We start from the raw sequence: 135,663 nt of genomic DNA on the forward strand, positions 1-135,663 counted from the left end.
CTGCTCCTCAGCAGCTTGCTGTGAGGGACAGTCGCTGGCTGGCTAATAAAGACGCTCCTTTTTTTTTTTTTTTTTTTTTTTTTTGGTTTTTCAAGATAGGGTCTCACACTAGCCCAGGCTGACCTGCCTCATTATGTATTCTCAGGGTGGCCTCGAACTCACAGCAATCCTCCTACTTCTGCCTCCCAAGTGCTGGGATTAAAGGTGTGCACTACCACACCTGGCAAGACTCTCCTTTTAAAACCCTTATTCGGGTTGCCTCAAACTTGATTTCTGGTCTGGGACTCACTACGTTGGCCTTGCTCTGTAGCCTAGGATAGCCTCAAATTCATTGTGATCCTCCAGCCTTGGCCTTTTCCTCTCTTTCAAACAAAATTTAAGACCTTTTAATTTACAGATGTGTATATAAATGTGCATATGGGCCGGGTGTGGTGACACACGCCTTTAATCCCAGCACTTGGGAGGCAGAGGTAGGAGGATTGCCATGAGTTCGAGGCCACCCTGAGACCCCATAGTGAATTCCAGGTCAGCCTGGGCTAGAGTGAGTCCCTACTTTGAAAAAAAAAAAAATGCACATGGCCTCAGAGTCTCTTCCAGCTCAAAAGAAACATCTGTTTGGTTTTTCCCATGTGGCTGGAGGAATCAAATCTGGGCCAGGAGGCTTTGCACGTGCCTTTGCTGAGTCATCTTCCTGGCCCCGATTTATTTTTCTTCCTGTGTATGGTGGCACATGTTTGTAGTCCAAGCACTGAGGAGGTGGAGGCAGGAGACTCAGTAGTTTAAGGGTGTCCTCCTTGTCTATATCACGAGAATGTGGCCATCCTGTGCTATGTGAGACTTTGTCTCAAAAATAAAAGCAGAAGGCGGGGCATGGTGTCACACACCTTTAATCCCAGCACTCAGGAGGCAGAGGTAGGAGGATCACCATGAGTTCCAGGTCACTCTTAGACTACATAGTGAATTCCAGGTCAGTCTGGACTAGAGTGAGACCTTACCTCAAGAAAACTGACTGAATAAATACAAGCAGTGCCAGCTGTGGTGGCACAAGCATTTAATCCCAGCATTTGGGAGGCAGAGGTAGGAGGATCACCATGAGTTCAAGGCCACCCTGAGACTACAAAGTGAATTCCAAGTCAGCCTAGGCTAGAGTGAGACCCTACCTTTAAAAAAAAAAAAAAAAAAAAGCAAGACTGGAGAGATGGCTTAGCAGTTAAGGCACTTACTTGTGAAACCTAAGGATCCGGTTTAATTCCCCAGTACCCATATAAGCCAGATGCACAAGGTGGCAAATGTGTCTGGAGTTTGTTTGCAGCGGCTAGAGGCCCTGGCATGCTCATTCTCTCTCTATCTGCCTCTTTCTCTCTCAAATAAAAATAAAATTTAACAAACAAGAAACAAGAAAGCAACGGGGCTGGAGAGATGACATTAGCAGATAAGACATTTGCCTGCAAAGCCTAACAACCTTGGTGATGTAGGTTTGACTCCTCAGTACCCACATAAAGCCAGATGCACAAAGTGGCACATGCATCTGGAGTTCATCTGCAGTAGCTAGAGGCCCTGGTGCACCTATGGTTTCTCTCTCTCTCTCTTTGCAAATAAATGAAAATATTTAAAAATAAAAATAAACAAATGAAACAGAAATTAGACCACAGTCTTGGTGTTCCCTTTTCTGTGACATTGATGTCCCTGTGGAAACAGCTGTCACTTTCCAGCTGAGGCCGCTTAGAGCTCTCTGGGGCAGTAGCCCAGGCCCTAGGGCCTCCTTTTAGGCCCTTCTGCCATTATCACAGTTGGCAGGGAGCCAGGAAGAGTCATGCATCTGCCCTGCTCCCCCACCGTGTACTGTGAGGACATTGTCACTCTGAGCCATCCTTTCCTGGTAAAATTGCAAACATCAGAGGCAGGTGTGGTGGTGCACACCTGTCATTCCAGGACAGGGGAGGTGGAGGCAAGAGGATCAAGAATTCAAAGTCATCCTCAGCTACATAGTGAGTTGGTGGTCAGCCTGGACTATGTAAGATCCTGTCTTAAAAAACTGCCAATGGAGCCAGGCATGGTGGCACACTCCTTTAATCCCAGCACTCAGGAAGCAGAGGTAGGAGTATTGTTGTGAGTTTGAGGCCACTCTGAAACCACATAGTGAATTCCAGGTCAGCCTAGGCTACAGCGAGAGCCTACCTTGAAAAGCAACAACAACAACAAAAAAAAAAACCAACCAACCAATCAACCAAACAAACAAACAAACAAACAAAAACAGCTTTCAATGGATCCGGGTATGGTTGCATATGCCTTTAATCCCAGCACTTGGGAGGTAGAGGTAGAAAGACTGCATTGACTTCAAAGCCACCCTTAGACTACATGGTGAATTCTAGGTCAGCCTTGGCTAGAGCGAGATCCTACCTTAAAAAAACAAAAGCCAAAAAAGAAAACTGCAAATGGGATTGGAGAGATGGCTTAATAGTTAAGGCACGTGCCTGTGAAGCCTAAGGACCTAGGTTCGACTCCCCAGGACCCATGTAAGCCAGACGCACATTGTGCAGGCATGTGGAGTTCATTTGCAGTGGCTGGAGGCCCTGGCATGCCTGTTTTCTCTATCTGCCTCTTTCTCTCTCTCAATGAAATAAATAAATAAAATGATTTTGTTGTTGTTTGTTTTGAGGTAGGGTCTCACTCTAACCCATTCTAGACCTGGAATTCACTAAATGGAGTCTCAGGGTGGCCTCAAACTCACAGCGATTCTCCTACCTCTGCCTCACGAGTGCTGGGATTAAAGGTGTGTGCCACCACGCTGGCACAAAATAAAACATTAAAAAAAATTTTTTTTTGTTATTTTTGTTTATTTATTTGAGAGAGACAAAGAGGGACAGAAAGAGGCAGATAGAGAGAGGGAGAGAGAATGGGCATGCCAGGGCCTCCAGCCACTGCAAACAAACTCCAGACGCATGCGGCCCCTTGTGCATCTGGCTAACGTGGGTCCTGGGGAATCGAGCCTTGAACCGGGGTCCTTAGGCTTCACAGGCAAGTGCTTAACTGCTAAGCCATCTCTCCAACTCATGTTTTCAGGTTTTAAAAAATGTTTTAGGGCTGGAGAGATGGCTTAGCGGTTAAACGCTTACCTACAAAGCCTCAGGACCCAGGTTCCATTCTCCAGGTCCCATGATAGCCAGATGCACGCATCTGGAGTTTGTTTGCAGTTGCTAGAGGCCCTGGTGTACTGTTTTTTTGTTTGTTTTTTTTTTTTTTCTTTCTCTCTCTTTCTGTATCGAATAAATAAGACAATAAAACCTGAAAATATGGACTCGAGAGATGGCTCAGCAGTTAAGGCATTTGCCTGCCAAGCTTAAGGACCCAGGTTCAGTTTTCCAGGGCCCACATAATCCAGATGCACAGAGTGGTGCATGCATCTGGAGTTTGCAACAGAGGGAAGTCCTGGCATGCTCATTTACACACACACATGCACACACACACACACACTCACTCACTCACTCTCTCTCTCCTTGCAAATAAACACACACACATAAGATACAAACAAAAAACTGCAGACATCACTCAGCTCTGGGGTCAGGAGGAAATAAGAGGGTTTCCTGAGAAAGAGGTCGTCTAAGGAAGTTTTGGCTCAACTGGAGGGAAGCTTCCAGAACAGGTTTTAGTGTGAGAGAGGGATTATGACAGCCCAGGCTTGTGGTCCCTGTTCCATTCCTCTGAACCTCTTTTGCTCTGTCACTGGGAGACCTAAGGACAGGGGCACAAGGAAGGGGCTCCCCACAATGGAATGGGCCCCTGATGGGAAGGGCCTGCACAGCTGCCTAGCAGGCAGAGAGACATAAGGAAGACAAGGCTAAGAGCCACTGGGTGTGAGGTTAAGTCCTGCCATGGGGTTGCTGAGGAATTTCATGACTCACTGACCAAGAATGAGGGGTGAGGCCCTGGTGGCTCCCTTTTCACTGGAAGGACAAAGGTGCCCAGAGTGGAAAACAGTCCATAGTCCAGTCAAGTCAGGGCCAGGGAAAGCCTGAGTACAATTATTTTCTTACACTTGTCCTTAAGTCCGGTGTCCCGTCTCTGAAGTGGGAGGCCATACCCTAGACTTTGTGTTGATGCCTTGCTGGGACTGGAACCCAGGACTGCCTGCACCCAGACCAGAACTCCTTACTGGGTTACCACTAGAGCCCTTTCCTTGCAGCCCAGGCTAGCCTGGAACTCATGGTGATTCTCCTACCTCAACTTCCCCAGTGCTGGGATTAATGGGTCTCACTAAATCACACAGGCTGGCCTGGGACTCAGGAACCTCCTGCTAAGCTTCCTCAGTGCTGGGATACCTACCTGAACTGCACAATGTGACTCAGTCCATCAGAGAGTGGAGCGTACAGATCATGTGTGACAATGTCATATAGTCCTTATTGTCCATACCGGATGGCTCAGACCTGTAATCCCAGCACTTGAGAGACTTAGGCAGGATAGAGAATTTGGGTAATCCTAGGCCTCAGAGTGAGTTCAAGATGAGCCTGGACAACTAGGTAAGAACCTACCTCAAAAATCAAGGGGGGGCTGGAGAGATGGCTTAGCGGTTAAGCGCTTGCCTGTGAAGCCTAAGGACCCCGGTTCGAGGCTCGGTTCCCCAGGTCCCACGTTAGCCAGATGCACAAGGGGGCGCATGCATCTGGAGTTCGTTTGCAGAGGCTGGAAGCCCTGGTGCGCCCATTCTCTCTCTCTCCCTCTGTCTTTCTCTCTATGTCTGTCGCTCTCAAATAAATAAATAAAAAAAATTAAAAAAAATTCAAGGGGTCTGGAGAGATTACTCAGTGGTTAAGCTTGCCTGCAAAGCCTAATGACCCAGGTTCAATTCCTCAGTACCCATTTAAAGCCAGATGCACAAAGTGGTGCATGCACCTGGAGTTTGTTTGTAGTGGCTGGAGGCCCTGGTGCTCCCATTCTCTTTCTTCTTCTCTTTGTAAATAAATAATAAAATATATTAAAAATCAAGGGGGGGTGCATGGGGGTGCACACCTTTAATCCCAGCACTCGGCAGGCAGAGGTAGGAGGATGGCCGTGAGTTTGAGGCCACCCTGAAACTACATAGTGAATTCCAGGTCAGCCTGGGCTGGAGCAAGATCCTACTTTAAAAAACCAAAAAGTAAAAAAATCAAGGGGGCTGGGGAAAGGACTCAGTGGTTAAAAGCACTTGCTTGCAAAGTCTGATGGCCCAGGTTCAATTCCACAGTATCCACGTAAATCCAACTGCACAAAGTGGCATATGCATCTAGTGTTCATTTGCAGTGGCAGGAGACTCTGGCGCGCCCATTCTCTCTGCTTGGAATAAAAACATTTAATAATAAAATAGATGGGCGTGGTAGCGCACTCTTTTAATCCCCACACTTGGGATGCAGAGGTAGGAGGATCACTGTGAGTTCGAGGTCATCCTGAGACTATACAGTGAATTCCGGGTCAGCCTGGGGCTAGATTGAAACCCTAAAAAACGGGGAAGGGATGGAGTCAGAGGATGACGCCCGAGGATGTCCTCACCACACCGGCTGCACACACGTGCACACGCACACTATAAACAAAAGCAAGCCTAGTTCTCACTGTGCTGGGAGCCCGGATCCGCCAAGCTCCCTGGAACCCCGCCCTACTGCGGGCAACCGCCGGATAACTGTCCTCACTCTTCCAACGCGCTGATCGCGAGGATGCGACTCCCGCTCCCTGCCCCCCACGCCGAGCATGCGTATTCGCTGACAACAACAACCCCGGAAACCCAGCCCCGCCCACACCTCTCCTGTCCCGCAGCTTTCTATTGGCTGTTGTAGCCATGCGTCTCATTGCGCAGGCGCAATAGGCCAGTCGCGGACATAGGTGGGCGTGGCTGACGCGGGCAGTACAGGCTCGCAGGCGCGCGTCCATTGGCCGGCTGGGAGAGGGGAGGAGCCGCAGGCTGGGGCCGCCGCTATGAGCTGGGGCCGTCTAAGCCGGTTGCTGAAGCCGGCGCTGCTGTGCGGGTCTCTGGCTGTGCCCGGCTTGGCCAGCACCATGGTGAGGCTCTGGGGGACTCCGGCTGTGTTGACTGTGACTTTCACTGTGAATGAGGGTCTGGGGATCGGTGGCCAAGGCGACCATAGACTAAAAAGTGGAGGGCGGGAGTCCAGGGGGTCGATTTGAGACGTCCTCTTGGGGAGGGTATTCATAGAAAGATCTAGGGAAGACCCCCAGATGGTGTCCCCAGGTGGCTAAGGAGGGTCAGCGACACTCTTGGGACCGGTGTCGGGGGTCTCCCAAAAGGGCTTGAGCCCGGGCCACGCGCCCCCCAGCCGCCCCGCCCTGCGCCGTGCGTCACAGTCGGTGGCTCCTAGGCCACCGGCTCTTAGTACCCGCGCAGCGCTCGGGGCGCACCAGTGCGCGGGCATGGGCCGCGCGGTCGCGGGCAGCCGGGGCCGCTGCAGGCAGCGGAACCGGTCCCCGGGGAGAGATCGACGACGACGACGACGGCGACGACATCCCCGGCAGCAAAGCCCTAGGAGGCGCCAGCATCCTTGCAAGCGTAAAGCCGGCGCTGGCCGCCGCCTGAGGGCGCATAATCCTCGGCTCTCCAACAAACCCGGAGTCTCAACGCGGGACCTTCCGGAGTGCTCTACCTCTTCAGATCTGGGCCTGGTGTGCGCTCGCGTGTCCCCGGTCCTGGCCTCTGGGATATCTTTTGGGGTGTCCCGTGCGCTGCTCCCCTCCCGTTACTGCCTGTAGAGGTCGTACACACCGATGCAGGGAGGAGGAGCTTTGACCTTTTCAGTGCCTCAGGCATTGGTTTCTTGGTACCCATCTCTCAGCCTTTCTTTCATTCCCGCGGAACCCGGGGATCGCCACTCAGCGCTCCCTTTTTTTTTGTTGTTTTTTTGCAGTGTGCGTCCCGCGATGATTGGCGCTGTGCGCGCTCTATGCACGAATTCTCAGCCAAGGACATCGACGGAAACATGGTTTGCCTGGATAAGTACAAGTGGGTGTCTGGTCCGTGTTTAGGGGTGGTGCAGGATCTTCCTGGGGGGAGTCGTCTCCCTGACTGCCAGTTGTCCTCGTGCAGGGGCTTCGTGTGCATCGTCACCAACGTGGCCTCCCAATGAGGCAAAACCGACGTAAACTACACTCAGCTCGTGGATCTGCACGCCCGCTACGCTGAGTGTGGTTTACGCATCCTGGCGTTCCCCTGCAACCAATTTGGGAGGCAGGTGTGTTGTGTGGCTGTGCCCCGCCTGACCTGGGAGGGGACAAAAGAAAGGGGCCTGCGAGGCATATGCCTTCCCCATGCTTTTGTATCCCTGCCCTCCAGGAGCCAGGAAGTAACCAGGAAATTAAGGAGTTTGCAGCAGGCTACAACGTTAAATTCGACATGTTCAGCAAGATCTGTTGCAATGGGGACGACGCCCACCCGCTGTGGAAGTGGATGAAAGTCCAGCCTAAGGGGAGGGGCATGCTGGGAAAGTAAGTGGCCTTGGGTTGGGGACCTTGGGCAGCCAGGGGCTGGATGGCCTGTGACTTGGGAGAGGGGGTGCCACGCTTCTCATACTCCGTGCTTGCCTTCTAGTTCCATCAAGTGGAATTTTACCAAGGTAAGGGTGGTGAGCCATGGGGTGGGTGGAGGGCAAGGGCCTAGCTGAGGTGGACTCCAACACTCCTCTTCTATCCCCCAGTTCCTCATTGATAAAAACGGCTGCGTGGTGAAACGTTATGGCCCCATGGAGGAGCCCCTGGTAGGTGTCCCCACAGGAGCTGGTCGGCTGGGTGGGAATTGGAGAAAGGCCACGTCTGACCCCTCCTACCCCCACAGGTAATAGAGAAGGACCTTCCGTGCTATCTTTAGCCCCTACAAGCATTTGCCCCGCCGAGCCCCTTCACCCTGTGTCCCTGGAGCCTTCCACCCCGGCACTCATGACGGCCTGCCTGCAAACCAGTCCGCTGGTGAGGTAGACCTGAGGAACTGGCGTGCACCCCGCCGGAGGAAGGCCCCCAAGGTCCGTGGGCCCTGGGTTCGAATCCCACCCTGACTGCCTTGTGGGAATAAAATGTAGAAATAAGCCTATGTGTCCTGCTGAGGATCTGCATCAGCTACTGGGCTTGGGGCCTTGACTGATCCCAAGTCACCCTCCCTGTCCCCCAAGCTCTGCACTCTAGGCCCGCCCTGCCCACACTCCCAAGTTACCCCCGTATATGGCTTGGGCAGGATCTGGGCGTGGCCAAGGCTGTTGAAGGGTGATAATACTCAGCAAGGGCCATGGTGTTAATAATCTTAGGAGACCTTACCCACCCCCCCCTTGCCAAAGGTAGTTTTTACTCTACCTCAGGCTGACCTGGAATTCACTATGTAGTCTCACGGTGGCCTCGAACTCCTGGAAATCCTACTTCTGCCTCTCAACCCTTAGGAGGTCCTTTAGCCTGTGCTTGGTGTCTTACTCCAGTTCTGGAAGCTTTTTCAGGGTACTCAGGTCTACCCTAGGGCTGCCTGTTATAGACTGTCTTGTGAGGTTGTAGAGTATCCTAGGCTGACATCTTGTCTGCTGCTGAGTTTGGGGAGCTGCTGGAATGAGGCATGGGTTGAGGTCCCTGGGGTCAGCAGGGTCATGGATCCTCAGCTGCCCCATGTGGTCTGTGGTAGGATCCTTGGCTTCCTGTCCAGGACCTCCCCCTCTGCCCTGAAGACCTATCCCTTGGGCGTAGACTGCCCATAAGAAGACAGGCAGAACCCTAGAATCCAGGGATGGGCCTCAGGTTCTCAACGAGTGCCCCCACACAGCTGCTTTTAGGCTTGGGTTGGGCATTGTCTCCCAGTTCAGCCCCCAACTTTGTCCACACAGGGAAGCCATGGACAGGTTTCAGGCGGCCTAGTCTCTAGTCACCCTTGCCTGGTGGCAGCCACAGTTCCTGTAACCCTCATATTCCCACAGGCAGGAGGAACAGACTACAGAAAGTAGGCAAAAGGCACATATATTTAAAAAAGGTCTTCACATATGTACACTCGACTTCCTTATAAATACAGACACCTGGTCTGCATGCCCGGGGGCCTCAGGCTTGCAGAGGCAGGTGGATAATAATTTAGGGAGCAGGGATTGCATATATTAAGGAGGTCTGCCCCGCGGAGCCCACAGTACGCGGGGCCTGAGCACCGGCTTTCCTGAGTTTGCGGCTCTTGGGACCACCAGCCTGGGGCTTTGACTTCCAGAGTCCTACGCTTGGTGATCCCCAGCAGCGCAGGGGAACCCCGGAGGTCCTGCACCTGTAGGGGAAGGCACTGTGGCCTGGCGCCCTCAGTAGTGAGAGGAGGGGCTGCCATGCAGCGCGGGGCGGAGGGTGGAGCTGCCTAAGAGTTGAAGGGTGGGCTAAAATGGATGACACTCTGGCGCTCAGTGCTCGCTAGTGGTGCCGGAGTCTCCGCCGGCCCCGCTCGCAGCGAGCGCAGCATGTCCTCCAGCACCTCCCTGAAGTTGATGTCGCAGCTCTGGTGTGTCAAGGCCAAGGCCACGGGGTCGGTTGTGGAGTCCCGTGCCCCCAGCAGCAGCGTGCTTGGCTCCTGTGGCAGTGGCGGTGGTGGTGGGAAGGCAAAGCGAGGCTGGGAAGGGAAGCCGTTGGGAGGCGGGAAGACTTCAGGCGGTGGGCTGTAAGTCAGGTCCAGCACCTCGCCTGGGCCACAGGGCAGTGAGATGGGGCGTGGGGTGGGCGGGTGTGAGGCCAGGCTCTGGTCACAGGCCTGGCGGCGCTTGACATCAGCGTCCATGATCCGCAGCTCCTGCAGCACGCGGTGCACACAGGCCTCAGGGATCTTGATGCCTGTGGCCGGGTGCAGGGGTCAGAGCTTTGCCCTTCTGCTGGCATACATGCCACCCAAGCATGCAGCTCTCACATGCCCACACACTCACCCACTTGCTTCTTCTGGTCCTTGGTGCGCAGGCGCACCACCTGCAGGTAGCTGCTGCTGCTCACATCTGCCACGACTGCAGCCACGCGCCCCCACACGCGCAGCAGCGCCCCGCACAGCATATAGTAGTGCCTCAGGCGCAGCCCCTGGGCACAGTCCTTGCCTTCCTGTGCCAGCCTGCACTGCTGGTTCCTGTGCAACAGCAAGATGGCACTGTGCCCAAGTGCTGGCACCCCATTTGGGGCCTGTGTCCTTGGCATCTTCCACCCCTGCCACCCTCCCTGGGATCCTCACCAGGCTGTGTGGCTACAGTGTGTCAGCGAGAAGGCGTAGCTGCTCTCCCAAGGCTCCCTGGCCTCCTCTGCTGTGACCTGGATACAGAGGCCATGAGGTTCTGCTTGGCTGTCATTAGCTTCCCAATGGGGAAACTGGCCCAAGGGCCCCCAAGGCACTCCCAGAGGGCAGTAGACCAAAAGCTGGTCTGGTCATAGGACTCCCAAAGATTGCAAGAGGGATCCTGCGGGGCCCTCCTACCCGCCAGTCCTCCGTACCCGGTGGAACTTGCGGCACAGGCTGTCCAGGGTCTCCAGCTGGCTCTGACGGCCTATGTTGGGCTTGTACACAGTGAAGTGTGCACCACGGTTCTGCTCTGCCAGGAGGCAGCTTGTCTTGTTGCCACGTACCTGGGGATGGAGGGATGAGGCCCGAGGCCCATTAGGCGACTTTGCAGGCCATTTATTGAGTGGGAGCCTAATATGTTGGCACACGTCTTTAATTCCAGCATTTAAGAGGCAGAGGTAGGAGGATCACTGTGTGTATGAGGTTACTCTGAGACTACATGGTGAATTCTAGGTCAGCCTGGGTTAGAGCAAAACCTTACCTAAAAAAATCGAAAATAAAATCCCAGCATTTGGGATGCAAAGGTAGAAGGAATGCTGTGAGTTCAAGGGCCAGCTGTGACAGGAAATGAATTCCATATTAGGTCCTATCTTTGGAGATCTTGGCTGGCATGTGGACACCTACCTTGTAAGAGAGGTAGAAGCCGTCATAAGGTCCTGTAAGCTCCAGTGACTTCGCGAAGGCCTCCTCCCACCTCAGGCCTCTGTCCACGCTGATCTGCCACGGAAGGTGGGCTGTTAGTGAGTCAAGGAGGGTTAAAAGCTGGGTTAGGGGCCAGGTGGCACCCTGCTCACCTTGTAGAAAATCACCTGTCCATCCTGTGGGTGCCCTGGTGCCAGGAACACCTGCTGGCTCTCTTCATAGATCTCCTCTGTGCCAGGAGCCAGGTCTGGGGGGAGAGTGGGCCATGAGCGGCCAGGGTCAGGTCACACTGTGGCATGGCTGGACTTGCACTCGGAGGCACTGACCCATGAATGGGGTGCACCCTCTGAGTGGAAGCAGTAGCCCAGATACTCTGCAGATGGTTGTCAGGTGATGGTTGTCCTGTGAGTCAGGGTACGCCATGGTCTCTCATCAACCATCTGCCTTCGAACTTACTGTGTATCTGAGGATGACCTTGAACTCATCATCCTGATGCCTCTGCCCAGTGGTGGGATAGCAGCTGTGTGCCACTAGGCCCAACTGTAATAAAATTTTATGTACCTCTGGTTGACCTGGAGTTCACTACATACACCAGGATGGCCCTGAATTTACAGATCTTCCTGCCTCAGCCTCACAAGGGTCAGGGTTACTGCAGGGTTGCATACAGCTGGCTGTTTTATGGACGTGGGCACGCTTTTTTTTTCCCCCCTAAAGATGAACCCAGGGCCTCGTGCACACTAGGCAGTGCTCTACCTTTGAGATACACTGCCAGTTGGCCCCAACTATTTGGACTAGTGGTCCACAATAGTGGCCAAGGGGTTGCAACAGAGGTGTCTGTAGCCACTTAACCCAGACTTCACCAAGGTGGGAGCATCAGCTGTGGGACCCTGTAGGATCAAGAGGCGTCTGTGTGAGGCACCTGGTGGATGAAAGGAACTGTGTGCAAGGTCTTTCTGCACTCATGGTGTGCCCAAAATCAGTACCTCAGGGAGCACTGCCCGCCTGCCCCGGCTCACCTAGGATGCCCATGTCATATCTGCCCTCCTTCTTGTCCACAGCGATGAGGTGGTCGAAGGTATCTGAGAAATACTGGAATAGTGCGTTCTGCTTGTGCACTTCCAGCCCCAGGATGCGGTTGAGGAACTTGGGGATGGAACAGTCTGGAGGTGCAGAGCTGGAGTCAGCTGCTGGCGGGGCAGGGGCTCCCAACCTCCCGCTGCTGAGACTCACCCTTTTCCACATCCAGGCAGCCAGTGCGCGACTCCCGCCCGCCTATGCCCACCGACAGCAGGCCCTGTTTCATGTCTGTGGAAGGCAAGGCTGAACTTCAGCCTCTAGGGGACACCCAGCCATACCCTCCCCCTCCAGGAAGACCCTCACTGACCTCTGAAGAAAGCGGCGTCCCCGCCGGGGTAGCCCCTGGGCAGTGGTACCTGGTTGTCTGTGTGGCCAAGAATGGTGCTGAGCACGGAACTGAGCGCGCGGGCCCCATACTGTGGGTGGAGGGGTCGAGTGAGGGACACACCACAGACCGTGGGCCTCAGACTGCCCCCTACAACACCCCCCACCACCTTGATTTCAAAGTTGTATTTGCTCAAGACACCACAAGCCGTGGATCCCAGACATCCACCCCATAGACCCCCCCCCACCCCCCCCCCCGCCCCGTACCTTGTTCTCAAAGTTGTACTTGCTCAGGTCGCGGGACTCAGTGGCGCGGCGGTCCCCGTGGGTCAGGGCACCCTGCAGGAGAAGCAGGCCTTGGGTGTGCGCTTCAGGCCCCGCCCACGCGTCAACCGGCCCAATCCCGGGAAGCAACCAAGGCTCTGACCCTGCCCACCCCTCACCAGACCCCACCACTCACCAGACTCTCCAGCCTCTTGGCCACGATGGAGGCAAAGCGACGCTCTCCTGCCAGCTCCGAGATGAGGAAGACGTACTCCGGTGCGGAGACCTGGTTGGAGCGGTGGGTGCGGCCTGCGGTAGAGCGTCTCTCAGTGATGGGGACCTGGGGTCAGTGGGGCGAGGGGCGGCCTGGGGCGGGGTGGGGTCTCACCAAACTGCTGGATGGCGCGGTCTGCGCTCCAGGGCAGCTCCAGCGTCATGTGCACCCGGCGTCGCTGGTTCTCTACGCGGCGGTCGGCTTGCAGGGAAACCCCCGAGCTGGAGGCTTCTGAGATGATGGCCACAAGCTGCGTGATGACGGGGCAGTGTGCTGGGAGGGTCATGACGCTACCTGGGCCTGGACTGCCCTACCGGATGCTCCTACCCAGCTACTCAGGTGAGTCCCCAGAAGGAAGGTGATACCTGGCCACAGTACCCCGCCCCCTAGGGATATGTGAGGGGAGTCACTGGGATATACGAGTGCTCACACCATGCATGGTCACTCATGTAGGGCTGCGGTGCGCCCGTGGTTCCTCCACCCCACATTTGCCTACCTTCTCGCCACTCATGAATCGCTGCTTCTCCCTGAGGTTTACGTGGTCGATGGACAGGCCCTGCTCTGCCCGCGACTCAAAGACCACTGTCCCATCGGGCCTTGACACAACACGGCCTTTCCTGCCAGTCATCTGTGACCGAGGAGAGGAGAGCCAAGGATAACTGTTAGTGGACAGAGTCCAGAGGCTTGTGTTTTCTGTTCCCTCAATGGGAAAAAGAGGCTGCTGAGGGGCTGTGTGTCTGTGCTGGGCCTTTCATGGGATTTGGTCTCTACTGAGGTCTCAGCTGCCCCTGGGGATTCACACTACTAGACACATCCAAAGTCTCATGCACCCCCAGGCTGGCCTCAAACTCACTATGTAGCCCAGGCTGGCCTTGAACTCCTGATCCTCTGGCTTCCACCTTCCAAGTGCTGGGATGGCAGATGTGTGCCATCATGTCTGGTTTATGCAGTCTGGGTATGGAGCCCAGGGCTTTGTGCATGCTAGCCAAGCACTCTACCCACTGAGCCTACCCCTTAAGCCTTTCATTACTGGCCAAGTGAGTCCTCAGGGGCATGGTGCAGGACAAGCTGGGAGTCCAGCCCATCCTGTGAAAGTTCCCCCAAGCCCAGCTTCTGGAGCTGGCCAGACAGCGTGGATGATGTGGCTGGGCGCTGCTCCTGAGCTGGGAGCTGGCTATCTGGGAGTCAGCATCTAGGCTTACCTCGGCCACGCACTCAGGGCCCCCAAGCTGGTGGATGAGCTGATCTAACGTGTTAACAGGCAGCTCCCGGCCCAGTGCTCGCACTTTGGTCAGTAGGCCCCGCTTCAGTCGCTCCACGCACTCCAAGGTGCCAGGGCCCTGCGTGTCCTTCTGCAGGGAGCTCAGGGGGCCTGTGGAGGGTGGGGTATTAGAGACTTGGCCCTGCAGGACTGAGACGAGGTGTGTCATGGGTTGCTGGGGTGGCCTACGCTCACCCCGGTCATCCATGGGGATCCCGGTGGCATCCACGATAACCACATCGTCATCTACCAGTGACTCTGGGGAGGAGTTGAAATCGCTGTCCAGACCAGCATCTGACTCAGTGCTACTACCGTCACTGATGCGAATCACACCCGCTGCCTCCAGTGCCAGCCTGGGGACCTTGGAATTACGGCCCCGTGGCCGCCCTGTAGGCAAGAATTACACGTCACATGCTGGAACAGTGGCACTGGAGGAGCAGGCAGACTGGAGCCGAGCCAGGGGCCTCTGAGATTTCTGGTGAGTCCTGTGCCAGCTTTCAGCTGTCCCCCATGTTCATTCCAGGAAGCTCCCTGGACCCACTGCTGGGCAGAGTGAGGTCAAAGGAGATATCCCTGACATCATGGCCCTTGTCTTTCTTGGCCCAAACAGGTTCCACTGCCAGATGGGTGGCATAGAAATGCCAGTTCAGGGGGACTGGAGAGATGGTGTAGTGGTTAAGGTGCTTGCCTGCAAAGCCAAAGGACCTAGGTTCAATTCTCCAGGACCCACTTCAGCATAAGGGAGTGCATGCATCTCGAGTTGATTTGCAGCTGCTGGAGGTCCTGGCATGCCCATTCTTTCTCTCGCTTCCTGCCTATTTTTTTCTCTCTCAAATAAAATTTAAGGGCTGGAGAGATGGCTTAGCAGTTAAGGCGTTTGCCTGCAAAGCCAAAGGACCTGGGTTTGATTCCCATGTAATGTACAAGGGGGCAATTCGTCTGGAGTTCGTTTGCAGTGGCTGAAGGCCCTGGCATGGCCATTCTCTCTCTCCCTCTCTGGCTCTTGCTCTCTCTTTCTCTCACTCTCTCAAATAAAAAAAAAAATAAACTAAAAAAAATATTTCTAAAAGTAAATAAATAAAATTTAAGAGCACTGGGTAGATCTCAGCTCTCCTCTTCATGCCTTGTGTGAGTGACTTGACCAAGCCTGAGAGGCTGGTGGGCCATCTGTCCTTGGGGGCCTACCTGCAGGATGGAGACTGAAGGCCAGGACTGCCCTTGCTACTGTTGTGCCACCCAAGGTTTGACTAGACAGCTGGCAACTCTGAACAAGGTGGGCAGGGGAGCTGCCCAGTTACTGCTCTCTCCAGTGGGGTGTGTGACTCCTGACAGGCCTGCAGGGAAATAGCCTAGGGGATCTGTTGAGGGGGACCTGGCAGCTGGCACAGGGACCCTGACACAGATCCCCAGGGACTCTGGAGCAAGGACAGGGAACTGGCAGGTGCTGAGGGGACTCTTACGGACAGCTGGCAGGTGGTGGTGGGGACTCTTATGGACAGATGGCATGTGGTAGGGGACTTGAGAGAGAGCTGGTAGGTATTGGGCTCTTACGTTTCCTCTTACTAGTCCCTCCTCGGTCCCGCCTTCTCCTGCCAGAAGGAAAGTGCTTCTGGATGAGGGACAGGAAGACGCCCCTGTAAGAGAGGGGTAGTTGCAGCTCAGCCCTGCTCTTGGGGCAGAACAGCCATGATCTGGAGCAGCGTGGGCAGAGGATCCCTGGAAGAGGGTGGGGCACCCAGAAAGTCCTAGAGTATAGCTTGTTTTGGATGGACAGGGCTAGATGACAGCCATGCCCACCCCTCTTGAGGGGGGTATGACACCACAGGTCCCATGGGAAGGAGGCCCTGGTGGGCTTGGGCTGTGAGGAACCAGGAATGCAGTGACCTTGGAAGGGAACAACTCCACGAGGCGTAAAGGACTAACACTTAGATTCTATGGCTTATGAGCCCGAGCTGGGCTGGAGACCTCAGAGACCTGAAGGGAGGGCTGGCTGTCCCAGTACCATCCCTGTCACCAGCCTATCACTCACTCTGCAGCTGAGACAAAGCAGTCGAGGTGTCCCTCATTCTCGCCCAGCACCTCACGTGTCCGTGCCTCGCCTGTGGACTGCAGACCGATGACGACGCACTGTGAGAACAAGGAGGCTGAGCTGGGCTGGGGAGTTACTGAGGGGGCGAGGAGGACCCACCCAGTGGCCACAACCTCCTCATCTCTTCCCCCAGAGACAATGCAGGTGCTCACCTTGTTCCGGGCCAGCTCCTCCCGAGCCAACTCAACTACCCGGTGCACTTTGGCCGCGATGCATAGGTACTTGAAGAATCGCTGGTGTGCTGACCAAAACTGGCCCCACAGTGACTTTCGCGACTCCAGGCCAATCCAGTCAGCTGCCTGCTGGAACACACCCAGTGCCTCGGCCCACTGTGAAGATAAGGTGTCTGCTGAGTATATGGCCAAGTCCAGGTCCACTCACATGCCGCGTGAGCGGGGTGAGGAGCGGTCACAGGCCTGTCTGTGCAGGGAGGATGTCATAACTGAAACTGAGGGCTGGTGAGATGGCTTTTTTTCTTTGTAGACAGGGTCATGTAGCCACTTTGGCCTTGAACTCCTAATCGTCCTTGCCTGTACCTCCTAAGTGTTGGGATTTCTTGTGGGACAGGATGGGGACCAGGTCCCTGGATTACAGGACAGGGCCTTTTTTTTTTTTTTTTAGGTATCATTCATAAAACCCCACAGGTGTCTTAAAGACAAGATTCTGGGCTGGAGAGATGGTTCAGCAGTTAAAACCACTTGCTTGCAAAGCCTGGTGGTCCAGGTTCAATTCCTCAGTACCCATGTAAAGCCATTTGCACCCAGTGGTTCATGCATCGGGAGTTTGCAATGGCAGGAGGCCCTGGCATGCTCATACTCACTCACTCTCTCAAATAAATAAAAAAATTAACAAAAGCAAATTTTAAGCAAAAATAAAAATTTAAAAAGGACGAGATTGTGGGATACAGCAATGTGTGACTAAGCAACAGAGCCCATGACCAGACCCCCAGCTCACCAGCAGGGCTGCCCGGTTGTAGACCTGCTCGAATGCGGGGGGCAGCGGGATCTCCTCAATGCGGAAGGTGACCCCGGAGAAGCTGAGCTGGCGAGCTATGTACATACCGCTGACTTTCATGTCCATGGCCACAATCTCCATGGCGCCCACTCCCCTGTAGATGGACATGGGGCTTTAAGGACCTGAATCATTCAGGCCCAGAGCAGGAGAGAGTGAGGAAAGAGAATGAACAGCATGTGTAAAGGCCCTACAGGCACAGGACGACAGGCTGAAGTTGGACCTGGCAGGACACAGCAAAGGACACGCAGAATGGTGGGTTGGGGGTGGTGCTCTCTCAAGGTGACAGGCAGCACTCAGGAGAGAAGGCTCCATGATTTTTTTTGTTTCTTTTGGTTTTCTGAAGTAGGGTCTCACTTTAGCTCAGGTTGACCTGGAATTAACTCTGTATTTTCAGGGTGGCCTCGAACTCACGGCAATCCTCCTGCCTCTGCTCCCAAGTGCTGGGATTAAAGGCGTGCGCCACCACGCCAGGCTGATTTTTTTTCATGGTAGAATCTCACTTTAGCTCATGCTGACCTGGAATTCACTATGTAGTCTCAGAGTGGCCTCAAACTCAGTAATCTTCCTACCTCTGCCTCTTGAGTGGTAGGATTAAAGATGTGTGCCACCATGGGCGGCTGATTTTTTTCCTTTTTTTTTTTGAGGTAGGGTCTCATTCTAGCTCAGGCTGACCTGGAATTTAGTATGTAGTCTCAGGGTAGCCACAAATTCATGGCAATTCTCCTGCCTGGGCCTCCTGAGAGCTGAGATTAAAGGTGTGTGCCATCATGTCTGGCTTTTTTTTTTTTTTTTTGGTTTTTCAAGATAGGGTCTTGCTCTGGCCTGGGCTAACCTGGAATTCACTATGCAATCTCAGGCTGGCCTCGAATTCATGGCAATCCTCCTACCTCTGCCTCCCGAGTGCTGGGATTAAAAGTGTGTGCCACCATGCCCGTTTTTTTTTTTTTTTCTTAATAGTTTTGTGGCAGGGTCTTACTCTAGCCCAGGCCAACATGGAGCTTAATCTGTTGTCCAGGCTGGCTGTGAACTCACAGTGATCCACCTCAGCCTCCTGAATGTGAGAGTGAAGATGTAAGCTCTGCACATGGACAGAACAGGGCTCACCTCTTCTCTACAGCATGAAGGAACTCCTCGAAAGTCCGGAAGGGCGTGCCTTCGCCCCAAATCCCCAGACGGCTCATGTAGATCATATTTCGGGGCTCAGAGGCACCTGGGGAGAGGTGAGAAACTGTTGTGAACAATCCTGACATAGCTCAGAGGTTGCAACTATTGTGAAGTTAGGTGGGGAGCAGAAGCTCAGACACAATGCCAAGAAAGTCCAAGGTCCAACTCAGATATTGCTGACAGAGACCAGGGCCACACGCAGTCCTCATGCACCCACCTGTGGCGCTTGCGTAGACCACCCTGGCCAGGGGCAGCTTGTTCTGCAGGTCCAGCACAGCCTTACCCATCTTGGTGGAGCTTGCGTTCTTAGCTTTGTGGCACTCATCAAATATAATCTGGGATTTGCAGGGTTAAGGAATGTTCCAGAAAGATGGCAGATAACTTCAAAATTAGATGTCCTTGAGAGAATTCCCAAAGTCATGGGGAGGCAGAGGAGAGTTTGTGGCTGGGTGACACGAAGTGACACACTCACACTACACTAAGCTGTGTATACTGGTGCATGCCTATATCCTAGCACTTAGAAGGCTTAGGCAGTGTGAATTCCAGGTCAGCCTGGGCTATAGTTGAGATCCTACTTAAAAAAAAACAAAAAAAAAAACCAGGCCGAGAGTGATGGTGCACTCCTTGAATCCCAGCACTCAGGAGACAGAGGTAGGAGGATCACTGTGAGTTCGAGGCCACCCTAAGACTACATAGTGAATTCTAAGTCAGCCTGGACTAGAGTGAGACGCTACCTCACAAAACAAAACAAAATAAAAAGCCAAACACAAACAAACAACAAAAAAAGGGCAGGCTAAGACCTCTCTCACCGAGTGTCATTCTGCCACACCAGGACAAGGACCCGTGGCCCATGTGCCACCATCAGACTGTCCCCTGGACCTCCCTCCCATGTGCCATGGTGCCCTGAAATGGTGGAACTCTACCCTATACTTGTGGCTGTTTCCTGTCTTAGGGACAGTGGCCACCATCTTTCCAAGTGTCATAACTAACACCAGCACCTGGTCAGTGGTCACCTCAGGTTTGGGGGCAAGAGACAAGGCTGACTGGGGATCTGTGTACTCTGGGGTAAGAAGCTCAGACCTGGCAGGAAGGGGTGTCTGGGAGTGGTCAGGATGGGCCAGTCTTCACCCTCTGCAGGATACCACACCATCGAAGGCCTCTCCACACCACTGCAGGATCTGCCGTAGGCGTGTGCGGTGCTGCCCGCCCACCTGGCTCTCCCCAATCAGGGCGGAGTAGGTGGCAAACAGAACACCCTCTGAGGTAGTGTTGTCCCCATACTTGATCTGTGAACAGATGCAGGTGTGGGCATATATGTAGAGGCTTGGAATTAGGCAGGGGTGGGCCGCTCCTCTGCCCCAGTTTCCCTCAGTAAATGGAGCTGGGCAGAGCTAGGCTGCTCCATGTCTCAGTTTCCCACCACAAGGAGTACTGAGCAAAGCTGGCCCTGTGCCTACCTACCTTGCTCAGTGCATGCACAGCGATGCCTGGGGCCTCAATGTCTCGCAGGTCCCGCTCTGCGTCGTATTTGAGGTCGTTGGAGACACTGAACCTGGGGGTACAGCCTGGTCAGGAGTGCCCTGTGGATCCCTACCCTCCACCCTGCCTGCCAGGCTGGCCCTCACCATAGTGCCTTCCTCCTGCCACGCATAAAGTTTTCCACGATGATGCCAGCCACCGTGCGGCCCTTGCCCACGCCAGCCCCATCTCCAATCAGGAAGCCAGCACGCTGCCCACTGGGCAGCAGAACCTCATGTTGCTGCAAGTAAGTGGAGGGCATCAGGACTCAGCTACCCTGTGTCCTTCTGCCCCAGGGCCAGTGAGCAGGCAGGTGGAAGGGACAGTCACCTGGCAAGCATAGGTGATGGCTTCCAGCTGCAGTGCGGACAGGGACCCACTGTCTGAGGTGGGCAATGCCAGTGTGTACGTAATGTCAGGGGGCGGCACACTGGACAGGGTGCTGGTCTCCACCACGCGGTCTGGGTGTTGTCTCCCGATCTTGGCTAGAGGTGGAGGGCAGGGTCAGGGTAGGAGTAACCATCAGGGTAGGTGTGGTCAGGATAGTCATGGTGGGTCAAGAACCCACCCCTATACACATCGCTCTACATCTGCAGAGATGTAGTCTGGTCGATGGGGACAAGAGATCATGTGCCCTCACAGTCTGACAGGTCCCCACCAGGGCACTCACATTTGGATGGCACGTAATCAGCGTAGGTCTCAGTGTGGCCCAACTCCTCAGCAGGTTCCTCCTCATCCTCCCCTTCCTCTTCTTCATCGGGCTGGCTCTGAGACTGTGAGGGTGACAGACACTCTAGGGGTCTATCTTGCCTTCCTATGGCCCTGCCTCCCTGGGGCCTCACTTTCCTCATCTGTAAAATGTGGTACTTTCTGCATTTAGGCTGCTCAGGGCCCGGCACACTGGAGACTTCAGACTCAGCCCCTAGCCCCTGAGGTCCCAGAACACCCCTGGACACCCATGTCACCTGATAGCTAATGAGAAGTGGAGTGTTGGGGAGTGAGGTCACAGGATCCTCAAGGCTGGAATATGGTCCACTGGGCAGGAACAGCTAGAGAGGACAGCAGAATGTTAGCCACAACCCTGGAGCCCAAAGGTTGGGTGGCTCATCTTTGTGAATGACTCTGGATTCTCATGGAGTCCCAGGGTGAGGTTCCTCCATGGGTCAGACAGAGTCCTTGTCATACAGTCATAAAGCAGAGTCCACTCTTGGGGAGATGGAGGCCCAAGTCTCATTGGATCACAGAAGTGCAGCTGACCACAGGCTGGGCAGCCAGGCGCACTCTCTGGGTCAAGTCTTAGATGTCAGTGGTGGGGGTATATGGCCCTCCTTTGGGAACTGACCAGGTATTGAAGGTCCTAAGTGGGGATGGACCCTGACCACAGTCACCCTAAGTGGGCCCACAAGAGGATGAGGAGAGAGCAGGTGCAGCTGGGTCTGTGGGTCTGAAATCTCACTTTGCTTCATGCTCCACCATGGTTGGCTTTTCTTTTTCTTTGGTTTTTTTTTTTTTAATTGTTTTTTTGAGGTAGGGTCTCACTCTAACACATGCTGACCTGGGATTCACTAGGTAGTCTCAGGATGGCCTTGAACTCATGGCGATCCTCCTACCTCTGTCTCCCGAGTGCTGGGATTAAACGCGTGCACCACCATGTCTGGCTTATTTATTCGTTTATTTATTTTTGGTTTTTCAAGGTAGGATCTCACTCTAGCCCAGGCTGACCTGAAATTCACTATGTAGTCTCAGGGGGTCTTGAGCTCATGGTGATCCTCCTACTTCTGCCTCCCAAACGCTGGGATTAAAGGCATGCACCACCATGCCTGGCTTGTTTTATTTTTGAGAGGGGTCTCCTGTAGCCTAGGCTAGCCTTGAAATCAACACATAGTTGAGGATGGTACTGGACTCCTGATCTTTCTGACTGAGCCTTGCAAATCCTGGGTAACAGGTATGTGACACCATGCCCAGTTTATGCAATGCTGGGGATGAACCTAGGGCCTTGTGTATACCAGGCAAGTGCTCTACCCACTAAGTCCTAACCCCAGACCATCTTGAAAACCAAAACTGACCAGGCTTGGTGACACACCTGTCACTCCAGCACTGAAATGTGGAGGCAAGAGGATCAGGAGTTCAAGGATATCCTTGCTACATAGTAAGTTCAAGGCCGGCATGAGATCCCATCTCAAAAAATGTAGAACAAAGCAAATAGAACCTGGAATGCCAAGCCAGGCGTGGTGGCACATGCCTTTAATTCCAGCACTGGGGAGGCAAGGTAGGAGGATCATTGTGAGTTTCACGCCAGCCTGAGACTACACAGTAAATTCAAGGTCAGCCTGAGCTAGAGAAAAACACTACCTCAAAAAACAAAAACAAAAACAAAAAGAAAGACCCTACCTCAAAAAACAAAAACAGGGCTGGAGAGATGGCTTAGCGGTTGAGTGCTTGCTTGTGAAGCCTAAGGACCCCAGTTCAAGGCTCGATTCCCCAGGACCCACGTTAGCCAGATGCACAAGGGGGCGCATGCGTCTGGAGTTCGTTTGCAGTGGATAGAAGCCCTGGCGTGCCCACTCTCCTCTCTCTCTCTCTCTCTCTCTCTCTCTCTCTGCCTCACTCTCTCTCTGTCACTCTCAAATAAATAAATAAAAATTAAAAAAAAAAAAAGCTGGGTGTGGTGACATACTCCTTTAATCCCAGCACTTGGGAGGCAGTGGTAGGAGGATCCAGGTCAGCCTGGGCTACAGTGAAACCCTACCTCAGAAAACCAGAAACAGACAGACAACGACAACAACAACAACAAAAAAACAGAATGCCAGTAGCTATGAGAGCGCATGGTGGAAGCCATGCTCAGAAGGGAGCAGGGGCCTATGGGAATGACCAACCCACCCTACTCCTGTGTTCTCAGTAGGGAACAGGGCTGGAGGTGTGGAAAGTGGGAAGAAGCAAGGAAAGGTTTCAAGTCCACACTCAGGCCTCCTGAAAGCCAAGCTGGGTGGGCATGGCTTCCTGGAAGGCTGAGTCATGTTCCCAGCCAGCCAGGGTAGCTCTGCTGTGCGGTGTTGGTTTCAGATGCCCAGCTGGGGTCAGGGCAGGCGAGATGGGGCCCTGGGTGGGGAGTGCAGTGCCCTGTGTGCCTGATACGGAAGAGGGAACCTTCCTGGTAGCCAGCCCCATGGGGCCGTGGAGTGCCAGTGCTCTGGGGCCTCTTGTGTGCCTGTTGGACCTACGCCAGGTCCACTAACAGTTGTGTGCTGTGGCCACCACTGTCTGGGGCAGCCCCAACCTGGAGGCCCCAGACAAATTACTAGTTTATGCTCCCAAAGTGTAAGTGCCAGATGATCTGGAAAGGTGTGCACTGGGGTTCTCTCCCAGTCATTTTCTGTGGGTGTCCAGGGCCCTGCAGGGTGCTGAGCAGCTTCCTGGCCTCCACCCAATCCACACCAGGGGCTCCCCCAGTGTGACAGCCACAGATCTCCAGATGTCACCCAAGACACTCAGTGTCCCCTGATCCTGGGACACTGCCCACATGGAACCTGCATTCTGAGTGGGGAGAAAGGGAGGAAAGAGGTTGGTCCCAAAAGCTGGGGTCTCTGGTTTGACCCCACCGCAGGGTCAGGGCCTTTGAGACCCTCATACCAGATAGTCCTCAAGGTCCTCACAGGAGGGCATGGAACAGGCCTGGCCTTGAGGCCTCTAGAGGATGTCACCTGCTCTTTGGGCTATATATGTCCTGTCAAGACTCTATCCCACACTGACCTTGTTGTGGGAAGATGAGGTGCTAACATCCCAGATGGTAGGCACCTGGCTGAGGCTGTCCGCTGGCAGGAAGTCAGGTGTGTCCACAATGTCCGACAGGGAGTCCACGGAGGATGAGAAGATGGAGGTGTTGGAGAGGTCCTCGAGGTATGAAGGGTCCTGGAAGACAGACCCTGGGTGAGGCGTCAGCTGGCTATGTGCACCACCGTGGCATCATAGGGCCGTTACCACCAAGACTCCCACATGCCACAGCATGGTGGGACCTCAATGAGACCTAGGCACAGATGTGATTCTATTGACAGGAAAAGTCCAGAACAGCTGAATCCAGGGACAGGATATGGATTAATGGGTGCCAGGGCTGAGGAGGGATGGGGTGATGGTTCATGAGGTTGGGGTTTTGAGGTGATGAATGCACAGCTATGAAAAACACAGAAATGTACTTTAGATGACTGAATTGTACAGAATATGGACTGAACCCAATAAAGCAGTATTAAAGGGAAAACAGGCAGGGATTATGTGACCGCTCTGGGTCTGGCCCGTCCCTTCACTTCTGGGGTCTGCCATACGGATACACATATCATTTATCAGCCAAATTTTACTCTGAAGCCCATGCTGACCTAAAACTTGTAGCAATCCCCTTGCCTCAGCTTCCTTGTCGGGTGCTGGGATACCAGGAATGTACCAATACACTCAGCATTTACAATAAGTTTTATGATCCGGGCCATAGTGTTTCACCTCACTGTGTGCCCACCCTCCAACTCCTGACATGCCCTGAGGTTGGGATACCCATGCTACATGCACATCACCCTGTTTTGCAGCCAGAGGCTCTAAGTCCAAGGCAAACATGGCTGGGGGCCTGAATTGGGCAGCACCACTCCCCAGCATCCTGTGTCCCTCAACATCCAGATCAGTCTCAGCTAGGGGCAGCCCCAGTCAAAGCCCAAAATGATCAGGGGTCCAGGCCACACTGGTCTTTGCCCCAGTTTCTTGGGCGCTTTTACTTGGCTGGGGTTGGAGTTCCAGATGATCAGCTAGGGCCATGCCCTAGACAAGGGGCTGACAGCCCCACAGGGCACCATTTACACACTCAGTCCCATGGCAGACTTCCTGTGCCCCTTTCCAGGTGCAGCAGGGAGACAGCGTGTAAGGACTGAAAGCTGGGAAGTCTGACACTGTGCTGGGGGTGTGGCAGAGTGACCAGAGGATGCAGGCCCTGCGATGAGGGTCACAGCATGGCATTTCTTCCGTTGTGAGGTCAGTAGGGACAGCTGACCCCTGACCTCTTCTGACATATGCTCCTGGGCTACCCAAGAGGGACCTTTTCTAAGACTTATCACCCTGGGATTCAGAACTCCATTCCTGGGGTGGGTACCTGGTGACTATCCCTTGTCCTTAATGCTCTATATGGGTCTGGGGACAGCTGCCAGCATTGTCTTCCAAGTTGAGTCAGATCAGCTCTGCTGATCTTCTCTAGAGGGGTGGGGACCAGCCAGGGAACCCAGTAGCTCCCTAGTGACAGGAGCAGCCAATGATACACACCAGTCCTGCTAGGGCTCAGGGACCTGGAGCAGCAAAGCCCCAGGAGAACAGGGCTCTAGGACAGCAGAGGAGCAGAAAGGGGTGTGACTTGCCACTCCAATGGACCAAGCAGGGTGTCCCTCCCACATGGCTAGGATGCTGGGCAGATCACAAGGCTCATCCTCAGAAAACTGAGGTTTGGCAGGGGCGTGTGGGGGCTGCTCTGACTCAGGGCCCTGATCTGGGATAGTTCATCCCAGAACCTGGAGCTTGGGGTAGAGGTAACACACATGGCCATGGCCCTCAACTCACACAGTGGCCTCTGCCAGAAAGAGAGGGACAATACCACTGATGTCCTGAGGGGTCATGTAGCAACAGAAGGTGTGGGTACAAGAACGGCTCTGTGCTGCCCAAGCCACATCATTGTGAGTCAGGATGCCATAGTTCCCTCCAATCCAGCCCTCACTGCTGTCCTCACTGGGGCAGGTTAGATCAACCTACCATGCTTGAAGCATGGGGACCTTAATACTCCATATGGAGAGGGACTCCTTGGGTCAGCCAGTGCCAGCCCTGCTAAGTGTGGTGTGAAAGGCTAAGTGGGGGGCGGGGCACAGCAGACTATACAGGACAAAATTTGGAGCTGTCACGTGCTCTTCAGCTCTCTGGGGTGTGCACTGGGCCTCCCCTGAAGCCCTCAAAGCTTTACACCCAGCAACTCCCCCCCTCGCCTGGGTCCCCAGAGACCACACACAGTGAGGGGGTCTCTGAGAGCTGGGATTACTTGAGAGTTTAGCCTCTGCAGTAGCATTTTAGGGAGCACTTGTGGGGAACTGATAGGACCTGGCTGGGGACCCCTGACCACAGTGGGGACATCCACAGAAGGTAACTTCCCAGACCAGGAAGATGAATCCAGAACAGACCCCCACCCCTGAAACATCCCCATCCTGGCTGGGCCCCAAGGAAATTCTCCACATCCAACCAGAGCTTGCTTCAAACAAATCCCCACCCTGGCCTAGGGACAGATTCTTGTCCAAGGCTCTCCAACTGAGCAACTTTTGACTCCATGGGATAGATTCTGAGAAAGTTCCAAGAGGGATACAGACAAACTCAGACACCCGCTGAGCTGAACAACAGGCTCCCACGCCCAGAGGTAGGCTGGAGTAGGGCATGGAGCCCCAGGTCCCAAACTGGGACAGTTCTGGCAAACTTGTCACTCACACAGGTGGCATCCCCGCCCACCCAGGTCCCCTGACCGGTTACCTTGCTAAGCGCAGCAAACTGCAGCCAGAAGCGCAGCTGGGACATGATGGGGGCGCACGGGGGACAGCGGCACCCGGGTCCCCCTGTACCAGGCAGCTGGGGAGCGCCTCCGTCATGACCGCGGCTCAGCCGACGGCATTTGCATGTGCGGGCGGGTTAGTCACGGCCCTTGCAGACTTCCTCTAAGGCTGGGCTGACTTTCAGGAAATGATGAAGGCTGCCTGGTAAGCCAGGGCAGTTACGGGCAGAGCCGCTGAGTTACTGTATGGGGCGGAACCAGCCTGCCTGTCAACAGTGCCCCGGGCCTGGCCCAGCTCCTTTGGGACTTGAAGTGAGGGCAGAAGCCTGGGCCTCAGTTTCCTCAGTCTGCCAAGGGCTGGACCTCATTCTGTCCCCCCCCACCCTGGGGGGTGTTGCAGGGACCAGGGCACTGATACCCTCATGGCACCCTGTAAGGGATGTGGCTGGGGAAACTGAGGCCCAGGCATCCCTCTCTCCACATGTCCTTCCTCCTGCCAGGGACACAGGTGGTCACACTTGATATCCCTAAGGGGCTGGCTGAGACCCCAGGGCCTGAAGGAAGCTAGCATGGTCTGCAGTGGTGGGTCCCCACTCGACTGCTGTCATCTCATTAGGACTGTTGCCGCTCTTGTGATCAAGGGCAAGGAGTCATGACCTGTGGCCTCAGACTGAAGGGGCCCAGGATGGGGATCACAGCGTTAGAACACATAAGTAGTAACAGATAGCCAGAGATGCCTGGGTTAGCAGGACCCCTCCCATGGTTCCAGCAGGAAGAGACCCCAGTAGCAAACAGAATAGACCCACATCCTCATCCTCCCCTACCCCTGCCCAGAGCCAGAGACTACAGGAGCCCAGTGCGACAGGTGGGGTGGGTACTGAGAAAGGGGAGAGTCAATCCAAAGTCAAAATCACAGTGCAGCCAAGCATGTTGGCACATTCCTGTCATCCCAGCACTGAGGCAGGAGGATGGCAAATTTGAGGCCAGTCTGAGCTGTAAAGTGATGAAGAAAAAAAAAGGCAACATCAGCTAGTGCCAGCAAAGATGGAACTGGGCTGTACACAGAGCAGCTTCTCAAATGGCTGGACACATCTTTGACATTTAACTCTGCCATTGTGCTCCTAAGTGTGGGAAATGTTAAGTACACAGGAGGTGTGCACACACCCTCACAACAGTGACTTGGAGCTGACTAAAGCTGGGAATAGCTCAGTGAGAAGGATGGACACAGAGTGCTCCACCCACACTGGAGTATCATGCAGCCATGAACAGGAGTGGGGCTTTGACATGCACCACTGTATGGAGGGAGCAGGAGGATTCTGTGCTCAGTGAGAACCAGACACAAAAGGCCATACAGTGGGGGACTCCAAGACAGGAAATGTCTATCACAGGCAAATCCAGAGACAGGAAGTAGATTTGTGGATGCTGGGGGGTTGGGGTGGGGTGATGGAATGAATATTCTCAAATTGGATAGAGGTGAGGGTTTTATAATGCTGGAAATATACTTTTGTTTGTTTTTTGTTTTTCAAGGTAGGGTCTCATTCTAGCCCAGGCTGACCTGGAATTCACTAGTCTCAGGGTAGCCTCGAACTCAAGTTGATCCTCCTACTTCTGCCTCCTGAGTGCTGGAATTAAAAGCTTGTGCCACCATGCCCAGCCAGAAATGTATTTTAAAAGGATAAACTTTCTCTCTCTTTTTTTTTTTTTCCAAGGCAGTGTCTTGTTCTAGTCCAGGCTGGCCTGGAATTCACTATGTAGTCTCAGGCTGGCCTTGAACACACTGATGCCTACAGCTGATTCCTGAGTGCTGGGATTAAAGGCGTGCACTACCATGTCCGGCTTGGTGGTGTGTTTTTTTTGTTTTTGTTTTTTTTAATTTTTCAAGGTGGGGTCTTGCTCTAGCCCAGGCTGACCTGGAAGTCACTATATAGTCTCAGGTTGACCTCAAATTCACAGTAGTCCTCCTACCTCAGCCTCTTAATTACTCGAATTAAAGATGTGTGCCACCATGCCTGGTAAAAAGATGTACTATCTGTTAGGTGAATTTTGTCTCAGTTTTAGAAAAGAACTGCTAAATGAAAAGGTAAAACACAAACAAGTATTTTTCCTCAGAGCAGAAGCCTGACAGCACAAGGGTGTGAGAGCTCTCCTAGCTCAGCCCAGATCCCTCTGTCTGGCTCAGCATGAAGTCTGCCAGGCAGCAAGGAGGTGGGTATGGCTGGAGGGGGGGTCTGCTCAGGTCCATGCTCCTTCCCCTGGCCATCCCAGCTATCAGGAAAAGATGCCAGCTTAGGGTGCAATGTGGCTGGGTGACAGCCCACAGGGAGGAAGGTACCCTAGGCACTCTGGCAAAGGAGAGGTTGTACCACCTGTGGGGTGACGATCCTGCTGGGTAGGTCCAGGTTGGAGCACATGAGAGCTCTGTTGCCATGACTTGGGTGACTGACAGAGTCAAGTAGCTGACAGCGGGCATGGTGTCTCCCTACCCCTCTGAGCTATGAGGCCCTCGAGGTCCCAAGCTGTTCTTTGGACTATGTGGATGCAGCTAGACAAAGGCATCCTCAGAGACAGCCTTACCCATATCCAAGAGACCACCTGAACCCCTGTCTGTGGGCCTGAGCTTGGTTCTTACCCATTTCACCTCTTGCTGTCCCCATCTTCCCTGCCCGCCTGGGGAAGACATCGCCAGTGATAAGCAAGGATTGACCAGGCCAAGTTCCTTCCTGGGAGGAGGGCTGGAAAGTGCTCCCTGGGGGATCTACAGGGAGGGCACAGGAGCCAAGGCTGGGGGGTGGGGGGCGTCCAATCTTGTTGCTAAACGGCTCCTGCAAGCCAGGCATGGCAACACAGGCCTGCCATCCTAGCATGTGAGAGGTTGAAGGATTGCTATGAGTTCAAGGCCAGCCTGGGCTATGTAAGACCTTGTCTCAGAAAGCAGCAACAGGGCTAGAGAAATGGCTTAGTGGTTAAGACATTTGTCTGCAGTCTATGGACCCAGGTTCAATTGCCCAGAACACACGTAAGCCATAAGCATATGGTGAATCCATCTGGAGATCCTCTGCAGGAGCTAGAGGCCCTGGCATGACAATTCTCCTTCTCTCTCAGTGTGTATGTGTGTTTATATATGTATGGATATATATATTGGCTTTTCGACATAGGGTTTTTGCTCTAGCCCAGGCCAAGCTGGAATTCACTATGTAGTCTCAGGGTGGCCTTGAACCCACAGCAATCCTCCTACCTGTGCCTCCCAGGTGCTGGAATTAAAGACATGTGCCACCATGCACAGCTAAAATATGTTTTCCTTTCCCTTTCCCTTTTCTTTTTTTTTTTTTAAATATTTATTTATTTATTTGAGAGAGACAGACACAGAGAGAAAGACAGATAGAGGGAGAGATAGAGAATGGGCGCGCCAGGGCTTCCAGCCTCTGCAAACGAACTCCAGACACGTGCGCCCCCTTGTGCATCTGGCTAACGTGGGACCTGGGGAACCGAGCCTCGAACCGGGGTCCGTAGGCTTCACAGGCAAGCACTTAACCGCTAAGCCATCTCTCCAGCCCTCCCTTTTCTTTTTTTGAGAGAGGAGAGAAAGAGAATTGGAGTGCCAGGGCCACAGCCACTGCAATTGAACACTAGATGTTTCTGCCACCTAGTGGGCATATGTGACCTTGCACTTGCCTCACCTTTGTGAGTCTGGCTAACATGGGATCTGGAGAGTTGAACATGGGTCCTTAGGCTTTGCAGGCAAGTGTCTTAACCACTAAGCCATCTCTCCAGCCCTAAAATGTTTTAGCTGGGTGTGGTGGTGCACACCTTTAATCCCAGCACTCGGGAGGCAGAGGTAGGAGGACTACCATGAGTTCGTGGCCACCCTGAGACTACATAGTGAATTCTAGGTCAGCCTGAGCTAGAGTGAGACCCTACCTCAAAAAAACAAAAATAAATAAATAAATACTTTTAAAAAAAACAGAAACAAGAGCTGAGGAAATGGCTCAGTGGTTAAAGGCACTTGCTTGCACTTTGCCAGCCAGGTTCAATTCCCCAGCATCCACATAAAGCCAGACCCAAACACTGGCATAGGATCTAGAATTCATTTGGCATTGGCACAAACATGCACACACACGTGCAAATAAATAAATTAAATATTAAAGGAAATAAAAAAGGCTGGAGAGATGGCTCAAAGACACTCGCTCGCAAAACCTGATGGTCTGGGTTCAATTCCCCAGTACCTACATAAAGCCAGACGCACAAAGTGGCACATGCTTTTGGAGATCATTTGCAGTGGCAGGCGGTCCTGGTATACCTATTCTCTTTCTCCCCCCACAACCTTGAAAATAAATAAAAATGTTTATTTTTATCTGATAGGGAGAAAGAGAATGGGTGTGCCAGGGCCTCCAGCTACCGCAAAAGAACTCCAGGCACATGTGCCACCATGTGCATCTGGCTTTACATGGGTACTAGGGAATCAAACCTGGGCCCATGGGCTTTGTAAACAAGTGTCTTAACCACTAAGCCATCTCTCCAGACCCTAAAATTATTTTTTTAATTACCAAATTATATTTTATTTGTTTATTTGACAGAGACAGAATGGGCACACCAGGGCTTTCAGCCACTGCAAAAAAAAAACTCTAGATACATGTGCCACCTTGTGTATCTGGCTTACATGGGTCCTGGGAAATTGAACCAATGTTCTTTGGCTTTGCAGGCAAAGGCCTTAACTACTAAGCCATCTCTCCAGCCCTAAAATAATTTTTTTTAAAAAGCTAACAAAGTTGGGCATGGTGATACACACCTTTAATCACAGCATCCAGGAGGCAGAGGTAGGAGAATCACTGAGTTAGAGGCCAGCCTGAGACTACATAGTGAACCTGGGCTAGAGCAAGACCCTTTCTCAACAACAACAACAAAACAAAAAACTAAGAAGTTCCTGTTAAGGATGATCTGTGTCCCCAACATGACACAATGAAGTCCTGACCCCTGGAAACACTGTTTTTGTAGATGTAACCTGGTAAAACGAAACAGCACAGGGTCAGAGAAGGCCTTTACCCAATCACAGGTGTCCTTTTGAGCTGCAGGGACATAGACACTGCAAAGATGCAGGGAGACAGGGGAAACATGGTGCCAGAAGCCCAGGGACTCACAGGCGCCCTGGCTGGGGTAGCAGGAAGGACAGGTGGGATGGAGGGGGACCCTCCCTACTACTCTACAGTCCTGCACAGTCTTGGCCAGTCTCCCTCTCCAATGGACTGCCTCCACAGGGCCCACCTCCCTGCACAGCTTCCTGTAAGCACGGCGGCTCTCTAACTGCGGTGGACCTCTGATCTCCCCCAGTGCATTTGCAGTCAATGCTCTTCAGAGCTGAGCTCATCGGCTTCGCTTCCCAGCAGCTGGAGCTGGTGGGCGGGCAGGCAGAGCCCGGTTACGGTTACAGGACAGCCCCTGGCCCAGAGGGTGGCCCAGTACAGGCATGCTGGAGGCTGTCTCCCCAGTGCAGGCAAGAAGGGACTGTGCTAGAGAATGAGGGGTCTGCAGTGAGAGATGGCAGAAGGGACTTGTACAGGGGAAGTGAGGACTCTTACTTAGCCAATCAGAGCCTGGACTCCAAGGTATCCCAGCCAGGGCACAGCCCTGGCCAGGATCAAACCCAGTAGAGAACTCATGGGAGGGGCAGAGAGGCCTGGATGGATCTATTCAGCCTAGAGAGGGCAGAAGGCAAATCTCATATGTCTCTCACATCCATCTAACCCCAAGTCCCCAAGTCAGATTCAATCACATCTGGAACATACACACACACAGGTTCTCACTGCCATCACTTTAGGCATGTTTCCTCTCCCAAACACATGGAAACATATCTCCAGGGGGCTCTGGCATGCAAGTCCACAGCAGCCTAAGTGGACATGACCACAACATCCAGCCCCACATCAGTGGCCCAGCTGTTAGCTGGCACACAGGTGGAATATCACTCAGTGATGGGAAGGAATAAAACACAGGGCAACATGAGGGACCCTGAGGAGGACCCTGTGCACAATGTGAGAACCAGAAACAAAAGTGTGGGTCTCCATGACAGAAAATGTCCAGACTAGGTGACTCCAAAGATAGGAAGTGGATTCATGGGGACAGAGGCTGGGGAGATGGGGGATGGCTCACAGGATGAGTTTATTGTAAGATGAGAATGGGGTGGAATTAGCGAGATGGTCACCCAGCTTGGTGATGTATGCAGTGTGTGCTCTTTGACAGGGTGGCTTTTTAGTGACACAAATCATGTCTCAACTCAAAAATAAAGAATGGAGACAGCCAGGTGTCCAGTTCCCCACGCACCTGCACACCCCAGGGCAGCCATCCCTGCTGGGGGCCTGTCCAGCTTTTCCAGGTCACCGACCAGGGACATCAGAGCCCGGGGGAAGGGCTTCCTGCCACCTGGAGACAGAAGACTGAATAGGGATGGGCCCTTCCTCAGAGAGCAGGTGGTTGAGGGCTGGAAAGGAAAGAAGGAAGGAATGGGGTGGGGGGACGGACATTAAGACATACCACCAGGGGAGCCCAGAGTCTGGTCACCAAGTACTGGGACCATGAGCCTTGGTGGGAAAATGGCTCAATAATTCAATTGTTTTGGGGAAAAAAGTGTGCAAAGAAGGAATGTGACCAGCCAGAGCAGAGGCAACGAGGGGCCCTCCAGCTGGGCAGAGGCCTAGTACTGTGGCCTCAGTGACCAGCAAAACCAGCATCTGCAGCCCTTGGGGGACATAGACAGAGGCCAGAGCACATGTCCCAGCAAGGCAATCTGAGCCCACCCTCCACCCTCACACAGAGAGGCAATGACAGTGCTGACAGAGGACCCTGCAGACTGCCTATACATTTAAGATGCTTGCTGTAGCTGGTGGGGTGGGGTGGGGTGGAACACACACCTTTAATCCCAGTACTCGGGAGGGAGAAGTAGGAGGACTGCTGTAAGTTTGAGGCCACCCTGAGGCTACAAAGTGAATTCCAGGTCAGCCTGGGCTAGAGCAAGACCCTACCTCCAAAACAAACAAACAAACAAAATAATCGTTTGGTGACAGGGTCTTGCTCTATAGCTCAGATTGGTCTAGAACCCATGATCCTTCTGCCTCAGCCTCCCAAGTGCTGGGGTGACAGGCACAGAATATTGCACCAGACCTTTGTGAAAATGTTCAGACTTAGAGCTGCAGGGCATCACAGCTTGGCATCCAAGAAGACACTTAGGAGTGCAAAGTCCCCTGCCAATCAGGTCTGTGTTGTGTCCCCAGCTGTGGCTGTGGGCAATGGGAGTCTGGTGGGTCATGATCTGTCAGGGTAGCAGACAAGGCCTGGCTCAAGGGCCCAAGTGCAGAAGGTTGGGGTTCGAATGTGACCTCTATGTTCTTCGTAGCAGAACCCAGGCAGATCTGTAAGGAAGGACCTGCTAATGGGTTTGACTGCTGTGTCATCCTCCCCAGGCCACACTCTGAAGAGTCACACAGGCCAGGCCAGTTCTTCGGTCTTTTTGCTTATGCTGCCAGGGAAAGTCAGGGCTCAGGTTTTGTCTCCAACTGCGGGATGGTTGGAGCTCAGGGCTCAGGTCTGTCCCCAGCTGCGGGATGGCTGGAGCTCAGGGCTCAGGTCTGTCCCCAGCTGCGGGATGGTTGGAGCTCAGGGCTCAGGTCTGTCCCCAGCTGCAGGTTGGAGCTCAGGGCTCAGGTCTGTCCCCAGCTGTGGGATGGCTGGAGCTCAGGGCTCAGGTCTGTCCCCAGCTGCGGGATGGCTGGAGCTCAGGGCTCAGGTCTGTCCCCAGCTGCGGGATGGCTGGAGCTCAGGGCTCAGGTCTGTCCCCAGCTGCGGGATGGCTGGAACTCAGGGCTCAGGTCTGTCCCCAGCTGCGGGATGGCTGGAACTCAGGGCTCAGGTCTGTCCCCAGCTGCGGGATGGCTGGAACTCAGGGCTCAGGTCTGTCCCCAGCTGCGGGATGGCTGGAGCTCAGGGCTCAGGTCTGTCCCCAGCTGCGGGATGGCTGGAGCTCAGGGCTCAGGTCTGTCCCCAGCTGCGGGATGGCTGGAGCTCAGGGCTCAGGTCTGTCCCCAGCTGCGGGATGGCTGGAGCTCAGGGCTCAGGTCTGTCCCCAGCTGCGGGATGGCTGGAACTCAGGGCTCAGGTCTGTCCCCAGCTGCGGGATGGTTGGAGCTCAGGGCTCAGGTCTGTCCCCAGCTGCGGGATGGCTGGAGCTCAGGGCTCAGGTCTGTCCCCAGCTGCGGGATGGCTGGAGCTCAGGGCTCAGGTCTGTCCCCAGCTGCGGGATGGCTGGAACTCAGGGCTCAGGTCTGTCCCCAGCTGCGGGATGGTTGGAGCTCAGGGCTCAGGTATGTCCCCAGCTGCGGGATGGCTGGAGCTCAGGGCTCAGGATTGTCCCCAGCTGTGGGATGGTTGGAGCTCAGGGGCTCAGGTCTGTCCCCAGCTGCGGGATGGCTGGAGCTCAGGGCTCAGGTCTGTCCCCAGCTGCGGGATGGTTGGAGCTCAGGGCTCAGGTCTGTCCCCAGCTGCGGGATGGTTGGAGCTCAGGGCTCAGGATTGTCCCCAGCTGCGGGATGCCTTGACGATGGAGGGTTAGATTCATCATCACTTGTGCCCAGCCCATGTATGGATTTTTGTTCTCATTCACACAGCAGTAGGAAACATGTCTAGATAATGCACCACAATTGAGATGAGGGTTAAGGTGTTGGCTTTAGGACAGAGGTGCCAAGATCCAGGTGAGGTAGGGCAGGTCCCTCTGAAGCTCTAGGGCACTCTGTGTCCAACTCATCCAAGTATCTACAAGTCAGGCATCCCTTGGCTTGTGGCCCTTTCCTCCCTCTTCAGAGCCAGTGGTGTGGGGTCTCATGGCCTATGACCTACTTCCCACTGAGGACCATGTGGTGATAATGGCCCCAATAATTGGGGACAGTTCCAGCTAACGTGCAAAGTATCTGCTGCCACAGAAGTGACAAGTCCCTGGGCTCTGCAGAGCAGGACAAAGGCGCCTGGGGACTAGCTGTCTCTGTACTGGGTACTCCACCACCCTTAAGTCTGAATCAGAAATAGAAAGGCCAGTGTGGTATATCCGCTAACCAGGGCTCCAGTTATAAGCATAAGACTCAGGCCTGGCTCCTCCCTGATCCACGGAGCCTGAAGCCACCTCAGGTCTGGAGGACAAGGACACTGCACAGCCAGGGCATTGAAATGAAGGTCGATGCCTCCAGAGACACCTGGGGATGGTGCCTGCAAGCAGGCACTTAAAGAATGACACAAACCTCTCAGAAGAGAGGTGACGCAGGACAGTATGTGCACCACCAATGTATAATGACATACAGAGGATCCCTGGGCTGATACGCCTCAAGGACCTTCCTAGAGGGAACTGAGTATGGGTTTCCACCAGAGGTGGTGGTGGGGGAATACAGAGTGGCAGAGAGAAACAGAAAGGTACAGAGGCAGTGGCAGAGATAGGAAAATAGAGGCAGAGAAAGACAGAAATATAGAGACAGAGTGGCAGAGATAGAGACAGACAGAAACAGAGTAGTAGAAAGAGAACAGGTGAGGCACACACAAAGTGACTAACCAGCACTGCTGCACAAATCTTTAAGCTTTGGGGGCCCTGGCACGGACCCCCATGACCTGGAGCACAGGCACTGGGCTCTTGTGTGATTTGATGGGTGAGACTGTAAGTGGGTGGGGACGAGGCCAAAGTCCCATGTGGAATGAAAATCAAGGTTCTGGACTGGACAGATGGCTCAGGGGTTAAGTTGCTTGCCTGAAAAGCCTAACAACCTGAGTTCAATTCTCCAGTACCCATGTGAAGCCAGATGCACAAGGTGGTGCATGCATCTGGAGTTCATCTGCAGCAGCTGGAGGCCCTGGTGTGCTCATTTTCTCTGTCTCTCTTCTCTACCTCTCTGCTTGCAAATAAATTAATTTAAAAAAATTTCTTTGAGGTAGTGCCTGGCTCTGGATCAGGCTGACCTGGAATTCACTATGTAGTCTCAAGATGGCCTTAAACTCACAGCAATCCTCCTACTTCTGTCTCCCTAGATGGGATTAAAGGCTTATACCACCATGCCTGGCTAAAAAGTATCTAAAAAAAAAAAAAATCAAGGTCCTTCTCCTTATCTCAGGGTTCACTTCTGATGCTGTTGAATGAAGGGGACACTGGCCACTGAGGTAAAGCCCAAGGCCCCTCAGTGGCCCCAGGCGTCCTCAAACGTGTCACCCACATATCCTCACCCTATCCCAAAGGGAAAGGAACAGCAGTCCTTGGATCTGGGTAGGCTGGTTCCTTGCTGCCCACAGTGGCCTGTGTCCCAATTCCCACTGGGTCCCTGAGGTGGCAGGTGGCCAATGAAGCAGCAGAGGCCCTGTGTAGTGAGCAAAAGGGCAGCTGTTACCTGAGGAAAGTCACTGCTCTTTGGCAGGAAGCTGGGGATAGTGGCCACAGGTGGGTAGCTGGTGTCTGGGCATGGCTGGCCACCGAGGAACGACGAGGAACCTATGAGGTGTCTGCAGGGAGAAAGAAGGGAGTGAGCCCTGGGCACAGCAGGGACACAAAACCTGGCCAGGGCTGCCATCTTGGCCCCTTGAACCATCCCTTCATACAGAGATGGCATCCAGTGGCCAAGTCCCTGAGCTGTTCTGTAGGTCCCAATTGACACAGCTGGGTCTTACTCCTGAGTGACAACTGTTCTCTCAGACATGGGACGTCTTGGCCACACACCTCCAACCTGCCATTCCTCAGTCTCTCCTTACAGCATCTTGACCTCTACCCGCACATGGGAGAGACACAGAAACTGAGCCCAAGGTTCCCTTCCTGTCCCTGAGTCCTGTCCTGCCACTGTAGCATGGCCAATAACAGAGCGGGAAGGGTGTGGCAGACCCAGGTCTGCTGAGCTTCCTGCTGTGAGGTAGCCTCTCCCCCAGCCAAGGAGTGGTGTCCCACGGATGGGAGGGCTGGGCTGCGGGCTGTGCCAAATATCAGCATGTGGGAGGAGAGGACAGAGTGCCAAGAAGGGACAATGCCCTCTCTCTGTGCTGAGATTTAGAACTCTCTGGCCTCCTTGGCTACTAAGGAAGAATGACAGTGGCCGTCCCCAGGTCCCCTCACATTCTTAAAGGCTGACAAAGCTTTTGACAGCAGCACCTGCCATGCTTTCAGAATAGCCTACTAGGATGGCCTCTCAGAAATCATCTGAAGTCCCATGAAGCTTGGGCACACCTACTTCCGGGCCCCTGGCACAGGACTTGCTCCCAAGGTAAACTGCCAATCCTTCAAAGTCCAGTACTTCAGTGCCCTCTGCAATGGGGAAGGTGCCCTCCTATGCTGGCCGTCCTGGGCCCTGGCCTGAGAGCTTCAGCCCTTTCTCCAGCTGGTCCTGCCACAGTCTTCCGGAAGCAAAGCTTCAGCAGTCCTACATTCCGGTGGGCCAGCCCAGGCCAGAGCCAGAACCATGTGCTGGGGAGCAGCCTCATGGGAGCTCTACTCTAACTGGGACTTTGGCCACCACAGACATAAATGAAGACACTTACTGGCTTTCACTGGAGAAGGAGGGGTACGCCGCCTGCGAGAAGCTGCCCCACCACGGGCAGTGCAAAAGAGGAGTCTGAAACAAAGATCATCTGTCAGGAGTTCCCCAGAACCGGTTGGCTAGAAACACAAGAGGTTGGGAGTGAGGGCCACACAATGACCAGGACCAGTCTATGGAGTCACAGGAAGTCATTAACCAATGCTTCGGTTTTTTTGTGGGCATAAGAGATCCCACCTAGGACTGCAGTGAAGACAGAAGATGTAAGCAATATAAGAAGGGGTGTGGTCAGTGGTAGAGGGACAGCCTAGAACCCACAGTGAGGGCTGAGGACGTGGTCAGAGGAAGTGTGAGCATACAACCTACAGTGAGGGCTGGGGACATGGTCAGTGCTACAGTGACAGTCTAGAACCCACAGTGAGTGCTGGGGGCATGGTCAGTGGTAGAGTGACAGTCTAGAACCCACAGTGAAGGCTGGGGACGTGGTCAGTGGTAGAGTGACAGTCTAGAACCCAGAGTGCGTGCTGGGGGTGTGGTTATTGGTAGAGTGACAGCCTAGGACCCACAGTGAGGGCTGGGGGCATTGCTAAGTGGTAGAGCTCCTGCCTAGAGTCTCCCAGTAAAAGAGACTCAGGCCCGGGAAGCCCTCCTGGAAGCCTTGGGCACAATCACTTCAGTCTCCTTTGACCCCCATGAGCCCCATTACTCAGAAGCTCACCTGTTCCAACATGGAGCCCTAACCAACCCTCTGGAGGGCTGCTGGTCTCAGGGACACACCTTATGGCAACCCCAGCACATCTAGCCAACCGAGGCCCCTGAGCTGGGCATTGACCCCTGCTCCTACATTGTCACAGACTATATAATGGCTTTATGAAAATAACAGGTGCAGGGACGAACCACTGGACATCCCCTTAGCACAAAGGCTGGAGCTGAGGGAGAAGGGCATGGGTTCCTGAGGTGGAACCCCCTAAAGCAGCCCCTCAGCCTGGCTGACCACAGAGGCATGAGCACCAATGGCCCCTCGTTCACTCACGCTGCTGTAAGCCAGGGGGCTTCAGGGCAGAGTGGGCTGTAGGACTTAGCCTGAGAGCTGGAACCCTGGGACAGTCATGGCTTGGCCCACACATCACCAACCTCTCCCTGTGGGTGGCCTGGGTGGGCACTAATGGGGGCACCCTAGTCCCACACACAGGGTGGCATGGCCAGCCCATCTACGCCCACCTGGGGACTGAACTGGAGCTGTGGGGCTGCACTCTGTGCAGAGACAAGGGTGCTTGGGGACACTGTGGGCAGCCCAGCTCCAAGCACCCTACTCTTAGGCAAAGTTGGGTTCATCTAAGACCTCTCACACCAAATTCTGGTCCCTGGCAGAGGTGCCTTGTTTGGCTTCCAGGGAATGTTACCACAAAGGGCACAGGCATCCTTAGGGGACCAGCCTCATCCTCCAAGCACCCAGGATCCTGTTTTGGATTCACTCTAGGATGGACTGAGAGGAAACACAGAGCTATTTATAGCAGAGGAAGCTGGACTCTCCCCACAGACCAACAACAGGGAAATAATTAAGTAAATTACAGGCTATGGAGATGGAGGGCCAGTGGGTACAGGGACTTAAATGGCCAGGAGGAAGGACAGGCACTGGACCCCAGCCAGGGTCCCCATGCTGTAAGTTACATTTGATCCCTTGAGCCTCTGATTCCAGCCCCATGACTGGCGACTCTGCATGCTACTTCCTCTCCCATGCCCACCACAGGGAGTATGTGGTGGGCACAGCTGGGTGTGGCACAAGCTCTGCATCTCTAATGACCCTGCTGTCCCCACCTGTGCTCTGTCAAACTCTGAACTACTTTCCAGCTCAGGAAAACTTGTTCTTGTCTTGTCCCCCCTGTGCTCTGGGACAGTGTGGGAGTCCTGAGGCCCTGTTTGTGTCGTGATTGCCAGGAAGGGCAGGCATGAGCCAGCAGAAGAGGCAGGAGAAAGGTGCTATGCTGACCAAAGAGAAAGAGCCCGCTGGACCAGGGAGCTCAGACCAGTCATCCCAGCACTTGGGAGGGCTGAGGCAGGAGGATCACTGTGAGTTCCATGCCAGCATGGGCTACAGAAATTCATGTCTGCTAGGGAAGTTCTATTAACTGAGCCCCAGCCTCAGCCCCCTCCCAGGCTACATGGCCCAAATAGCCATCAGAGCATGCCCCCACCCCCCCAGTCCCACTGGGTAGAATGCAGTGGTCAGGGCCATGGCTCACCTGCAGCTGGATACCACCAGCTGGTGGTAGCTCATGCGGAGGGTATTCCCCATCCATGGCGGGCCCCACTGCAAGCATCAGGGGGCAGGCAGGGGTGCGTGTTTTAGGCTGGTGGCAGGTGAGGGCAATGTGACCCGTGATGACTATCTAGGTTTCTCACTCCATGGTGGCAGCAGCAGCAGAGGTGGCATCATGTCCTGCAGAGGGAGAAGAGGACCTCCTGAGGCTGTCCTGGATTGTTAATTGTTCCCTAGCCTCCTTCCCTGTCCAGCCCTACCAGGCCCCTGGGCAGTGTGTGGATGCAGAATGGCCTTGTCCATACTAGACTCTGGCTCAGAAGGTGTAGAGCTGGCTCCCTCGCTACATCCCTCCAGCCTGCAGTGACCACCACTGAGCAAAACACCTTAGCCACTGCCCACAGAGAGGTGCTGCCTGTTTGGTGACCTGGGCTATGTGTGCGGAGCCTGAGGCTAATCTTGTGTCCGCAAGCCTAAGGCCCTGCTGAGAGGATCCTGCCAACCCAGCAGTTCTGAGCTGGAGCCTGCTGCTGTCCCTCACACTGTGATAGCCTCTCCTAATGGTGGTCAGGAGCCCAGAAGAACCCTGGACATTGTCTGGGGCCCAGGACACAGTAGTGCTCCAGGGACAGGCAGTGTTTTGGCCTGTTGTGTAGCCCACCCTGAGTCCTTACAATCTCACACAGTCCAAGACAACACTGCCTCACCCCTGGGCTCACGCATGAGCTGATGAAGGTTCCCAGGCTCCCCTCTGAGCAAGAGCAGGGTCCCCAGGCTGGCCTGTGGGTGTGGGTGGGTGTGCTGGGAACTGGGAGGGTAATCAGCTGAGAGGCAGGAAGGGGAGGTGGCCACCAGCCGGCCAAGCCCTGGAGTAGAGGCTCAGGACTTCCAGTAATCACAGCCGACCAGCCCCAGCCTCAGCAGGCCAGGCTTGTGCAATCCTGTGGGTGAGGGGGATGGGCGCTGCCTGCTCCATGAGGAGAGAGGGAAAGGGGCCCAGTTAGCAGTCAGAGGCGCCCCAGAGCTGCAGTCAGTGAGACTGCCAGGAAGGGCAGGGGCACCACACTTGGTCCTGGGCTGTCTCACCCTCTGCTTGGCCTTCTTGCTGTCCCAGAGGCCCAAGTCCTCTAGGACGTCCGGCTATTTAGATACCTATTCAGGTTGGGGTCTGAGATACCCTGGTACCTGGATGGTACTCTGAATAACCCCAATGGCAAATGCACCAGTACTGTAAGATCTTGGGCCCAGCTCCTCATTAAAAAAAAAAAAAAATTTTTTTAGAAAGAGAGAGAGAAAAAAATGGGCATGACAAGGCCTCCACCCACTGCAAACAAGCTCCAGACACATGTGCCACTTTGTGCATCTGGCTTACGTGGGTACTGAGGAACTGAACCTGGATTCTTAGGCTTCACAGGCAAGTACCTTAACCACTAAACCATCTCTCCAACCCTCCAGCCTGTTCTTATATTTGGTGTTAAGTGTTTGCTTGTCATGCACAAGGCTCTAGGTTTAATCCCTAGCAAGAATAAAGAAAGAGAGCCAGATGTGGTGGTGCACACTTTTAATCCCAGCACTCAGGAGGCAGAGGTAGAATTGTGAGTTCAGGGCCACCCTGAATTTACATAGTGAATTCCAGGTTAGTATGGGCTAGAGCGAAACTACCTGGAAAAAAAAAAAAATCAAAATATAAATAGGGATGGCTGGAGAGATGGATTAGTGGTTAGGGCACTTGCCTGCAAAGCCAAAGGACTCAGGTTCAATTCCCCAGGGCTCACTTAAAGCCAGATGCACATGACAGTGCATGCATCTGGAGTTTGTTTGCAGCGGCTGGAGGCCCTAACATGTCCATTCTCTCTTTCTATCTGTCTTTTTCTCTCTTTCAAATAAATATTTTTTAAAATAATAGCTGGGTGTGGTGGTACACGCCTTTAATCCCAGCACTCAGTAAGAGGTAGGAGGATTGCCATGAGTTCAAGGCCACCCTGAGACTCCATAGTGAATTCCAGGTCAGCCTGGACTACAGTGAGACCCTACTTCGAAAAAAAATAATAATAATAAATAGGGAGATGTGCTTGCAAAGCCTGCTGGCCTGGATTTGATTCCCCAGTATCTATGTAATGCCACATACACAAAGTAGCACATGCATCTGAGGTTCATTTGCAACAGCATTAGGCCCCAGTGCACCCAATTTCTCTCACTCTCTCTCTCTCTCTCTTTTTTTTTTTTGGTGTGTGTGTGGGGGGGGGGTAAAGTTTCAAGGTCAGGTCTCGCTGTAGCTCAGGCTGACCTGGTATTCACTATGTAGTCTCAGGATGATCTCGAACTCACCATAATCCTCCTACCTCTGCCTCTCAAGTCCTGGGACTAAAGATGTGCACCACCATGCCCAACTTCTCTCTTAAATAAACAAATAATTAAAAATCTGGACATGAGGCACAGCAGACCTGCTCCACCTGGAACCTGTGGTCCCCTGGGTCTTACTGGCCCACCTAGAAATGGGCTGTGGTCCAGGCATTCTGCAAAATGCAGCCCTTTCCCTCAGTGTACTCAGCATAACCCTGAAGGGCAGAGAGGCAGGTTCTCATTCACCCAGGTCCAGCCTTGCCAAGGAAACTGGCCTTGAGGTGAGCTTCACCCCACAGAGGGGTGGCCCGCCCATTCTCTACAGAGGCATCCCAACAAACCCTTCTCAGCCCAAGTGCACACATTCCTGGGCTATAGTCTTAGAAAGCAAAAGTCAATGGGGAGGCACCACAGTGACCTCAGGACTGGCCTCAGGACAATGACCAATGGACCCCTCAGCAGCAGGCTGGGTGGCTCTGTGTGTGTCATTCCCTCTGGCCACCTTGGGGCCCTGGAGATGCCTCCTCCTCCAAGTCTACTAAGGCCTGAGGAGGACAATCCTGATTGGCAGCCCTACAGGCCTCAGGGTTCAATAGGGCAATGGGGGTTGGGGGTCGGGGGTCAGGCTCAGGGCACTGACACACCTGAGGAGGAGCAATAAGGGGACCTGGTTGGGATCTGTGCCGTTGAGACCCTGGCAGGCTTCTGTGATCACACAGTGTGTTCAGATCTGGACAGAAGTAGAAGTTCAGCATGACTATGTGGCAAGGGGTCATGGGGCACCTTGAAAGCCGATTAGAACCAGAACCTTCGTAGTCCCCACAGCACAAGTAGGCTAGCAAAATGGCACAGCTCGACCCAACAGACTGAAAAGTTAAACACAGCTGCCCTATGACCTGGTGATTCCACTCCTGGCCACGGGACGAAAGCACAAGGCACATGACCACACGCATGCTCAGAACGCAGTGCGATTCATAGCAGCCCAGCATCCATGGACAGAAGACAGACACACAGTGCCTTCATCTCTACAATGGAGTGTTACTCAACCAGAAACAGGAGTGAGGCTCTGACACAGCACAGTGTAGAGGGACCTTGAGGACAGTGTATTTTGTGAGAGAACCAAAAGGCCACATAGTATGGTACCTCAGAGACAGGACTCGTGGGTGCCAGAGGCTAGTAAGAAAATGGGGTGACACTGCCTGTTGTCCATTTCCAGGCTCCTGTGGAGTGGAGGCTCACACCTGACATTCCTGTATTCAGAAGGTAAAAGCTAGGAGTGTGAGTTTGAGGTCAGCCTGAGCTACAAAGAAAATCTGTCTCAACCAACCAATCAATAAACCAAAACAAAAATAATAAAAGCCACCAGGCGTGGTGGCACACGCCTTTAATCCCAGTACTGGGGAGGCAGAGGTAGGAGGATCATGGTGAGTTCAAGGCCACCATGAGACTACATTGTGAATTTCAGGTCAGCCTGGGCTACAGTGAAACCCTACCTTGAAAAACCGAAAAAAAAAAAAAAATTAAAACTGAAAACTACAAATGGTGCTTAGCATGCACAAGGCCCTGACCTCACCCCAGTACCATGGAAGCCTAAGCAAGTGAACCAGACAGTGAGAATATGGAACATGGTGAGTGTGAGACAATTACAAACATGGGCACAGGGGCACTGGCTTGTTAGAGGCTAAATGCACACTGAATCCCTGAGCCAGGCCTGGACAAGATATAGTCTAGAAGCAGGAGTGTTCCAAATGCAGCCAGGAGCAGAGTTCCAACCCTCAAATCTATTCCTTAGATGGAAGGCACAAGTTGCTCAAAGGCAGCCATTTTTTTTTATTTTTTGTTTTTATTTATTTGAGAGAAAGAGAGAGAGAGAGAGAAGGAGAGAGAGAGAATATGGGCATGCCAGGGTTTCCAGCCACTGCAAACGAACTCCAGACGCGTGCGCCCCCTTGTGCATCTGGCTAACGTGGGTCCTGGGGAATCGAGCCTCGAACCAGGGTCCTTAGGCTTCACAGGCAAGTGCTTAATCACTAAGCCATCTCTCCAGTCCAAAGGCAGCCATTTGACTATTGTGTCCACCTCATCCCCAGACATGCTGTCCTGATCTTGAGTACACAACAGTGTGTGGCCAACATTGGGGAGGACTGTGTCTGGGTTCCTTGAAACTATACTTCAGGGTCCCCAGAACGTTTGCCACTGTGAGTCTCTCTAGCAGTGGCTTCCTCAGGCAAGTGTTCGAAGGTGAGTGTGAATGTGGATTGGGGTGCTCACAGAAGCCTGAGAGCATGCATGTGGACACATGCTCCCTGAGGCCCCAACCTGGGGCCCCTCTCAGGGACAGTTAACCCGAGTGTCCACAAGGCCTTGGAGCTGTGTAAATCAACTTGAGCCAAGGGTGAGGACCAACTGCATGGCCCTTCCTTTGTTTCCAGAACCTGGCCTCCTCTCCAGTTTGGAAACTTGAATGGCTAGGGTGCTGCTGAGCCTCATGTCTACATAGGGGGACAGGACAACAGGGTCTTCCCTGCAACTGAGCTCTCACCACAAACTAAGGCATAGATGGCAGCTGCCTGCCCTGTGGGGTACCCTGGACTACTACTCTGTCCCATCTTACAAATAAGAAGCCCAAGACTTCCATGGCATCCTGAGGTCCCAAGTAAGACCCTCCTGCCAAAAGACCCCCCCCCCCACCCTCCCCTTGGTTTCAGGCACATAAGCAAGATGAGAAAAGATACTGCTCTGACCCCCAAGCCCACCCATAGGAATCCCCAGAGTTGATCCCACCTGTGTGATACACAGGGAAATAGAGACTCGGCACTCATACTGGTCTCTCCCAACCCATGGGGCTAACACCGCCACTCCTGCTCTGAACCCAGATGCCTCAGCTGGGCCAAACTAGGTAGAGTGGACTTTTTGCCCTGCCCAGGGGAGGGGAAACCTGGACATAGGATAGGGATGGCTACCTTGGAGGGTGAAGCCCTAAGGGAACTCTCAAAGAGGGCCCTGGGGTCAGAGTCCTTGATGCTCATGGCCCAGCCTATGGTATCTCATTTGGAAAAGGGTCTCTACAGGCACAATAGATGGCATTAAGATCTGGTTGAGCCAGGAGTAGTGGTGCCTCACTATGAGTTCAAGGCCAGCCTGAGAGTACAGAGTGAGTTCCAGGTTAGCCTGGACTACAGCAAGACCCTGCTTTGGGGTGGAGAGATCAGGTTGGGTTTACAGCAGGCCTCGAACCTGGTGACTTGTGTCAGGAAATTTGGGCACAAATTTCCAAGTTGGTCTGAGAGAAAGTTATGTGAGATAGGGACAGAGGTTGGGGTATTTTATGGCCCAGAGCCCAAGGACACTGAGAGCAGGGGATGGAGGCTGAGTGAGGCATGAAGGACCCTCCCTGGCCAGCATAGGTCTAGGGCTTGGTTGGAGTGCAGGGTTCCACTCCTGTATTTTAATATTTTATTTATTTATTTGAGAGAAAGAGAGAGAGAGAAAGAATATGAATGGCGCACCAGGACCTCCACCCACTGCAAACAAACTCCAGATGTATGCACCCTCTTGTGCATCTGGCTTATGTGGGTCCTGGAGAATTGAACCGGGATCTTTTGGCTTTTCAGGCAAATGTCTTAACCACTAAGCCATCTCTCCAGTCCCTCCACTCCTGCATCTTAAAATTTCCCAGGTTTGGGGGGAGGTCTTGTGCCCCAGGAAAGTCAAAAGGGTCCCTGAGCTAACACAAGTAGCCATGGCCAACCTCCTAAGGAATTTGGCAGCTAGCAGCCTCAGAAGGAGATTAGTATGAGCCATGACCTTGGGCCTCCAAAGTCCCCTGGAGGTTTCTGGATCGTGGCAACTTTGGGTTGCCAAGGGTAGGTAGAGGCCTCCCAGCTATGAGCACATGGTGTCAGAGGCAGGCTGGCAGGAGGGGCCATGAATGAGGACAGGGCGCTCAGGGCACAGGGTATGGATGTGTTTCTCTAACTTCTAGTTTAAATCCTGACTCACAAGAATCTGGGCCTAGCGCACTTCTGCAGCAAACAGTAGTTGGCCCAGGGGACCCCAGAGCCAAGCTCACACAATCTGCCTAGAGGAAGGCACCAGGGCTAGAATTGGCCATGGGCTCCCCTACTAAGCCCCCATTGCCCCATAGTTCTGGGGAATTGGCTATAGGATACCCTAGCCCCCACTGCCCCCAAGTTCTGGGGAATGTCAGTCACAAGACCAGCACAGCCCTTCCTTAGGGCCACTCCAGAGATCACACTGTGGGGGGCTCCACACAGAACCCTGGTTGCAAATGGAATTCCCCACTCATACCTTCCAGGACCTTCTGAGAGCAGGGTCAAGTGCAAAGGAAAGATTGGCAAGGCCAGGCATGTTAGCTCATGCCTTTAATCCTAGCATTTGGGAAGCTGGGGTAGGAATAGCACTGTGAGTTTGAGGCCAGCCTGAGACTACATAGTGAATTCCAGGTCAGTCTGAGCTAGAGCAAGACCCTACCTGGGGGGGAGGGGGGAAGAGGAGCTGAGTGGACACCATGAACCACTGAGCTACACTTGCAAATGTCCTGTCCTGCCTCATCCTCTGGGCCAAGTGATGGCTCTGTGGGGTGATGGTCCAACAGTCAGGGGACAAGGAACCCAGGTGGAGTCTCCAGCTGGGTAGGCAGTGAGAACAGTGCCCAGTGTCCCCTGGAGAGATGCTCTGGGGAGTCAGTGACCATATTTAACAAACAGGGTCCAGGCTGCAGGTGACTTTGCTGATGGATGAAAGGCCAAATGAAGGCCCAAAGGACAGTGATGGCAGAGACCTTGCTGAGGAGGTAGGTCCTCACTGTGTGGCATTGTGACCTGAACCTGACAGCTGCAGTAGGTCATGCCCAGGTGGGACCTGAGGATCACAGGATACAAGCCCCCATGCCTCACCCAGAGACAGGGCCCTGTGCCTAGTGAAAGGAAGCAGGTACATGGGAGTTCTAGGTTCACTTCAAGTACAGAACCAAAAGTGGGTGACGGCCAGCACTCAGCACCATGATGAGCACTGCGGCCATAGGGGATGGGAGCCCATCTGAGGACTAAGGAGTAGTGCCATCAATGCTGGGGACAATCAGAGCACAATAAACATGCAGGCAGAGAAGAAAGCCTTGCAGCCAGAGTGCAGGGGCCCACAGCAGGGGTCATACCTTAGCTCTCTGGAGTCCACGGGTCCAGGTGGCCTTTCCCAGCTTCTAAGCGAAGCAATTTCCTAACCAAGGAAGAGGCACATACACACCACTGTGTGGACCACGTCATGTGTGTATAAACAGGCCATTGCATGGACAGACCATTGTGTATAAACAGGCTTCTTGTGTGGACCAGGCTGTGTGTGTGGACAGGTTGTGCGTGTGTGTGAAATAGACTGTGTGTGGCCAGGCTATGTGTGTGAACAGACTGTGTGTGTGTGTGTGAGGGGGGGGGAAGGGGGGGAGAACACCAGGATTTGTGAACTAGGCCATGTGTGTGTAAGACAGGCCATCTGTGTGGAGAGGCCACATGTGTAGACAGGTCATGTGTAGATGACAGGGTTGCAGGCCTCAGAAGGTGCTCATTGTCATTCACCTACTATCAGGCCCAGGGCTGGGCTTCAGTACATAACCCTCATTACACTCTGATTGTAGCTGCCTGTCCCGTAGGTCTGGTGGGGGACACAGCCTCTTCAGTCACTACTGGGGACCCTCAACCTACATCTTGCTGCCGTCCACACCCCCCCCCCCCCGGACCCCTACTCTATCTACTCTATCCACTCCCAGAGAGAGCGAGCTGGAAGCTTCCTCAAGGTGAAGGCCAAACAGCCTGTGCTCTTGCAGAGCTGACTGCTGCTCTTGGTGCCCACACTGACGTATGTGTATCCTCCTGCAGTAGCCTTCCATCTCCCATGTGGGCCTTGTCTTCTGCAGTGTCTGTTCTGGTCCAGAGCTTTTGCATGGTCTTTTTAAATTTTCTTTGTCATCCTTGCGCAAAGGCCATGCTAATCTTTCCTGTGTTGTTACAATTTTAGTCTGTGTGCTGCCAGAGGGCGAGCACATGGGTTTCTGACAAACTGACCCTCAGATCATCCATGTGGATTAAAATCAAATTCCACTTGCCCCAACTTCCTGGTCCATTACAACTGACATGGCCTTGTTTGTCCAAGCCCAGTGTGGAGGGACAATCCCATCAACCCACCGCTGAGCCACCCTGATCCCTGAGAGTCCCTATGGTCATCACTGACCTCAAGCTCCTTTCGTGCATGAAGGTCATCTGATACCCAGAGGAGGAAGGAAGGAGGCTGGCTCTTGCTTGGGCTTGGGCCACAAGGACAAGCAGCAGGAACCAGAGCAGGTGTCCTGTCTGTCTGTCTGATTATCTGTGTGAGATTCTGGGCTCTGCACTGGCTGCAGAAGGGGCCCAAGGTACATCACAGCACCTGAACCTGCTTTCTTCTGTTGTGACAGGGGCCTCCACCACAGGACCCAGGCCAGCTGGCAGGCTGCCCAGGGAGGGACTCTGGAGTCGACAACCTGGGCTCTCAGCTGAGGTGGAGGGGAACCTTTCCATGTGTTCCATCAATGAGCAGTCTTGCTTTAAAGGAATTACATTAACCCCGGAGCAGGCAAGGCAGCCAGTAGCACCCAGCTGGGGTCTTAGACATGCCTGCTGCCTGTTGTCAGGTCTCTCCTGCCTGTGCTCATGAAGACTGGAGGTGCCATCGCTACTGGGACACATCTGTGCTCATGAGAACTCCGGTGCCATTGCCACTTAGACACCAGGAGTCTTGACCTTTGTCCTGTTTTGGAGATGGTTCTCATGTAGCCCAGGCTGGCCTTGAACTAGTTATGTAGCCAAGGATGACTCTGAACCTCTGATCCTACCACCTCAGCTTTTGGAGTGCTGGAATGACAAGCTTGCTCCACACATTTTCTGCAGGGCTGGGGATGGAACCGAGAGCCTTGTACATACTAGGTGAACTCTCTATCCACAATAAGCTGGGTATGGTGATGCACACCTTTAATCCCAGCACTTGGGAAGCATAGGTAGGAGGGTCGCCATGAGTTTGAGGCCACCCTGAGACTACACAGTGAATTCCAGGTCAGCCTGAGCTGCAGTGAAACCCTAACTCGGAGGAAAAAAAAAAAAGACCCCTGAACAGTGACCCCCATTCCCTGAGAGGCATCACATTCATAAGCCTGCCCCTAGGCCCAAGTGTCACCCAGGCCAGCCATATGCACCCAAACTAAGGTATAAGAATGCTTAGCTGGGCCCCATGTGTATAATTATAGGTGCTGAGTGAGGATAAAGTCCCGCTCTCTGTAGCCACTTGGAGTGTCCAGGTACCTTCCTCTGGGGCACCTTCCTTTGCTCCGCCCTCCAGTCCTGGAAAGGGGCAGGAGCCTCTATGGGCAGGAATGTGGCCTGAGGTATCTAGATGGTCTGGTTTTTCAGGTGAGGCTGCAGATTGGGATTGGGGACGGTAGACCCAGGTTGTTTAAAGTGGATGACAATGTCCACCACACCCAGCCCCCCAATGCTCAGCACCATCATGTTCCTATGAAGCCAGGGTACAGAACACCCCCAATGACATCCCTGAGCCTTCCAATATCCACCTGGGACTCGGGAGTTCACATTCTCTAGAACCCAAGGGCAGGGCTCAGCAGCAACCTGAGAAGCAAGCTTGTGCCCACAGTGATGGAAAAACAAGTCCTCAGCAGCCAGTGTGAGATAGCCCAAAGCCAAGGTACAAGACCCAGTGCCAACTGAGACTCCTAAACAAGGAGGGTGCAGGGCCCCAGTAACAGCTGAGACCCCCCCAAACAAATAGAGTGCAGGACTGCAGTGCCAGCTGAGGCCCCCCAAACAAACAGGATGCAGCACCCCATTACCAGCTGGGGGCCCCACAAACAAACAGGGCGGTCAGGATGTGGTGACGCATGCCTTTAATCCCAGCACTAGGGAGGCAGAGATAGAAGGATCACCATGAGTTCAAGGCCACCCTGAGACTACATAGTGAATTCCAGGTCGGCCTGAGCTAGAGTGAAACCCTACCTAGAAAAAAACAAAACAAACAAACAAGGTGCAGGACCCCAGTACCAGCTGAGACAGCCCAAGGCCACAGTGCAAGACCCCGGTGTCAGCTGAGACACCCCTCCACAAACATCAGGGTACAGGATCCCAGTACCAGCTGAGACCTCCCCAAAGAAAAGGTACAAGACCCCAGTGTCGGCTGAGACGCTCCAAATCCAGGATACAGGACCCAGAGCCATTTGAGACCCCCCCACCAAAGCCAGGAAGCAGGAGCATCCACACCCCACTTCATGCAGTAACGTCTGACAGAACGCACACACCAGTTCAGCCCAGAACGTTCCAGGCACTCTGAGTGGCCCCAAACCCACAGGCCACCTCTGGTCCCTGCTGTGCTACACTGTCCTCCAGGGACATCATTCCTGCAGAGCCCCATCCCATAACTCACAGCCTGGCCCCAAATGTGTGCCTCACCTGCTCCAGTCACATAAGGGCAGATATTAGTCCAGGACAGTGAGCTTTGCATCAGTTTACCTGACATGCAGAGGGGCAGCTGGGGCTCAAGGCCAAATGAAGTACTATCAGGGCTCTAGGGCATCAGGGTAGCTAATACCCTGGCATGAGGACCACTATCCAGGGCAGGAACTTCATCCTTGACCCTCCAGCAGGCCTGGCACAGCCACCCCACCCTGGGGAAAATGAATCAGTCCATAAATGTCTCCTGTAGACCCAGCTCGGCTCATCCCTGTCATGGTCTTTGACCCCTCAGGGGTGGGGTGACAGGGGACTCCCAGGAAATGATCACATCACTTTCGAAATGCATGGAGAGATCGCAGGCATCTCTCTTGGTTTCACTTAGGGACGTGTTGGGGACAGGATGGGGCTGGGCTGGAGGAAGAGACCTTCCAACTGCTTATCTCACTCAGACCATTGCCCTGGTCTAGGGCAATTCACTGCCTACACAGGCCAGTGACCCACAAGCACATTTTGGAGGATCCAGGCAGACCCTTCCTATGGATATACGGCTCCAGGGCACCAGGGCATGGATATGGAAGGTGCCCGCATGACCTGCAGACACACCATTATCTCCCACTGTGCCCTCAAGCATTGATGCAGGCATGGACATAGACACTGAAACAAGAGACCAAAGAGCATCCATAGGACAGCCCAAAGCACCCATCTGACATCCAGGCCACCAGAGGGCCAACCCTGCTCAACAGTGGCACACAGACCCTATCCCAGTTCTAAGTCGCAGCTAAGGCACCACTGGAGTCCAGGGAGACAGGTGATAGCATGGTCCCGGCCCTTCTCTTAGGGGCCTTAGGGATGAAACTCCCTACCAGTTTTCCAGGGAACTCTGCTGTGAGCTGGCCAAGGCCCTTTCCAACACTCTCCAGAGACTGAAGCTTCTGAGGGGCAAGATGGACTTGACCTTTGAACGAACACTCACATACCAAAAAGTCCACCTGAGCAACCTTAATGGTACCTAGGTCTTTCACCTCTATCCTGTTCCAGAACATTCCACCACAGCAAAAAGAAGCCTCATCTCATTGGGCAGTCACCCCATCCTCTCCCTGGAAACCACAAACCCACTTCCTGTCTCCAGATTCGCCTACTGGACTGTTCCTATCATACAGCCCTAACTGTAATCCTTTTGGGTCTGATTCTTTCATTGAGTGCGGTGTCCTCAGGTCCTTCTATGTTGTCAGGAGTACAAAATACTCAGAGAGCCCAGGTGATAGGACATCTGAAATCATCTGAGCCACAGCCTAGAGAGTACCATCTCTCTCAAAGAAGCAAGGTGACCATTGGGCCTGAGGAAGTCAGCTCTTCTCTCCAAGCCCCCTCCAGGGTTCAGGCTCTGGAATTCACCTGCAGTCACCCACACAGCCAGCTACACAGAAGCCAACCAAGCTAGGGTCCAAATCTGAATGACATGGCCTGTCGCTGCACCCAATGGCCAGCCACACCCAGCCTGCCCATGCGCTGCCTGACCACATAGCCCACGGCTGTGGAAAAAGTGAGTCGAACCCTAAGCTGCCCACTTCGCGTGCCATCATGCAGGCAGGAGATGCTCACACCCACGACACCAGCACATGTATGTACAGGCAGGGTACACACATGCACACATTCAAGGAACATATTCCCATACATATATGAGCACACAGAAATAAGCACACTTGAGTATATGATGCACACATGACCCTGGGGCTGTGTTGGTGCTATGGAGTGGGGACCCTCCTGCACACACTCCAGTCTCTCTGGAGTGAGGACCATCTTGCTTGCACACATTCCAGTCTCCCCAGAGTGGGGACCCTCTTGCGCACACTCCAGTCTCTCTGGAATGAGGACACCCCTGCACACAACCCAGTCTCCCCAGAGTAGGGACCCTCCTGCACACACTCCAGTTCTAGTCTCCCCAGAGTGGAGACCCTCCTACGCACACTCCAGCATCCCCAAGCGGGAACCCTCCTGCACACAGTCCAGTCCCAGTCTCCACAGAGTGGGGAACCCTCCTGCACACAGTCCAGTCCCAGTCTCCACAGAGTGGGGAACCCTCCTGCACACAGTCCAGTCCCAGTCTCCACAGAGTGGGGAACCCTCCTGCACACAGTCCAGTCCCAGTCTCCTCAGAATAGAGGACCTCTTGCACATACACCAGTTCCAGTCTCCCTGGAGTGGAGACCCTCCTGCACACACTCCAGTATCCCCAAGTGGGGACCCTTCTGCACACATTCCAGTTCCAGTCTCTCCAGAGTGGGGACCCTCCTGCACACACTCCAGTGTCCCTGGAGTGGGGGCCCTTCTGCACACACTTCAGCCTCCTCATGTGTTGAGTTTGGGATTATGTCAGACACACACATACACTTCCCCCCAAACCAAGAGAAGCCAATCTCACCCTGGATGGGCCCCTGGGGGAAGTGGCCAGGAACACAGCCTCCTTTCTTCTCTCCCTGGGTCAGTTTTTCCCAGCTGGAGGAGCCACAGCTGGTCCACTAGGGATGCAGGGGCAGGCCCATGGGCTATGGCATGACATGGGTCAGGCACAGGCTCTGAGGCCCAGTTTCCTTCCTATGCACCACAGCCACCCCTCTTTAGCCTTTGTCCCTCTGGGAACAGTGTGTACAAAGCAGATGACAACCAGGCTGGCACCGTGCACCCATGGGCTGAGAGAGCCCGTGTCCATCAACCCCACCTTGAGAAAGGCCTCAGAAGCTCTGAAAAGCCGGTGGACACCTCTAGGAGCTGCACCCAAGGACCACAGGGAAGCCTGTGAGCCCTGAAACACTGGGGGAGACAGGACAGAATCTGGCAAGGTATCCCTGGGGACAGGCCCCAGCCACTACAAAGCTGCTCCCCACTAGGGATCTGCAGCAGAAAGCACAGTCCCTACCAACTATGCACCAGGCAAGGAATGGAAAAGGGTGGCCTGGTTCCTTGAAATGTCACCAGGTCCCAAATCACCACCACCCAGACCAGGCACCTGCTCATGGCTCCCTAGGCAGGAAGGCCAGTCCTAAGCAGGCAGGACCTACAGGCATTCCAGGAAGCACAGCCTAGGAATGTCCCCACTTACAGATTCAGGGCTTGTTTTTTCCTTTCCAGAATGTTAATCAGGGCACCCAGTTCCTGTCCTAGCACCCCAGAGGAAACTGAGGCTGGCTCCTCAACTTCAGGCCAGTCTGGACTGGCCCCTCTAGGCCCCCTACCAGGGCCAAAGACTTGGGGCAGCAGGGCCAATGTAGTACTGGCATACAGCGCCAACGTGAGGGGCTCCATGTGAGGACGTCCCAGGGTTAACTAACAGTCCTGACCCCCACCAATCCTGGGGGATCCACTCAGAAAACCCAGTGGACAATTGGAACATAAACTCCCAAGGAGCCTGGGGTCAGGGTCAAGGGACAGCCAGCCCTAGGGAAGAGCTGAGAGTTATCAAGTCATCAATTTGACAATTCCAAGAGGAGGAGGGATCATATGCAGTGGCTCACACCTGTGATCCCAGTACTTGGGCGTCAGAGGCAGCCTAGGTTGCAAAGAAAAACCTCTCAAAAATGAAAAACAAAAATAAGTAAAAGTTCAGCTGGTGTGCTTGGTGCCTGCCTACGACCCAAATACTCAGGAGAATTGCCCCTGAGTTCATGGCTAGGAAAGTTTCCCCGAGTTCAAGGCAGTCTGGGCTGGGGGAGGAGGCAGAGACCCTCCCTTCAATAAAAACACTACGGGGGGGGGGGGCGGGGTTGGGGAGACAGCCCGTTGTTCAAAGCGCTGGCTTGAGAAGGTGGGAGGCGCGGTTCAATTCCCCAGCACCCAGGGATTGCCGGGCGGACTCGCATTCTTTCGCGGCAGCAAGAGACCCTGGTGTCCCCGTGCACGCGCACACGCGCGTGCCAGTGCATGAACAGAGAAAGAGGACCAGACCCGGGTCAGGATGTCGGAAAAGGCAGGTTCGGGGTGACCAGGGGATTCAAGATCACCAAAGAAAAGGTCAGGGGTCCACAAAACGCGGGGAAGGAGTCAGAGAACAGGGGAGAGGGGCGGAGGGGGTCACGGCGGGGGCCGGGGTCAAAGTTCGCAGTAGGGACAGGGTTCAACCCAAGACCCGGGTCAAGGACAGGGGTGACGGCGGAGCCTGGGGTCAGGATTCAGTGGGGAGAACGGGAAGTCGCTAACGTTGAGGGGTCAAGGGTCATGGTTCACTCGGAGAACAGGGGTTGGGGTCGCAGCTGAGGACGGGGTCAGGGGTCGCGGCTGAGGGCGGGAGCCGCACGGGGGGGGATCTCCGCCGCACTCGGTCCCGCTGCCCTGTCCGGGAAGCAGACGGCGCGGAGGGTCATGGCGGGGTCGCGGGCCGCAGCTTACCTCAGGCCCGCGTGCGGCGGAGTGTGGAGCCTCGGTTTCTCAGAGCCTCTCCTACTCACTTCCGGGTTCGGGGCGCCATCTTGGCGGCCGCGCGCACTTCCGCTCCTGTTGTGGGAGGCGGGGCCCCCGGAGGGCGGGGCTAGGAGCGAGCGGCCGCCTGGGGAGGCGTGGTCTAGACGCGGGCGGAGCTTCGGGGTGAGCGCAGCTATGGGAGGGAGGCGGGGCCTCCCGGTGGGCGGAGCCTCAGAGCGATCTGCGCCTGGGGGAGCGGCCTCTGAACGGGTGGGGTCCTGAGCGGGGCGTGGCTTCAGAAGGCGTGGTCTCTGAGGGAACGCGGCCTCCTAGAGACGGGGTCTCCGTGGTGGGCGGAGCTTTGGAGGGCTCGCGGGCACCCGAGAACCCTGGGTGCGAATGCGGCCCCGGAGGTTGGCGCTGCGCCGCAGCCAGCCTCAGTTTGCTACCCGGCCACACCCGGATGAGCCTGCTCCTGCTTTGCTGCTCCCCCTCCTCCTCAGTACCCCTGGGCCCTGCCTTGCTGCACCTGTTACCTGTCGAGCCCTCCCGTGAACCATCCAGAAAGACCCGCACCCCTTTGTTACCCCTCTACCCCAGCAGCCCCGCGCGGTCGTCTCCTTGCTCAGGAGTGTATAGGACCTGGCTGAGTGAGACAGGCCATTTCAGCCACCATCCCCCCTCACCGCCTGGGTGTCTGGTGTGACCGTTCAGACCCGGGGACACCCTCACTCAGAAGCTGCTGCTTCCGGTCCAACCCTGAAATTAGATATCCCTCGTCTGTGAAGAACTCACTGAATAGATACCCCTTTGTGCCCAGCCTTGTGCTGGGCAAGCCAGAGGAACCAGATAGGCCTTGATTCTTTCCCATGCCTTCAGGAAGTCCCTGTCCGCGGAGGAGAGAGCCAGTAACCCATGTCACCGCATGCACAGTCAGGCGGGGACCCTGGGCATCATGGATAACTACTTAGGTGGTGAAAACGACACAGAAGCAAGGGTTTTGAAGTTTCAAATAGAGTTCACCATGTACAGAAAAAGAGAGGCAGTTTAGCTAAAGGAAAAGGGAAGAGAAATTCAAGCCAGTGTTCCCCTGTCAACAAACCCAAGTGCATAAGGGGACAAGTGGAGAAACTGAGACCCAGAGAAAAAGGATGTATGCAGAAGGAGCATGACGTTAGGGCAGTTAGGCTTGTAATATTGACATTCATCCTAACTTTTTCTTTTTCTCATGTCTTCCGAACTGGGGAATGAAAGCCAGACCTCCCACATGCTAGGCTAAAACTGATTTCCAAAGACAATGAAAAGAAGTTGCTTTCTGCAACATACCCACAGACATTCATTCAAGCAGAGGATCAGCTGGAGAGATGGCTTAGCAGTTAAGACACTTGGCCTGCAAAGGCTGAGGACCAAGGTTTGATTCTCCTGGTTCCATGTAAGCCAGATTCATATGGCGGCGCATGCATCTGGAGTTTGTTTGCAGTGGCTAGAGGCCCTGGCGTGCCCATTCTCACTCTTTCTCGCTGTGTCTCTCTGGCCCTCTCTCTGTCTCTAATAAACAAATAATCAGAGAAAAAAAAAAAACAAAAAACAGAGGATGGACAGGCCCATGTGGGTGGGGCATGAATGAACCCTGCATGAATTTTGTCATTTGTTCCATACAGAACCAGCCTTAATCCCAGCACTGGGGAGGCACAGGTAGGAGGATCACCGGGAGTTCGAGGCCACCCTCAGAATACAGAGTGAATTCCAGGTCAGCCTGGACTAGAGTGAGACCCTACTTTGAAAAAGCAAAAAAAAATAAAAAGAAAAAAAGAACCAGCCACAGGTGTGTTCTCAAGGCCCAGTGAGAAATGACAATAAATGTTGCACACACAGAAACGAGTCTCAAAGCAGTAGACCCAAAGGGAAGCCCGAGCCTACAAGGTCAAGCTTGCCCTGCTTTCACTATGTTTTCTTATCTATTGTGACCTCCATTCTCAGGTAAGGAAATTGAATCACAGAACTTTTCCAGAGACAGGCCCCGTTTCACCAAGGTACAGACATGGGAATGACCTCTGTCATGTCTGCCTCAAGAAACCATGACATCTCTGTGGGTGATTTTGCCCGAAATGGGAGCAGTTTGCCCAGGCTGGGGTGGGTCCAGCTGTGTCAGCCTGAAGGAATCTGCCAAGTTGGGGAAGTCTAGGGAATTAGTCAGATTTGGGGATTTCCGAGGAATCACATGAGAGTGCTGTGAAGAGCTTCAGGGACAGACCAGACCCTGGAATTCATAGCCCAGTTTCGGGTACAGAGCCACTGACTTGCTGTGTGACCCCAGGAAAGTTGGCTAACCTCCCTGAGCCTCCATTTTCCTACCTTTAAAGTAATGGACAGAGGCTTCTTTAATCCCAGCACTTGGGAGGCAGAGGTAGGAGGAATGCTGTGAGTTCAAGGCCAGCCTGGGACTACAGAGTGAGTTTCAGGTCAGCCTGGGCTAGAGTGAGACCCTACTTCAAATAAAAATTTAAAAACAAAAATGTATAAAGGGGAGCCGGGCGTGGGCATGGTGGATTAAAGGCCACACGCCTTTAATCCCAGCACTCGGGAGGCAGAGGTAGGAGGATCACCATGAGTTCGAGGCCACCCTGAGACTACATAGTTAATTCCAGGTCAGCCTGGACCAGAGTGAGACCCTACCTGGAAAAACCAAAAAAAAATTAAAAAAAAAAGTTTCTAGCTGGGCCTGGTGGTGCACACCTTTAATCCCAGCACTCAGGAGGCAGAGGTAGGAGGATCGCTATGAGTTCGAGGACACCCTGAGAATACATAGTGAATTCCAGGTCAGCTTGGACTAGAGCAAGACCCTACCTCAAAAAAAAAAAATGTACAAAGGGAGTTGGAGAGATGGCTTAGTAGTTAAGGCACTTGCCTGTGAAGCCTAAGGACCCAAGTTTGATTCCACAGGACCCACATAAGCTAGATGCACAAGGTGGCCCATGTGTCTGAAGGAGTTAAAAGCCCTGGCACACACATTCTCTCTATTTGCCTCTCTCTCTCAAATAAATATATAAATAAATAAATAAGTATATATTTTTTAAAGCTGGCCATGGTGACGCACTTCTTTAATCCCAGTACTCGGCAGGCAGAGGTAGGATTGCTGTGAGTTCAAGTCTATCCTGAGACTACATAGTGAATTCCAATTCCAAGTCAGCCTGGTCTAGAGTTATACGCTACCTTGAAAAGAAAAGGACAAAGGATGAAGAGATAACTCAACAGTTAAAGGCAGTTGCTTGCAAAGCCTGCTGTCCTAGGCTCAACTCCCTAGTACCCATGTAAAACCAGATGCACAAAGTGGTGCATGTATTTAGAGTTCCTTTGCAAGAGGCTCTGGTATGCCCATACTTTCTCTCACTTCTCCCCCCCCAGCCCCCGTCCCTCTCTATCTCTATAAAAATATGTTGGGGGGGGGGGTTAGCAGTTAAGGTGCTTGCCTGCAAACCAAATGACCCAAGTTTGATTCCCCAGTACCCACATAGTGCCAGATGTACAAGGTGGTGCATGCATCTGGAGTTCATTTGCAGTGGCTGGAGGCTCTGGTGCACCCAATCTCTCTCTCTGTCTCTTTCTCTCACTCTCTCAAATAAATAGATAAATGAAATACTTAAATATATATATAGCTATATAGATACATCTATATACAATTTAAATAATGGGCAGAAAATCACAACAGTTGTTAGGTTGTTCAACTAAGCACAGCACAGGGACACTGCATGTGTTATATATACATATATTTTCTTTTTCTTTTTTTTTAGGGGGGGCAGTTTTCTAGGTAGGGTCTCACTCTAACCCAGGCTGACCTGGAATTCACTATGTAGTCTCAGGGTGGCCTCAAACTCACAGCAATCCTCCTACCTTTGCCTCCCGAGCGCTGGGATTAAAGGCATGTGCCACCACTCCCGGTTTACATATTTTCTTTTGAGACAGGGTCTCATGTAGCCCACACTGGCCTCAAACTCACTATATAGCCCAGGATGTAACTCCGATTCCTCTGCCTCTACCTCTTAAGTGCTGGAATGACAAGTGTGTGTCGTTGCCCGGGCCGGTTTCATGCAGTGCCGGGATGGACCTGGGACTTGGAGTGCCTGCTGGTGCTTCCCGCTGAGCAGCCCTCGCTTACTTTCCCTCCTGAGTTGTGCCCACCTGCCAGCCCAGGACAGTACAGCAGGCAGGGTGGGAACGTAGGGATGGCCCAGGCCTGAGCAGGTGTGGAGGGTAGGTGAGCCTGTCTGGCCTGGCCCCATGGGAGCCGGCAGGGACCCAGGGAACCACTTCCTGTTTCCCCACCTTCTGGAAAGCCCCAGTGTTCCCGAGCTGTGGCCTGGTCCCCTCCTCCCCCAAGGCCCCCTGGCCACTTCTCTTTTCTGTACTCACTTCCTCCCCTTAGTGCCCCTCAGCCTGGGACCTCCTTTTCCTCCCCACCCTTTGGTCGCCCCCTAGCCTTTATCTCTCTTCCTCAAGTTCTGAGTGCAGGAGGGGAAACTGAGGCAGTAGTTGCAGAAGCCTACATCTGCCCCTCACACGGTACCTTCTCTGCCGGTCTCTCTCTCCGGGCGTCCGTCTCTGCGTCCCGATTGTGTCTCTCTTTCTTCCCCCACCCGGCGCCCTCCCCTGAGCCCACACACCCAGTTTAGGCACTAGCCCTCCCTGGCCACCAAACCCACCTGCCACAGGTTCCTGTGTCCTCAGGCATACTCTGTCCACTGTCTGTCCCCGGACCAGTGTGACTCCTTGCTCCTCAGCCTGGCCCTGGGGGCACACAGCCAGATCCTGCCAGGCCCCTGTTGGAGGCTTTATGTGCCAGGAGGACTTCAGGGAACCGCAAACTTGTCCAACGGGTTTGAGATCCACCCGGCGCAGGCCTTCCCGCCTCTGCAGGGAAGCTGGGCCAGACACCGCCCCCAGACACCGCCAGGGAACTAGCTGGCTGGAGCCAGAAGAGCAAAGGGGACAGCAACAGGGACTGTCGGGAAGAACCCAGGGCCTATGGACTAAAGGGACAGGATGAGGTATGGGGGTCTTGGATGTTGGGCCAACACCCCACCACACCCTGGGCAGTTACGAGCCAGGGCAGCTGGGAGCTTGTAGAAGGACACAGAGTATTTTCAGGCAAGAACTAGAAGAGGATTGAGTCACAGGTCTGATGTCCTAGTGATTCAGTAGGCACAGGCATGAGGATTGACAGTTCAAGGCCAGCCTTGTAAACTCAATGGGATGCTGTCTCAAAATTAATACCATGAGCCAGGCATGGTGGCACATGCCTTTAATCCCAGCACTCAGTAGGCAGAGGTAGGAGGATTGCCATGAATTTGAGGCTACCCTGAGACTACATAGTGAATTCCAGGTCAGCCTGAGTTAGAGTGAGACCCTACCCCGAAAACAAACAAACAACCAAAAAATCAATACCATGAAAATTATCAATAAGCTGGACATGGTGGTGCATGCTTTAAAAAGTACCGGCACTGAGGATGCAGTAGCAAGATTGCCATGACTTTGAGACCAGCCTGGGCTACAAAGTAAGTTCCAGGTCAGCCTGACCTAGAATGAGACCTCTTTGAGAGAGTGCTTCAAAACATAAAGCAAACTGGGTGTGGTGGTGCATGCCTTTAATCCCAGCACTTGGGAGGCAGAGGTAGGAGGATTATTATGAAGTCAAGGCCACTCCATTTCTGACCCCAGCCCTCACTATTAGTTCTAGGCTGTCACTCCACAGTTGACCACTCCCACTCACTGTGGGTTCTATTTGTCTACTGCTGACCATGCCCCCTACCCTCATTGGGGATTCTAGGCTGTCACTCTACCAGTGGCCATACCTCCAGCCCTCACTGTGGGATCTAGGCTGTCACTCTACTGCTGACCACCCCCCCCCAGCCCTCACTGTGCATTCTAGACTGTCATACCACTGACCACATCCCCGGTCTTCACTGTGGTTCTAGGCAAGAGCTCTATGGCTGAGACATAGCCTTTTTTCTTTTTCTTTTTAAACTTTAAAAAAAATTTTTATTTATTTATTTGAGAGTGACAGACACAGAGAGAAAGACAGATAGAGGGAGAGAGAGAGAGTGGGCGCGCCAGGGCTTCCAGCCTCTGCAAACGAACTCCAGACGCGTGCGCCCCCCTTGTGCATCTGGCTAACGTGGGACCTGGGGAACTGAGCCTCGAACCGGGGTCCTTAGGTTTCACAAGCAAGCGCTTAACCGCTAAGCCATCTCTCCAGCCCCCTCTTTTTAAACTTTTTTTGTTTGTTTGTTTGTGGTTTTTCGAGGTAGGGTCTCACTCTAGCTCAGGCTGACCTGGAATCCACTATGTAGTTTCAGGTTGGCCTCGAACTTGACAGTCCTTCTACCTCTGCCTCCCAAGTGCTGGGAGTAAAGGTGTGTGCCACCATGCCCGGCTCTTAATAGTGTTTTTTGGAAGCAGGATTTCACTCTAGCCCAGGCTGAAATGGAACTCACTCTGAAGCTTCAGGCTGACCTCAACTCACTGTGATCTTCCTACCTCATCCCCTTGAGTGTTGGGACTAAAGGTGTGTGTCACCATGTCTGGCTGATTTTTTTGTTTGTTTTGGTTTTTGGTTTTTTGAGGTAGGGTCTAACTCTAGCCCAGGCTGACCTGGAATTCACTATGGAGCCTCAGGGTGGCCTCGAACTCATAGCAATTCTTCTACCTCTGCCTCCCGAGTGCTGGGATTAAAGGCGTGTGCCACCACACCTGGCCTGGCTGATATTTTTAAGTGTTTATTTATTTATTTAATTTATTATAGATTATGGGTACGCCAGGGCCTCCTGCTACTGCAAAGGAACTCCAGACACATGTGTCACTTTGTGAAACTGGCTTTACATGGGTGGTGGGGAATTGAGCCCAAGTTTTCAGACTTTGCAAACAAGTGCATTTAACCACTGAACAATCTCTCCAAACCTGATTTTTTTTTTTTTTAATTTTATTTTCGAGGTAGGGTCTTACTCTAGCCCAGGCTGACATGGAATTCACTATGAAGTCTCAGAGTGGCCTCAAACTCATGGTGGATCCTCCTACCTCTATCTCCCGAGTGCTGGGATTAAAGGCGTGTGCCACCACGCCCAGCTCCACACCTGATTTTTTTTCTCAATTTTTATTAACATTTTCCATGATTATAAAAAATATCCCATGGGGGCTGGAGAGATGGCTTAGTGGTTAAGCGCTTGCCTGTGAAGCCTAAGGACCCCAGTTTGAGGCTCGGTTCCCCAGGTCCCACGTTAGCCAGATGCACAAGGGGGCGCACGCGTCTGGAGTTCGTTTGCAGAGGCTGGAGGCCCTGGCGCGCCCATTCTCTCTCTCTCCCTCTATCTGTCTTTCTCTCTGTGACTGTCGCTCTCAAATAAATAAATAAATAAAAATTAAAAAAAAAATCCCATGGTAATACCCTCCCTCCCTCCCACTTTCCCCTTTGAAATTCCATTCTCCATCATATCCCCTCCCCATCTCAATCATTCTACTTACATATATACAATACCAGCCTATTAAGTACCCTCCTCCCTTCCTTTCTCTTCCCTTTACCAAACCTGATTTTAAAATATATATATATTATTTTTCTAGGTGGGGTCTCACTCTAGCCCAGGCTGACCTGGAATTCACTATGGAGTCTCAGGGTGGCCTAGAACTCACGGCAATCCTCCTACCTCTGCCTCCCGAGTGCTGGGATTAAAGGCATGCGTCACCACGCCGGGCTAAAAAAATATTTTTATTTATGTGCAAGCAAAGAAGGAGATACAGAGAAGATGGGCTGGTGAGATGGTTCAGCAGTGCTTAATGACACACATTTGATTCCCCAGTACCCATGTAAAGCTACATGCACAAAGTGGCATGCCCATTCTCTACCTCTCTCAAACAATAAAATTAAAAAGGGGGCTAGAGAGATGGTTTAGTGGTGTGGTGGTTTAATTCGGGTGTCCACCATAAACTTAGGTATTCTGAATGCTAGTCTCCCCAGCTGATAGCAATTGGAAGTTAAAACCTCCTGGAGGTGGTGTATTGTTGGGGGCAGGCATGGGTGTTATAACCAGTTTCCCCGTGCCAGTTGCTGTTGTCCACCTTATGTTGGCTAGGGGGTGATGTCCACCCTCTGCTCATGCCATCATTTCCCCTGCCATCGTGGAGCTTCCACTTGAGTCTGCAAGCCAAAATAAACCTCTTTTTTTCACAAGCTGCTCTTGGTTGGGTGATTTCTACCAGCAATGCCAACCTGACTATAACAGTAGAGTTGTACCGAGGAGTGGGATTGCTGCTAGACACCTGTGTGTCTTTGGCCTTTTGGAACTGATTTTCAAGAGGAATGTGGAAGGACTTGAAACCTTGGCCTAAGAGATGTCTTGCAGTGCTGTAAGTAGAGCTTGATGGACTATTCTGGCCAGGGTTGAAAGACCTGAATGGAGTAAGAACCATGGACTCTGAGGTTTGGCTTATTAGGGTGAGAAAGAGCTTTGCTTGGACTGGGCTAGAGATAGTTTGTGTGAAAAGCTTGCTGTTACTCCCATGTCCTGAGAAGTTGTGCAGTATTGCATTGCATAGAAATGGACTGGTGTGAACAGAGGGATATGGCACAGAAAAAATGAAATCTTTGGGTGAACTGCTGCCCACTCAGCTGCAATTGAGAGATTACAACCTTTGAGATTGGGCTAGCTGACCTGCACTCGGGCAATAGGAAGAATGTAGGCTCTTTTGAAGGGGCCTGAGTGCCCAAGGAGTGTCCTGTTCTTCAAAGTCTGCTTTATTCCACCTGGATTAACAAATTGGCACCCTACCTGGTATTGTGAAGTGAAAAAATGCAAGGAAGAGAGGGTCATTGAGTTTGCAACACAGTCTTGTGTTTTGGAAATGGCTATGGGTAGTGTGAAGCAGGTTTGCTGGATGCCTGCATGGAGTAGCCTAGCTGGAGGGGGTAGAATTAGAACTCCAGAGACTTGTTGGTTAGAATTATCAGACTTGGAGATTTATCATTGACTAGAATTGTTGGACTTGAAGCTACAGAGTTAGATGTTTGCCCTGGTTGTTTTAAATCTTGTGTTCACTCAATGTTACTTTGCTATTCCCAATGCCATCTTTTGCAGTATGAATTTTTATTCTGTGTCATTACCCTGGATTATGGGTATGTTTATGTTTGAATATCATTGGGATTGATAAAAACTATGGGGACTTTTAAAGTTGGATGAATACACTTCATTTAAAATCAGGTATCAGTTTATGGGGACCAGGGACGGAATCTGGTGGTTTGTTTCAGGTGTCCCCCATAAACGTAGGTATTCTGAATGCTAGTCTCCCCAGCTGATAGCAATTGGAAATAAAAGCCTCCTGGAGGCAGCGTATTGTTGGGAGTAGGCTTATGGGTGTTATAGCCAGTTTCCCCATGCCAGTGTTTGGCACGCTCTCCTGTTGCTATTAGTTGGCCAGGAGGTAATGTCCACCCTCTGCTTATGCCATTGTTTCCCCCCTGCCATTGTGGAGCTTCCCCTTGAGCCTGTAAGCCAAAATAAACCTCTTTCCCACAAGCTGCTCTTGGTTGGGAGATTTCCACCAGCAATGTGAACTTGACTGCAAAAAGTGGTTAAGGAGCTTACCTACAAAGCCTAAGGACCCATGTTTGACTCTCCTGATCCCATGTAAGGCAGGTGCACAAAGTGACACAAATGTGCAAGGTTGCATATGTACACAAGCTGGTGCATACCTCTGGCGTTTGATTACAGTGGTTGGAGGCCTTGGCACACCCATTCTCTCTCTCTCTCTGTCTTTCTCAAATAAATAAATAAAAATTAAAAAATCATTTACTTTTTTTTTTTTGTGTTTCGAGGTAGGGTTTCAGTCTAGTCCATGATGACCTCGAATTCACTCTGTATTCTCAGCGTAGCCTCAAACTCACAGTGATCCTCCTACCTCTGCCTCCCGAGTGCTGGGATTAAAGGCGTGCACCACCATGCCCTGCTAAAAATCATTTACTTTTAATAAAAAGCTTCTTAATCCACTTTTTATTGATTTTTTTTTTTTTTTTGATATAGGGTCTCCCTGTAGCCCAGGCTGACCTGGAATTCACTATGTAATCCCACGCTGGCTGGCCTTGAACTCACAGCAGTCTTCCTAACTCTTGTCTCCCAGGAGCTTGGATTAAAGGTGTGTACCACCATGCCTAGCTGGCTATTGGTGTTTTTTTGAGTCAGTCTCATGAAACCTGGTTTGGCCTCAAACTTGCTATGTAGCTGAGGATGACCTTGAACTGATCTTCCTGCCTCAGCCTCCCACATGGGCTGACAGTCATGTGCTCTTTCCTTATTAAATACTAATTTCCATCTCCTTCCCAGCCCCTGGCCCCCGCCACTCACCTCCTGTTTTTGTGTCTGAAGACTCTAGGGACCTACTGGGAGTGGGATCTGTCGCATGTGTCCTGTATCTGACTCACAGAACAGAGCACCATGTCTTCTGTGTCCCTCCATGCTGGAAGCAGGTGTCACAATACCCTTTCTTTTCCTGCCTCAGTGCTATTCTATTGTGTGCTTGGTTGATACTGTTTGTTGGTTCATTAATGGATATTTAACTTGTCGAGGTCCCAGGGAGGCCTTACCTGGGCTATGTCTGGGCATACGGGCATATGTGGCTGTCATACTGGAGAGCTCTTGGCATGCAGTGAGTGAGTGGAGGCCCAGGTGCTACTTAGCACCCTGCAGGGCCCAGTGCACAAAGAATGGAGAGAGGGTGGTGACGTGGATGTCTGAGGCTGGGCTTGCTATATGAAAATATGAGAAAAAGCAGCTACAGATGACATCATAAAGTGCCTTCTGGGCTTCTTGCAGTCTGTCACTATTTCTATTACTCTATGTCCATCTCTGTCCCTCTTTCTGGCCTGGCTCCTAAGCCTTGCTCCCATGGTCCTGGCACGCCCCCTCCTGGCCACTTGCTGTGCACACAGCCCCGCTGCCCCTTTGCCTTGGGCACCTCTGTTGGGGTGCTGTTCCATCTGGAAGCTCCTGTAGTGATCACCCTGTGGCTGCTGTGGGTAAAGGAGAGGAGAGCTGCAGCCAAAGGTATATTACAATGGGCTCCCAGCAGTAGTCCAGGCTGCCCCATCGCAGAGCTGGTGAAGGAACCCAGCCCACTGGATTCCAGGCATGTGTTCTACCACTGAGATGTGTCCCTGCCCACTCCCAACTTTCTTTTGAAAGAAATGGTGTGGGGCCCGGGACATGACTCAGTGGTTAAAGGTGCTTACTTGCAAAGCCTGTAGGCCCAGGTTCAACACCCCAGCACCCATGTAAAGAAGTGTTGCATGTGTGATACACATGTATCCATTAACACAAAGTCGTTTTTAAATTTTATTTGCAAACAGAGTTGGGGGGGGAGGGAGGGATGAGACAGAGAGTGAATGGGCACGCCAGGGCCTCTAGCCACTGCAAGTGAACTCCAGGCACATGCCACCCCCTTGTGCATATGGCTTATATGGATACAGGGGAATTGAACCTGGGTCATTTGGCTTCACAGGCAAGCGCCATAAACATTAAGCTATCTCTCCAGCCCCACAAAGTTTTGAAAGATGGTATGAGGCCTGGAGAGATGACTCTGCGGTTAAGGTGCTTGCCTGAAGAGCCTAACTGCCAAAGTTCAGTTCCCCAGTACCCACATAAAGCAAGATGGCACATGCATCTAGAGTTTGTTTGCGGTGGCTGGAGGCCCTGGTGCAAACATTCTGTCTCCTATCTCTACTTGTAAATAAATTAAAATAAATTATATATATATACACACACACACACATACACACACACACACATATATATATATTTTAAAAGATGGTGTGAGTGGGCTGGGCATGGTGGCACATATCTGTAATTCCAGCACTTGGAGGTTGAGGCAGGAGGATGGCTAGGAGTTTGAAAACCTCGGCCACAGGGTGAATTCCAGGTCAGCCTTGGCTGGAGTGAGATTTTGCCTAAATAAAAAAAATATAATTGAATAAATGGGCAGAGTTCATCATGGCTGGTGTTCGTCCCATGCAAGTCTGAAGTACTGTTAAGTGTCTTCCTTTTACACTTGGGGTGATGGTGCATGCAGTTTGATTTCCCTTATGGTTTCAGTTATTTAAAGACTTTAACAGAAACTAGACTTTCTCCATTGTTGTAAAGCTTAATACCCATTGGCTTAACTGGTTTTTTTTTGTTTTGTTTTTTTGTTTTGTTTTATTTTTTACCTCAGATTCAAATTGTTAACTGGCAAATAACCAGGGCCAGTTTATCTACAGGTCTTGGAAATTGATAATTAACTGGTCCACACAGACGCCAAAGATCTGTGGATTAGAAAGTTGTGCACTTGGCTAGGGTACAGCTCAGTGGTAGAGCATTTGCGTAGCCTGTGCAAGACCCCGTGTTTGATCCCTAGCACCACTCCTCTCCCTGAAAAAGTGTGCACTTGATGCACTTAAGTTTACTAAAAAAAGAAATCAAGCAATTACAGACACTGAAAAGAAATTCTAATATAATGGAAAAGTGATTATATGTAAAAGATGTTTTCCTGTGTGGTTTGATATTTGTAAAGTGACTATAAGTTGTCATCTTCTGTAACAATTTGAGGTTTTCACATTAAATGTTAATTTGTGTAACAAACAAAAAACAAACAAATAAGGGCCGAAGAGATGGCTTAGCCATTAAGGCACTTGTGTATGAAACCTAAGGACTCATGTTCCGTTCCCCAGTACCCATGTAAGCCAGAGGCACAAGGTATCACACATATGTGGAGTTTGTTAACAGTGGCTATAGGCCCTGACACACCCATTCCCTCTCTCTCTATATAGCTGCCTCTTCCTGTCAAATAAAAAAATAAAATAGTAAACCAGGCATGGTGGCTCATGCCTTTAATCCCAGCACTTGGGGAAGTGGAGGCAGGAGGATAGGGAGTCCAAGTCTATCCTTAACTATGCAGTGCACTGCAGACCACCGTGGGCTACATAAGACCCTGCCTCAACCCTTCCTAAAATAACAATAAATAAATAAAACCAAAGGCCAAAGCAAAACCCAAAAACTTGTTTTGCTTCTTCTTTGTTTGTTTTTTTCTAGGTAGGGTTTCACTATAGCTCAGGCTGACCTGGAATTCACAATGTAGTCTTAGGGTGGCTTTGAATTCATGGTGGCCCTCCTAACTCTGCCTCCCGAGGGCTGGGATTAAAGGCATGTGCCACTACGCCCGGCTCCAAAAAACTTACTTTTCAAAAAGATAAACAAGGGCTGGAGAGCTGGCTCAGCGGTTAAGACACTTGCCTGCAAAACCTGATAACCGGGGTTTGAGCCCCCAGTACCTATGTAAAGCCAGATGCACAAAGGGGCACATGCACTTGGAGTTGCTTGCAGGGGCTGGAAGCCGTTGTGTGCCCATAATAATAATAAAGCCGGGTGTGGTGGCGCACACCTTTAATCCCAGCACTTGGGAGGAAGAGGATCGGCATGAGTTCAAGACCACCCTGAGACTATATAGTGAATTTCAGGTCAGCCTGGACTAGAGTGAGATCCTACCTCGGAGGGAGGGGGGGAGACCACCACCACCACCAAAAAAAAACAAAAACAAAAAACAAAAACAAAAAAAACCCAAAAGCCAAAAAAAAAGCAAAAACAACAAAAAAAGTGCACCTGTGTCATCCAGGACAAGCCCCGTGTGTGTTTCCAGTCCCTAAGAGCACTTTAAAAAAAGGCTTTTAGCTCTGTATTGTTCCCTTTGGTTTACTTCTTGACCTTTGATTCCTGCCCCAAAGTAAGATGGGGACGAGCCTACAGGCTCCGCGCCACCCTGCAGCCGTTTCCTGCAGGAAGCAGTTAAGAGTCCGTGACCTCTGAACCCTGGCCCTATCCCTAGCGAGATCACCGCCGTCTGGCCTGTCCCTATTACACACTTTCCAGTTTTCTTTTTTACCTTCTCCTGACAGGCGTTTCCCACAGCCAATCAGCACGGGGTATCCGCCCTCTGGGTGGAGTCCTAGCTATGGCCAATCAAAGCCGGAGCGTTCCCCCCCCATCCAAATAGTCCAATTCCAGTCGGGGACATGGAGGCAATAAAAGGGCGGGGCCCCGCATTTTAGCCAGTAAACGCGCACGTGCGCTGCCGCGAGGGGGCGTGTCCTGCGTAGAGCCGTACGACGTCGGCGCGGCGTAGGGCGGTAAACAAGATGGCGGCGGCGTGTCGGGCTGGGAAGGGGGAGGCGGCCGGGAGCGTCCGCGAGTGAGGCGCGAGCCGGGAAGGGCGGCTCCGGCTGCCCCGCGGCCGGCCTTACCGGAGGCCGGGGCACCCCCTCGCCGCTCCGCCATCTGCTGTCGTCCTCGGCGGTCGCGGCGAGGGGGAAACGCGCCGCCCGGGCTTCCTTTTTCAAGCGTCAGGAAGTCCCTGCGCTCGGAAGACTGAGGCCTGTGGTGCTTCTGCGGAGACCAGGAGCTCGCGTGAAGCGGAAGGCCGCCGCGAGGACGTCGGCGCGGGCCGGGATATGGACGGAGCCGACGGGCCCCGGTGCGATCGCCCGGACGCCTGACCGCGGGGCCGGAGCGAGGACGATGACCTAGCGCCCCGCGCCGCGACGGCGGACGGTCGCCACCGTCGCCGCCTCGGTCTTCTCCTCGGTCGGGAGAAAAGCGTCCCCCTCCCCCCGTGGACCCGAGTGACGGGCGGGGGGCGGGAAGGGTCGTTGCTTGCTTTCTTTTCTTTTTTTTTTTTTCATTTAAAAAAAACTTGAACGTGTGGAGAAAGGGAAGAGACGAAAGTCCGAAGAATTAGTGCCCTCGAGCAGAGTGGAAAGAATTGGCGCTCAGGAAGGGGACAAGGAGGGGGCCGAGCGCACTCGCACCCCGAACCCGGGGCTCACGATGGACGTGGCCGACCCGCAGCCGCTCGGGATGTTCCCCGAGGGGGAGCTGATGTCGGTGGGGATGGACACCTTCATCCACCGCATAGACTCCACTGAGGTGATCTACCAGCCCCGCCGCAAACGGGCCAAGCTCATCGGGAAGTACCTGATGGGGGACCTACTGGGGGAGGGCTCGTATGGCAAGGTGAAAGAGGTGCTGGACTCCGAGACCCTGTGCCGCAGGGCCGTCAAGATCCTGAAGAAGAAGAAGCTGCGGCGGATCCCCAACGGGGAGGCAAACGTCAAGAAGTAAGTGTCAAGGGCCCCGAGGCCGCCTGGGCATCTCCCTGGCTTCCTCTGCTCCTGCCTGTGGCCAGTCCTCCACCTCTCTTACCTTCCTTTCCTCGTTTTCTTCCCCACTTCCTTCTCTATGCTTTCGCTCCTAAATCTCTCCCCTCTCTTTTCCTTTCTCTTCTTACTCCTTTTCGTTTTACTTCCCCTCCCTCTTCCTCATTTCCTTTCTCCTTTACCTCTCCCTTTCCTCTTTCCTTCAGCTTTCCTCCTTTTCTCCCCTCCCTTTCTCCCTTACTCCATTTCCATTCTTCCCTCAAATCTCTCCTCCTTTCTTTCCCTCACTTATGCCTTGACCAACCATTTGTCCCCCAGTGTAGGGAACCCCAGGCCTGTCCCCAGCGGAGTGTGTTGCTGGGCTGTCCTTCCTGTACTTGGGACCAGCCTGGGTTTCTCTGGCACATTTGCGACATTTACAGGCCTGAAAGTGTGGTGTGTTTACCACGTCAGAGGGGAAGCCCCTTTGTTGCCAAAAATATGCTCTGCCTGGCTTACCAGGCAGTGGTTGGGTGCTATTTTCTGAGTGGCACTGGTAGGCTGGGCTCCTAAGCTCCGGTTCCCTGGGGCACTTCTGAAACTTTGCCTCTTGATTTCTGAGAAGAGAACTGCCTTTATCTGTGGGCCCAGGACTGGGAGGGATACCCAGCCTGGTCAGCGGTGACCTTGGCTAGGGTCTCAGGAGGGCTGGTGGCTCCCTGCCTCCACTGTTCCAGAGTGACTTGGGAACCTTGGGGCCTGGATGAGGCTGACTCCCAGTCACTGCTGTTCTGTCAGGCCCACCAGGGGGAGGGGCCCACAGCAGTCTGACCTGCTGGTGGCATTGGCTGGTCATCTGTTGGCCCTCTGTGGTCCCTCTGGCTGCAAGGCTCTGTTGTCACCTTTGGGGCCTGACTGCCCCGTTCTCAGGAGTGCCCATGAGTGCTGGAAACGGTCAGCATGAGGTCAAGGCTGGAGACAGGAGGACAGGTCCTCACCTGCTATCAAAGTACCTGGGGAGTGCCAGGCCAGCCAGTCCATAATACCTGGTTTCAAAACGCACACACACACAGTACTTGGGAGGCCGAGGCAGGAGGATTGCTGTGAGTTTGAGGCCAGGCTGAGACACATAATGAATACCAGGTCAGCCTGGACTAGAACTAGACCCCAGCTTGAAAATCCCAAACACACACACACAAATGCGCGCACACAGACCAGAGTGTTTAGGTAGACTACACTCTGCACTGAGGCCCCTTGTGCATGGTCCAGGACCCAGTGGTCCACACTGTAGGGACAACCACAGTCTCACGTGGGTCTCATTGCATCAGCTGGATCGCAGACCCCAGACCTTTGTGACATCCCCCTTGGGGTGGAGTGCTGGTCTCTAGGACAGTTGAGAGGGTCACAACAGGGAGCACCTCAGGGAGGCGACCTTGCACTGAGCTCTGCCTGAAGGGATGTCCTTACTGGAGCTGAGTTTATGGCTGTCGTCTGGCTGTGGGGTGAAAGGCCCCTTTGTCTATGAGAAGCTTAATAAACCCCACTCAAGTTGTCTCTCTTCCAATGAAGTGTCCAGAACCTTCCAGACAAGCCTCCAAAGTCCTGTTGTCCAGTCTACAGTGAAAGCTTTTTTCTTAGAGTACAATGGTAGTAGACATTGGCCAAGGCAGTGGGTCTGAGGACAGTGAACCAGTCAGGTGGCCGCCGCCTCTGGGAAGACTGCTTCAGACCTACACCTGGTTTCAGGAAGGCACATGTTCATTACATGTTGTATAAAGTTCTAGAAAGTTGCTGTCCACCTTGGCATATCACTGAGCCCTGTCCCAGCACCCAAGGGTGAGGTTGTGGCCTCCTGGGACCCTATGGTAGATAGAGTCATACCCAATGGCCTTACATGGCTCTGGGTCATATGTTCTTGGTGGGTTGTGGGGTTGTGTTGCCTCAGGGCTTCAAGGAAGTGTAGATGTGGTCTGTGTATAAGTGCCTCTTGTGTGGGACTTATCCTGTTGGCCAGGCAGCAGTGCCTCTGGCATTAGGTGTGGACACAGCCTCTGACTAGTGCAGGGCAGCTCCATGGGCAGATGGTGTCCCAGACGTGGCACAAATGCCAAGATTTCACATGCCACTAAAGGGGTTTTCTTTTTTTTATTTTGGATTTTCAAGGTAGTTTCTCTAGCCCAGACTGACCTGGAATTCACTATGGAGTCTCAGGGTGGCCTTGAAGTCACGGCAATACTACTACCTCTGCCTCCACCACCTGCAACACCACACCTGGCTTTTTCTTTTTTGTATGCTAGGGTGAACCAAAAGCTTTACTCAGGCTAGGTTAGCCCTCACCACTGACCAACACAACCAGCCTTCAAAGACTGTTGCTGTGTAGTTGCCTTCTGCTTTTCTTTCTTTTTTCTTTAAATATTTTATTTTATTTATTTATTTGGTTTATTTACTTACTTGTTTGACAGAGAAAGAGGAGGAGAGAGGGAATGGACATGCCAGGGCCTCCAGCCACTGCAGATGAACTCCAGACACATACATACGCCCCTTGTGCATCCCGGCTAACGTGGGTCCTGGGGGAATCGAACCTGGGTCCTTTGCTTTTGCAGGCAAATGCCTTAACTACTGAGCCACCTCCAGCCCTTTCTTTTTCTTTTTTCTTTTTTTTTTTTTCTAATATTTTACAGGCTGAGCATGGTGGTGCATGCATTTAATCCCAGCACTTGGGAAGCATTGCTGTGAGTTTGAGGCTAGCCTGAGACTACATAGTGAAATCCAGGTCAGCTTGGGCTCAAACGTAACCCTATCTTGGGGGAAAAAAAAAAGTGTGTGTGTGTGTGTGCTGTTTTGAGGTAGGGTCTTGGCTCCAGCCTAGGCTGACCTGGAATTCACTAGGTAGTCTCAGGGTGGACTTGAATTCACAATGGTACTCCCACCTCTGCCTCCTGAGTGCTGAGATTGAAGGTTTGTGCCATCACACCCAGCTACCTCTTTGTAATTTTGAAGCAGGGTCACACTCTAATCCAGGCTGATCTGGAACTCATTCTGTAGCCCAGTCTATTCTCAAATTCTAGGTGATCCTAGTACCTCAACCTCTCAAGTGCTGGGATCAAAGGCGTGTGCCACCACCCATGCCCAGCTCCTATTGTATGTTTATTTTCTTTCTATCTGTAAACTAGATCTCTTGTAATCCAGGTTGGCCTTTGACTTACTATATAACTAAGGATGGCCTTGAACCTCTGATCCTCCTGCCTCCACATCCTGAGTGCTGGAATGACAAGTGTTCACCATTACACTTTGCCTTTGTTTTGTTTTTCGGAAGTGAGGTCTTTCTGTAAGGCCTGGGCTGGTCTTGAACCCTGGACCTCAAGGGTTCCTCCTGCCTGAGCTTCATCTGCCATATCTCTAATTCTGCCCCTGTTACATGGAAAGTTACTGCCAGCTGCTGTGTCAGACGTGACCTGTGGGACCTGGGCTCTCTGCAGCTCTGAGCAGTTGGGCCTGTATGGGAAGGCTCTCCTTTTGTGGCCGTCCTTTCTGACAGTCTGGTCTGTTTGGGTTGTCCCCTGTCCCATTAGGCCAAGTTACATTTTGCCCCTGTGGTTGGGTGGGTAAAGTGAGGTCCTGTGTCAAAGGAGGCGCATGTGCAGCTGAAATGAGTGGGGTGGTGGCTACATGTAGTGCCTGGCCACCTCCTTTCCTTGGGGACTGACTGAGCATGTGCTGTGGCCAAATGGTTTTTGCTGGAGGCCTGTCTGACCGCACAGGGCAGGGTGGGACGTGAGCCTGGTGTTCAGCTGTCATTGTGTCCTGAGCCTCCACCTGTTCCCTGCTGCTGGCAGGCACATTCTTTGGATGCTGGTGAGGTGGGAAACAGAGCCCTGGACTTTGTCGGCTTTCAGTTCTTGCCAGACAGACGGATGTCCCAGTGGGTTTGATAAGCATCTGCTGAGGCTCCTGCCTGCCTGTCACTAGGAGGACAGCTTGGCAGCCAGGACCAGTGAGCCTTTTCCTGCCTTCATCTTCCCTGAGAGTGAGGTGATGTCTCTGGACCCAGGTGGCACTCTGTCCACACGAGGCTTCTAAGGACTTTGCTACTTGCACAAAATGTGACAGGTGTGGGGGGAGGGTCCTTACTGAGCTGAGGAGACATATGTGGCTGGGGTCCTGATAGCACCTCCTCACCCCCATCTTTTCTGTCAGTGCTAGGAAGCTTTGCTCACTGTAGGTGGGCTCATACCCCAGCCCTCTTAACTGTTTGTATTTTCTGGGTTTCACTAAGTTGTCCAAGCTAGCCCAGAGTTCAACCCTTGTGTTTCAACCTCCTGTAGCAGCTGGGAGGACAAACCTGCAGCCCTAGGTCAGACTTGAATAGCCTTTTTGACATGCAGCTCACATAGCATGAAGCCCACCTTTCTAAAGTACCTGAGCCAATAGCATTAAGGACGTTGACAACCCTCATCTAGTTCTAGAACATCCCATCCCCTCTGGAGTCACTGGTTCTGTATACTTACTGTCATGGAGTCCCATACTTTATGGCCTCTACACATAACAGCCACTCTCCTACTCTTTTTAAAAACTCTTTTCATTTTAATTTATTTATTGGACAGAGAGAAGGAGACAGATAGAATGGGTACACCAGGGCCTCTCTGCAAACAAACTCCAGACACATGTGCTGCCTTGTGCATCTGGCTTACTTGGGTCCTGGGAAATCAAGCCTGGGTCCTTCGGATTTTCAGGCAAGTAAGTGCCTTAACCGCTAAGCCTGCCCACCCTCCCCCCTTCTTTCTTTTACATTTTTATGTGTTTCAGCAAGCAGAATGGGCACGCCACCAGCTGGTGCAAATGAACTCTATATGTATATGCCACTGTACATCTGGCTTTATGTGGATACTGGGAAGTCGATCCAGGTCATTAGGCTTTGCAGGCAAGTGCCTTAACTGCTGAGCCATCTCTCTAGTCATTTTTTTTTTTTTTTTCCCAAGGTAAGGTCTCATTCTAGCTCAAGCTGACCTGGAATTCACTATGTAGTCTCAGGGTGGCCTCAAACTCTTGGCGATCCTCCTCCTACCTGTGCCTCCCAGGTACTGGGATTAAAGGCATGTGCTAAAAAGCCGGGCGTGGTGACGCACGCCTTTAATCCCAGCACTGGGAGGCAGAGGTAGGAGGATCACCGTGAGTTTGAGGCCTCCCTGAGACTCCGTAGTGCATTCCAGGTCAGCCTGAGCTAGAGTGAGACCCTACCTTGAAAAACCAAAATAAATAAATAAAATAAAGGCATGTGCCACCATACCCGGCTTTTAAAATTTCTTGATTTTGATATTGCTGTGTGTCCCAGGCTGGCCTCCAATTTGGCAGTTTCTTGCCTCTGCTCCCATCTCAGATTACAGGTACACATGTGCCACTATGTCTGGCTGTCCTGACTTTGTGAACCCCACATATATTTGATGTCAGTGCTGAAGGTGAATCTAAGGTACTGCCCTCCCAGCACTGAGCCCTATATACGTAGGGCTTGGGCTCTGAGTGTGTGCTGCCTGGTTTCTTAGGACTACCAAGGCTGTGAAACTAGGCTCACTGGGCTGTTGCCATGCTCTCAGTTTATTAATTTATTTAATTTTTATTGTTTGTTTCTGGTGCTTCTGGGGCTTATCCCCCAGCTTCTAGTCAGTGCTCTGCCACTGTGTTGCAGTTCCGCCCTCACGGCTCCTGCACCTCAATTGCCTCCGAGGTGCCCTCCACATGGATGTGGTTGCACTTGCCTGGGAGGCTCTTGAACTTGGTGGGTTCCCTAGTGGCCAAAGTGATGTGTACAGAAGTACTGCTGGTGCCTCCTGTGTGTCCTTAAAGCACTTGAGGGGCTGGGGAGATAGCTCAGTGCTTGAGGACCCGAGCTGGATCCCTAGCACCTCCTAAAAGATCTGAGCACTCAGGACATGGGCAGGCTGGCTGACTAAACTAACAGAATCAAGGCTCGGCTTCAAGTAAGAGACTCTGCCTCAGTGAATAAGGTGGAGACCCCTGGTATCAGCAAGGCCAGCCTGGGCTGGCTTCCACATGCATTTAACCACACATACATACATACACAAAATAGGATATGGGTATGGTGGTACATGACTTTAATCTCAGCTCTTGCAAGGATTGCTGTGAGTTGGGGCTATCCTGGGCTACAGAATGAATTCCCTAGGCTAGAGTGAGACCTGGTCTTAAATAAGCCATGCTGGAGCTGGAGAGATGGCTTAGTTAAGGCATTTGCCTATAAAGCCAAAGGACCTCGGCTCGACTCCCCAGGACCCACGTAAGCCAGATGCAGAAGGGGGCACATGCGTCTGGAGTTCGCTTGCAGTGTCTGGAGGCCCTGGCATGCCCATTCTCTTTCCCTCTCTCTGCCCCTCCCCCCTCTCAAATAAGTAAATAATAATAAAATAAAAATAAACAAGCCATGCACTAAATGGAAGGCATGAAAGCAAGCACTTTCTTTCTCTTTAATAAATAGAAAAATCTAAAAGGGACTGGAGAAATGGCTTAGTGGTTAAGATTCTTGCCTGCAAAGGCTAAGGACCCAGATTCAGTTCCCCAGATCCCATGTAAACCAGATGCACAAGGAGGCATATGTGTCTGGAGTTCATTTGCAGTAGCTAAGAGGCTCAGGTGTGCCCATTCTCTCCGTCTCCCTCCTCGCCCATGAATAATTTTTTTAAAAATAAGAAAGCACGCACCTTGGGCACAGGGATAGTGTGGAGGAAGGTTGCCATTGAAGCACCACCCATGAATGGACAGAGCTGACCCTGAGGGAGGCCCTGCACCCCACAGCTATAACCATTTGGATCCTTGGTGAGTTTCCAGGTTCCCACCACCACACTCAGTTCTGCATCAGCTCACTGTAGCCCAGGCTGGCCTTGGATTGATCCTCCTGCCTCAGCATACAGGTTCTGTGTGGTCTCTGCTTAGATATGACTGAGCCAGGGCTACCTGGGTATCTGGGATGTTGACTGGGTAATTGTATGTGGGACACTGGGGCAATTCATCTCAAAGTAGGAACAGTTCTGATCAGGGTCTCCACTAAGTAGTGCTGGGCGCAGGGGCTACTGGTAGGGTATATAGCTGAATCTGGCTGCCGAGGGGTGGGGGTCTGTGGGAAGGGAGGGAGGCCTGGCTGTGAAAGGACTCTGGCAGGGTTGTGGCTCAGAGAGCTGTGGGAGAATGCTTCAGGTGAGGAGTAGTGGCTGGATATGGACAGTCAGCTCTAGGGAACATAGGCACCAGGCCATGAATGGAGACATGACTGTCACCACTGGGGGGGGGGGGGGCGGGGAGACAGGGCTCTTGATATGGAATGGGGGACCCTACAGTGTCTCCAAAGAAGAACATGCTAGGCTCCTTATTAGTGATTTGGAAAAATGCAGGGTCTGCTTTCTGTGCATAGACTACACTGAGCAATGTGCTTAGGCCTTGGGGAAGTGACCATGGGTGTCTGGCTCATGAGGACCTAAGGAAGGTGACCCTGGGTGATTGGTGTATATGGAAGTGGACCTCATTTTGCTCAGTCACCCAGTCCAGTACAATGCCTTCTGTCCCTGGAGGGTGGCTTTGAGCTTCAAGTTCTGTCCTGGCAGCTCGTGGTCAGGAGTGTTCCTCTGAGGCCCTGGAGCACAGGCATCTGGTGGAGAAGGCTTGTGTGGGGCTCGGGCTGTTATGCTCACGGGTGGACTGAGGCTGTGGGGGTGGGGAGGATCTGCAGGGTGCAGCACCATTGCAGGCCTCAGCCTAAGGTCCTAGTTTCCATCCTGCTGAGTCCTCATGAGTGACAGTGTGTCAAGGACTTTTTTGCTCCAGCCCCCACCTTATCAGCCTTGGGTAGGCATTAGGACATCTGTGCTGAGTAGAGGACAGGCAGATGGGGACAGGTAGTCAGGGAGGTCTACCTGGACCTTCAGGGAAGTTGGAGGCCCACTGGATTGGGTGTGCCACACCATACCCAAAGGAGTCTCCTGCGTTGGGGACAGTCCGCATGAGGCAGGTGCTGACCCAGCCTCAGTCTAAGGTCTGGCCTGGAGGTCCCTCAAAGTGGCCATCCCAGGCACTCCAAGCCTGACAACTGTGCTATAGGCTTTCCAGTTCACCTCCAGCCTTGGGTGGGCTGAAGCTGAGCTCTTAGGTCCAGCCATCCTTGGGAGGAGTGTTGTGGCCATGTCCAGCTGGTCCCTCAAGGACCTGGGTGCCTGCCAGGCTGATAATATAAGCCTGGCCAGCTCTATAAATAACCTGGCAGTGCCCTACTGGGGATGGGGCACTATGTTCTAGGCCTTGAGGTAGGGAAGTATGCTCCCAGGGAGCAAAACATGGCCCCTTTAGCTAGCTCCCAGTCTCCTATTCCTGACCCTTTGACCTGGTCAGGAGTGGGGACAGCTCAGCATGGGATTGATGCCTGGGGTGGCACTGGTGAAAGCCTACATGCCATATTGTGTGTGTCTGGGCATCTGGTGAGGGTGTAGATAGCCCATGTTTTGAGATTACTGAGAGCAGGTCAGCCACAGGCAGGCTTTGTAGCCAGCACTATCATCTAGACTGGACATCCCATCATCCCCAAGGAAGTCCTGTCCTGTGAGCTATTGCACCACCTGTCCCTGACATCTATCATCACTTTCTGTCTCTGGATTCATCTGTTTTGGACTTTTTTTCTTTGTTTTTTTTTTTTCTTTATTTTTTTTATTTGGTTTCATGGTAGTGTCTCATTGTAGTCCAAGCTGACCTGGAATTCACTATGTTGTCTCAGACTGGCCTTGAACTCATGGTGATCCTCCTATCTTTGCCTCCTTAGTGCTGGGATTAAAGGCATGTGCCACCACACCCAGCCATCTTGGACTTGAAAAAAAATTATTTGTAAGTAGAGAGTGAATGAATATGGGTATACCAGGGCCTCCTAAGCCCCTGCACATGAACTCCAGAAACATGCACTACTTTGTGAATCTGGCTTTATGTGGTTACTAGAGAACAACAACAACAAAAAATTGTTATTATTTATTATATTTGAGATAGAGAAAGGCAAATAGGGAGAATGGGTACTCCAGGGCCACGAACTCCAGACACATGTGCCACCTTGTGCATCTGGCATATGTGGGTCTTGTGGAGTCGAACCTGGGTCCTTTGACTTTGCAGGCAGACACCTCAACTGCTAAGTCATCTCTTCAGCCCTGTTTTTGTTTTTGGAGGCAAGTTCTCACTGTAGCCCAAGCTGACCTGGAACTTACTCTGTATCCCAGGCTAGCCTTGAACTCATGAGATCGCCCTGCACCAACCAGCCTCCCATGTGCTTGGACTAAAGGCCAGCACCACCACATCTTGCCTACTTCCTCTTTAAAAAAAAAATTATTTGGGGGCTGAAGGGATGGCTTAGCGGTTAAGGCGTTTGCCTACAAAGCAAAGGACGGACCCTAGTTCAATTCCCTGGACCCACGTTAGCCAGATGCACAAGGGGGCGCACGTGCCTGGAGTACATTTCCAATGGCTAGAGGCCCTGGAGCGCCCATTCCCTCCCTCCCTTCGTCCCCCCCCTCTCTTTCTCATTACTTCTCTCCCTCTTTTTCTGTCAAATAAATAATGGAAAATTTTTAAAAAACTGTTTAAAAAATTATTTGAGAGAGAGAATGGGAGCACATGTGCCACCTTATGCACTGTCTTTATGTGTTTACTGGGGAGTTGGCTCTGGACTGGCAGACTTTGTAAGCAGGTGTCGTTAATCACTGAGCCATCTCCCAGTTTCTGGACATTTCCTGTCCATAATGTGTGGCCTGTGGTATCTGGTTCTCTTACTGAGCCCCATATCCTCAAGGTCCCTCCATGCTGTGGCATGTCAGAACCTCCTCCTGTTCCTGATTACATGATTTTGTTTCAGTGAGAATGGACCATGATACTTGTGTCCTACATCATGTAGATGACTGTTGGATCCTCCTGGGGATATACCTGGTGTGCAAATGCTTGGTCACGGGACAGTAGTCCTTGTTACCATGGCAGTGCCTCGTGGCATGGCATCCATTCCTACTGCTTCCCTTTTTATCTGGATAGACTCTTTCAGCCTGACTGGGACTTACCTGGGGTCATCCAGAGTGTGGCCTGGGGAGAGAAGACTAGCCCATCACAGCCCTAGCAGTGTGCAATGCAGGGCAGGTATTAAGTGCTGCCCGGTGGCCTTATTCCTTGGTTGTCCTGCCCAGGTTCTGTCCCTTTGCATGTCATGTGGCAGCCCCTCAGTGTCTGGGAAAACTGTGTGACTGAACCTTGTCCTCTGTTGCAGGGAGATCCAGCTGCTCCGACGGCTACGGCACCGAAATGTGATCCGGCTGGTGGATGTGCTGTACAATGAGGAGAAGCAGAAGATATATCCCCAGGCTGGCTGGGGTATCGAGGGGTGGGTGGGGCCAGAGGAGAAGCACCAGTTACTTCCCTGTGGGGGAGTTGTCATGGGGTGCCCCCTGTAGGCAGGCCATGTTTCCAGCTGAGTGCTACCAGCCTAGTGTGTGTTTGGGGTCATGGTCATGGCCACTGTGCTGCTGCTTTCCTTAGCAACGTACGTATATGGTGATGGAGTACTGCGTATGTGGCATGCAGGAGATGCTGGACAGTGTGCCTGAGAAGCGCTTCCCCGTGTGCCAGGCCCACGGGTGAGTGCCCATGTCCACCCACCCATGGGATGTACAGGTGTTCCTCAGCCGCAGTTGGCAGCCCAGCCAGTGTGAGGCCACCTCCTGTCTGGCTTGGTATACTCTGGGACCAGACCTTAGAATCCCCTGATCAGACTTCCTAGGTACAACCCTCATGGACACAGTCCTGAAGGATAGACACAGGAAGGACCTGAACTCCAAATGCCCACCACTGTGGCCTCAGTGGGGTACCAGGTGGGGAGCTTGGCAGGGTCTGAACCATGCTGTGTCCCACAGGTACTTCTGCCAACTGGTGGATGGTCTGGAGTACTTGCACAGCCAGGGCATTGTCCATAAGGACATCAAGCCAGGCAACCTGCTGCTCACCACCAGTGGCACACTGAAGATCTCAGACCTGGGTGTCGCTGAGGTAGGTGCTGTCCTTATAGGTATTGGGGGAGGGCCCCCTCCTGGGCACCCGTTACACCAACATACCTGCCACAGGCCCTGCACCCATTTGCTGTGGATGACACCTGCCGAACAAGCCAGGGCTCCCCGGCCTTCCAGCCACCTGAGATTGCCAATGGCCTGGATACCTTCTCTGGCTTTAAGGTGGACATCTGGTCAGCTGGCGTCACACTGTAAGTGCTCTGGATCCTAGACTGCACACAGGCCCTTTGTGCACAGGGTATGGCCACCTTTCCCTTGAGCCCCATGGCTAGTGGGGTCTGCTGGGTGCAGCTTCCCTTGGACATGTTGGCTGCAGGGGAGGTGGCCTCAGCTGTAGCCCTGTGGATCCAGGGCAGCATTCCCCTCTGCCTCGCCCTTCCTGGCCTGTCTAGGAACCCATGAGGCATGTAGGGTTATGAGGATATTGGCCGACCCTGATGCTCTCCTCCTTCCCTTGGCACAAAGGTACAACATCACGACGGGGTTGTACCCGTTCGAAGGGGACAACATCTACAAACTGTTTGAAAACATCGGGAGAGGGGACTTCACCATCCCCAGCGACTGTGGCCCACCACTCTCTGACCTGCTCCGAGGTGGGCATCTTCCTGGTGCGGCTGGTGCCAAGCATTACATGTCCTTTCCCGGGACAGGGGCAGAGACTCCAAAGCTGTAGCTGGGTCTTGGGGGTCTCCCTTTACCATTGTGAGTCTTCTCTCTCAAACCCTGCTGTGAACAAAGTCTCCTGCTGCTGCCACAGGGTGGGGCTCTTGCCCTGGACCCTCCTTTTCTTGTGCAGAGCTTTGCCACCTGCCCTGGGCACCAGCCTCAGGGATCTGGGACTCAGTTTCCTTGCCGTCTCCTGTATTTCCCTGGTGCTGCAGCAGGTGCCCCTCCTGACCCTGTAGGGAATGAGGTCCTGCTGTACCTGACCTGGGCTGCCTGCTCCCTGCCCCTCTGAGGGTGACTGGACCATGCTCCTCTTAGCCAGGGCTGCGGCCTGGGTTGGACTGTGGCATGGGGCTAATGCATGCGTGCCCTGCAGGCATGTTGGAGTACGAGCCAGCCAAGAGGTTCTCCATCCGGCAGATCAGGCAGCACAGGTGAGGCCCCTCCTGCTCCACAGGGTGGAGGGGATTCAGGGTGGGTATGCTGCGGTGGCCCTGGATGGGACTCAGGCGGACTTCCATGCCCACCCTGACATCCTTTGGTGATATGGCTCCCAGGGGCTGTGAAGGCAGAAGAGGAGGGGCCTACAGGGGCTAGGGAACCCAGCACTGCCTATCCTGCTCTCCCCAGGCCTCTGCAACTCCTTTTCCAGGTCCCAGGAACACAGTTTGAGCAGATCCTCCCCAGAGGTGGGGATCAGGGTTAGATGGGGCAGGGGCAGCAGTGCTTTGGTTTGCAGTCTGTGGCACCATTGGGGGGTACTTGATCTGGACATGGGACACAACCAAGGAGGCGTGGGAGCTATCTTTCTCTTGTTCCCACTTGCACTGACCCTCCACTAGTACAGCCCTAGGTCTGAGCATAGGGTCTGGGAGCTGGAGAAGTCAGCCATACATGGGCATCATTGCCAGCCGCCCAATGGGCAGCACAGGCCTGGGTGCATCCTCCGCACTGAGCTGAGACTGGGGCCCAGCTGGGTGTCCTTGAGGGAAGGGACTCCAACACACCTGTTGCCATGGTGGCTGGCTGGCCCATAACTGGCAAGCAGAAGTCAAAGCATGTGGGGTGGTACTTTCCAGGTTCGTGGCCTTACTGTCCCCTGAAGCCCAGGATACCTGTGGTGCTGTGTGGGGAAGACACAGGTCTCTGTGCAGCATGAGTGAACACAGGCAGTGGGTTTGGGCCCCACCCTGGAGGGACAGAGTGAGGGCCATAAGTAGGGTCCTGGTTGGAGTCCTGCCCCCAATCTCAAGCTCCCTGTCATGGGTGAATTTGCCCATTTTAACCCCCACCATGCGGTGGGGTCAGTAGGGTGGGGATAGACCCCTGCAAGGTGGCCAGTGGTTCACCTGTACCCAGGAGTAGAAGGGACAAATGGGCAAGGGGACCTAGCCACTGGATGTGGCACAGTCTCCAGCTCCTGTACAAGTAGTGGCCTGCAGTCACTGAGGAGCCTGCCTGATGGCCACACCTGGCCTCCCATAGCTGGTTCCGGAAGAAACACCCACTAGCTGAGGCACTGGTGCCCATCCCACCCAGCCCAGACACCAAGGACCAGTGGCGCAGCATGACTGTGGTGCCCTACCTAGAGGATCTGCACGGCCGTGCTGATGAAGAGGAGGATGAGGACCTTTTTGATATTGAAGATGGCATAATCTACACCCAGGACTTCACGGTGCCCGGTGAGCTGGCCTAGACATGCCTGGAACTGGCACCTGGCTGCCTCCGAGCAGGTTTCTTTTTCCATGGGTATCACAGTGCTGTGGTCCACCAGAGCTGCATGGGCTCTTTGGTCACCCAGCTGCACCCTCTTGCCCACCTTTTGGCTGTCTTCAGCAGGAGTGGGAGGACCCTGGAGGGCAGTGGCAGGCGTCCTGACAGGCAAGCTAGAAGGGTCCAGCGGCCCTCAGTCTCGGCTTTACCTGACCTGTGTTGCCTTCTTCCCCAGGTGGCGAGGAGGCAGCCGAGGCAGGGCTTAGCGAGGACAGATGCGCGTGGAAGAGCCAGGGCGCAGGCCTTCCTGGAGAGAAGCCCGAGGAGGGGTTTGAGGCCTTAGTATAGCCCGTGTACATCCCCAGTCCCATGCCCCCCATAAAGTTTTGCCACTGTCTGCAGGTGGATGCTTGGCTGTGGCTGCTCTCCCCTTGCCTGTCCTTGGGCCCCTGCCAAGGCCAGCTTCTCTCCTGAGTGTTGAGAAAGTAGTGTCCAGGGCTTTGAGGCCAGCTTTCAGGCACAGGAGTGACAAGTGGCCTGGTAGTGACTGGGGGCCCACATCCCCACCCAATCAGGCTAGCTCCCAGTCCCCCAAAACAGATCTCAGTATCCTCTGAGGTCCGCAGTACCTTGTGGTGAGCATACCTGCTCCACTGCTGGCACTCCACAGGGCAGACCTGCACCTGAGGTCCACAGGCTTCTCCCATAAATGGGGAAGAAGAGTGCTGCCCACTTCACCCTACCATCAGTCAGGCAGGTGGCCTGACCTGTGTCAGTGTCTGCACATCAACACCTGACCAGGGCAGGGCCTCCAGTCAGGCTTCTCGTGCACAGGACTGGGTGTCTGCCTGGGTCCCTGAGCCCCTCAGGCCTGTTTTGGCGTGAAGACAGGCATAGCCTGGAGGCCCCCGCACCCAGAAGCCCACTGTGACATGGAACACTGCCCCCGAGGCTCAGCTGTGACTTCTACTGCTTGTAGCCTTGGTGGTGCTTGCCTGCCCCCACTTCCCAGGTTTAGGGTCTCTGGCTGTCTGTACCCAGTGCCTTGTGGGGGAATGCGTGGGAGGTGGCATGGGTCTACACCATGATGTCCACCCTGACCCTCATACCTCAGTGTGAGGGGCATCAAGATGTGTTTCTACAGCTGGCAGCAGCTGTGTGGCACAGGTGGGTTTGTTTCACAGTCCCTTCTGGGAAGGAAGTATCTGTGTTGTGTCCAAGAGCTCCGGGCTGGTGGGTGGCCTTTGCAGGGCTGTGGCCATGCCTTGTACACTCAGTGCTCATGTAGGTTTGAGCAAGGAAGGGGGTCTCTTGCCTGCTGAAGCTTCCAGAAACATCTCCCACACCTGCTGGGAGAACAGGCAGCCTGGGCTTGCAGTTGTCCCCAGCCCAGGACTGGTGGCTCTCAAGCCAAGTTGGTCAGCTCTGGGGTCCCCGTGGTGGATAGTTGTACCAGCTCTCCTGCAGGCAGACACGAAGCACACCTGAGCAGGCAAGCATGGGCTGCAGACCAGACCCTGCAGAAGACACCTGGCCTGGCTGGACAGAGGATCCTCTGTAGCCGCTTGGGGGTGGCACTTGAGGCTGGAGTCCCCTAACCCTAACCAGGGGCTCCTGCCTACCACTTCCTAGCTCAGGTCCTGCTCGCCATTTTCCTCTCAGGGCAGGTCCTGGAAGACGAGGTCAGTCAGGATGGACAGAGCCATGGCCTGCCTAAAGTCCTGTGCATGAATGGGACGGAGACCCAGCTCTGCAAGGCCAAATCTGAGGGCCGGTCTGGGGCCAACCCTGTGCGCAAGGCCTGTTCCAGCAGCAAGATCCGTCGGCTATCGGCCTGCAAGCAACAGTGAGGGCCCCCTGCAGGTGAGCCCCGAGGGTAAAGGGACATAATGCAATGGGAGGAGCCTCAGCAGATCCTGAACTAGGGTGGCTCGCTGCAGTGTGGGTAGCTCCAGGTGCCCTAGTCTGGCCTGCTGCCACTCCTAGTCACCTTACTGGACCCCAGAAAATCCTGAGAGTGTCAGGTCACCTGGGAGTTGGCCTCAGACACCCAGATCCCCCCTCCACTGACCAGGCTATAGAATCTTGAGGCCCACCCCAGGTACTCAAAAGTGATTGCTCTGTCCTACCTGCAGCCTGTCGCCAGGACTCAACAGGCGGGAGCCACAGTGAAGCCCTCCGAGCCCACCGCCCGCCCAGGAAGGTGGCCTTCACACCACTGCTGACCTCTCAGGACGTCAGGAGCACAAGGGGCGGCACAGCCCTACCCTGGGCTCTGCACAGCCGCTGACAGGGTGGACTCTGGCCCGCTTTCCCTTGGGGAGGCCTGGGCCTGGCCGAGATGCACTTTACTACGCTTAGACCATTGGCCCGCGCCTGCATGCCAGACCGCCGGCCTCGGCGGCCTTGTCTTCTGGTTGGTTCCTTTTTTTTTTTTTTTTTTAATAAAACAGGTGGATTTGAGCCGTGGCTTTGAGGGTGTTTGAGAACTCTGGAGGCATGTGGGGGGTCACAGGGTTGCTGCGCGGTGGCGGGTGCCCAAAGAGTCCAGAGTGAGCACGAGTGTGCAGTGAATATTTATAATCGACCAGAAAAGGACACACGGGACGACGACATGGGCCAGCGGGCGGGGAGCACGGGGCGAGGCCGCCCCATCTTTTGGCAATAAATAAAAGCTTGGGAAACTTGAAGCCTGCCGCCTGGGCTGTGCTTTGTCCGTGTGTCCACGTCCTGGCAGCTCCTTGGGAAAGGACAGGGTGGCCCATCCACATGCGGAGGGCGGGCCCGGGCAGCGGCGGCGGGTGCGGTTATTGCTCGGAGTGGGAGGAGCGCGGCTGCTGCGAGCGCACGCCGCGGTGAGGTAAAAGGCCTCGTGGGCTGGAAGGCGCGGCCTCAAACCAACCTCCTGGCTCCAGGACTGAGGGCTGGGCTACTACCCACTCTGCCCTTGCCCGCGCAGGTTTGCGCATACGCCTGGCAAACAGTGGTCTGCTCAGCACGTGTTCACTCGAGGCTCAAGCGGCCCAGGAGAGAAAGGCTGCACATGCGTCTCAGAGCCACCGCCCTGAGGCCTGGCGCTGTATGCACCCGGGCACAACTGGGCCGGAAGGTGAGAACTCGCTCTCCCCCAGCCCAGCAAGTCCCGGAGCCTGGTCCTCGGGAGGCCTCCTCCCCCACCCCCGAACACAATACACGTGCACACCCGAGAGGGGGCGTGCTTCGTATTTCTCCAGGCTCCGCAGGGCCACGCGTGGCGTCAGAGAAGCTGCCGAGATGTGGGTTCGAGACACGGGGATTAGGCCGGGCTGTGCTCAGGGGATGTGGGAGCAGCGGCGACGAGCAGCGTGGGTGCGGGCTCGGCGAGGCGTGGCGGGAAGAGTCTTTCGTCCAGGCCGGCCGCCAGCTTGTCCAGCAGCTCCCCGGGGGGCTCCACGCACAGCCCAGAGCCCGAGCAGCCACTGCCGCCACCACCGGGCTCCTCCTCGATGACCGGGATGGCCGGGTCGTCTCCCGTCGCCAGAGCACGGCCGTCGGGTGGGCAGTCGACACTGTCGCCGCGACGCAAGGGTGCACGCGTGGGTCGGGTCCCAGTGGGCAGGGCTGCGGAGCCGGGGGGGCGGGGCCGCGCGTGCGCCTCCGGGGTCGCTGTGCTGCCGGCCACGCTGCTGCCACTGCTTGCGGGCGTGCGGGTGCGCGCGTGCGCGGTGACGTGCGGCGCTGGGCGCATCGTCGAAGTGCGGGTCGTGGCGCAGGAATTCGTGGAAGAGCGCGTCTGTCTTCTCGTCGATGCTGTAGTCTCGGCGTGGCCGGCGCGGCCAGGCTCGAGGGCTACGGGGAGGACTGAGAGACGGCAAGGGCAACGCTGGGAGCTCGGCCACGTCGTCTCCCGCCCCACGACCCTCGATGCTGGCATAACCGCTGTCCATCTGCAGCAGCCGGCGAGCCTCGCCGTCTTTGGGACGCTGCTGCGCCGGGGGCGATGGCGGTGGCGGGAAGGTGGGAGCCGCTCCTCCTGAGCCTGAACTGTCCCCACTGCGCACCGAGTCACGGTCATTGCCGCTGCTGCTGTGGTCCGAGGCAGTGGCCGCATGCAACTCGAGCGAGGCGCGCAGACTCCAGAGGTCACGGTAACTGGCCTGGGCTTGTTCAGCATCTGTCTCTTGGGGCTGCTGCAGCTGCTCAGTCATCTCGCTGCTCTCTGGAGGGGACTCGGGGCTCGCTCCGTCCGCTGCTTCCGCCGCTGTCTCTAACCTGCAAGCCAGCCGGATGAATGGGGTCAGTGGTTATGTCCTGTCATGCTAGCCATGTGCCTGTGTGACTAGGAGCGGGAGTAGGGAAGGACTCCTGGATTTGGGCCTTAGGATGAAACCTGGGGAGCCCACAAAACAAGCCCCTCTTCCTACCCTTTTGCTGGACCTGAGGGGATGAACTGGAACTAGAGTCCCATCAGTTTGGCCCTTTGGCTGCAAGGCCACTTCACCCACTCATTCCAGGCTGATAGGACCAGGGTAGGTGATAGCACAGAGTTGAGGATCACCTGGCCATATTTGGAGGCGATTTGCACTGAGGGCTACCAGCGTCCATGCCACTTGGTCGGGCATTCAAGATTTGCAGGAAAGAACTGCTGCTGGCAGAGTGGTCATACTTTCTGCCACTCCTCAGGAGCAGGGGCAGGTGGGAGGGGACCTGGGACTGCCAAGGAGCCCAACGGCCCTCATTATACCTGAAGTAAGCAGCATCATAGTGGCCCCAAGCTTGGTAGGCATCCAGTCTTGGGGATCCTGGAATCATGGCCTGCCCACCTACCCTTACCCAGTCTCTCCCTGTTTCCCTCCTCCGGTCCGTGCTGTAGAGGCGGGCCCCCCATGAGGTAGCCAAGGGGACTCGAGTTCATGGTCACAAGGCCAGTAAGGCAGTCCCTGGGCCACCTGGGAGGGGGTGGAGCAGGGCAGGGGCCCACAGGCCCACCCCTAGCACTTCTATCTACTGAAAAATACCTGCCGAGAGTGGGGGGCGGGCTGGTGGGGCTGGCCAGAAAGGGGCTGGGGGTCGGGAAGGCCACAGCGCCACCTGCGCGGGCGATGTACTGGATGAAGTCGGCGTGGGGGGCGTCCCCCTCCTGCTCCATGCTCTCACTGGCCGCCCGCTGCCTCTGGAAGTGATGCCTCTTGGGGGAGCCTGTGCAGGGGAAGGTCTGTCAGCCAGCTGTGTCCCACCCCATAGTACAGGTGAGGAAACCAAGGCACAGGACAGAAGCAGGAGGCCTCAGTTGGCCAGAGTGACCTCAAGAAGTGGCCAGCGTGACCCTGGCCTTGCCAAGCAGCAGGTGTGGGAGCAGGAGCTGGAAGGAAGTCAGAGATGCCCTTTGCAGACTGCAGCCCAGTCTGGAGACTTCTGGGAGCTGCTCACCCTAGCCCCATCCCTGGCCAATGGCCAGGGCCCTCCCCAAACAGCTGCCAAGTGGAGTGGAGCAAACACAGTCAGGGCCTTGGAAGCCACCTGTCTCTAGTCACCAGGAATTAGAGCTCCATGGCAGAACATCCTCTCTCCACCCCCATCAGCTGGACTGATGCTGCCCAGAAGCCTTTCCCTCCTGCTTCCCCTTCAGGGCAGAAGATGGGGATGCTCTGCTCTTGTACACTGGCTCACACTGTCACTGCTGTGCCTTTCTCATGATGAGGCCTTCCACACCACCTCTTCACAGAGCAGCAGGCATTAGGTCCCAGTCCCCCTAAGCTGTTTTTTTGCCACCGAGATCTCTTGTCCAGGCACCATGAGGGTGTCTGCCTCACCTCCATGATTCTTCCCGTGGCTGCAGATTAAGCAGCTCTGCATCCTGAAGCCCAGTATGCTGTTGCACCACCCCACTCCATTTTTGTAAATAAAGTTTTATTGGCACAGAGCTGTGCTCATCTTCATACAGTCTCTAGCTACTTCCTACCACTGCACTGAACAATTGTGTGATAGACTGTAACCACAGAACTATTAGGACACAGCAGTGTGACCCAAAAATATTACTGTTTATGGACTACCTGGGTAAAGTGGCATATACCTGTCATCCTAACACCCAGGGGGCTGATGCAGGAGGATGGCTGCGAGTTCAAAGGCAGTGGGGCTACAGAATGACACCTCATCTTGAAAAAGTGTTGTGGGTCTAGTTAGTCCAGTTCCTTCTCACCAGAGAGGTCAGAGCTAGAACAGGAAAGGACTTGGCCAGGTGATCTCCCTTGCAGGGAGAAGGGCACTGCTGATGGTTCCATTGAGTGCCTGCTGTGCACACAAGCCTGGGGTGATGCAAGGTGGAGACCCCACCTCAGGATGTGAAGTGACACAAGACAGCCCCTGGCAGCCCATTGCTACTACAGGGACCTCACCTCTGGTGTCCAGACTGGATGCTCTCTGACTGGGCTCCAGCTTCCACTTCTTGACCTTGAAGTAGGGACTGGCCCCATCCAGGCTGGCATGGCGGCGCAGCCGGGTAAGGAACTGTAGCACGGTGCCTGTCCCGGAGCCTGTGCTCCCCTCCCCAGCTGTTGCTGCAGAGCTGGGCCCAGTGGCCTTGGCACCCCTAGCACCTGCGTCCAACTGTGAGAGAACAGAGATGGCTCTCAAGAACCCAGGCCCCTACTCAGTCCCCATGCTTGGGGCCCCTACCTGAGTGGAAATGCCGTCCCGCTAAGAGGTGGAGACTGGACTGTGGGCAGGCTGCACCAAGCTGAGCTGGGGCCTCCTCACTCTGATAGCCACCTCCCTCAGGCCAACTCTATTCTGCCGGACCCTATCCCTTCCAGGAGGATACTAAGCAGAGGGGCTTGGAAGAGTGGCTTCTGAGGGCCAGTGTCTCTCGCCTGGAGCAGAGGCCTGGTGTGGGTTACATTTCCAGCAGCCTGGAGTGATGCTAGGAAGCCTGGTGTCCCTGGTGTATAAGCATACCAGGCCCCATGGAGTGGAACAGCACACCCTGGGGACATAGGGAGAGCCCTCACCGAGGTGCCTTCCCCAGAGTCGCTGGAGGCCGTGGGGCTGATCTCTGCAAAGTCAGCGATGCCTGCCGCAGAGTTGTAGGGGTCACCTGGCAGGGTGGAGCTGGGGCCCACAGAGCGGCCTGTGAGGGCCTTCCCCGGGGGCTGTGAGACAGAGCGGGTGGGGAGGAAGCAGTGACAGGTCAAAGAGCATGGGCAGCTGAGGAAAACCTCCCTGGTCTTCCCACAAGGTCTCCTGAAACTCAGGGTAAGCTGCCGCCAACTCACCTGGAAGATGGCCAGACTGTCCTTGGGGGTCATGGCTGGATGGGGAGTGGCAGCTGAGCTGGCCTCGCCCAGGTCACACTCGTGGATAGTGACGATCTTGAGAGGTGGCAGGTGGAGGTGAGTGAGGCGGGCATTCTTGAGGTGGTGGAAGTCCCCCTCCGTCAGGGTGTACCTGCAGCAGGTACCCTACCCGTTAGCCCTCTGCAGTCCCCAGCACATAGTGGGTTCTCAGCACAACACACCTGCTGGCTTTTTGTTTTGTGACAGGGTCTTATGTCTTCAAAGTAGCTGTGAAGCCAAGGGTGACTGAACTTTTTTAATTCAAAGTAGGGTTTCACTCTAGCTCAGGCCCACCTGGAATTCACCATGTAGTCTCAGGGTGGCCTTGAACTCACGGCAATCCTTGTACCTCTGCCTCCTGAATGCTGGATTAAAAGTGTGTGCCACTATGCCCGGCTTAACTTTGAACTCTTGATCCTCCATTCTGCCTGTCTCCTAAATCCTGGCATAACAGGTTGGCTGCCATGTCTGTTTTTTTCTTTAACTATTTTATTTACTTATTTATTTGAGAAAGAGAATGGACACAACTAGGGCCTCTAGCCACTGTAAATGAACTACAGGTGCATCTGGCTTATGTGTGTGGGAATCAAACCTTGGTCCTTTAGGCTTCTCAGGCAAGTGTCTTCACTGCTAAGCCATCTCCCTGGCCCTTTTTTTTTTTTTTTTTTTTTGGAAATATGGTCTTGCTCTGTAGCCTGGGTAGGCCCTGAACTCACAACAAACAGTACACCTGCCTTAGCCTGTGTGCCGAGATGACAGGCATAAGCCACCATGCAAAGCTAACAACCCTACACTGGTCATCAGTGCTGCCAGTCCAGGCCACAAGGCCTCAACCTAGCTCCCCCATGGAAGTCGTCTTCCACCTTCACCACCAAGTATCTGTGACTTTGCCATAGGACCCACAACCTTGGGCCACCCCTCACCTTCTGCCCCTGTCCTGCGCCTTGCGGCTCTGTTCAAACAGGGCGGCCTCATTGAAGGAGACTCTGCGGCCAGTGGACGTGGTGGACAGAAAGCACTCCGTCTCGGCATCCTGGCCCTCGGGGTCCTCCCCCCTGAAGTCGGGGTCTGCGAGGAGAGCCAAGAGAGGGTGGGCCCCGGGTGGGCCGTGCGTGCTCCGAGCTGGGCAGGCCGCTGGGAAGGGTGGGCCAGGGAGGGGCGCGGGGCCGAGTGACCGCAGGACAGGGCGGGCCGGGCCGGGCGGGGCGGGCACTCGTTCATCCGCTCACACACTCACTCGCTCAGCACGCGCCTGCGCGCACCTACGCCTGGGCGTTAAGGAAACAGAGATGAGTCGGACTCGAGCTGCGCCCAGTCTGGTGGGGGAGACAGACAGACAGACACAGACGGTCAGGCGGCCCGAGGGGCGGGGACGAGTGCAGCCAGGGCTGGTGGGGCCAGGTGGGCCCTCACCTTGGGCAGGGTGGGTGCCATTGTCCAGGTAGGTAGTGGTGGTCTTCTCTGCTTCGTCCATGGCCCTGGGGTGGGAAGGATGGTGGGTGAGTGAGCCAGAGAGGAACCCCCTCCTGAGGCCCGGCCTCCGCCCCGCGTGCACGTGCATGTCCAGGGTGCACACCTGTGGAAGCGCCGGTGCGCGTCCCAGCAGCGCCGACACAGCAGCAGCACGCCGGACAGCACCACCAGCGAGCCGCCCGCGAACAGGGCCAGCACTACGGCCAGCGGTACCGAGTTGTCCAAGATGGGGTCGGGCTCGGCCTGCGGGCGCACGGGGCCGTCAGAGCCCGATGCAGCGCGGACTTCCTGCCCCTCCCTCACATGTCCCCCATTCCCAGGGCACCTACCGTAGGCCGGCTGGTGGCATTGTCCCACGATGTCGTCAGGGCAACCGTGGCACTGGTGGAGGCGGCTGTGGCCATGGTGGCCGTGGGCTGCATGTTGAGGCTACGAATGGGGGCAGCGCCTGCTCAGGTCCAACCCTGCCAGCCTGTCCCCAAGGGAGCCCGTGGAGGTCAGTCCCCGTTCTCCCCCCCATCCCCCGCGCCGAGCGACTGTCACCCAGGTGACTCATGGGCAGGTGGGAACGGGCCCTGCAGCGTGAGCGACCCGAGTGCTTGCAGCAGGCGGGGGCTGTTTTCCCAGGACCTCCGTGTCGCCATCTTTACCACCCGGGAGGTGGCACTGCGCGTGCGCACTCCCATATAGCAGCCACCTCCCCTGTCCGGTGTGGCCGGCCCAGCAAGGTAGCAGGGAGCCGGGCCTCAGAGATATGGGGACCACCCATACATCCCAAGGCGGCCCTTTGAGCAGCAGCCTGGTTCCCATGGGACAGAGGGAGAGTTGGAGCAGGACTCACGAGGGGCCGCGTTAGTGACCCCCCCCAAGTCACGATTCGGGTGGGGAGAGGTCCGCGCCCACGCTGCTGGGGGTGGAAAGGACAAAGGAGGCGCATCTGTTCCTAGCCCTGGGGGGGGGGTAATATTCCGGTTTCCATGGCGACGGTGCGAGGGCCGCGCTGGGGGGGCGGGTTGCCAAGGCGGGGGCGCCCCGAGCCCCCAGCAAGATGGCTGCTAAGCCTCGGCCTCGCGCAACGGGGAAACTGAGGCTGCGGAGGGGTGAAAGCTGCACCAGATCTGCCCCTAGCTGAGGAGGACCTCGGGGTCCCCGCGATCATGATTCGACCAAGCAGCTGATGGTCCCCACTGAAGCAGAGCGCGCAGGCTCCGGAGTCGCCAGTCCTTTTCTGGCTGGACGCGGGGGAGAGCGGGGGGGGGGGGCGGGCGGGGAGACGGACTCAGAGAGAGGGAAGGCTCTCTCCCCCCACCAGTGGAGGATAGGTGTCCTCAGCGCTCCGGGTCAGAGGCTGGCTGGGGAGGACGGGGGACGCAGATGTAGGTCGGGGAATGAGTTCTAGCTAGAGGGGGGTGGGGCAGAGATGGGAATGGGAGGCGTCGGGAAGATGGCTGGAGACCCGGGAAGAACCCTGGAGCTGGGCGCATGGGGTGGGCGGGGACGTGAGCCCTGGGAGAGGGGTCCACACAGGTGGCACCTTCAGACCTCTGAGCCAGGCTAAACCATCGCGCTGGCCTAATCCCACCAGGGTAAACTGAGGCTGGGGTGCACAGATGTGGAGGCTGTTTCAAAGCCCGGCTGACTGCTCCATTTCCCCCCCTCTGGCCACGCGCAATTGCCCGAGGGAAGGGCCCGGTGGTTCGGGATCAGGCCAGGGTGCGCGGGGTAACTAGCCATCATCTCCCGGTCACCGTCATTCCCCCCGGCCGCGCCCGCCCCGTGCGCCCTGGGCCCGCCGCGCCTACCTCAGCGCCGGGGCGAGTGGCCCATGGGCGACAGGGACGCGGCGGGCGGCGGCGCGGTGCTCCCGGCTGGCTCCGGTGGCCGCTGGGCGGACCGAGGCGAGGATTTATGAATGGGAATCGCCGCGCGGGGGAGGCGGGCGCCGGGGGAGGGCCGCGCACGTGATGCGTCGCCGCTCGGCCTGCTCTGTACCCGCCCGCCCTCCCGGTGCCGCCCGGTTCCCCAAACCGGCCGCCCCCGCCGCAGTCGCCGCCGCGTCTGGCTCCCTCCGCTAGGCACTGGCCACCGCCTCCCTATCCTTCCGGCGGGGGGCGGGGGGCGGAGCCTGAGCACCCGGCGCCGAGGCCCCGCCTCTCGCACCTGCCAAGGGCTCCCGGATCCCCTACGCGAGTCCCAGGGCCTCACAGGGCCATTGAGCTTGGCTTCGGATTCCCACAGGTCGTCTCAGTCCTTACAGAGAGGAGCGGTTCGCAGCCAGCCGGAGCCTGGGTTTGGACTCCGTAGATCGATTCCTCCCACCTGTTTCCCCTGTGCAGGTCTCCTCACATTCCCCACCATGGTACACAAGTGACCGCTCACCTACCCAGGACTTGCATCCACAAAGTCGCGCGTGTGGTGTTTCATACCTGCCATCCCAACATTTTGGAAATGGAGGCAGGTGGGTCTGAAATTCAAAGCCAGCCTCACACCGAGTTAAGGCCAGCCTGGGCTACATGCGAGCCTCTTTTAAAATAATAAGGAATTTACACCCAAAGAGGTCAGCTCCTATGGATGGCATATGCCCTCTTCCCCTTTTGGTGCTGAACGTGGAATCCAGAGTTTTTTTTTGCATGCTAAGAACTTTTTCCAGCACTGAGATGCCCCTGCCCAGGGCTCACCTCAGCTGCCACAAGCTTGCAACAGTCAAGCCTCTCACTCACCGCTTTCCTTACACTGAGCTCCCGAGCAGGAACTGAGAAAGGGTCTTACTGTAGCCCATGCTGGCCTGGAATTTCCCATCCTGCCTCAGCCTCCTGAGTGATGGTATGACAGGCAGAGGACACCACTACTTTGGGACAGGAATTTCTAGGTCTCTATGCTCAGCACAGGGCCAGCACATAGGAAGGAAAAGCACACGGGTTTGTTGAGACAGGTCGGGGCAGATGGAACCCCCCGAGGGGGGAGGAGGAAGGCCCCTACTGTTTGCTGGAGGAAAGGACATAGTATGCTCCCCAATGGCCAGTTTGTACCGATGGTGGCCAGGCCAAGGTAAGAAACATTTCCAAAGTGATCTCAAGTTGGGACCCAAGTCTCCCTTCTTCAAGAACTTAGATGTGGGGTCCCGGGGACCAAGAAGAGAGTTGGGGTATGGGCAATGATGCACCTGGAGAGAGGGGCAGGGCTTCCCGCCGCACACTTTCCCCCAATGCCAGAGTGCCCAGGTCATTAGAATTGACCGTCCAGGTGTCTATCACAGCTCTGGCCACCTACTGTGCGGATTCTGGGGTTCAGGGCGTTGAGCCCCAGGACACAAGGAACGTGGCGCCACGGAGTCAGACTAGCCTCCGCAGCCCGGAATCAGGTGTGTGATAGCGGCCTCCCGTAGCCCTCCCCAGTGTGAGCCCCAGATTTCTTAGGAGCCTTATGGTGGGGGTGGGAGTGGAGGACCTTCCCAGCGGTGCGGACCCGCGCGGGGGCGGGGCGGTGACGTCACGGCCGAAAGCGAGGCTGCGCAGGATACGGCTGACGTCAGCGACCCCTCCCCCCAGCCGCCCGCGCACGCGCTCCTGCGTCAGCGGCGAGCGGGGGTGGCGGCCAGCAGCAGGGGGCGGAGGAGAGCAGAAAAATGTATCTCCGGGCCGGGGGCGCCCTCTGCCGGCCGTGTCACTCCCACACCCTTGCGTGCGCCTCCCTGAGTTTGCCCGTTTTCCCTGGCCCATTTGGGCTCGGATAGCTGCACTTGCAGTACGACCGCAACCTTCACGACCTCCCCAGCGCCTAATGACTCGTGTGTGTGTGTGTGTGTGTGTGTGTGTGTGTGTGTGTGTGTGTATGTGTGTTTTGTAGGCTCTCACTCTCATGGCGATCCTCTTCCCACAGTCTCCGAGATTAAAGCCATGAGCTATTACTCCCACTCCCATCATCAATATTTGTATTTTTTTTTTTTTTGGTGTGGGACACAGGCTCTTGCCATTTAACCTCAGCTGGCTTCATCCTCATGAGTGCTGGGATGACAGGCATGCGCCACCACGCCCGCAGGCGGCAAGAATTTATTTTAGCACTAAAGCACTACAGATTTTGCTTATTGATGACGTCAGGAGCCTGTAAATCCGCCCTCTCTTCCGAACAGGATTCCAGCTTCCCAGTAGTCTCTAAATTGTCTGGCACCCAGTGAGCACCTCCCCAAGCAATCTGGGAGCCCAGGTGGCTCATCCTGCGGGCAGCCGCCTGCTGCAGAGGAGGCTGACCGCATCTCAGCAAAACCTGGGTTTGCGTGAAGCCACGGGTCCCAGTAAGACTACCACTCCCAAGATGCACCACGGGACCGAGCGGCGCGACGTCTTAGCTCCACGTAGCTCGCAGGGCGTCGTACTGTGCGCTTGCGCGCTGGCCAGCACTGCTCCTCCCAGCAGTCCTTGCGCGTCGTCCTCCTCGCCCTCCTTCAAGGCCGCCGCGCCGCCGGAGTCCGCGGTCTCTGTGGCCATCGCCCGCAACTGCTATGCTGCCCGTCGCTCTGCTCCGCCGCCCGGGCCTCCGCCGCCTCGTGCTCCAGGCACGCTGCTACGCCGAGGCTGCCGCTCCGGCCCCCGCCGCCGGCCCAGGGCAGATGTCCTTCACCTTTGCCTCCCCGACGCAGGTGCGAAGCCGCCGCCCCTGAGTTTCCTGCACCCCATCCCCGTGAGGTCGCGTGGCCCTGACCCGAGCCCCTGGCCTCTGGGGAGGGTCTTCTTGACCCTAAGCTTCTCCCTCCAAGTAGTCACACTGGCCAAGGCTCTGTCCCTTCTCTTGCCTTCCCGACCCCAAGGCCACCTTGAGGGTCTTCATGGCCTGAGGCCCCGCCCCTTGAACAGTCGTGTGACCACCAGTCCTAATCCTCTGTATTGGCCCCATCCTTAACCTGTAAGCATCTACTTGGCTGTTAGCCAAGAGTTCAGCCTTTTACCTCTGTTCCCGGCCCGCTGATACGTTCCATCATCGAGCCTAACCCTCCCAAGTAGCTGGTCATGTAGGAACCAACTCCAAAGGCCAACTTGCCCCAACTCTCCATTGTTGCCTGTACCTGCCCCTTCTAGCTGGACTCAACCCTCGGGGCGGGGTGCAGGGGTAGGGAAATCCTCCCAACCTCTTGAACTGAGCTTTTTTAGCATCTCTGGTTCATGAAGGAAGAGCTGGGTGGTGAACAAATTGAAGCCAAATCCAGGACGGGGCAGTCTCTGTATCTTGCATTGTGGTTCATTCTGGCCTGATCCCAGGCAGCAGGCAAGACAAGTCTCAGCTGTCCAGGGCCTGGAGCTTGGATAGCAGTGAGGTGACTCCTGAACGCTGCCTTATCTCCACAGGTGTTCTTCAATGGTGCTAACGTCCGGCAGGTTGACGTTCCCACGCTGACCGGCTCTTTTGGCATCCTAGCATCCCATGTGCCCACATTGCAAGTCTTGCGGCCGGGACTGGTTGTGGTCCACGCAGAAGATGGCACCTCCACCAAGTACTTCGGTTAGTGTGGCATGGACACAGATAGACTTGGGGCCGGATGTAAATAGCTGATGGTACACAGCTGGCTTGACAACTGGCACCTGCAGAGGCAGTTGCTGCTAGGAGGAGAAGCAGAGGTTTTGTGTTGGAGAGGGCTCATCCGAGATCCCTTGTGAGATCTCAGTCTCCATCCCCCAATCATCTTAGGTGGCCGTGAGGTCCCAGTACACCTTCCCATTTCAGATAGTATTTTTTGGTGGTTCCCAAGTGTATTACTTTCCTGGGCGCTGTGACCAAGTACCTGACAGGAAGCAGCATGAAGAAATTTATTCTGGCCCACAGCCCATCATGGTGGCAAAGACTTGGAGGCAGGAGCCTAGGTAGCTGGCCTCGTCTAGTCCACAAAAAGCTTAGCTTTCTGCTTAGCTTTTATGGGCTGAGTGAGCATGGGCATGCCAGGGCCTCTTGCCACTGCAAATGAACTCCACATACATGTGCCATTTTGTGCATCTGGCTTTAAGTGGGTATTGAGAAATCAAACCCTGGCTGACAGGCTTTAACTGCTGAACACCATCATCTTGTGTGTGTGGAAGGGTTGGTGTGGGCAGGTGTGCACACTCATACAAGTATGTGGAGGTCTTAGGTGTCATAACACTCTTCCACTTTATGACCTTGAGATGATCTTTCCCTGCACCTGGAGCTGGTAGTTTCTGTTTTGTTTTGTTTTTTTTTCTTTCATTTATTCATTTACAAACAGAAGACAGAAAGAGAGAATGGGCATGCCACAGTCTTCAGCACAGCAAATGAACTCCAAATGCATGCATCATTTTGTGCATCTGACTTTACCTGCAAACTAGGGAATCGATCCCTAGTCGTCAGGTTTTATAGACATGTGGCTGCTATGTTGTTGTTTCTCAGCTAGACTGACAGCGAGCCTCCTGCTTCTGACCCTCCACACTACTTTCAGGCATGTTTAGCAACACCTGACTTTTCACTAGATGCTGGGGATCCAGCTCTAGTTCCCATGCTTGCATAGCAAGAGTGCTTGCCCATGGAGCCATCTCCCTGTCTCGTCCATGCTTGCTTCTTCTATTCAGTTTAGGGCCCCACCCGTGGAGTGGGGACTTCCCTCACAGATGTGCTCTTGGGTGATTCCAGATCCAGTCAAGTTGACAGTCCAGATTAATCATGCTATGGGTAGACCTTGGGGTCTTGAGCATGCTAAATACTTTGCTAACCTAAGCCACATCCTGGCCTTCACTGGGTTCCAGGCAGGTGCTCTGCCACTGACTTCCCCCCAGCCCTCAGTGGATTCTAGACTGTCACTCTACTGCTAACCACACCCCCAGCCCTCACTGTAGATTCTAGACTATCACTCTACTGCTGATCACACCTCCACTGTCGGGTGTAGATTCCAGGTTGTCACTACCACTGACCACAGCCCTTTTATTTTTTAATATTCTTTTTCTTTTTCAACGTAAGGTCTCACTGTAGCTCAGGCTGACCCGGAATTCACTATGTAATCTCAGGGTGGCCTTGAATTCACAGCAATCCTCCTACCTCTGCCTCCCAAGTGCTGGGATTAAAGGCTTGTACCACCACATCCGGCAATATTTTACTTTCAAGGAGAGAGGGACAGAGAGAGAGAGAATGAATGGGCTCGCTAGGGCCTCTAGCCACTGCAGAAGCACTCCAGATGCATATACCACATTGTAAGTCTGGCTTATGTGGGTACTGGGGAATCAAACTCCAGTCATTAGGCTTTGTGGATGAGCGCCTTTACGGAGCTATCTCTCCAGCCCCTCTTTATTGTTTGATACTGTCTCACTAAGTTACCAGAGCTTTCTTTTTTTCTTTTTGTTGTTGTTTGGTCTTTTTGTTTTTTCTCTTTGAAATATTTGGTTTTTTATTTGCAAGCAGGGGCGGGGATGGGTCTGCCAGGGCCTCTAGACACTGCAAGTGAACTCAGAGGCATGTGCCATCCTGTGCGTCTGGCTTTACATGGTATAATAGAGTTGAACCCAGGCTTTTTAGGCAAGTACCTTAACTGCTGAACGATGTCTCCAGCCCTGTTTTTTTTTTTTTATTTATTTTTTTTTTTTTATTTTTTAGTTTGGGAGGTGGGGTTGGTTTTTCGAGTCTTGCTGTATCTCAGGTTAATCTAGAATTCACCATGTAGTCTCAGGTGGCCTCATATTCATGGCAATACTACTACCTCTGCCTACCAAGTGCTGGGATTAAAGATGTGTTCCACCATGCCCAGCTGGTTTAGTTTTTCTTTTGTGGTAGGGTCACCCTAGCCCAGACTACCTGGAACTCACTAATCTGCAGCTCAGGCTAGCCTCAGCCTCCTGAGTAAAGCCTTGCTTGTCCTCTTGAGGCACCCCTTTCCAGCCACCTCACATGTTGGGCCCAAGGGCCAGTCTTGAAGGGTGACCCTGGACTTGGAAGATGGGGGATGAAGGCTTGCTCAGGCCTCCACCCGCCCTCTCTTCTGCAGTGAGCAGTGGCTCAGTCACAGTGAATGCTGACTCCTCGGTGCAGTTGCTAGCAGAAGAGGCCGTGACGCTGGACATGCTGGACCTGGGGGTGAGTGGTGGGAGCTTATGGGAGCATGGGGCCCACGCTAGGCCTTGCCACCCCTCACCCTGCCTGTCCCTGCAGGTGGCCCGGGCCAACCTGGAGAAGGCGCAGGCCCAACTGGCGGGTGCTGCGGATGAGCCTGCCCGGGCTGAGGCTCAAATCCTCGTGGAGGCTAATGAGGCCCTGGTGAAGGCCCTGGAGTAGCCTAGTCGGCTGTTCCCCTGCGAAGCTGACCAGGGCTGCAGGGGCGTTGCAGGCGGCCTGAGCAACCCCGCTGGGCCACCAGAGGGCAGTGCAGGACCAGCTCGCTGGAGGCCCTGCCAGGTCACCTGGTAATGTTTCACCCATCCTCCATAAGTGATGGCACCCCCTGCCGAACCGAGCTGATGCTGATGCCTAAGACCCGGAGCCACCTGAACTGACAAGCTGTCCCATTAAAGACCAGGAAATGTGTGTGTGGCTGTTCTTTCACCCTTCCTCCCTCCCCTGAGTTCTCCATGGCACTGGGCCCAGCAGGTGGGAGTCTAGGCAGGTGTTAGGGTACAGCCTGCCCATCTGGGTAGGCACTGCTGGGTGAGAGGGGGTGGGGGGCCCTGGCCAGGATAGGGATGGCCTACAAGGTGGGTCCCCTGGGGCATGCATCGCAGGCTCAGCCCCCTGAGCTTCTGCCTCCTGGCTGAGCCCCTTTTCTGGGAGGCCCCTTGGTCCACCCAGTCAGCCCTGGGAAGAGGCAGGCACCACCTGCTCCCACGGAGGCCCCGCCCCGGGCACGCCCAGCCTGTGGGTGGCCCTGGCCTGGCTGGCTGCCCAGTCCCCAGTGTGGTTGGCAACTCCTTGGGCAACCAGGCCCCTGGCTGGCCTCGGTTGGGGTGGGGCAGTGCAGGGTAGGCTGCAGCCTGCCTCTGTCTCCTCCCCCACAGGCAGCTCCAGGAGGTTGAACACACAGAGTCAGGGCCTGTATGTGGCCTGTCCCACTTTGTCAGGATCTCGTGTGGGTGACTCCTTGTGGACACATGCCAGGCCTGGACATGAGTGTGTGCTCGGCCTCCAGGCACTTGCAGCCCAGAGGCAACCTTATATTGCAGGTCATATCAGGGTCAACCTTGGGGCCGCTGCTTCTCTATCTCCAGCCTGGAAGTTTGTAGGCCTGGGGTCATGGCACTGCCTTCCTGCCCCTACTCCACCCTGTCGTCCTTGGCTTGGAGCCCAGACTCTGACCACCGACCAGGACACAACAAGACCAAGGACACAGCTAGGTCTGGACAGGCTAGCTGGAGTCTGTCACAGGAGCCTGAGCTAGTGCACCCTACCTGGTGGAAGGTTCCCTCTTGTTTCCTCCTCTTCCCCCAGTAAGACTTGTCATGCCTAGGAGGATGTATGAGCTTTGGTGCCAGAGTTGGACCAGGTAGGGCTGGGATCTGGTAGGTTGCTGAATCTGTCCCCTTCCTGACAGGACCACATGGGGAAAAGCCAGGAAGCAGGAAGTCTCAGTGTCTGTCCAGTGCCCTGTCCCTCTCAGGGCCTTCCCATCCCACCATAGCCCCCACCCTTAGGGTCTCTGCTTTCTGGAGCTCTTGGGTCCTCCTCAGCCCCCCACCCTACCCTACCTTGCCCCTCTCCTCATTCTGTAACTGTTCTCATTTCAATAATCTATTCCTCAAGCTCCAGTCCCTTCAAATGTTTTCCCTTTTTATTTGCAAGGGGATGGAGAATACAAATATATAGGCGTGCCAGGGGCTCTGCCCCACTGCAAACGAACTCCAGATGCTTGTGCCACTTAGCGCACCTTGCCTTATGTGGGTACTAGGGGATTGAACCTGAGTCGTAAGGCTTTGCAAGCAAGCATGTTAACCGCTAAGCCATCTCTCCAGCCCAAGTGTTTTTCTTTATATCCCGCTAAGCACTGACCCTGAGCACCAGGAGTGTCTGCTTCAGGTCATTGGGAGCAGGCCTGGGAGGGGAGCTTAGGGTGGGGTGGAGGTGGTCAGGCCAGATAAAGACGGAGCAGATAGTTGGGACAGGAGGAGAACAGGTAGAGCAGAAGCCAGTATACCCTTTTCTCTTGGCAGAGGGGATAGAACAAAGTGTCATCCTTGGGAAGCCTCCTGGCCTTGTGTATAGTGTGCACACATGGCGTTTGTGAGAAAAATATCCCCCCCCCCTTACACACACCTAGGGTGCAAAGTGACCCCTACACAATTCTGTCACTATGACCTAGCCACCTTGTAGAAACTGGCTCAGAGAACAACTAGTTCCTTCATGAGGTCACACAGGGCCAGCACTGGTTTGATCTCCAGAAATGCCCAGTGAGGTCACTGGTGAGGGATGCCTAGGCTGCTGGTCAGGCAGCTGGCCCGGGCATCTCACTGCCTGGCAGGTGACTGGTCGATCTTCCTGGATGGCTGCTGCTGACTCAGGAGCCCCTTTCCCGTCCCCCCCCACACACACTACCGCAGCGCCCCCAGGCGGAAGCACCGGGCTGGAAAGGGGGCAGGGAAGCAAACCGGCCGTGTCCCTCAATCCCAGTCCCTGGGTTCACCCCAATCCAGGGAGACCCTCAGTCAATAACAAGGAGATTCCCCCTCCCTCCCCCGGTCATGGTACCAAGCCTTTAAAGGACTGGGTGTCCCCAGCCGACGCACCCTGGGGCCCTGGCCAGCAAGCAGGGGCGGGGGCCACTGCGTCACCACCCGCCCGGCCCCCCGACTCCACCCCAGGGAAGACGAAGCGGATAAAGGCTGGGGGCCGCCCGCTCGGCTCCAGACCTGCACGGCCACCGCGCCCTCTGCCCCACACGCGGGTCTCGGAAACGTGGAGACCCAGGACAGGTCGCTCCCGGTGAGTGGGGGGGTCTGGAAAGGGACCATTACTCTGGACTGTTCAGGGTACCCTACTTCTCTTTGTTCTTTAGATCTAACAGGTATGGGGGTGAGTGGAAACGGGGAACCCACCCTCCCCCACTCTGTTCGCGAGGTGGGAGGGGCCCTGCGCCGTCTCAACGCAGCCCCCGCCCCCCAGGGCACTCCCCCATTCCAACCAGTGACCTTGAGCTAGTGGATTCTCAGCTTGTTTCCCTGTAAGTGCGGTCTTAGTTACCGCAGTCAAAGGATTCTGCTCCCTCCTTATTCCTAGTGGGATCCCTTTATCCAAGCTTGCGGTCCCTTCGCCCCTTTCCTCAGCCAGGATGCACGGCGTACCCTTCCCCAGGGACTCAGGCAGGCAGTGCTTCCGGGTGTGGCCTACAGGGGGCGCGCCGGCGCTGCTGACTCACCGCTGCTCCGAGCTGCGGGCGCGGGCGCGGGCGCAGCCGGGGACGCCGTCACGTCACGGCTCGGGCGGGCGCATCACGGGAAACGGGTCCGACCCGGAGGGCGGGGGGGGGCGGTTTACGGACAAAAAGAAGGGTGTAGGCTGGGAAACGAGGTTGCTTCGGGGAGGGGCGCTCCCGATCGCGGCCACGTCACCGAGGTGCGAGGCCACGCCCCAGGCTTCCACGTCCACCCACGGGGGCGGGGTACTGGCTTGTCCCTACGAGCCCAACGCCGCCCGCCTGGTATCCCGGCCACGAGGCTCGGTCTCCTACTCCCACTGGAAGCTGCTTCCCGGATAGACCCGGCGGGTTGGCCCCAAGACTTCCTGCCCCTCCCAGATATGGGAACAATGACCCGCAAACCGCTCCCCACACCCTGGCCGCTCCCCTCCGAGGCCTGCGAGGGAAGGTGCGGGTCCCTAGGCCAGCATCCGCTCCCCTCGGGGCCCGGCCGCCCTTTGTTGCGGCCTCGGGGCCTTTATGAATGGCTCCGGGCGCGGACGGAGGCGTGTCCAGTCCGGCGCCTGCTCCACCCCCACCATGTTTTCATTGGACACTATTAGGGGTGGGGTGGAGCCTGGGCGGGGCGTTGCTGCCACGTGGGGCAGCGCCGCTGCCGCGCCTATTGGTTCGGGCGCGCGGCCGACTGGGCGGGCGGCGGGCGCTGATTGGTCGGTGCGAGGCCAGCGGAGTAAGTAGTGAATGGGAGGGGGCGGTGGTCCCGCCCCTTTGGAACGTTGATACATTATAACTTTTTTTTTCTTGTTACTTTCACCCCCAGATCCTGCGAGCGGCGGCGGCTGCTGCTGCTGCTGTTGCTACGGGAAAAGGGGACGCGCCGGGGGTAGCTCCGACCAGAGTGCGACTGGGAGAGATAGGGCGCCCCCTTCCTGCCTCGGGGACCCTCGCCGCGCCGCGCCCAGGCTGCCAGCCTCCGCCCTTGAAGGAACCGTGAACCACAGACATCGCCAATCCGGGGCGCAACCCTTAAGAAACCTGTCGCGATCCCCTCACGGAGGTTCACTTGGATTTTTTATTTTTTATTTTTCTATTTCCGACTCGCTTTCCACTGCTGGGACGTTCCCAAAGAGGCACGCGCACTGCCCTCCAACTCTACCCCAAAGCGCCGGCCCGGGCCTCAGCAGAGGACCCCCATTCTTTCGGGAGGGGAACCCCGGCTCCCCGGAAGCGAGCATTAGAGTGGACTGGTGACGACCCCGCGGAATCCCTCCAGCTCCCCTACAAGTGCCGGGGATGGAGCCGCAGCCCGGCGGGGCCCGGGGCTGCCGGCGCGGGGCCCCGGGCGGCGCCTGCGAATTGGGTTCGGCGTCCGAGTCAGCGGCTTCCATGAGCCTGGCCATCCACAGCACCACGGGGACCCGCTACGACCTCTCCGTACCACCGGACGAGACCGTGGAAGGGCTGCGTAAGCGGTTATCCCAGCGCCTCAAAGTGCCCAAGGAGCGCCTAGCTCTGCTCCATAAAGACACGTAGGTACCGTGCGTGGGCGCCCCAGACCCCGCGCGCCCATCCACGCGTCCCCGACCCCCGGGCGGGAACAAAGAGCGCGCCGCGCGCGGGGAAGCAGAGGAGGGGAGGCCAGACGGGGTTGCGGGGGCGCGCCGCGCGCTCTCGTGCGCCCTCTGGCTCGGCCTTCCCCTCCCCCTGCCCTGGGTCGCTGCACAAAGGCTGGGGCGCCCGGCTGGCACTTAAGCGTCCCCCACTCAGTGAAGGTGGGAGGGGTGTAAAGCTAGCTTAGCCCGAGGATGGCTCTTCGAGGTGAAGAAAGAGTCTCCAATTGTTAGTCTGGGGACCTCAGCCTCCCTACGTCTTTCCCGGCTTCTGGATCTGATCGGAAGCCTAGGCGACTATGTGGCCGTCTCCACTCCACTCGAGTCCGTCTCTCTACCCCCCTTTGTTCTCGCCTCAGAGCGCTCCCCACAGCCTCCCCCTCCCCCTCTGGTATTTAAATCGCCTCCCGGCCGGAGAGTCTCCCCTCCCCTCCTTTTCTCCCTCTGGCCTCCGGGGACAAGCAGTGTCCATCCCCAGTGGAGGGGCCCTGGTGGGGGAGGGGCGCAGGGGGAGGGTCTCTCCTTTGTCTGAGCGGCGGCGGCGGTCTAAGCCTGGGAGGGGAAGGGAGGGAGGGGAATCCCTCGGGGGTCGGCCTTTCTAAAAGCCCGAAGGCCCGCGTCACCCACAAAAGACGAGCCGGGGCAGCAGTTGGGGAGTTGTAGGCAGGAGCTGGCCTGGAGATGGGGAGCGGGGGAGGATAGCAAAAAAGCCCTTGGGTGGGATCAGCTTTAACCTGCGGAAGAGGGGGGGCAGAGTGCCTGTATCAGAAGTTGAGGGTTAGGGAGGAGGTCCGAATCCCCCAAGGATGGGGTTCCCCAGGATCTGAGACCACTCCCCACATGTGTTCAGGGGTTCCAGATCTAGAAGCGGTGGGGGCGGGAAGCCTTCCTCTGTCCTACCCCCCCCCCCTTTGCGCACGCAAAAGGCCCTCCCCCGCGGCCTCCGCTTCCGCGTCTGTGTGTTGTAGCTGCCGTCTCACCCTCTTCCTTCCTACCCCCAGCCGGCTCAGTTCGGGGAAGCTGCAGGAATCCGGCGTGGGGGATGGTAGCAAGTTGACGCTGGTGCCCACCGTGGAAGCAGGCCTTATGGTAAATGACTTTGGACGTATGTTCTGGAAGGTCCCCTTCACCTCACTTCCTCAGTGCAACTGTCCTGATCCCTGCAAAGCCCCCGACACCTAGCCCCCTGCGCCATCCACACCGTGCCAAAGCCACACTCAGGCCCTCTTCCCTCCCTCCCTGTCTTTGCAGTCCCAGGCCTCGAGGCCCGAGCAGTCTGTCATGCAAGCCTTGGAGAGTTTGACAGAGACCCAGGTAAGATCCATCACCCACTTGCAGGCATTGTTCACCCTAGGCAGTCCCCTCGGGACAGGGCGACTCCCTGGCCAGTCTAGAGAGCCTGGCTGGGGTTGGTTTGTGTGCTCCCGGGTGGCCTGTGAGGGAGGGAACACAAACCCCGCCTCAGTACCAGCTTGGCCTGGTCACCCTGCTTCCTCGTCCTCCCCGCTTCCCCCAGCACCTGACCTTGAGGGCTTTCTCTCCCACGATGGCTGCCATGGGGGAAAGGGACTGACTGCGATCACACACACCCCAAACCTGTGTCCTAATTTGTCCACTACACCCTCATCTTAAAACGTCCCCTAGACAATTTGGGGAGATTGGTGCCTCTGGAAGGTGGGGGGGATAGTGGCAAGCCTTTTACTTTGGTGATTCCCCCCACCGTGGCAAAGAGGTGGGGAATTCACCTTATCGCCCCCTCCTCCTCTTGCCTGGCCTTTGTTCTCTGCCCTGCCAGGGGGAGGGGCCAGCCAGGGGCACCCGGACCTGGGCCTGAGAGGCCAAGAAAGGATGTTAGGAAAGTATTTAGTAAGCAGCCTGGAGGGAGGCTGGAGGCTGGCTCTAGGCAGGACTCAGGTTTTGTTGAGGGTTTCTTTTTTTCTTTTCTTTTCCCCCTCCTTTCCTCATTTTGTTGGCCCAGCAGGGCCTTCCTCTTTCGTAGGCCCTTGGCTCCTCCCAGGAGAGTGACACAGATCTTAGCAATCTGCCCTCTGCCAAGGGGGGGGGGGGAGATAAAGGGCTGCAATCTGCCTTGCAGAGGGTTGGGGGGGCAGATTCTCTAGGCCTCCCCCGCTTTGGGCCACAAGGAACCTGCCTGGCTGCCTCCACTGCCTCAAGGCTCTCACCCCCTTCCAGACTTGTAGCGTCCTGCCTCCTGGGGTGGCTAGAACCCAGAGCTGGGTGGTCCTTCCGTCCTTGCTATGCAGAGATTGTGGTTGGGGGACAGGGGTTGAGGGCTGCAGGTGACTTCCTGGGAGGTGGCTATGATCAGTTGCGTTGCGCCTGCCTGTGGGAGCTGTGGTTGGCAAAGGGGGCTGGGCATGTTTGGTGTTTGGTTCACATCAGGAGGGGATGGGGGTTGCTGGGTGGAGCTGCTGGAGCTCCCCAGGGCTGCCTCCCTGCCTACTACCCAGTCATGCAGGTCCATTTGCCCTCCCCAAGGGGAAAGTTGTAGGGTGAGAGGAGGAAGGCAACCCAGCTGCTCTTAGGGTAGGGATGTGGGGCTGAAGACTGGGGATCTGGGTAGGGGCTTTGTCCTGCCCACCTCATTTATCCCATCCTCATGGGGCCCCAAGCAGAGAAGGTTACGCCAGCCAACCAGCCCCAGTCAGGGAGGGAGCTCTGGGAGGCGGTCTGTAGTGAGTCATCTTCTCTGTCACTTCTCAGAAACCAACCCCCCCCCATCCCGGCCCCTGGGGAGAGTGAGGCTCTGGCCAGGGATGGGGGGGCTCCTGGTGCTGACAGGTCAAGTACACCCACAAATGAGCCCACGATAAGGGCATGTTGGAGGGTTCCACATTTATGGGTATGTGTACGCCCTGGGGGACTGGCCCCCAGGGACATGGTCTAGGCTCCCTTCTGACTGCACTGTAGCGTCCAGTCCAGTGGCCTCTGCCCCGCCCAGGACAGATAAATATTTATCTTGAGAAAGCAAAGGTTAAGTTAAGCTTGAAGAATTTGTCCAAGAATTCTTGCTGGGTGACTTGGCTGAGGGGCCCAAGAAAGGGTTCCCTTCCTGTGTGCTCACAGGAGAGAGTGAGGAACAACTCCAAGTGTTGGGGTGATTAAAGGGCAGTCAGTGATTGCCAGCTGGGCCCTGCTTCCATCTGGCCTCAGTTTCCCAACCCCTTGAAAAAACCAAGTTTGCTTGAGGAAGGCCAGGCCTCCCATCTGACCCGCCTCTGTCCCCCCCCACAGCCCCCAGTGACGCCCGGGCCGGGCCGGGCTGGCGGAGGAGGCTTCCGGAAATACAGATTGATTTTATTTAAGCGTCCGTGGCAACGACAGGGACCCCAGAGCCCAGAGAGGGGCGGCGAGAGGCCCCAGGTCACACACTGCGGAGGGGAGCCGGGCTGGGCTGGGCTGGGGGCATCACAGACAAGGGGCTCCCTGGAGCTGAAGGGCTTGGCTGATTCCTTCTCTGCAGGTCAGTGACTTCCTGTCTGGACGCTCTCCGCTCACCCTGGCCCTCCGTGTTGGTGACCACATGATGTTCGTCCAGCTACAGCTGGCCGCCCAGCATGCTCCACTCCAACATCGGCATGTGCTGGCCGCCGCAGCTGCTGCTGCCCGCGGAGATTCCAGCATAGCTACCCCTGTGTCGTCTAGTTGCCGGCCCATGTCCACTGCTGCCCGTGTTCCCCCAGTGCCCACCAGCCCTTCACCCTCATCCCCATCACCTGTCACAGCTGGCTCCTTTCGATCCCACGCAGCCTCTACCACCTGCCCTGAGGTAAAGATGAGACTGCACCCCGCAGGGGTGTACTTCAAGGGAGCTCTGAGTCCCTGGGTGTTCCCCCAAGCACTGACTAACCAGTCTCTGGCCCAAATGGGGTAGCTCTTTTTGTTTTGTTTTTTTGTTTACTTGCTTGTTTTAAGGCAGGGTCTCACTCTAGCCCAGGCTGACCTCACTCACAGCAATCCTCCTGTCTCAGCCTCCCGAGTGCTGGGATTAAAAGTGTGTGCCACCATACCCGGCTTCTCAGTGAGTTAGCTCTGACTCTCCACAGATCGGCCTAAGCTGGTGGGGTTGCCCACCCACCCCAGCATGCTCACATGCCCATTGCCCCATCAGCAGGTGGGTTCTTCCCCACCGACCAGCAGTGGCAGCAGCCCAGGAGCCAGCACATCCACCCCAGGAAGCAGCCCAACACCCCGATCCCGCAAACCCGGCGCTGTAATTGAGAGCTTTGTGAATCACGCCCCCGGGGTCTTCTCAGGAACCTTTTCTGGTAGGTGACACAGCACTCTCACAGATTGCCACAGGTTGAATGTCCACCTGGGGACACTAACACAGTTCTGCAAAGGACACATTGGAATGTCTGTTGGAGAATTCACTTGTCTCTCAGGAGTCTTAGTCACATGTGTGGCTGAGGACACCTGGATACATGCATGGGGCAAGCTGCCAGCCCCAGTGCCCACCTGCACAAATGTGGTGTGTGCATTATTTTGGGGGTGTTGAGGGGTAACAAAACCTGAGCCATGCTCCAGCTTCTCACTGGATTCTAGGCAGGGCTTGACTGCTAAGCCACACCTTTTGTCATCTTGTTTTTTTTTTCTTTGAGAGTCTCAGTGAGTTGCCCAGGCTGGCCTTGAACTTTCCATGTTCCTGGGTTAGCCTGTGGTGTGGCTGGAATCACAGGCCTGTTCTTCCTCATATCCTATGTGATCTACCAGCATCAGTGCCTCCCACATTCAGATACCCTTGCTCTCTGAACCCACATATGTAGCTGCACCTCCATGTTTGTTTGCTGACCCATATGTGCCTTGTGGGCTCCAAGAACTCATAGTCCCTCTACCCACAGGCACACTGCACCCCAACTGCCAGGACAGCAGCGGGCGGCCGAGGCGTGACATTGGCACAATCCTGCAAATCCTCAACGACCTCCTCAGTGCCACAAGGCATTACCAGGGCATGCCCCCCTCGCTGACCCAGCTCCGCTGCCACGCTCAGTGCTCACCTGCCTCACCAGCCCCTGACCTCGCCCCCAGAACTACCTCCTGTGAGAAGCTGGCAGCCCCTGCCTCTGTCCTGCAGGGTCAGAGCCAGATACGCATGTGCAAGCCCCCTGGTAAGCGGCAGTTCTCAAAACCCATCCTTCCTGGCTCTGCAGGCCCCTCTGCGCATGTGCAAGCCCCTGGGCGAGCGGGCTGTCCACCCTCCTTCCTAGATCTTAAGGCTCCTCTGTGTGCAGGGCAGGGTGAGGGAGCGAGCAGCTGACCTGCTGGGAGGCCAGGGGACCAAGCAGCTGCTGCTCCCCCGCACCTGCCCCAGCCAGGAGAAAAGGAGGCATGTGTGTGTCCATGCACAAAGTGTCCTTGTGAGCTCTCAAGGGGGCTCTGGACTGACTTCCTCCTTGCCTCCCCCCCAGGCTTCATCTCCAGATGGCATGTGGTGCCTTTATGAATGACCAAGTCAGTCCTGGCTGACCTGGCAGGCCCCCAGCTTTGGGAAGGCGAGGAAGTTCCCTCATTCTTCATCTGTGGGATGGGGTGACCCCTCCTCTACTCACCCCAAAGCCATGTTCATAAAAGTGGGACATGAAGGGACAAGCTTTATCTCCTTGGGATCCAGGGACAGCTAGAGGACATGTACTGGATTTCTTTTGCTTGTTATTTTTATGAGACAGAGAATTGGCACACTAGGGCCTCCAGCCACTGTAACCAAACTTCAGACACGTGTGCCAACTTGTATGCGTGTTTGACATTGCATGCTTGTGTCACCATGTGTGTCTGGCTTATGTGGGATCTAGAGAGCTGAACGTGGGTCCATAGGCTTCCCCGACAAGTGATTTAGCTGTTAAGCCATCTCTCCAGCCCTGGATTTCTTTTTCTTCGTTTTGCTGCTACAGATGTAATCCAGGGCCTGGTGCTTGCTTATTTAGCCGACAATGCTCTACTGCCACCCCCAGCCCTCACCTTAACTCCAGAGTAACTGAAATCACAGGTTCCTTTGTGTTTTGGGTTTTTTTGTTTTGTTTTGTTTTGGTTTGGTTTTGCTTTTTCGAGGTAGCCCAGCCTGGCCTGGAATTCACTCTGTAGTCTCAGACTGGCCTTGAACTCAAAATGATCCTCCTACCCCTGCCTCCCCAGTGCTGGGATTAGAGAAGTGCGCCACCACGCCCTGCAGGTTCCATTCTTTTCTTGAGCCAGAGTCCCTTTTAGAACTGCACATTTCAGATCCAGCCAGCGCTGCCTACCTTCTATAGCTCCTAGCCTGCACCAGCTGGCCCCCCACTGGTCTGCCTGACCTCTGGCGTCACAGGTCTTGCTTGATCTCATTTGCAGGAGACCGACTGCGGCAGACAGAGAACCGAGCCACGCGCTGTAAGGTGGAACGCCTCCAGCTCCTGCTGCAGCAGAAGCGTCTGCGCAGGAAGGCCCGAAGGGATGCACGGGGTCCTTACCACTGGCCACCCAGCCGCAAAGCTGGCCGCAGCGACAGCAGCAGCAGTGGGGGTGGCACTAGCCCCAGTGAGGCCGCAGGCCTGGGCCTGGACTTCGAGGACTCCGTTTGGAAGCCTGAAGTCAACCCTGACCTCCAGTCTGAGTTCGTGGTGGCTTAGGACCAGCTTCCCTTCCTGTCCTCCTCACATCCCTAGCCCATGATGCCGAGCCCCCCAGCTCTGCAGGGCTGGAGGTCACCTTCCCACCCAACAAGCCTTTTTGGTTCTTTTCTAACTCACCCCAGTTGTTGTCCCTTTCCCCCTCCCCCTGTGTTCCTTGTCACATGCCCACCTCTTCCTCATTGTCACCATCTCTGTCTCCGGGGAGGCATGAGCGCCCTTCCCTCCCACCTTCCCCAGTTCCAATAATGTAGCACCCTTCCAGATGGCCCGAGACCAAGGAAGCCGCCCCAGCCCTTCCGCTCTGCCTGGCTCTGGCTCGCCTCCCCACACCCTGATTCAGGTTTTAAGTCTAAATCCACACCTTTCACTACGCACTTTACAGATGCAGGGAGGGGACCAGGGACAAGTGTCCATCCCCCCTTGCAGTCTCTGGCCTGCACCCCAGGCCAACAGGACCCCCTGTACCCCAAGAAGCCAGCAGACCAGACTCATGTAACCCAAGGGGGACCTTTGTCCACGTTTTTTTTTTTTTTTTTTTTTTAGGATGGTCTAGGGCTTGGCAATCCTGCCTCAGCTTCTCCAGTGCTGTGGTGACAGGCCTGCCATCTTGTGACCCTGCTTCAGCTGAGTGTCCTGGGGGTGGCTGCCTCCTGCCTTGGGTTGGGCTTGGACATAAGACCCTTTTCCTAGCTGGAGAGGGACAGTCCCAGCCCTAGTTTCCCCCTGGCCTCCTTCCAACTGAACCTGGGGACTATTGATTATTGATTTTCTGACTGAGCCAGTAGTGGTTGCTATTCTTTTGGGGGGACAGAAGGGGGCTGGAGAGGTGCCCCTTACCTCTTTCCCAGGCCCAGCCTGAGGGATGGAGACTTGCTGGGGGGGCAACCTCACCTGCAACCATGCTATAGGGGGTGCTGAGCTGTGAATTCCCCAAGATTGGGGTGCCATTGTGGAAAGCATTAACCCCTCTGGGGTGGGACTGCTGCTGGTCCACTTTGGCCCCACTGTGTCCTCACTTGGGGACAGAGTCCCCCTCTACCTTGCTGGAGTCATTTCAATGGGGGTAAACTTTTTTGTTTTTTTCCCATCCACTTTTTATTTTTATGTAACTGGGATTTTTGCCCACCCCACTTGTCAGTCTTGTCCTGGCCCTGCCGGTTCCCTACCCCTATGTTCTTGTAGGTGAACCCTAAGTCCTTTCTCCCCCATTACGTGTTTAAACTCAATGTTTTCAGATGTGAACATGTGTTGACTGTAGGTGTAAAAGTTTTGTGGGGGGTGGTGGGGAGGGGGTCCCTGAGGGTAGAGGATGAGGGGTTTTTTTTTTCATTTTTTTTTCAAAAAAAGAAAAAAACTGGGTGCATTTCATTTTTTTTTTTTTTGAAAAATGTCTTGGATACCTATTTAAATGTTATTTTGTGGGTTTTTTTTTTTTAAATGATCTTTAAAATATCTGCGGGGCTGAGGGGAGGCCTCAGGCAGGAACCAACCACAGTCCTATTGGCCTCTTAGGGATTCTTCAACAAAGCATTACCCACCCTTGGGTTTTGGGCTGTGAGGGTTCCCGTCACCTCGTCTGATGAAATTGAGAAAGAAAAAAAAAATCTTAAAAACACAAGCACCAAATTTCAAGTAATAAACAAGATGAAACACAACTGACCCTTGCTGCTCAACTGGGGAGTGGGTTCTGGACATTTTGGGGTTGCAAGAGGCCGGGTCCTCCAGTGATCTCCCACCCCAACCCAGCTTGGGGGTGGCAGGAAGCTGCTGGGGTGGAGGAGGGAGAGGCTGGCCACTTCCTGCTACCCAAGGCCGGAAGTCCTTTTGGGCGTGTGGTTTGGGCATGCCCTGGGTGAGGTCCTCACCCAGCTCTGAAGTGGGCTGTAGAGAATGGGAACTTGGGAGTCCGTATCTGAGCAGATGGGATCTCCGCAGCTCAGGCCTTCCAGGAGCCACCACTGTCAAGCTGTTATGGGAGGCACCGAGCAAACCAATATCACTTCTTTGCTTTTCAAAACAGTTTCTCTAGTCCAAGCTCACCTGGGACTCACAGTAGCCCTGACCCGATTCAAAGCACTTCTGGGTGATCTTCCTATCTCAGCCTCCCTAGTCCTGGGGATTAAAGGTGTCTATGACCAAGAGTCTTAAACTGGACCTTTCCAGCTCTGGATGACCTTCTGCCCTCTGTAGTCACACCCTAACATGGCATTTAAGCCCTGAGGGTCAGGGACCAAACCTCCAGGCCTTTGCCCTAACCCTGCCCTATCCTAGACACACCTCTCACGACCTGGGATCCTTTTCCCAGTGTTCCTCTAGCCAGTCTGGGACTCCCCGTGAACCCACCAGAGGCCTCTCTGGGGTCCCAACTTTATAAAACCTGGCACTAGCCTGACAGTCCGCTTTTACACCATTTATTTTACACGGATTTACTCATGCAGCCAGCGCTATGCAACCTAATACTTAGAAGTAATTACACCCCCATTTTATAGCTCAGAAAACCGAAGCCCAGAAACAGCACTGGGCTTGGAGGTCTGGAGGTGTTTTGGCGAACCTATATATTCCCCAGCCTCTGCTCCCAGAGCGGAGCAGCCAAAGGGAAGGTCCCTTCCCACGGGTAGCCTGCCACATCTCCCCAAGGGCTTTCTGCCCCTCCCACCGCTCAATCACCCCCAAATCGTCCCACACCCACAACAGGAAGACGGATGTCCCGTCAAGGCCTATTACTCCGAGACCTTGGGGGTCAATGTGTGTAAAAGTCCCTTGGGGAGGAACCAGGGGGAGGTCGGAGGCCACAAGGAGGTGCTGGGAACCAACCAGGCTCAGGCGGAACTGGCAGCTGCCGCCCCACTTGAGGGCGACGTGACCCCGCCACCTGCCGCCCAGGCCTGGGTGGGGGATGTGGAAGGAGGGTGCGCAGGAGGCGTCAGCTGAATCACAGGTCGGCCTTCGTTTTGCAGGGCGAGAAGTACTTCCTTTCAGTCTGGGGGTGACCGGGAGACAGTCCAGGCCATTCCCTTGGAGACCCCTGGGGATGGGCGACGTGGATGCTGGGTATCTGAGTATGCAACTCTTGGGGCGCGTTGGAGAGAGAGGTCACGACCCTACTTGGGAGTGAACCGAGGACACCCCATCCACACACACACACCTCCGATTTCTAATCGTGTTTACGCCGTGAGCAGAAGACCCTCAGCCTAGCCTAGCAAGTGAGGGCCACTGCTGCGATGGAAACAAGGAAGGGTAAACTGAGGCTCCGAAGATGAGCTGGCGGGACTGCAGGGGCGGGAACTGCATAGTCTTTCGTTCTCCCTCTACCCCACCTCATTGAGGAAAAAACTGAATGGGAGGGGGCGGCCCCCCGGAAGCTTGCAGAGATGGAAACGCGGTTGCCAAGGCAACACACTGCGAAAGGAGCCTGACGTCACCGCGGGGAGAGCGTCCCGCCCGCTCCCGGCAGCGCGTCCTGACGCTCAGGCTCCGCCCAATTTCCTGGGGTTTTCATTGGTGGCTGCGCCGTTCAGTTTCTGCAAAAGCCAGTAGCAGCTCGACATAGCCCTTGAGGCGGGACCCAAGTCAGGCTGGGCTGAGTGCGCAAGCGCGAGCGCGGAGGCTCGGCGTCCCTTTCCTGCTACCCTCGCGTCTGCACTCTTGGGGGCGGAAGATGCAGCGACTGAGTCCTGGCCTGGACGGAAGAGGGGGCGGACTTGGGGGCGCCGCACGTGGACCCCCAGCACGGGCACGCCACGTGCAACCCTCGTGGCACGCCCAGGCATTTCCTGCCACGTCCTCCTCGGAGTGCTTGACGGTCACCCCGCACTCCAGTCTCTGAAGGAGGTGGTTTTGCGGGGCATATAGGAGTTCGTCATGTACTGGAGGGAGAGGGAAAGGACGCCCTGGGTAGAAAGGCCTGGAAATGGAAACGCATGTGTTTGGGGCGGGGGTGTCAAGTTCTAGTTCACCGGGAGCAGGCTGCAAGGGTTTCTGGGAGGGACGGAGGATGCTGACTTAAATGCCCGCCCACGCTTTGACTTAGGAACTGGGCCTGAACCGACACTGGATAAAGAGCTACTTGTGGCTCAGACCTGTCAGCACTGGGGAAGTCACTGCAGGATTGCCATCAGTGTGAGGACAGCCTGGGCTACACAGTAAGGTCCTGTCCCAAAAGGAATTTTAAGATTATCACCAAGACTCCTGGCTCTTGGCCTCATTTTATTGTGCACCCAGAAAACGGGTGATCTTAAACCTCAGGTGATTCATACCTGTAATCACAACACCTAGAGACTGAGACCAGAGGATTGCCAAGAGTTCGCAGCCAGCCATGCCTAGATACACCGAAAACAAAACAAAAAACTTTGGACCCTAGGTTGGCCCCTGGAGCTACCCGGGGGAAAGGGCAGAAAGTAGGTGCTGGCGACCCAGAAAGGTGGCCTCAGACCAGGTGAGCCAGAGTACCCTGGGGTGAGAAGTGTCCAGACGGGCACCTGGGAAGCTGGCGACAAAGATTTTGTGATGCCAATTCTGCGCTGAGGCAACAGGGAGGAGCAGAAATCGTGGAGGAGGACCGCAGAGGCTGCCCTGGGGCCCACAGCAGCTCCGCCCTTCCGGGGTGCCTTGGGAAAGTCACCACCTCCAATGGCCAATCTGGCTGGGACCTATCCCAGTGTCTGGCTCCAGCCCCACCCACGGCCGCTCAGCCTGGCAGGTGGGGGAGGTCGTCTGTCATGTCTTGTCCTCCCTCCCCTGGCCCCCACCGGTGACCAGAGCCAGCTGCCTCTGTTTCCCTTACCGTCTGCCTCTTTCCTCCTCCCCCTGTCTGGTTCTGTGGCTCGCTCTCTTCCCCCTCTCCCTCTCCAGCAGCCTCCCTCTATTTCTGTCTGTCTCCAGCCCCCTCTATTTTCATCCCTTCTCCGGTCACCCCTCCTCCACTTCCGCCCCCTCCCCTCCCCCTCACATTCCAGCCTCCTCCCCCGCCTGTAGCCCCTCCCCGGAGCCAGCAGCTGCCCTGGGTGCCAGAGGGTAGTGAAGGAAGGGGGAGGGGAGTGTGGGTTCTCACTGGGGTCAGAGGCCTCTGGTGCTAGCGCCCCTAACTCTACTGGAATGTGGGCGGGACCTGTACCCCTACTGGAGAAGCTTGTCATCAGGGCAACCACAGACAGCTGGCCTGCAGAGCACGCCCCAAACGTTTGAACAGGCCTGTCACAGCCCTGTGGAGACTCCTGAGGCCACCACAAGCTCAGACACCAGCACACACTTGCAAAGGCTAGGAGCATTTATTGAACGCCAACTGTGTGCAGGATCCCCGAGGACACAACATTGCACAAACTCGCCGGCAACTGCATACTTTGGTTCTTGTCCATTGGGGCACAAAGGCATGTCATCCCAGCGACTCAGGATGGAAAGTTCAAGGGCAACTTGGGCAGTTTAGGGAGACCCTATCTGGAAGAGAGGGCTAGGGGTGTGACTCAGTAGTGAGTGCTGGCCAAGCACACATGGAAAAAGAAAAGCAAAACCCAGCACGGGAGATGCACCCAGCAACTGGGCACACAGGAAGGAAGGTAGCCTTACTATCCCCTTCCAAGCGAAGGCTGTCTCCACTTGGCCTGGGTGGGAAACATGTTTGGGGCAGGGGGAGGGGCATGACCTTACACATTCCTCCAAAATAATTTTTTCCTAGTCAGGTGGGCTGACACATGTGCCTACCATCCCAATATAGAAATGGTGGAGACTAGAAGAGCAGAAGTTAAAGGCTACAGAGTAAGCCACGGCTAGCCTAGGCTACATGAGACTCTGTCTATAAATAAACAGCCGGGGTAGTGACTCAGACTTTTAATCGCAGCTCAGAAGGCTAAGAAGTTCAAGGCCAGCCTGGGCTACTTAAGACCCTGTCTCACAACAGGGATTTTATTTTTGTTTTTTCCAGGTAGGGTCTCACTATTGCCCAGGCTGACCTGGAATTCGTTTCGTGTAGTCTCAAGGTGACCTCGAACTCACAGTGGTCCTCCTACCTCTGGATTAAAGATGTGCACCACGCCAGCATCAAAGAAAGCCTTTTGCTCAATGTTGGAACTATAAACCAAACTGGAGGAGTTCACAAGAGACACATGACCTCACACGTGAAGAAGGGACAACAGACCCAGGTGCTGTCCTTGACCGACTCCCTGCCTGATGCTCCTGGCTCCCACCCACTTCTTGGATGAAGCAACCGGGGCCACTGTGGCGCCTGGGTGCACCGCCTACCCACACAGCTAGGCCTGTGGGCTATGGCTGCCCCTCCATGGCCACATGGACATGTGGGTGTTCTCTGGGTCACTGTCTCCTGGCACGAGGGCCCTCCAGACACCTTGGGCCTGGCAGATGCTGTGTCTTGGGGATTTGCATGGAACCCTGGTGCCTTTGGCACCTCCAGAAGCTTCTTGGACATTGAGCATGGGCTATGTACGTGAATGTACGTCTCTGCACGTCCCTGGTATATGCACACCTTGTCCTGGCACTGTGGAAAGGGACACTGTCTGGATTTTAGGCAGGTATGGGGCCCTTGGTGCAGTGTGTTACAACGTGTCCTCTCTGGCTGTCATCTGCTTCCTGAATTGTTTGCTACCAGATGTCTAGGATGTCAGACATCTGAGTGCCTGGTGCATGCCTGCATTTGTGACTGTGTGCCTGGAGGGTCTGGCGCAGGGGTGATGGGTGTGCACGTGAGTGGAGTAGCCGGTCACAGGATGTATGCTGGTGTCCCTCTGCAGCTCTATAAGGCCTGGGCAAGGGATGAAGCCTCCTAAACTTGCATATTCCCATTCCTGAGCCCTGACTCAGGGATGTGAGAGCTGGTGAGTCAGAGTGGCTTAGACCCCGCCCGCCCCAGATGAAGACCCCTCCTGAGGGCAGGATGCAGCCTCTGGGTGGCAGAAGGCTGGATCCACAACTGGGGCCTCTCTAGGGAGTTGAGCCCACCCTAGATTGCAGAGAGGCAGGGGACAGAGACAGGTTTAACAATTCCTGCCCTGGGCGCTGGCCTCCAAGACTGGGAGTCCCCAAAGGACACTGACACACAGCACATTCGTGCCCACTCTGAGGGCATGACTCACGTTGCCGGGCATAGATGGCTACATATTCTCTGTGTGTCCAGGCCCACCCACATCACGCACTCCCAGCCCTGTGCCGGAACATCCAGGTTGCATACACTTTGACCCCTTTGTGCTGGGGGAACACAGGCCCACCAAGCACACGTCGGTGTCTGGCATGTGTGCAAACGTGCATAGTCCCACTGCCGCAGGAGCGTGTCGTCCGTGGTTGCGTCTCACGGGCCTTCTGCCCACGGGCACACATGTGGGCCACACCTGGACACGCACACACACGCATCCTCCACCCTGGGGACAGCTGGATGGGTTCGAGTCTTTGCCAGGAAGATCCCACTTCCACACCCACGTGGAACAGGAGCCAGGTGCACTGCCCCCAGCCTCCGCGTGTCTGGGAGGGGTTTGGTAATGACACGGCCCCAGGGCGCCCCCCACGCACACGCCTTTCATCCCGAGCCACGCCCGTCCCCAGCCCAGACGCTCATTACCACCCCCCCGCCCGGTCATTAGCCTGGGTCGGGGGAAGGCGTGGCTGGAGCGAGGTGGCCACGCCCCATCCCCATAGCAACTCCTGGCGCCGTGGGAGGGAGGGCTGATGGTCCAGGACGCGGGATGGGTTGGGTTGGGCTCACCTTCCTGGGCCCCAGGGTCTTCCCTCCCCCACACCCCCGCTTTCAGTAGAGAGAGGCGGGGCCCAAGTCAAAGAGAGGACGCAGAAACTGCAGGACCAAATGGGGAGGGGTACTCCCAGGCAAGCATCCTTCCCTGGGGGCCAGGTGGGAACCCCACTCATGGAACCCTGTAATTTTGCCCCCCCCCCCGTGCACCCATGCCAGCCGCAAGAGAACAGACGGTGACTAGAAGTTCAGGAACCACCCCAAAGCAGAGCTCTCCTAGTCCCCAAATGGTGACTATTCAGGGAGAGGTAGAGAGACTGTCTTCCACGCGTGGTCTTGCAGTTCGAGGCTGCATCGAGGGGGGTGGGACCTAGAGCTGGGGCATCCGACCTCAAGGCTTCCAGCCTGAGGCCGCGGCGCCCTCTCGTGTCCGCACCGGGCAGCGCGCCCAGACCCGAGTACACAAGGTGCCAGGGGACCCAGCTACGGTGGAGAGGTGGCGGTGAGGAGAAACAGATTCCAGTTCCTGGCAAACCTCCCCCTCCCCGGCCACCACCACCACTATGGGAACACAGTGTCCAGGTGACACGCTGACTCACACAGGGACACAGGTGCGGAAACATACACACCTGAGACAAAGGTGCAGGAATGGAGGTTCAGGTAGGCAACGGGACAGATATCCACAGACACGCGTGGCACACTGTGCTGGGGAGCTTTGATGGCCGTGGGTGCTGGCGGAGCCAGGCTCGCAGAAACCGGCTGGTATTGTAAGCTCCACTCGGTGCTGGCTGAATGAATGAATACATCAATGAATGAATGAACACGACCAGGAATAGAAGGGACTTTTTGGGAGCAAGGCGTAACTGGTGGAGAGGTGACTACAGGATCCCCAGCCCCCTAGGGGGACAGATCGATCGGGCCTGGGTGGCTCCTGGCGGGGACGCTCCGCGGGGGGGGGGGGCGGGTGCCCCTCCCCTGCTTCCAGCGCGGGGCGGGGAAGGGGAGGGTAGGCCTTGCTGGTCTCAGGGCTCCGTGCGTGAGTGGTTGACGCAGCCGGCTGCTGCTGACGATAGAGATGGGGCTGCGTGTGGGGCGCGAGGTGCGGAGGGGGTGGCCATGAGTCATACAGCTGCCAATCCAAGCGGGGGGAGGGGAGGGTACCTTGACCACATTTTGGGGTAGCTCTAAGTTTTGCGGAGGGGCTGGAGGTTCTCAGTCCCCAGGATCCTCAACTGCTCTTCTTCGAAGAAGCGGTACCAAAGTGTGTGTCTAGTCCACACAGGCTGGCTGGCTGCACCGCGGTGGTTGGGAGGCATGCATGAGGTGCAGTAGTGTGAGCAGGGATTCGGGGGAAGAGGAGAGGACACTGAGGGACTGGAGGTGCCAAGTGACTCTCTCCTACCCCGGAAAGGAACACTGAGGCGGCAGGATGGAGTTCCAGGTCAGCCTGAGGTAGAGTGAGTTCCAGGCAAACCTGGGCAATTTAGTGAGACTCTGACACAAAGGAGGATTGGAAGTGTATCTTACCCTTAGAGCTCTGGCCTAGTGAGGGGCTGGGACTTTAGCTTGGTGGTGGAACATCCACCCAGAACCCACAGTGAGGGCTGGGGGCGTGGTCAGAGGTAGAGTGACAGCCTAGAACCTACAGTGAGGACCGGGGGCATGGTCAGCGGTAGATTGACAGTTTAGAAGCCACAGTGAGGGCTGGGGGCGTGGCCAGTGATAGAGTGACAGCCTAGAATCCACAGGGAGGGCTGTTGGGGGCGTGGCCAGAGGTAGAGTGACAGCCTAGGATCCTCAGTGAGGGCTGGTGGTGTAGTCAACAGTAGAACATCCACAGAGATGAACTGGGGATGTGTGGCTCTGTGATACAGTTCCTGCCTAGAATCTCCTGCTGAGGGTGTTGGGGCCTGGATTGGTAGTGGAATGCTTGTCAGTCCTGCACTGCCAGGCCCTGGATTCTGTTCTACTGCAGGTGGAGGAACAGAGTTCCTCAGTTTATTTTGAGATGTGGGCTATGCATCCTGGTGGGCTGTAGGGGATGTAATTAGGACTCAGGTGGGAGTTGGTTAGAGGGATACGTGTTGAGGTTTCTTGGTAAAGTGGCTAGAAGTGTTGAAGAGGGAGAACTGGAGCGTGGAGGCATATGACTTTAATCCCAGTACTTGGGAGGCAGAGGTAGGAGGGTCGCTTTGAGTTCGAGGCCACCCTGAGACAACATAGTGAATTCCGGGTCAGCCTGGGCCTAGAGTGAGATCCTACCTTGAAAAATAAAAAAGGAGGGAGAATTGGGATTATGGCTAACATTGGTGCCAGTATTGGTAATTGATGACCAGAAATTGTGTGTTCAGCAGCCTTGGGGCCTGGGCGTCTTTGTGTACCAGCTATTTTGATTAGCACCTACTTGGGGACTGACAGGTCAGATGGAGCTGAGTGCTTGGATTGTAATAGAAAATGAATGAGCTCTACATGTTGGGGCTCACGCCAAAACTGGGATCCCATCGGAGCTGAAAGCTCAGCCCTTGGAGGCTCTTTGTTCCTTACCGCAGGCCACGGTGCAGAAACACTTAAGTGGGTCAGCCCCGCCCCGACGCACTCTGGCCCCGCCCACCGCGCACGCGGGCGGGAGACTGCGGACCGGGAAGCTTCCAGCCAATGAGAGCGCTCGGCGCCGGAGCGCGGGCGGAGCCTCGCCGAGCCCCTTTTCCACATTTGAATATGAAGCCCAGCCACGGCCTCAGCCGCGCCGGATTGGGCAGCACCACACCGAGGGGGCGTGTCCCTGCTCTGGGGTATTTGAGGCTGGACAGCGGCGCCCCCATCAGTCGCGCGTTAGGAGGCTCGGGCGTGTGTGTCGTGCCGTCTTCCCGCCCGCGTCAGGGACCTGCCCGACTCAGCGGTGAGGGCCCTGGCGGCGCGGGCTCCGAGGGGCCCGGGGACGGCGGGCGGCCTGTGGCGCTCAGGCGAGGCGGGACGGCGGCGACACGCCCCTGGGAGTGGGCGGTGCCGGGGGACGGGCCCGGGTGGAGTCCTTCCCTCCGGCGACGACGATGGGGCCGCGGAACCCACCGGGCCGCAGGGTACCAGGAGGGCCTTGTGCTCCACCAGGTGTCCGTGGCTTTCGGCTTCTTCTTGGTGGGTTCTGCCGCAAAATGGCGGCCGCGGGCTTTGAGGGCTTCAGCCGGCGAAATGGCGGGAGCGCCGAATGCCCGGATGGGCAGGCGCAGGGCGCATGCGCGGGAGCTCAGGGACTCGCGCTCCAAAGCCCACTGTCCGCGCGATTGGGCTCGGAGGTGCGCGCACCCCGTACCTTACATTTACCCGGAGCCTCGCGTCTTCTGTGTTAGGGCTCCAAGTGGGAAAGCACCTCTGCGCGTGCGCTCGATGCTAGCGCGTGTCCCTTCTGTGAGCCCAAAAGTCTGGGTACCCGAGAGGGCACAGGCCCTAAGACGTGCTTTACGCTTGGTATCCGGGAGCTAGTCGTCTGCAGCCAATAAAGGTTTCGTGGAAGTCTGCACGGCATGCCCCGCCCTTTTAGTGACCACGCCTCCTGTGACCACGCCCCCCTTCGAAGCCTCCTTTTCCCCTATTGAAGGCCCCACGCAGGCTCATCCCTCCCTAGTCCAAAAAGCAGGCTCTGGCAACAGAATGGCCCCCAGAAGTAGCCTATATATCCAACAGTGTCCCTATGGCACAAGTCCATGATGAAGCATCTGGTCCATTTAGTGGAAGCCCGTGTCTCCAAAGCCTCACTGTGTAGACTAGGCTGGCCAAAGTGATGCAGCAGTTTCAGCCTCTGGAGTATTGGGATTACTGGTGTGAGCTGCCACACCCAGCTATTTTTTTTTTAAATGGTACTACTAGCCGGGTGTGGTGGTGCACGCCTGTAGTCCCAGCAATAGGGACGCAGAAGTAGGAGGAGCTCAAGGCCACCCTGAGACTAGGTCAACCTAGACTAGAGTGAGACCCTACCTCAAAAAACCTAAGGAAAAAAAAGTTTGCTGTTTTGGATGTTTCATTTTGTTTTAAGCTGGGCGTGGTGGCACATACCTATTATCCCTGCACTCCAGAGGTTAAGGCAGGTGCATCCCTGAGGCCACAGAAAGGCAGGGGCATGGTCTGTAGTCCAGGCTGGCCTCAGATTCCTGACTCTCCTGCATTAGCCCCCTGAGCATTGCAATTACAGGCTTAAAATTGTATATTTTATGCTATGATTATTTTACCACCACAAAAATCTGAAAGCAGCCTGGCATGGGAGCTCATGCCTGTTATACCAACACTTGGGCGTACGAGACAGGAAGGTTACCTGGAGCTCAAGGCCAGCCTGAGTTACATGAGATCCTGTCTTGAAACACAGGAAAGAAAACAATGGTATTGTGGGTATTGTGACATACACTTGTTATCCCAGCACCAGTGAAGAAGCAGGATAAGAAATTCAAGGCTTTCCTCAGCCAGGAGTTTGACACCTGGGCTACAAACAACTTCTCAAAAATTAAAATGGCCAGGTGTGCTGGTGCACACCTTTAATCTCAGCATTTGGAAAGCAGAGGTGGGAGGACTGCTGTGAGGTCAAGGCCAGCCTAAGACTCCATAGTGAATTATTGGGCTAGAGAGAGACTCTATCTTGAAAAACCAATAAAATAGAATAAAATAAAAGCAGGTTAGGTTGGTAAGAGTGCACTGCCATCATATGAGGACCTGGCTTTCATCCCACGACTGCACAAACTTGGTGTAGCACATACCTGTAATTGCAGCAATTGGGTAGCAGGAGCAGAACCACTGCAAGTTCAAGGCCAGCTTGGTCTAAGTTCCTGACCAGTCATGGCTACACAGTGAGACCCTAGGGAGGTGGCTCAACAGTTAAAAGCATTTACTGATCCCATGTTCAATTCCCCAACTATCACTTAAAACCAAAAAGTGGCCCATGAGTCTGGTGTTCCTTTGCAGTGGCAAGTGTCTCTGACACACTCATACACAAACACGAGCAAATAAATGAAAAGGGTAGTGTGTGGTGAATTGCTTGCTGGTTCCCAGGAAGTGGAAGCATCTCCGTATCTCCTGCAGGCCGCCATGGCATCGGATGAAGGCAAGTTGTTTGTGGGAGGACTGAGTTTCGATACCAACGAGCAGTCACTGGAGCAGGTCTTCTCCAAGTACGGGCAGATCTCAGAAGGTAAGGTCGTGTTCATGTGTTCATGGTGGGCACTGTCCTGGGCCCATGAGCTAGGTACCCACTCCCTCTTCCTCTCCTGTAGTGGTGGTCGTAAAAGACAGGGAGACACAGCGATCACGGGGGTTTGGCTTTGTCACCTTTGAGAACATCGATGACGCCAAAGACGCCATGATGGCAATGAATGGAAAGGTGAGGATTGCCCATGCCGAGTGGGACACCACACGGTCCTGGCAGCAGAGTGGGCAGCGCTGACCTGGGCCTCCTTCTGTCCCCAGTCTGTGGACGGGCGGCAGATCCGAGTGGATCAGGCTGGCAAGTCATCTGACAACCGATCCCGTGGATATCGAGGCGGCTCTGCCGGAGGACGGGGCTTCTTCCGCGGGAGTCGAGGCCGTGGTCGTGGCTTCTCTAGAGGTGAGCACCCATGGTCAGTCTTGGGGAGGTGGGAAGTTGCAGGCTGGAGCTGCAGCTCAGCTTGTCCTGTCCTGTCTGTCCTGCAGGGGGTGGAGACCGAGGCTACGGGGGTGGCCGCTTCGAGTCCCGAAGTGGGGCCTACGGGGGCTCCAGAGACTACTATGCCAGGTGAGGGGCTGGGCAAGCGTAGGGATGCTCTTTGAGAGTTGTAGGTGGCACTGGGCCTTCTGCTGTCCTGTCTTTCCGTGGAGGTTGGCGCTAGCGCGTCACCTGGCAGACGCTGTGAGTGTGACCCTGTTCCTTTCCCAGCCGGAGTCAGGGCGGCAGCTATGGTCACCGGAGCTCGGGTGGGTCCTACCGAGACAGCTACGACAGTTATGGTAAGTTTGGCTCCGAGGGTACCAGGATTCGTGGCCCGCGGTGGGGCTCAGCGAGAGCCCCCCAGGCCGCCGAGGTGGCCGGTCCCTGCTCAGCTGCTGACATAGGCCAGAGTGAGGCAGGAGTGGAGGGCAGCAGGTGCATGCGCCGTCGGCCCCTGGGAGGCTGGGCAGCACTTCGGCCCTGACACTGTACTGCTTCTGTCCTCAGCTACACACAACGAGTGACCCGTCCGCCAATGCTGTCATTTTCAGTGGGGAGCTCCGCCGGACGTTGCTGTGTAGTGCGCACCTGTGTTCCCACTTTTGTAGTGTCTGAGTTCTGTCATCACAGCTGACTGCTTGACCCCCACGGCCTCGGTCCTAGACTTGCTTTTGAAGGAAGCGCTGTCCATTTTTAAAGTTTTCAAAAGCACTGCAGACTTTTTTTTTTTTTTACCATGAAACATGGGTTTTTTTTTGTTTTTGTTTTTTTCCTAATGTCGGGGGTTGTGTGGATTTTTGATTACTGGACTTTTGTTTTTCGAATTCTTGGTTGTACTGCCTCTTTACTGTTCAGTGGGGTGGCCTGTGAAGCCGGGCGCCCTGCTCTTCTGAGATGGGAAGGACTGTCCGGTGCGCCCAGTGTGGTAGGCCGCCGCTCCGCGGCGCCGGGCCCTGCGCCCGAGGAAGACGTTTATTTATATGGCCTTTTTTACTGGAAGACATGCACTCCATCGATGTTGTGTTTGCCGTGGTTGAGGAATTCTTGTACGCATTAAAAGACCGTGTGAAACGAACCTCGCTCCGACCGTTTCCCTTGCGTTGACATCATGCCCCGGGCAGATCCAGGAGGGCAGGGCGCGGGGTTAGGGGAGCTGTGGGGACGGGCGGGGCGGCCCTCGAGGCGGCGAGAGATCTGCCAGATCTACAGCTGTGCCGGGCGCTGCAGACCTCCTGGAGCCGGTCTGTCACCGAGGTAACGTCCCCGTGCTGGCGGCCTCCAAGGAGCTGCAGGCCATTCGTTCCCATCCTACGGCGCAGCGCTCACTCGGGACCCTGAGGCCGGGGAGGCGGAGGGCGCCGCGGCCCACGGGATGAACCTCATGCGCCTCTTTTCACAGGTTGACGGGAAGAACACAGTGACAGCGAGGATGACCACAGATTCCCAAGACGCTGAGCGGAGCCGCAGCCGCGCCTGCGCCCGGTGAGTGCGGGGTTGGATTCCCGGTCGGTCACGGTGCCGTGCAATGCGGGGAGGCTGACAGTCCGGTCCCCGTTGCAGGCTGCTGCTGGGCAGGACGAAGAGACCGCGCACGACACAACTCAGTACGGGCATGCGCGGGACCTCAATAAAGGCTGTGACCCCGAAACCCGAGTGTCTGCTTTGGGGACCCTGGGACCTGCAGCGGGGAGGGAGCATCACGGGACACCGAGACTTCCGCTTCGGGCTCCGCCCCCGCTGCCCATTGGCCGTTTATCGGGACTAGAGTTCGGGGGAGGGGCTACCTCAGCTTCCGCCGGAAGATGGGGCCGTGCGTGCTGCCGCCACCGCTGCTGCTGCTGCTACTGCCACTGCCTGCCCTGCTGCGCACCGCCCACGGCCCGGCGCTTGCCACATCGCCCGCGGCCACCAACGACAGCCTGCCGGACCCGCCGCACAACGGCACGTACGCGGGGCTTCCGGGATCACAGAGCTCGGCGGTAGCGCTGCGCTCCTTCCTCGTGTTCCTCGGCCTGGGCGGCTTGGCGGCTATCTACTTCCGCATCCGGGCATGCAGGTTCGTTGTGGCCTATCGGTGGTTGCGTGCTGTCTTCCGCTCCGCCCCCAGGGGGGTGTCACAGGAGCTCAAGATCCTACTTTGTTTCATTCCCTGGTACTCTGCCATCCTCCTTCCTTAGCTTCTCCAGCCCCGGTTGACAGTCCAGCATTCCTCCCCTGTCGATCCTTCGGGCTGATGTGGCTTGGGCTTGACTGGGCCGGACCCAGGGATGGGGATCTGACCCTCTTCCTTCCCTGTCTGTCACTACTAGAGCGGTGTGCGGGCGAATGGGACAGAGAAAACAAAATTGGGAGTGACTCAGCTGGGCCCTAAGTGTCAAGTTCGGCACACAGTGAGAGACTTGTGTGACATGGGCCACTGAATGTTTGGCACCCTTACAGGCTGAAGAAACCACAGCGCAGGAAGTACGGTCTGCTGACTAATTCGGAGGACCCCACTGAGATGGCCTCGCTAGACAGCGACGAGGAGACCGTGTTTGAGACAAGGAATTTGAGATGGTAGGGGGACCCATCTTCACCAGGGACCCAAAAGAGCATTGCGAATGGGGCTCAGCCAGCCCTGCAGGGTGCTCCTCTGGAGGCTGGGCAGGGGAATATCCAGAAATCAAAGACATCCTGGGCCTGTTAGCCAGACTCCATTTCAAAAGGAAAATGAGGAGATGAGCATGGTGGTACACTGGCACACATCTTTAATCCCAGCATTCGGGAGGCAGAGATAGAGGGATCGCCATGAATTTGATGCCACCCTGAGGCTGCATAGTTAATTCCAGGTCAGCCTGGGCTAGAGCAAGACCCTGCCTTGAAGGGGGGGGGGGGGAATGAGGGCTGGGGGCGTGGTCAGCGGTAGAGTGACAGCCTAGAACCCTCAGTGAGGCTGGGGGCTTGGTCCGTGATAAAGTGACAGTTGAGAATCCCCATTTAGGGCCAAGCAACAAGGCTCAGTAGCTGAGCACCTGCTTACTGTTCCAGGGCCTGGTTTCCAGTACCACAAAACAAAAACACACAGGAACCAGCTGCAATTGTGCATACCTTTAGTCCCAGCACTCAGGAGACTACGTAGTGAATTCCTGGTTCCAGGTCAGCTTGGGCTAGAGTGAGACCCTACGTTAAAAACAAGCAAGTCTGGTGTGGTGGCGCTCGCCTTTAATCCCAGCACTCAGGAGGCAGAGGTAGGAGGATCACTGAGAGTTCAAGGGCACCCTGAGACTACCTAGTGAATTCTAGGTCAGCCTAGACTAGAGTGAAGCCCTACCTTGAAAAACCTAGAAACAACCAAATAAACGAAAGGAAAACTGATAGGTTGGCAAGCTTTAATCCCAGCCCTAGGGAAGCAGAGGTAGGATTGCTGTGAGTTCGAGGCCACCCTGAGACTACATAGTGAATTCCAGGTCAGCCTGGGCTAGAGTGAGATCCTACCTAAAAGAAAGAAAAAAGGCAGGTATGATAGAACATATCTTTAATCCCAGCACTTGGTAGGCAGAGGTAGAATTGCTGTGAGTTCAAGACCACGTGAGGCTACATAGTGAATTCCAGATCAGCCTGGACTAGAGTGAGACCCTACCTCGGGGGAAAAAAAAAAGTAAAATCCCACTAATTAGGCCCAGGCTAGGTGAGGGTGAGCCTTAGGAAGGCCTTTGCGTCCTTAGGGTACCATACTCAGTGTGAAGACCATTAAGCCTGACCGCATAGTTCTATGCTGAGCTGAGCAAGTGTTCTAGTCAGGGTCCTAAGTACAAGTAACTAGGCCTGTACCCCAAGACAGCTGTTGGTGTGCAGCAGGCATGGATCCCAGGATTATAGGGCGTCCTTGCTTATAATGGGTGGCTGGGAGGGTAAACATGGGGGTCTCAGGGGCCCTGGTTGGGACAATTCTCCACTCACCTCGTGCCTCTCCTTCCAGATTAAAGGGCTGCAGAACATACGGGACCATACACTCTGGCTTTGATGTTGACCTAGCAAGTACATCACAGTTCCTTGGGCGCCTATGCAGCTCCTGTGCAGCCATCTCGTCTGGACCACGTCACCTTGCTTCCCCAGACTAGCCTGGCCTGGCCAAGGGAGCAGCCACCCTTCAGACTTTGAGGCCAGCAGGCTGGACTGCCATGTACCACTGTGTGGTCCTGCCCCCATGTGGACGTGGCAGCTCTGTGAGCTGCCTGGCCTGTAGGTGCACTGAGCAGGCTCTAGGGGCACCTTGCCTCTGGACTGGGGACAATAAATGAGGCAGTGGCTTTGTAGCTAGTGTTGCCCCGCTTTTCCTCCACTCCCAGCTGTCGTGATGCAGTACACCCTGCTGCTGGCCAGTCCCTGCAGAGTTCTCCATTCCTCAAGCTCCTCCTGGGCTGTTTCTGCCTTCTGCCTTGAGGTCGAGAGCTGTGCCTTTGGGATTTCCAGCTCAAGCAACCTGCACCTCTAGTGGGGTTTCCCAGGTGTCCCCGGTTGTGGTAGACTGAAGTTCTCCAAGCCAGTGTATTCTGCCATGTCACAGAGTGACCACCAGGTGGCAACCTTGTGTCACCCATCCATCCCCTCACTTCCCAGAAGCCAAACTTTCAACCCTGGGATGTCGTCTCCCACAGTCTTCACCCACTCCCCAGACACTTGTGTCTTTGTGGGATGACTCGAGACCTCTCCTCACCCCGACTATGGGCTTCCAGGCTTCATCTACCAGCCTGTGCTGGTCACCATGTTCTCCATCCCACTGGTTTCCCATTGGCCTCCAGTTGCTGCTCCTAAGCCACCCTTACACACTGCACCCTAACCTATTGGGATGATGGGGACCAGAGAGGGGCTGAGGTGAGACTCCCAGCTATTGAAGACTTAGTTGGGCCCATGTGACCCTGCCCTGTCCCCTGGTCTAGGGAGTCTACAGTGGGGCCATATGACCCTGGTCTGCTGCTGACCTTGTCCGTGTCCATGTCTGCTCATGTGGGATGCACTTTTCTTGTTTTTGGTTTTTCAAGGTGGGGTCTCACTGTATCCCAGGTTAACCTGGAGTTCACTCTGTAGGCTTAGGCTGCTGAGATGCACTTTTTTTTTTTTTTAAACAATTTGTTAGAGAGTAGGTGTGCCCCAGCCTTCAGCCACTGCAAAGGAACTCCAGACGCATGTGCCACCCTGTGCATCTGGCTTACATGGGTCCTGGGGAATTGAATCTGGGTACTTTGGCTTTGCAGACAAGCACCTTAACCACTAAACCATCCCTCCAGCCCTGGGATGCACTTTTGACAGATGTGAAGATACCATCCCAGCCCCCTACCCTGTGATCTGTGCCCCTTCCCTAGAGCTCAGGCTTGCTGGCTTCAAAAGGCACGCTAATGACTAATGAGGTCAGGAGAGACCCGGCACAGCCCACCCACTCGGGGCCTGTCAGCTGTCACTGCGCCCCTAGCATTAGCACGGATAATTGGCAGCTATGCCAAGGTTAATGCACCATTAGCCATCGCTCTGCGGCTGAAAGCCAGGAGAAAGGCTGTCGGGAGATGAAGCCTGGGGCCTGGCCAGCCTGCATATGCGTGTGTACATGAGCACTTCCCAGCCTCGTGCCTCATGAGCACTAGAGCGTGAAGCATACCAAGGGGCACAAACTCATGACTCAACCCCCCACACACACACCACAATGTCCCAAGCACCAGTCCTGAGCCCAAGCCTCCTGTCCGCTGCCCTCTAGAGCTCACCCCAGGTGTGGGTAAACCAGTCTTATCGGGCCTCTTCTGCTTCTTCTGAGCCAATGGTGGACTGATGCATCCTGGGGAGTTGGGCTCAGGTGCCAGGATCACCGCAGAAGTGTCCCCACGTACGTCATATTCCCCCAGGAGATGGTTGTAAGCTGCACCTTCCTTGAGGTTGCCAGGCCCTCTAGGACTCAGCATGGTGTCATACATCACACCCCTGGTGTCATCCAGGGCCCATATGCAGCGGTGGGCTTCAGGGTTCTGGACAACCCAGCGCTGAGAAGCACCTAACAGGGCTGCCACAGGGTCCGTGCGGGCTGTCCCCTCACCAGTGGGAGGACATGGGACCCAGACTGTCAATGTCTAGGAGGGCATGTGCGTGACTGTTGACCCCAATGTGGTAGCCCTAACTGTAGGGAAGGGCTGTGTCCCGGGAGTGGGGAAAGGGATGAGGTAGGGAGGTCAACAGGAGGAGGGAGGATGATGAAGGGAAGGGAGCAGAACAAAAAGAAGGAAGGTGAGACAAAAGAGGGAGGAGGGGAGCTGGGAGGTTTGCAGACCCTGTTGCCTATCACTGGCAGTGGGGTGCAGAGTCCCACTGTCCATGCTGATGTTGGGGTGTCTGGCTCCTGTTTCTGCAGCTGGGAGATAACCTCCTTAGCCCCCTCTGGGTGCTGGGTTGTCAGGAGTAAGGCAGGGTCGCCGTCCACTTGTGCCCACTTTGCAGGTGGCCAACAGGATCAGGGCATCCATGGGTCCTTATGCCCACCTCCCTGTGACCACCCCAGTTTGCCTGGCCCCTACCAGGACTTCTGAAACGAACCGTGGGTGAGGATTTGGTCCAATTTATTCTGTAATGAGAAATTCCTCCCTGAATATTTTTATCCTAGTGCACTGTGCAGTGGCCTTTGATGGCTGTGGGGCTACCGGCTACAGATTGTGAGCCCCGTGGCCTTGCCCTGTACACTCAGGCAGAGACAGGACAGGCTCATGTGGGGTGGACCTCAGCATGAGCATGCAGTTCCCCGGGTGGACCTGGGTGCATGGAGATACACTTCCAACCAAGATCTGTCCTGGGCCTGGGGTCAACACTGGCCTTAGCTGACCCTTGGGACTACGGGGAACCTAATCTCTGACCCGGCTGCAAAGGAAGACCTGCTTTTGAGCGACCCTTGGTCCTCATGACCCTGGTGGGTTGAGCCTGCCGGCTGGGGAGAGGACAGAGCTTTGGTGCTCCCACTGTGGTGGCCTCACGGGGCCTTGCCCTCCCGTCGTCTGCACGTCCTCAGGAGCGGCTGGCGGGCGCGGGGAGGTGGAGTGGGGCACAGCTGCCTTTGTTCCTGTCCCCGCTCTGGCTCTGACCTTGAGAGAGACAAGAACAGAAGGAAAGAGAAACCTCAACTCAAATCCCAGGCAGCAGCTCTCGCCTGGGTAGCCTTTGCATGCAAATGACCCGCCCGGCCTTGGGAGGTGGCCTCAAATCCGCAGGGTGCCCTTGTGGCTGGCCCTGGCAGGTTGAGACCTAATGTAGTTGTGGTGAGGCAGCCCCCCACAACCCCCGCCAGCATCTGGACACACACCATTCCCACTGTGGGGTGGGTGCTTCCATCCTGGTTATGGAGCTTTTTGGACCATGCCCTGGGCAGGAGCCGTGTGTCTCGGCTCAAGAGCTGCTTTCCTTTGGACATTGCCAAGTTCTTCCAACTCAGTGTCCGTGGTCAGGTCAGAGAACAAGACCTGGAGCTCAGGGCACCAGGGACAGGCAGGCTGAGGTCCCTGGAGCAGAGGCAGAAAACTCTGTCCTTGCTGTGTGGTGGGACTGGCTTCAATAAGGACGATGTAGGAGGATTTCCAGGCGTGGGCCTAGATTCCATATGTGGCCTCTTGGGGAACACAGGGAGCTCTGGGGACCCAGGTACAAGCCACACATCGGAGTTCATCCCCGCCATTGGCCCTTGCTGGTCTCACAAGTCTGCAGTCAATCTCTGGACTGCCCTGAAGAAGAATTCCATGAATCACGCTGGAATCTTCCAGAATTCAAAAGCTCTGGGCTTTCAGACTGGGTCCCCTCATACCTTGCACCAGGATCAGTGAATAAAATAAATAAAACCATTCTGGTTGGACATGTCACCAGGCCTTTCTAACTAGACTTGGTGACAGCATACCCTCCACCACCTCAGAGTCAACACTAGGGCTTTGCACGAGCTCCAACCCCACATCCTTTCTCAGGGCCCTTTGACTGAGTGTGGACTTAGGCTGCGGGCATTGATTTCTGTCTTGTTTTTTGTTTTTGTTTTTGTTTTTTGAAGTAGGGTCTCACTCTAGCCCAGGCTAACCTGGAATTCACTATGTAGTCTCAGGGTGCCCTCGAACTCACAGTGATCCTACCTCTGCCTCCAGAGTATTGAATTAAAGGCGTGTGCCACCAAGCCCGGCTCCGTCTTGACATTTTTATGTTGTTTCCTCTGATCCATGTCTTGTTCTGTAGTCCACACTGGCGTGGAACTCAGGACAATTCTCCTGCCTCAGTCTGAGTACTGGGCTATCAGGCATATCTCACCACACTCTGCTTGCCTGTGGACTTCCGTGCCCTAAGTGGCACATGGCACAGGTCCGGGGGCTTGGTGCACACCTCAATGCTGGTGTCTGGGACGGGACCCTGGGGACCTAGAATCTGCAGGGAGGTCTAGCAAGGGCGGGGCTGGGGTTAGGCTGAGACCGGATTCTCTCCGCCCAGCTTCATGCGCACGGCAGGAGGGGGCGCCCGCGACCCTCCATGGGGACAAAGACGTTGGAACCGGGTCTCTTTTTCGCTTTGAGAAGAGGACGGGAGCGATCCTTGCGGGTGCACCGCTGAGTTTCTCCCACACCTCTCGGTCACCGCGCGCTGGAGTGAGCCTCGGGCGCTGCAGCCGCCGCCCGCTTTCCCCCCGGCGCCCGAGGTCGGCGGCTGCAGCAGCAGAGCGCGCGCACGCAGGCGGGGCGCGGCGGGATCTCCAAGCGCGCTCGCTCGGCTCCTCCCGCTCAGCGGAGGCGGAGACGGGGCGGCGGGGCCGGGGAGCAGCGGCCGGACCGGGGCCATGGCGCCCGCGCAGCGCCCGCTCCTCCCGCTGCTGCTGCTGCTGCTGCCGCTGCGCGCGCGCTCCGAGGACGCGGCCCGCGCCACCAACGACCGCCACGCCGTCTACTGGAACCGCAGCAACCCCAGGTGCGCGCCGCGGGGGCCCCGAGACACCACGACACCAGCACCCCACGCACGTTCCCCCTGGGGACCGCACCTCCCTGCAGGGGACCTCCCTGACACTTTGGGAGGGAACACACACGCTCCCCGGGGCTCCTGGGATTCCCGGGCTTCCCCGGCGCACTCTCACGAGCCCTCTTTGAATTTGAAAACCGAGACCTCTGGAGAACCCCCTTTCCCTCTGGCCTCCGAAAGTGGGGGGATCCTGCTGGAATGAGAAGCTGGCTGAGGTCCCCGGGGACGCGGGACATCCAGCAGGGTCTGCAGAGGTGGGGACTGTGGCTCTCTTGCCCCAGGATCCCCAGATGAACTTGGGGAAGTTGTAATGCCCCTCTGTGTCCTGAGTTCGCTCCAGGGGAGCCTTGGTCACCCCCAGACTTTGTAAGGACAGAGGAACCGCCTAAGAACCAAAGAGGACAGGAGGGTCAGTTCTTGGAGGTGCACATTGGGTGAGTCATCTTGCACCCTTCTTGGAGCTAGTAGGGAAACTGAGGTGCAAGACGGGCCAGGGCCGGGGAGAGGTGAGGGGCTGACTCAAGGTCACAAGCCAGGGGAGCAGAACTGAGGACAGGACCCCTAGTGGCTCTGGTGTCCAGACTGCCCAGTCCGGCCCTAGGGCTGTACCCTGATTACCTCCTCCAGACCCGGGCACAAGGGGGGACAGCAGGAGCCCAGTTCGGTCAGAGCAAGGAAAGTTTGCTGGCTATGGCTTGGACATCACTTGGGCTATTCTGAGGGTATGTGTGGGATGGGCGTAGGATGGGAGGGTCCCATGGGTGATGTGACTTTGGGTTCAGTTTGCCCAAAGCTGACTGGAGGGGACTTAG

At 55.2% G+C, this 135,663-nt stretch overlaps 9 protein-coding genes and 1 non-coding gene across 24 annotated transcripts in view; 7 read left to right on the top strand and 3 right to left on the bottom strand.

Annotated features, from left to right (window-relative positions):
* Positions 1 to 5,902: 5,902 nt before the first annotated feature.
* Positions 5,903 to 8,057, top strand: Gpx4 (glutathione peroxidase 4). 2 transcript variants are annotated; one of them, XM_004654873.2, is made up of 7 exons: positions 5,903 to 6,027; positions 6,888 to 6,982; positions 7,067 to 7,211; positions 7,313 to 7,464; positions 7,568 to 7,592; positions 7,674 to 7,733; positions 7,811 to 8,057. In XM_004654873.2, exons 1-7 carry the CDS (start codon positions 5,944 to 5,946, stop codon positions 7,841 to 7,843), a joined length of 594 nt encoding a protein of 197 aa, XP_004654930.2. In that variant the 5' UTR covers positions 5,903 to 5,943; the 3' UTR covers positions 7,844 to 8,057. The 2 variants fall into 2 exon arrangements, with proteins under 2 accessions (XP_004654930.2, XP_012803460.1); XM_012948006.2 differs by lacking the exon at positions 5,903 to 6,027 and adding an exon at positions 6,397 to 6,645.
* Positions 8,058 to 8,963: 906 nt separating this feature from the next.
* On the bottom strand, positions 8,964 to 60,372 carry Sbno2 (strawberry notch homolog 2). Of its 4 annotated transcripts, none has more exons than XM_004654874.2 (32): positions 60,202 to 60,369; positions 40,240 to 40,436; positions 38,001 to 38,074; positions 36,866 to 36,977; positions 23,669 to 23,827; positions 20,884 to 20,967; positions 20,589 to 20,691; positions 20,249 to 20,403; positions 20,026 to 20,159; positions 19,862 to 19,952; positions 19,543 to 19,686; positions 18,618 to 18,735; positions 18,341 to 18,446; positions 17,177 to 17,330; positions 16,375 to 16,551; positions 16,163 to 16,260; positions 15,685 to 15,767; positions 14,329 to 14,520; positions 14,075 to 14,244; positions 13,369 to 13,500; positions 12,987 to 13,122; positions 12,795 to 12,907; positions 12,602 to 12,673; positions 12,318 to 12,426; positions 12,164 to 12,238; positions 11,950 to 12,093; positions 11,086 to 11,180; positions 10,916 to 11,008; positions 10,444 to 10,575; positions 10,187 to 10,263; positions 9,894 to 10,084; positions 8,964 to 9,804 (listed from the first exon to the last, which is right to left on the bottom strand). In XM_004654874.2, the coding sequence occupies exons 2-32, from the start codon at positions 40,315 to 40,317 to the stop codon at positions 9,338 to 9,340; spliced, it is 4,068 nt and encodes a 1,355-aa protein (XP_004654931.1). In that variant the 5' UTR covers positions 40,318 to 40,436; positions 60,202 to 60,369; the 3' UTR covers positions 8,964 to 9,337. The 4 variants fall into 4 exon arrangements, with proteins under 4 accessions (XP_004654931.1, XP_044991219.1, XP_044991220.1 ...); XM_045135284.1 differs by lacking the exon at positions 60,202 to 60,369 and adding an exon at positions 55,490 to 55,602; XM_045135285.1 differs by lacking the exon at positions 11,086 to 11,180 and having other exon boundaries at positions 10,916 to 11,025; positions 60,202 to 60,372.
* Positions 48,544 to 48,655, bottom strand: LOC123455181. Its single transcript, XR_006633735.1, has one exon. It is a non-coding gene; the product is annotated as a U6 spliceosomal RNA (small nuclear RNA).
* Stk11 (serine/threonine kinase 11) lies at positions 54,887 to 86,850 on the top strand. Of its 5 annotated transcripts, none has more exons than XM_045135291.1 (10): positions 54,887 to 55,070; positions 80,986 to 81,069; positions 81,263 to 81,352; positions 81,629 to 81,761; positions 81,836 to 81,972; positions 82,247 to 82,374; positions 82,824 to 82,881; positions 83,933 to 84,129; positions 85,823 to 86,023; positions 86,296 to 86,850. In XM_045135291.1, coding segments are annotated over exons 2-9 (933 nt in total). In that variant the 5' UTR covers positions 54,887 to 55,070; positions 80,986 to 81,067; the 3' UTR covers positions 86,011 to 86,023; positions 86,296 to 86,850. The 5 variants fall into 5 exon arrangements, with proteins under 5 accessions (XP_044991226.1, XP_044991225.1, XP_004654933.1 ...); XM_045135290.1 differs by having other exon boundaries at positions 54,987 to 55,114; XM_045135288.1 differs by lacking the exon at positions 54,887 to 55,070 and adding an exon at positions 70,236 to 70,682 and having other exon boundaries at positions 83,987 to 84,129.
* Positions 86,724 to 93,539, bottom strand: LOC101605111 (CACN subunit beta associated regulatory protein). The gene is given in 10 exon segments (XM_004654877.2): positions 86,724 to 87,774; positions 87,776 to 88,411; positions 89,158 to 89,338; positions 90,535 to 90,745; positions 91,147 to 91,287; positions 91,411 to 91,582; positions 92,394 to 92,538; positions 92,884 to 92,948; positions 93,047 to 93,186; positions 93,273 to 93,539. Coding segments are annotated over 10 exon segments (2,103 nt in total). The 5' UTR covers positions 93,366 to 93,539; the 3' UTR covers positions 86,724 to 87,455.
* A 3,856-nt stretch (positions 93,540 to 97,395) lies between these two features.
* On the top strand, positions 97,396 to 101,451 carry Atp5f1d (ATP synthase F1 subunit delta). The gene is made up of 4 exons (XM_004654878.2): positions 97,396 to 97,579; positions 98,283 to 98,436; positions 100,916 to 101,004; positions 101,080 to 101,451. Exons 1-4 carry the CDS (start codon positions 97,442 to 97,444, stop codon positions 101,200 to 101,202), a joined length of 504 nt encoding a protein of 167 aa, XP_004654935.1. The 5' UTR covers positions 97,396 to 97,441; the 3' UTR covers positions 101,203 to 101,451.
* A 2,273-nt stretch (positions 101,452 to 103,724) lies between these two features.
* On the top strand, positions 103,725 to 112,621 carry Midn (midnolin). Of its 4 annotated transcripts, none has more exons than XM_004654879.2 (9): positions 103,725 to 103,836; positions 105,090 to 105,798; positions 106,881 to 106,968; positions 107,131 to 107,193; positions 109,135 to 109,263; positions 109,364 to 109,669; positions 110,012 to 110,168; positions 110,742 to 111,008; positions 112,225 to 112,621. In XM_004654879.2, exons 2-9 carry the CDS (start codon positions 105,563 to 105,565, stop codon positions 112,500 to 112,502), a joined length of 1,524 nt encoding a protein of 507 aa, XP_004654936.1. In that variant the 5' UTR covers positions 103,725 to 103,836; positions 105,090 to 105,562; the 3' UTR covers positions 112,503 to 112,621. The 4 variants fall into 4 exon arrangements, with proteins under 4 accessions (XP_004654936.1, XP_012803462.1, XP_012803464.1 ...); XM_012948008.2 differs by having other exon boundaries at positions 110,015 to 110,168; XM_012948010.2 differs by lacking the exon at positions 109,135 to 109,263 and having other exon boundaries at positions 110,015 to 110,168.
* Positions 112,622 to 122,966: 10,345 nt separating this feature from the next.
* LOC101596403 (cold inducible RNA binding protein) lies at positions 122,967 to 126,938 on the top strand. 3 transcript variants are annotated; one of them, XM_045134692.1, is made up of 7 exons: positions 122,967 to 123,094; positions 125,260 to 125,368; positions 125,451 to 125,557; positions 125,644 to 125,782; positions 125,869 to 125,950; positions 126,092 to 126,162; positions 126,371 to 126,938. In XM_045134692.1, the coding sequence occupies exons 2-7, from the start codon at positions 125,266 to 125,268 to the stop codon at positions 126,385 to 126,387; spliced, it is 519 nt and encodes a 172-aa protein (XP_044990627.1). In that variant the 5' UTR covers positions 122,967 to 123,094; positions 125,260 to 125,265; the 3' UTR covers positions 126,388 to 126,938. The 3 variants fall into 3 exon arrangements, with proteins under 3 accessions (XP_044990627.1, XP_044990625.1, XP_044990626.1); XM_045134690.1 differs by lacking the exon at positions 125,869 to 125,950; XM_045134691.1 differs by lacking the exons at positions 122,967 to 123,094; positions 125,869 to 125,950 and adding an exon at positions 123,210 to 123,330.
* Positions 126,939 to 126,987: 49 nt separating this feature from the next.
* On the top strand, positions 126,988 to 130,158 carry Fam174c (family with sequence similarity 174 member C). 2 transcript variants are annotated; one of them, XM_045134693.1, is made up of 6 exons: positions 126,988 to 127,117; positions 127,263 to 127,345; positions 127,424 to 127,919; positions 128,303 to 128,419; positions 128,891 to 128,998; positions 129,822 to 130,158. In XM_045134693.1, the coding sequence occupies exons 3-5, from the start codon at positions 127,666 to 127,668 to the stop codon at positions 128,979 to 128,981; spliced, it is 462 nt and encodes a 153-aa protein (XP_044990628.1). In that variant the 5' UTR covers positions 126,988 to 127,117; positions 127,263 to 127,345; positions 127,424 to 127,665; the 3' UTR covers positions 128,982 to 128,998; positions 129,822 to 130,158. The 2 variants fall into 2 exon arrangements, with proteins under 2 accessions (XP_044990628.1, XP_044990629.1); XM_045134694.1 differs by lacking the exon at positions 128,891 to 128,998.
* A 4,517-nt stretch (positions 130,159 to 134,675) lies between these two features.
* Positions 134,676 to 135,663, top strand: part of Efna2 (ephrin A2) — a 9,343-nt gene continuing 8,355 nt past the window's right edge. The window contains exon 1 of the mRNA XM_004654881.2: positions 134,676 to 134,803. Within this exon, the coding sequence (XP_004654938.2) occupies positions 134,676 to 134,803 (128 nt within the window). The remainder of the gene's footprint in view (positions 134,804 to 135,663) is intronic.

The sequence above is a fragment of the Jaculus jaculus genome, chromosome 15 (assembly GCF_020740685.1).
Source record: "Jaculus jaculus isolate mJacJac1 chromosome 15, mJacJac1.mat.Y.cur, whole genome shotgun sequence".
Lineage (NCBI taxonomy): Eukaryota > Metazoa > Chordata > Mammalia > Rodentia > Dipodidae > Jaculus > Jaculus jaculus.

Excerpts from the sequence above, each read along its gene's own strand:
- Fam174c (XM_045134693.1), top strand. The coding sequence starts at position 127,666 with ATGGGGCCGTGCGTGCTGCCGCCACCGCTGCTGCTGCTGCTACTGCCA. Across the intron at positions 127,920-128,302 it reads TTCCGCATCCGGGCATGCAG|GCTGAAGAAACCACAGCGCA; the intron begins GTTCGTTGTGGC and ends GCACCCTTACAG. Across the intron at positions 128,420-128,890 it reads GAGACAAGGAATTTGAGATG|GGCCTGGTTTCCAGTACCAC; the intron begins GTAGGGGGACCC and ends TTACTGTTCCAG.
- LOC101596403 (XM_045134690.1), top strand. The coding sequence starts at position 125,266 with ATGGCATCGGATGAAGGCAAGTTGTTTGTGGGAGGACTGAGTTTCGAT. Across the intron at positions 125,783-126,091 it reads TGGTCGTGGCTTCTCTAGAG|CCGGAGTCAGGGCGGCAGCT; the intron begins GTGAGCACCCAT and ends TTCCTTTCCCAG. Across the intron at positions 126,163-126,370 it reads AGACAGCTACGACAGTTATG|CTACACACAACGAGTGACCC; the intron begins GTAAGTTTGGCT and ends TTCTGTCCTCAG.
- Midn (XM_004654879.2), top strand. The coding sequence starts at position 105,563 with ATGGAGCCGCAGCCCGGCGGGGCCCGGGGCTGCCGGCGCGGGGCCCCG. Across the intron at positions 105,799-106,880 it reads GCTCTGCTCCATAAAGACAC|CCGGCTCAGTTCGGGGAAGC; the intron begins GTAGGTACCGTG and ends TCCTACCCCCAG. Across the intron at positions 110,169-110,741 it reads CTTCTCAGGAACCTTTTCTG|GCACACTGCACCCCAACTGC; the intron begins GTAGGTGACACA and ends CTCTACCCACAG.
- Stk11 (XM_004654875.3), top strand. The coding sequence starts at position 70,393 with ATGGACGTGGCCGACCCGCAGCCGCTCGGGATGTTCCCCGAGGGGGAG. Across the intron at positions 81,070-81,262 it reads AATGAGGAGAAGCAGAAGAT|GTATATGGTGATGGAGTACT; the intron begins ATATCCCCAGGC and ends TTAGCAACGTAC. Across the intron at positions 84,130-85,822 it reads CCAGGACTTCACGGTGCCCG|GGCAGGTCCTGGAAGACGAG; the intron begins GTGAGCTGGCCT and ends TTTTCCTCTCAG.
- Sbno2 (XM_004654874.2), bottom strand. The coding sequence starts at position 40,317 with ATGCTTGCAGTGGGGCCCGCCATGGATGGGGAATACCCTCCGCATGAG. Across the intron at positions 12,908-12,986 it reads CCGCGCCATCCAGCAGTTTG|GCCGCACCCACCGCTCCAAC; the intron begins GTGAGACCCCAC and ends GCTCTACCGCAG. Across the intron at positions 12,674-12,794 it reads CCAAGAGGCTGGAGAGTCTG|GGTGCCCTGACCCACGGGGA; the intron begins GTGAGTGGTGGG and ends CTTCTCCTGCAG.
- Atp5f1d (XM_004654878.2), top strand. The coding sequence starts at position 97,442 with ATGCTGCCCGTCGCTCTGCTCCGCCGCCCGGGCCTCCGCCGCCTCGTG. Across the intron at positions 97,580-98,282 it reads CCTTTGCCTCCCCGACGCAG|GTGTTCTTCAATGGTGCTAA; the intron begins GTGCGAAGCCGC and ends TTATCTCCACAG. Across the intron at positions 101,005-101,079 it reads TGGACATGCTGGACCTGGGG|GTGGCCCGGGCCAACCTGGA; the intron begins GTGAGTGGTGGG and ends CTGTCCCTGCAG.